The sequence below is a fragment of the Aquila chrysaetos genome, chromosome 6 (genome assembly GCF_900496995.4).
Source record: "Aquila chrysaetos chrysaetos chromosome 6, bAquChr1.4, whole genome shotgun sequence".
Taxonomy (NCBI): Eukaryota; Metazoa; Chordata; class Aves; order Accipitriformes; family Accipitridae; genus Aquila; species Aquila chrysaetos.
In genome coordinates this window covers 30,403,297-30,530,919 of record NC_044009.1, presented here as the reverse complement: position 1 = coordinate 30,530,919, position 127,623 = coordinate 30,403,297, and the positions used below count along the sequence as shown (strand labels likewise).

Genomic DNA, 127,623 nt, shown 5'->3' with positions numbered 1-127,623 from the left:
AGGAGGGAGCTTACGAGAACTACAGAGTGTCCTCAGTGTCCACATAACTGCTCTTCGCATCCAGGCAAAGCAGGGAGAGAACAACCTGATTTTCATTCCGACAGTAACTCAAATCCTGAGTGGACTGGGCCTTTACAGACTTTATTTACCTTTTTTTTACAGCCTTTGCATAATTAACACTTTCATCATTGTTAGTGAGCACATTAGCAAGTGAGACTTAATTTAACAAAAGATTGGATTTGTTCATTATGGATTGATTTAAAGGACTAAGATTAATTAAAACTATAGATTGTCCAGAAAAGAAATATTTTTAAATGGTGATCCAAATGAAGTAAAAAAGATGACTGTGGCGCTCAGTTCTACCTTGTCCAATTTGTACTTCAGAAATCAGGACGTTAATCTAAAGAGAAAAGTGAAGGCATTTGTTAGATTTATTTTTATTTAAAAAAGAAAAGAGAAAAAACTTCTATTAGCAAAGAAAAGGTAAAGAAAGTAGAGGAAGCATCTTTCTGAGGCTACTGGCTTTAGGCCTTAACCAGAGAAGCAACCTCTACTGGCTTTGTTGGCAGTGGTCTGAAAGCCATGTTTAAACATGTCTTGAACACAGGTCCTGTTGAATTAGTGGCAGACATGGTTTGGTTGGCACATGTGAATGAGGTGACTGTAGTACCAAAGTTGTAAAATTGTTATAGATAGTGACTATCAAAAAACTTAAATCTGCTTTTAAAAAAAAAAAGGTCAGATTTCTTTGCATCGTTCTTGTCAATCACTGGAAACCTCTGTGCAAACTGAGTGGGCTTTACCTCCTCCATGGAAGCCAAACAGCCAGCTGGCTGCCCTCACAGCTGGGTCTGATCCGGGACATGATGGGGGGAGCAGGTGTAACAAGTGTAGTAATGACCAAGCAGCTGCTTCCACTAGTTCAGTGCAAGGGGAGCTGAGGGTCTCAGCTATGCTGTACTGTTACACTAAGCTAGGTAGTGACCTAGAGACCAGATTCTTCAAGTGACTAATTCCTGGTCTTGTGCTTTTCAGACTCTGTCCCAGGGGCAGGTCCTGTGTGTCCAGCACCCAGTGCAGCTCTTGGAGGTAAGTGCTGTCAAGGTTGTGTGGAGTTGTGCTTTGGGTGATGGCCAAAGATTCTTTAGTCAGAGTCTGTGTGAGCTAGGAGAACAAAAGTGTTTTGTCCTAAACAATGATTATTTTTGGCTCTTGATAGAGTTAAAGTATGTCCCATGAAGGTTCATCTTGCTTCCTGAGTTCCTAGGGAGAATCTCCAGGGAGATCCTGTGAATATCTTGCTTGTAAGCCTTCTCTTTTCCTCCCTGGGTCTCTGCCAGCACCTACTCAAGAAATACCTTGCTTACTTTTTTAATGTCCTCTGCTAGCCTATGAGCAATGGTTGGCTGTTTTGGCCCAAATTGGCTGGAAGATGCACATACAGACAGACATTGAGGGAGAGTTGGCTAGAATTGCCCAAAAGTTTGCATCTGGTATCAGGTTATGTCTCTCTGCCCTGGTGAACAATGGTATAAGACAAGCAAGGTTTTACATGCAGGGTAGTGTTATAGATCAATGAGCATGCGTGGTATAGATGAGTCTGGGATGCAGTCAGTACTACAAGTTTCACCTGTGGTGATGCAAGAGATTTGGGGATATATATGTCTGACTGAGAGCGCCACAAAATGGGGCTGCAAAGGGGCCTATGATGTGTATAATGATGTTTAAGCTTAGGCTGCCCTTACTGGGGGGCAGTAAACATAATATAGGGTTAGGGTATAATGATGTTTAAGCTTAGGCTGCCCTTACTGGGGGGGAAATCTTATATAGTGGTGTATGTGACTCGTGAATTAGAATACAGGCATACGTTCAAAATGGCTGCAGTTTTATGCCTTAGTTATCAGTAATTTTGAAGGAACATCCTTAATTCCTTCCACAGCAATCTGAACTATGGTGTTTAGTTCCCATTTGTCACCAGCATTTCTCTGATCTCTGCCTAGCTACACTCATAAAGTACCTCCAAGTATGTTTACAAAGATGTTTACTCTCCAAACAGTTCAGGCTGGTCATTCTGAAACTACTTAAGGAATGTACCTGACAGCTTGGGTGGAAAAATATTCTCTCTATGTAAAAGACTTAAAGAACTGCTATATAACACTGGTCACAGTGTTTGCCAAAATTCTGAGTCTGGACTGAAATATTTCTTTCAACTCTTATTTTTATTTGCGTAATACTTTGTATATTATATAGAAACATTAAGTTAAAGCCCTGACACTAAATGTTACAAACTCAGACTGTAGACAAATTGTTTAGAATTTGACATAAAATTCTAAACAATTTGTCTACAGAGGTAAAATATTTTTACTTTGCAAGCCAGTAAAGAATGGCAGAATGATGTCTATAGTTGTTTTAGACATCAAAGGGAAAAAGAAAAGTTATAAGAACATACTGACATCTTCATCTAGCACTGTAGTTAATCTGATTTAAATATAGCAACAAGTAAAAAGCTGCATCTTGGGAATCTTTCTGAAAAGAAACTTAAAACTAGGTTATGTTTCTGAGCTGAAAAAACTTGTAGCTTTAGACCTTGCACAGTGAACAAACCTTTTTGGCCTGTATCTTTTTTCATCTGGAATTACATCAATTATAAAATCAAGCCCCCCCCCCCCCCCCCCCCCCTTTTTTTTTAATGAAATGGGAAGGGGATGTTTACGTATTTTGGCTTTTCAGGACCATTTGATGTGCTGCATTAAAGCTGCACAGCTGAGTATCCACAAGTTGTGGTGTATTTCTTTGCATAGTATGTTTTGTTCATACAAAAGTTCAGAAATGTAAAGCATTGTGTCTTGCCTTCCTTCTAGTGAAAGCCTAAAATGCCTTGCCAAGCTCTAGCTTTTCCATCCCACCTCTTCTATTTTCCAGAAATTATTTTTTTCCTTTGTAATTAACTACACGGTTGTATGGAGGAGGAAAGTATTGCTGGCAGTAAGGCTTGCTCAATATGTAGACACAGCAGGCAAACACCTTGTAGCCCTTTGGCCGAGTATCAATACACCGTTAATAAGCAGACAGCTTGAAAATTTGGCAATAGCAGAGCATTTGTTACAAAAAAGAGAGACACCTTTGATCTGGCCATTGCCTTTCTTAGAATCACTCCAGTATTATGTGTAGCAGAGTGCTCACGTTTAATTGGTCATCATACCTAATCTTTGTCCCCCTTTATACAGGGATGGTACAAAAGAGGAATTCCTGAAGTACGTGTTAGTTATCTATAACCCACAGCATGTTTGTTTTGGAGGAAGAGCAAAGGAAGGAAACTGACATTTTTTTAAAAAACTTTTTTTTGCCTCTCCTCATCTAGAGCAAATGAAAATAGTACGAAATTATGAGAGACCATCCAAGGTAACCCTAAGCTGTTTGTGTGCAGTTCTGCTCCACCCTGTATATGGTCTATTTTTGTTGTTCCTATTGTGGTCACTCGAGACAGGTTTTAATAGAACTATGTCTTGGAATGCTCGTTACTGCATCTGGAGATGAGAAAACTCTGTCTCCCCTCAGCAACCTCTGTGGATAACAACAAACAGGTACAACATGCCCAGGCAGCACTGGTTAGAGGGAGGGAGGGAGAGGGAGAAGTCAGATGAACCTAATGTGTCAGTATCATTCAGATGGCTCGGGATGAAAGTATTTTTGTGACTCCTTACACAAGTCGAGTACAAGCATTACTTAAAAAGTAACTATAGTTACTGTAAGAGTATTGTAAGCATGCAAGTTGAAACCGTCCCGAAGGGAAAACTGCTAAGACTTTGGTACAGACCTCAACGCTATTTTAAAAGACTTGTTTTCAAATCTTTACTAATTACTGTGAAATACGTGGATTGTAGTAAGCCTACTTGTAATTAGTCTGAGACCCTTTCCCCTTATGGGTCCTTTAGTGAAACCATAGGATGGTGTTTATGCCAGTACAGTTTTCTGCGGTGGCAGTGACTGTGAAGTGATTGAACACTGGATTAAGACTTTGAATGAGTTGGGCATGAAGAGCAAGCAGGGAAATCTATTAGCAATAAATATCTGGGAGCCTAATTTAACAAAATGTTTTGTTTCCACATTAGATGCACATTTCTGGTGCGTTTTCTCCCCTCTTTTGATCAAGGGTGTTTTGGACTTGCGCCAAAGACTTGTCTGTACATGGAGTTATCCTAGAATAATTACTCTGGAAAAAGTAGCCTGGATTAACTCCATGGGAGCAGAGTATTGTTCCAGAAGGAGTTATTTGGAGTATTGACATATTTGAGTGCTCTGTCTTGATTGCTCTTTTCTCACTTTCTCTGGAATCTCTTGTGTGAGAAAAGAAGCTTCTCTCTTCATATCCTGGATATTGGTAGAAAAGAAGAACAGAGTATTGTCACGCTGCTTGGCACTCGTGAGGTTTTAAAACCTTGCATCCGCTTCCCTAAGCCAGAGCACTAAACAAAGACTCTGCTAGACCCAAACCTACCTACCTCTCTCTCTCTCTCTCTCTCTCGCGTGGATGAAGTGCATGAAGGCATGCTTGCAAATACCCTTCCGGAGTTACAGGTGAAAGCATGAGATAAAATGATCTGGGATCCAAAACCACGTATTGTTTTCAAACAATTAAAAGGTGGGGGTAAGAAATTCTCAGATCTATTCAGAGATAGGAGATGCTGGAGGAGGCTCATGTAGTCTTGAGTCTCTCTCCTCGTGTGCTGTCTGAAGTCTGGAAAACAGAGATACATATGTACTGATATCCCCCCCCCCCCCCCCCCCATGGGTGTGTTGTTTGGGGAGTGAAGACTGAATACAAGAAGCACCTATATACTGGGGTCACGCTGTCCTTAGCTCTGTACCGACCTTACAGCCTTTCAGCAAGGTGTTACGCACGTGTTCAGTACTCTGACTTGCCGCTGAGCATCACCCAGACCGGTCGGCTCTTACCGCGCCCCCCGGCACGGCTTTATTTTCAGTTGTGAAGAGCAAAGACTCGCGCGGTCGGGGGCGCGGGAGGCGGTGTGTCCCCGCCGGCCTCGGGAGGCGGCCGGGCACCCGCGGGCGGGGCGGCCCCCTCGGGTGCCCGGCCCCGGGGACATTTTGTGCCGAGCCGTGCCCGCCGCCCCGGCGGCGGGGGCGCGGGGCTCCTCGGCGGGGAGCCGCCGCTCGGGGGCCGGGCGGCCCGCGGAGGGCGGGGAGGGCGGGGCGGGGCGGGCTCCGTCGCGGCGCGCGGAGCCGGCGGGGCACAACGGGCGCCCTCAGCTCGGGGAGCGGCGGCGGCGCTGGGCAGCAGGTTCCCGTGGCCGGCGAGAGCAGATGGCGGCCGCGCTCCTCTTCTACCTGCCCCTCCTGCCGGGGCTGGCCGGCGCCTTCAACCTGGACACGGACGACGTGATCAGCCGGCGCGGGGAGCCGGGCAGCCTCTTCGGCTTCTCCCTCGCCATGCACCGGCAGCTGCAGCCCCAGGAGAAACGGCTGTAAGTGTTCCCGCGCTCCGCTTGGCCCCGTCCCGGGCCGCCCGCGGGGACCCTCCTCCCTTCCACTGCCGGGAAACTTCCCCTGGCGCCGGGCCGGGGCCGCAAGCCTCCACCTGGTGGCCGGCCGGCCGCCCGCCCGCTGGCGGCGGGGAGCGGGGCCGGGCGGCGGGGCGCCCCGCGGAGAGGGAGCCGAGGGAGGGAGGGAGGGGAGCCCGGAGGGACGGGGCGGCACCTGCCGCGGCCCGTGGGGTGCTGCGGCGCCGCAGGCCGCCCGGAGGCGGCGTGCGCCCGGGCGGAGCGGCGGGGACGTGCCGGGGAGCGAGGTGCCGCCCCGCCCTCCCCGGTGGCCTGCGGGGAGCCGGGGCGAGAAAGGGGGAAGCGAGCAACAGCCCCCGCTGGGAAACCTTCCCGCCTCAGCCGCGACAGCGGTCTCCTGCGCGGGCCCGGCCGGCGGTGTCCCGCGGCGGCGGCTGTGCCCGCGGGGCCCGGGCGGAGCGGGGCGCCGGGAGGCTGGAGCCCGCGGCGGGCTCCCGGGGCTACGGGTGCCTGTCCGGGCTCCCCGGTTTGTTCTCCCTGTGCGTACCTGGCCTCGGGTAATGCAGGGGCTGCTGTTCAAGACGGAACCTGCCCGGGAGTGCAGGTGGGAGGTGGTACAAGGAAGTCGGGAAAAATAAATCCACGTTGGCGGCATATGGGTGAAAGCTAGGAACTTTTGGGAAATTCAGAAAGCCAAGTAAGGCTCCTCCGCACATCTTCAGGATCCTTGCTTCTTCGTGACCGTATCTGAGCAGTGCCTGACCCCACCCTATCCAGCAGTACTGGATGGAGTGTGTCTTGTATAAGGTATTGTTATTAAATAAATGTTCCTTTCCTGACTATTTAGTTTTAATTCAAGGGAAGACAAGCCCATAATCTATATAGAGTTAATGGGATAAGAAAGCTGGAAAGAAATCATACCCTTCATAAAGTTAGCTGGTAAACTTAAAAGTGCTGTGGGCCTGTTTTTCTCACGCTTGTGTTCTCTATGATTTCATAAAACAGTGTGTAAAGGAGTATAAATCACAAATACCCACTTTCCATCTTCCATCTAGTAGACAAAACGAGCTATGGTATCCTGAAGAATGAAATACAAATCTTTGCGTGCCTTTTCAGAGGCCTTTATCTTAATTCTTGACAGGATTACTCTTGCGTTGGTCTCATTTTAGTTCTACTAAGAAAGCAGTGCCTGAAGCTTGTTAGTTTCCCATTCTGTTGTCAGTGCTGGTAGAATGAGTGTGTCAGAATACGCAGAGAGAGAAAGCCAATTACTGAGAAGTCAGTAGAAACACAGAGCGGTCATAGTATTCGAGCTAGTCTGTAGTATTTGGCTGAAATGCTTCAGAGATTACTAGCATGAAAGTTCTGTATTGTATGTATAGTCAGTGCTTCCTCAGGCAATCCGAATCTGGGGACAGAGCTGAGCCAGATGCTATCTGCCTTGACGTGGTTTTCTGAATCTAGGCTTTCATGAGGATCAAGGGTCTCTAATAGAGGGAAAAACAGACTAGAGAAACTGTGTTTTATGGTGATGTGCACTTCTGAGTATGAGATGTCTTGGCCATTTTTAAAATCTATTCATAGTTCTAGCATAAAGAATTTGAGTGCTACCCTGGGTAGCTGCTGGGTAGTAGTCTTGGAACGAAACCTGTTACACCATACAGGCGTGTTACAGTCACTTTGAGCATCGTTTTTCTGTCTGTAGGAGTAGTAATGTGTGGCTGTAAGAGAATAAGACATTAAACATGCTGAACTGTAGCTGTCTTTCATAGGGACAGAGGTATGTTTAGCTCGCTTTGTGTAAGTTCTGTCTCATGAAATAGGTGGGAGTTTTGGTGGGGAAACTTGAAGTGAAGCCTCTTATGTTAGGGTGCATATTTATAGCAGATAAAAATGAGCAACCTTGAACTAATACTGAATGATTTGTGTGGCCTGTTCCACGGAAACCATGTGCAGTTTCTAAATAGCTTGACTCTTTACAGGTGGAGCAAATGGTGTCTGCTGTCCAGATACTGGGTGATGGTGGAAAGTTATGGGAATGGAGGTCATACTGAGGTCTCCTACTGAGAAACAAGTATGTCTAATGCTTGTATGCTGCCCATTATCTGTAACAGCAGGAATTTTAGTAGCTTGTTCTCAGGGGTGCAATACCTCTGCATTCCCAACTGCATTTTGGCCTGTGTTTTGCCTCAACTGCAAAAGTGGTTTTATGTGCAGCTATTTCTTAGTCAGGTAGAAGTATTTATTTTACCACTTCTTCTCGAATGGATGCTAACTTCAAAGCTCAGTTACAGTTTGAGTGTGAACACTGTTAAGTAGTTGCCAAAAATACACAAACCCCATTTCATCATTGAAACTTAATTGAAAGTGACGCTTGGGTTCTCATCTGGCAGGGACTTCCATTAAAAAAAAATTGCCAACCGGAGCACCCCCTGCCCCTCCAATTTTACAAAATTAGAAACCGGTTGTAACAGACATGTGTAAGATCAGTCAGTCAATCCTTGGAAAAACAAGCAAATGAGAGGAGTTGAAATACATGAATTCTATTCAAGGGCTGTTTTAGTCTGTGGCTTGGAGCAAGGCTTGGTAAAACAAACTACATGGTGTGTAATTTTTCTCTTGCCTCACTTAAGTGGTCCTTAAGTGAAAACGGTTGCCTCTTCCTCACACCGGATAATTCAGTATTAAGCATTATGAGAATCCTCTGTAAAGATGAGGGTGGAGAATGTCTAGGAAGCGTGACAATTAAAAGTACAGCTGAAATAGCCTTTGATTAAAAATGGTACTTGCTTTTTGATCACCTTTTTTCTTGGTCACAGGATACTGTGGGTTGCATATAAGCTTTGAAGTGCAATCTTTTCATTTATTAGTGTTAGCTACTAATGCCATGTTTGCCAATGAGGAATTACTTAACTCCCAACAGTATGGGTAAATGACTGTTCAACTGCTTTGACTCTAACCGAGTATAAGGCTATGGACTAGTAACAGGATTTTGTTTTTCTTTGTGAATATTTTCAGGTGAGAAAAGGTGGAAGGTTTGTCAGTTGGAGAGAAGAAGAACTTTATTAATTCACAGTGACTGAAAGTGGACTACTAATGGCATGTGGTTGTGAAAGACAGCCGAATGCAATCTTAATGTGCATCAGGGGAGCATTAACGTTGGAGGTACCAAGGGCAGCCTGCCTGGATTTCTGTGTACAGTTCTGGTTCACTGTCAAGCACAGTGAATCAGGTAGCAGAAAAGGCTAATGGAGCTCCAAAGAGAGCTGAGCTTGTTGCCCCATATAAGATTGTTCTGTTTTTAATCTGTCAATATGATGAAAATGAGGGAGTTCTAGTTCTGCCAGGGGGTGGTGGCACAACAGCAGTGCATTTTGTCTGCAAACTGGAAGAAGGTTTGTAACTTGGAGGGGCCTGAGACTCAGGGACAGCGAAGCTATAGGAGTAATGTGGTTAAAGTTTAAGTAGTCCTGCGATGGAGAACGCGAGTGTATCTAGCATCTATAAATGGGGACTACACTCGCTATGTATATATAATAGCTACTATATATTATAAATAGTTACTATTATAATAAATATATTATTACTAGTTACTATATATATAGTGAGTGTAATCACATATGTGTAGTTTTAGATATATAGAATATATATATAAATGGTATGTATGTGTATATACTCCACGTAAGATGTCCAGCAGGTCTTTCCACTCCTTTTTGTTTGTAATTCACAATGATTTAAGCAAATATCGTGAATTAGAACACAAGGCCCAAGAATATCTAAATTTGTGTATAACTTTACTTGAAAGTAATTCTGATATTATTTTCAGTAGAAATATGGAGCTGAATTCTTGTAGGCTTCTTACTGTTTAAGGCAAAAAAGGATGAGATTGTAGTAATCAACATTAGAGGTGATCTCATCAGCTGAAAAGCTGTGTGGTTGAAAGCTGTGGATAGGCACTTTGTGTCAAGGCTGCACTGACCATTAGCAGCCATAAAGTCCTAAAAATTGCAGTATCTTACTGAAATTTTTACTTGTGACAGGTTTTGCTGATACTGCATATCTCTACTGTGAGCTGTTATATCAATACATAACAAAGTTGCCTTAGGTCAGCAGGGCTGCTGACATTGCTGTACTGCTGCAGTGCATCCTCAGTGGCATTTAGCCAGTACTTCTGTGTTGACTGAGGGCTTGTGCTCATAGACACTTTGCTCCAGCAACAAAAGAGCTGGATTATGCCAGTCTGCAGTGGAAAATGACAATTTCTGCTTTCAGAGGTGGTGGTGTGTAATTCAAGCTTCAGGTGGACTGAATTAATAACAGTGCATATTTACATCTTCAGGATTTAAATGCTTTAATAGTGCTGTTCTTTAGTGCTTCTGTCAATTTTAAAAAAATTTATTATTAATTTTCCTTTTTTTTTTTTTTTAAAAAAAGATGACTGTGTCCTTACTGTCTCATTGCATTTAGTATTTTTTTTCTCTTGAGTGTCTCTCTGGTTTTGTCTATGCAAGCTATTCTTGGATAACCTGCTTAGCGTGCTTGATTACTTCCTTAATTTGCGATAGTAGAGGAGTTTGTCTATGTTCGAGATAGGTGTCTTGTGGCAAAGGTCAGGATCAAATGAAATTGGGAAGGAGGAGGGAGGAGTAGTTTAAGAGTTTCCCTGTAGCGGTAGGGGAAAGATTTTTAAAAAGAAGATCCATCATACTAATATCATGGGTGAAAGAAGTGAGAAGATAAATTTAGATTGCATAAGGGGGAAGAATGTGGAATTGCTATAGGTGGAGTAGGTGGAGTCAAACTGCAGAAGGCAAGCTTTTTCCTAGTGCCAAGTTTGAGTTGTGCTGTGGGTTATCTGTGGCAGAGACACAGCTGACACGTTTACAGGTCAGGTGTACAAAAGTTTGGAAACTCTATCATATAATTGTCACTATCTGACTCCCATTCTTGCAGGTGGAAAAGAAGAGGTTAACATCTTTATTTTTGTTTTTTTGTTGTTGTTGTTTTCCTCAAAGGAACAGGAAAGAATTGTGCTTTTAATCCTGCAGAACTCTACTAAGGCTAGAAGGATGCAAGGGAGCATTGAACTGATACACGCTAGGAAGTTGCAATAGTGTAACCACATCCGTCAATGTAGAAAAAGAGCAGTCCCTGCAAGGCACTGGTGAAGTCACAGGTCATACAGCAAAAATGTGCTTCTACTAGGGCAGTTTAGTCCAGGTGGCTCTAAAAAGGCTGTGTCAGGAAAGATGTGCTGCGGTACAGTCCTTTGCCGTTAGCGGTGCGAGTTCACGGGTCCAACTTCACTGCAGTGTTAACTGGTGTGACAGATGTTCATAGTGTAAAGCTAGCCTTCCCACATGGTAAGTGGCGAACCTCTTATCCCAGTCCTCCATGCCCTTGAGAAACTTGCTTTTCAAGAGGTCAGATACTTTTCAGATAGTGTTTTTTTCTATGGTCACCTGTAAGTGCGTAAGAATCTTAAGTAACCCTGCGGTAGATGGTTATGGTTACTATTTTTAATGTTTTATTTAAAATTCTTAAATTTAATATTTACTTTTTAAAAGGAATTCATTTTAGGTGTTTAGACTATGTACTACTGTCATAGAAATCACAAAGAACACATTTAGAATAGTCCAAATGCACAATAAATGCATAAATGAATCTGGTACCCTTTTGATATGAACACTAGACCTCCTGACTTTTATTATGACTTCATATTTAGATCGTGGTCACAGAGTTAGTTTTATACAAGCACTGCTATTTCTGTACAAATACTACTGAAATAAATAATATTCAGTGTTTATGATTATTAACAGCTTATTATGCTGGTGTTATTAAGAATTAACAAAATTCATTGCTGTGCTAGTGGGAGCCTTCTGTGAGTAAGGACTGTAGCATATGCCTTTTGTCAGCAGTGCTGATGAATGGCCTTATGTGCAGACTCCAGCTTTGAGAAACAGCCTAGGCTATCAGCTTCAATTATAGCTCATAAAATTGTTATGCTCTTACTGGAAGATGCTTGTACCTGATACAGCTCCTTGGTTTTGTAGCTTTTTTTTCTTTTTAACCTATGCTGAGCCTGATCGATGAGTCAGTTTCTAATGTGAGAGGTACCATGTCTTTGGTGGGGTTGATAGACCATAACATTTACAGGGTAGAGGTGATGACAGGTTTAGAAGCATTTTGGCTTATGCTTTCTTCTTTTTAAATGTCTCAATAGATGTGAATGGAAATTTGTGGTGGCACAAATTCCTCTCTCTTCAGGCTATGTGTTTGGAAGGAGAAGGGTGTTCTGTAAGCTGTTACTGTGCATAAAACACAGACCTGCCAAGCTGTTCCAAGGGCATTAAAAGAGAAGTGATGGCTCAATTAACCAAAATTGCTTTAAGTTCCTCTGGTCCAAGTCTGTTGTACTCATCCCTTTCTAGAAGGATGGAATTTATACCAGGTAGTTCTTATTAAATAGTATTAGGATATAAATCAACCTTGATGAACACAGCATGTGCTAGCCCAGCGAGCTCTGTTGCGGCCAAAGTATTAGACACGTCTCAGAAACAGATCAAAAACTTAATCGTGCGTCCTCTAAAACTAGCAAGGTTAAAATAGTGTAACTGGAACAAAATAACACACAATGCAGGCAAGGACAGACCTTGATCTCAGGAAGGAGGAAAAGGCTTTTCTCTTTACTGATGTGAATGAAAACTAATGAACTGCACAAAATATGAGTTAAGGACAAAGGAAAAGTATTCTCCTTGACAAGTTGTTGTGTTCTTGAGCAGGGGCTGTGGGTCCTGACAACTCTGCTTAATGATGCCCAAAGGCTGGGCAGAAGAGTGTTGGGGGGAGGGCTCACAGTTGGAAAGACCAGCAATTATTCTCTTGCTTTTCAAACTAAGCTGATGTAGACACACGCAGATGGGCAAATAGACGTGTCTGTGTGCATGTCTGACATAAAGCCTTCAATGAAACTGTCCATGAAGTACTCTGTTGTGAAAAGGAGCTGTAGTCCTTAACAGTGTTTGCTCTAAATATTAGAGGGGGGAAAAGTCATCCTATACCCTCTTAGTCTGATGTATAGTTCAGTTTGAGAAACGTAGTTGTAAGTTGGGTGAGCTAAAATGTGTTTGAAGAGCATAAACACTTACTATCTAAAACCTGAGGTGGGAGTGAGCTGGAGGAGCATTTTTTTCTGCAGTTCCCTTCATGCAATGAGAGGTGGGGTGCTGGGGTGCTGACTGGGGTGTGTGTGCTGTGTGCATGCTCTGCAGGCTGGAGCTGAGCAAAGAATCAAGGCTCGCTGTGGTGCTGGCATCCTGAAAGCTTCAGCTGGCAGACAGCTACTTGAAGCTCCTTGCTTCATTACAGACTGACTGGCACACGAAAATTTATGGTGCTGTTCAGACATAAAATGTGACCCCATCAGCTACAGAAGGGTGGAAAGCGAGGGAGACAGAGAGAATATTGACCAAGTTGCCGGGGTGTAGGGTGAACCATTCAAGTATCTGAAGTACGTGGCATGCACAACACAAGGCCTGCTTTCTGTGTGCTGCTCTGTTCCAAAGCAGCAGGATTTGGAACAGATGCGCCAGGAGTTCTTCTGCAACAGGGACATTAAAGGGAGCACCGGATCGTCACATTATCTATGAGCTGGAATCTTAAAATTTAGCATTTGTATTTGAGGACATAGTTTTCCTTTGGTTTCTGTTTTCATTTTCCAAATTCTCTGAGGTCTTGAGAGCAGTAAAGAGCTTTCAAACAGATGTGGGCAGAGACATGAGATGTACTGGTAGTATTGGGCATAGAGGTGCAGCTGTGTCAGAATTATTATCAGAAGATATGCTACAGTTTATGTATCAATTTCGCTCTTGTGCTGGCTACCCTGATGGTGAAATATACTTAAAGAATGGCTGGCATATACTTAAAGAATAAACCATCAGGCAGCCCTACCATCAGGTATGGATCTGTCTACATCCGGATATGGAGTTTCATGTACTGCATTTTCTACTGTTAAAGATACCATTCACCTGTGTAGAGAGTCCTAATTAATCCCTTTTTTTGTTATGATCTTGTAGAAAAATGTGTTGTACTGTGGCAGGAAATAATAAATAGTCTGTGTTGTATCTTCTTCAGAAGTACTGGCTAACCCCATCAGTCTGCACCGGGACCATTTGACAGATCCGATCTGTAACTGTACAAGACAAATGTAGATCTTTGTAGTATAACTGTCAAATTAACTGCTTTTATTCAAACAATTTTTATTTAAGTTTCTGAGAACTGCCTTTTAATAAGTATTCTGCAGGTTTGTAGGCTCTTTCATCCAAAAATCTCAACATAATTTATAGTCATATTATTTCTTTAACTGTAAAATAGGAATGAAGAGGAGCACAAAATCACTTTTACGGTGCTTGCTAAGATAAGTGCAATTTTCTGTGTATTATATGTTATTAATGCTGCTTATGTTAATTTGTAAATAACGAAGAAAGAAGGACAGGTAGGTTGGCTTCTCATAAATGTTTTTTCTTAAAGTATAACAAGCAGAGAAGAATGGTTTACTGATCTAATTTGTTGCTGTCTGGATTCTCCACAAAATAAACCAGAACACTTCCCAAATTAGTATATTGGGTTGCCTAGCATGTTGCAGCAGTAAATTGTTCACCAGTCAGCGTGGGCCATTCTTTTCTCCTCTGTTAAACTCTACCGAAAACCCTTTCTGTGTGTGCCAGGGTAACTGTCAGATTTGTAAGGAATGCAACCTGGTAAGTTTTCATAGGAGATCCCTCATTAATTTCAGAACTGCTGTTTAAAATAAGCTGTTGTTTAAATGTTTCAGAACCAGCTTGGGGCTGGATGAGTCATTCTAGCCATAACTGTAAAAATGCGACATTTTGGGGAATATTCTGTAGAAAGGACAAGACTGAGATTAGGTTATCGGGCAAATGGCTGTTTAAAAACAAGTAAGCAAAAATCCATATTATTGAATGAGCAGATGGTGGTCTGTACTGTGAAACATTGGCTGGAAAATTAACACCTCATAGTGGTATTTGGCAAGGGTAAGTACAGTAAGAGGCACAGAAATATTTGAAGAAAGAAGTATACAGAATGGTCTGGAAAACATTGGATAATTAATTCATTAGCATTGGATATTGTTGATTGAGATATATATAAGCGCGTTGCTGCTTTGTAAGTAATGGCAGAAGAATATAGCCTAGAAAAGCGAATGTGAATATGGAAAAAAAGTCTCACTTCGCTTTTTAAGGGAATTATTAAGTATATTAAAAATAAATTAACCCCACCATACATTAATAAAGGTCCTTTTGCAACTTTAGCATAAAATGTATTGTATTCTTGGTAAAAAGCACTTCCCTTGGGTTTAAGGTATCACAACTATCACATTTTCTAAGACTATTTTGAGATTTCCATAACTGTTGCTTTAGAAAAGAGAATTGCAGTTATGTTGGTTTAGTTTAAAGAGCAGGCCAGATGTATTCTGCTGTGGAGTGCCTGAGATTAGATTTTTGTATCAAAATGATAGCAGAAGGCAAAAAGTACTGGTTCTTGCATTGTGATTTTCAGAGTATTTGCTAGTATGGACTGACTGGTTTTGGCTCTGTTGGAGTGTTGGCTGTTTTTCTTGTTTCCTCTTACAGAATTGCATCTAAAAATATGTCATTTCCTAATATTGATTTCCTTTAAGCAGTTGTACTAATGTGTGTGAGGATGTTTTGACTGTGTTTGGAAGGGAGAAGGTCTGCAGGATAAAGAACAAAAGCAAGGGGTTTCGTGGGATGCTCCCTGTCTAGATGCCACCTGCAGCATAAAAATGTACCTGAGTCCCTCCAAGGTAACACGTATGGATCTTGCACTGGATTTCACTGTCAGCTAGCGAGCTTCTAGGTTACTTTTCAGCTGTATTCTCTGGTTTGTTTTCTACTTTCAAGGAGTTTGGAGATCTTTTAAGAAACCAGGAACAGCAAATAGGCATGATCAGCATTGTTGTTGAGTTTGCTGATAGATAGTGTCCATAGGAATGGCAGACTTTCTTACAGAGGCTGAGTGTTGTTTCCTTTTTAGTGAAGATGGCAGACAGTTTTTCAAATAGAGCTAATAGTGCTTAGCTTCTGCCTGTTTCAGCTGGCATTGTTACCCTCCTCAAAAGCAGGTCTATAAAATACATCTTTTAAGAACAAAGCAAAACAAGATTGCAGATATGTTGGGAACATCTCACCCCTGTAATGCCTGAGGTTGTTTGCTCAGCAGCACATGCGCAGGTCAAAGGTCTGAGGGAAATTCATGTTTATCCTGGAAGTGCTCAGAAGTGGCAACCAGCTGTTGCTGATAGCAAGCACATTATTGTCGTGTGTAGTTGAATTTTCGGCGTCCTTCTCTTCTCATAGCTCTTTTCACATTATTCTTGTGTGGGGTTTATAAAGATTGGTTAGTCTTGCACTTTGTCATTGGTGCTGCTGAAGCTGCATAGTGGTTAAGTCTGCTGGCTCTGAAACCGTAGCAATGTCTAGGAGTGTGTGTGAAAAGAGATCATAGCTCATCTTCAATTATCCATGTTTGTTTAGCGTGAAACAAACCTTAAGTGAAAATCACATTATTTCCTTGGCTGAAGATGCTAAAATAAATGTGGTATATTTTTTTCTTATATAGCCAACTCCTGTAGCTGCTACTACAAAGACGGTGTAATTATGCAAGTCCCTGTAAACTTTTCATCCACTCAACTTATTTTTCTGCTAGAGAAATGTTTGATAATTATGTAGTGTGGCCCCAGAATATTGCTGAAGAGGTAGATTTCTTCTCTCTTCCCAGCCAAACTATATTACTCGATATAGTGGAAGAATACTTCTGTTATTATTAGATCCAGTCCTGGTAATAGCTGCAGTACTGTTTGCACAACTTTCAGCCTAAAGGAACACAGGGTGTTAAAAATACTTGAAAACAATTAATGAATTTCAGGTTCTGCTCAAGTGAGAATGTGGGGAGTGGCAAAAGATGGAAAAAAAGTATGTGTGAGGGGGAGGCATGTAAAAATTAAACATGTATGCATGTGGAGGGGGAGCAGTATATAGCGAAAGAGAATGCAGTGGGTTTCTTGGCATAGTCTCAAATGCAAGTTATTTTGCAAACAGAAAAATCTTGTTCTTAGGTTTTGTAAGCTGGTTGAAATTCTAAGAGTTTGTACATTTGTACTCACAGTAAAATATAATTGCTTCTTCTTCCACAAAGGCGTATATGGAGAAGCTTCTTGTGAATATAAGATCTATTTCTGTTGATCCACTTGATCAGTGTTTCAGTATCTGCATGGAACATACAAAAAGGCTCCTTAACTGTTGCAGCTGCATGGGCATTTGTATGACTTGGTTCTTCTATGAAAATACTTCATTGGAGTGATGTTCTTCCAAGTGATTTGAATGCCTGTGTTTTCAGTTAATTTGAAGGATTGGGGGTCTATGTGTCAGTACACGTACCCAGTGACACATCTGCTTTTGTCATTAAGTTCATGGCTTGAAGAAAAGCCTTACTCAAACTGTGGATCCTGTTACGGGCGTTTAACCCAGACCTACGATGGTTTTAAGACTGGAAGAATAATTTGAACTGTGCTTCAGCGTGCAAGTGACTTTTTGGCTGTCGAAGTGTGTGTTTGCTGTGTGGCTGTGTACTCATTCTCCGAAACATTTATCAGGGATTATGTATCAGGAAGGTACATGCCTTTTCTACACATGCAGAGTTCTTTAGCCTGCTCCTGCAGGGTACCTCTCTGACTTCTCTGTGGTGCCATGGGCTTTTATTGGCAGCTGGGAGGGCACAGCTTAGCGCAGAGTGCCAGGGTTGGTCTGGTGTGGGTGAGCTTCCCACTGGGGCTCTGGTTGGTACGTTATGGCTGAATGTGATGAAATTCCTTCGTTCAGAAATGAATCTGCCAAAGTTGCATATTACCATTTGTGTGGATGTGTATCTAGTACAGGAGGTTTCTACCTGTCTCGTTTTCCCCCCTACAATTCAGAGGGAGAAGGTGGTAAGTCTGGAAAAGAAGGAGCAGGAGTCGTCTCATAAATTGGATGTGTGGGTAGAGGAACAATGGCTTGGGTTAGCTGGGGAGCAGTCGCTCTTCAAGTACTGCAGGGCTTTGGAATTAGTTGCTGTAGCATGTTATATTGCCCATTGATTCTACTGTGAAATGTCCAGCCCTCTTACTGTACTTTTATGCCTTTTAATGGTTTAATTATGGTCATAAATGAAACTGATGTACTTCATTCAGTGAAGGAAGTAGAGGAATGACATTTCAACCCAAATATTTGTTTTGCACTGTATTAAAATTCCTGCAGTTTTTTTTAAAATGGCTTTTGGCATGTTGATGAACAATATATGCCTGTTGTAACCTCTCTAACAAGCTGTGCCTTCAAATACTGACTGGGAGCACTGCACTTTCAGATTGCTTTTTTTTGGGGGGGAGCCTAAGCAGCTGTTTCCATATTTTGATTACTTCCACGTTTGTTTCTAAAACATGTACCTAGTAGATGTTGTGACACTCCTTTCATTTTTCATGAACTTCAAATGGAGCATGTGTAGTGGGGGGATACAAAGACAAGCCCTGCAAATGTGCAGAAGTTTAAATTTGAATTCAGAGGTTTTCTACGGCATGCATGGCCAACGGCCCAGGTGCAGGAGACAGTAATTCCTGATTTCTGTCATGAACTTGCTTACTTGAGCCTGTACATGTCCACAAAACACTGATGCAGCTGCTTCTTTACAGCCTGTTCTGCCGCAGGAACTGGGGCAGCGCTGGGCGAGGCGGTGGGCCAGGGCCCTGGTGTGTGTGGGCTGTTGGCGTGGGAGTGGGACTGCGGTGTGGGGGCGGCAGGGACGGACAGTTCACTCTTGCTGTGCTTGCAGGTAGCTGGGGACTGCTCCGTCACCTCTGCTTTATTGCAGCCGCCCTTGCTCGCTTGTTGTCCAGCTGCTGTCAGGACCTGTGCCTTAGCGCACCGTCGCTGCCTGCAGTGGAGAGTCGCTGGGTTGTGCCCAGCTGACTGCGGTGAGACTCCCGTGGTTTCAGCGAGCCTAATGCAGGCAAGGTGGCTGTGGGCAGGGGCTGGGCTGGAAGTGCTAGGGCCTCGGCTCCCAAGTTTGTTTCTCGAAATGGCACACTTGTCACTTCTTGAGTTAAACGCCATGTTATTATAAGAGGATTTCATGCAGTAACAGGCACTGCTGTGTTAGAAAATCTGAGTGAAAATGCCTTTAACATTATTTCTTCCATAAGTTTATCATAGATTAATTATAAAACTGTCTAATACATGTTTTACAGTATCGCTTCGTGCTCAGGTCTGTTCCTGGCACGGGTGTTGTTCTTTCTTTTAAATCTGAAGGAATGTATAGCCTGTAAGGGAGAAATGAAAACTGTAAGTATTAGACAGGTTTCACTTGCTATTTGACAATAAGAAAAATGTGAGGTATCTCCTGGTTAAAGCCAGAGAGAGTGGTGTCTGAAATGGAAAACTGTATTTTGAAACATGACTTTGGAGCAGACTGTACAATTTCTTGTAAGAAAAATGCTTTCTACCAATGAAAATAAGAACTGCAAAACCTATTTCAAATCCATACAGGCTGGTCTGTGGACTGTGAGGGGAAAGAGTTTATTTTTCCATGTGACTTTCAGAAAGTCAATAATAAGTGGCCTTTCCAGAACAACAGGTATCTTTGTAGTTCCAGTTTTGCTTTGTAGTAGCTTGCCCTAGTCCTTTTGCTGCTTTTGTCTTCTTTTCCCAGCCTCTGTCATAATCCGCTTCCTAAAAAAGGCTGAACGAATAAAATGAAAATTGCAATCCTTCAAGTGCCAAGCCTCCAGGCAACAGAGATTAATGGTGTACTTGGCCACGGCTTTGCACTGGTAGTTGGAAAATGTAACTGTGGAGTAGCAGATTAGGAAAATCACCAGTCACTTAAAATAGCTGTTAATAACAGGCTGGCAATGATGGGTATCTCTGTAAACAGCATCACAAGCAAGTTCACTGCTGACGTAGTTACTGGCTGTATTTTGCCGGGAGAGGGGTTTTTTTGGAGAAGCCCAGTCCCGTGGTTCAGCTCCAGTTGCCGTTAGCAGCCTGAGTGTATTGCTAATTAGTCCATGATGCTCCAGTCCTGTGACTTGTTTCTGTTGTGAGAAGCCAAATCCAGGCACAAAGCAGAGGTGGTGCCACCAGTGTTCAAACACAGCCTCTGTCCCATTGACCAACTTTAGTTATGTTGAAATATTGTGGGGGTTAAGATGTTCCCGTCCTCCCCTTTCATCAAGTTTAAAAACTGTTGAGACCAAACCAGTGCAGGGGATGGAAAATACAGCTCCAACGGAGAGCTCTAGATGTCCACATTGAGATCAGGAGTCTCTGCCTGCAGGTTTTAAACATTTGATAGGCAACTAGGGACTGTGATTGGTGATTTGGTAGTAAAATTTAATCTAAATATGAGTTAGTGATAGTTAACTTTTTCATTTTGTTCAATCCAGTGAAACTCTGCAAGCAAGCCCTGGGAGCGTGAGAGGAAAAGGATGCAGGAGTCTTATCTGTTTAGTCCGGGATGGAAGAAGTTTCATAGCTTTAGCTTCATCACTTTCCAAATTTGCCCCCCCCTGTGTGTTTGGAGTCTTTCTGAAAACACAATGAAGTCAAAGTCTGCAGTGGCAGCATTGTTGTCTGAGAACAGCAACCTCAAATTGGACATTTGTGCTCAATGAAGGTTGCAAAATTGGAAATTACTTACACCACTGACTTTTATTCTGCCTATATGTGAAAATGGCTAATGGTTTGTTACCCAGGAAACACTTTCAGTGATTTCTACTCCAGTCTGTTAAAGCTCGGAGCTGGCGCTATTGATGTGTTGCTGTTACTTTTAAAGAAAGGATGGCAAAGACATGGTGTGTTGTTTGGGGTAGAAAGTACCACGGAAAAGGAAAGAATTTAAGGAATGAAGAAAGCTTTGGGAGATAGCAGAGTATCTGAGCTGTTTAAATCAAAGTGTAATCTACTCAATGGAAGTCTCTACTTTGATGAACAGGATTTGCTTTCAAAAAATGTTGAAGATGCTCCTCTCCCTCTTTTGACTTGATTTCTTTTGAGTAAGTGTTTATTCCAAAGCAGAACTCTAATGAACTGCTGATAATTTTTCTTCTCTGAAGTATGTTGTGAAAATCATATGCTGTCCTTAGTTCCAAGCTATAAGTGAGGAAAAGAATTCCACTGTAGAGTGAGGGAATACTTGCAGGAGCCTGGAGGTTTTCTGGATTTCTTTTGATACGGTTTTCTCATCTTAACTGCAACTTTCCTTTTGAAAGTGACCAGGGTAGTTTCATGAGCAGTATTGGAGGGAGTTCAGATAGCTGTGAGCAGAAACTGCTCCCAATTCTCACTGTTGTTTTCATTAGCTGAGAAGGAGCCACAGCCACCTACTAAACTTCTCAAGAATTACGGACAAAAGCAGGGAGGGTTTTAAAATCTGCACTCTACTGCTTAATATTCTGTAATATCTGTTAAAATGGAAAGCTCTTTCTGGTGTATTTTGCTTTTGCTTTTAATAACTCTTTTGGGCTACTTTTGATTAAATTAAGTTACAGCCTTTCTTCTTAATGTTCATCTGTTCTTGCTGAGCACTGATCAACAGCAGTTGACAAACTGAGGCCTGGTGCCTGCCTGACTGTGGGCAGTGAGTTCCCACCTCCTTTGGCTTCTTGGAAACGTGTGCATTTATAAAGCATGTTTTCTACATACCATTATCCAAAGGTCTGGTCCAAATCTAGATCAAGTCAGTAAGATGTCTTGATGCCTTTTCTGAGGCTTGAGTAGTGCTCAGCATAACTGATGAAATGGAGTTTTTCTTGCCTCAGCTGTTTGGTGCAGGTGTAATGTAATATTGCAGCGAGATAGGGTGGGTGTAGCTGTGCCCTAGGGTTATGCGGAGGGACGTGATGCTGCGCTGGTCCCTCTCTTGAGGGGGGGGGTCCTGCCTGTCCCTGTTGCATGTTGTGGCTGCACCTCGCACGTGCAGGTACAGCTGGGGGCACTGGTGTCTGTGCAATGCAGGCACCATCCTCCTGAGCCAAAATTGCGCCTCAGCAAGGTCAATTAGTTAAACTGGCATTACATGCCAATCCCAGAGCTCTAATCCTATAGGATTACCTCAAGTTTGGCGTTGAATCCAGGGTTGCAAGGGAGCAAATCTATCCCTGGAAGCCAGCAGGTGCTCATAATTGCCAGTGGGACTTTAGTCATTATCACGTGTCTCCAAGGAGTAATTAAGAGAAAGCAACAATTAGTCTAATTCTAACCAATAGAACAACAGGACTGACATATTTGGTTTGAAATCAGAATTTTAGTTTGAAATTGGAACGCACATGTTTTAATTACAGGGTATAACTGGAGCTAAAGAGCATTGTAGTTTCGTGCCAGGGTATGAGAGAATTCTGATTTTTTTCCAACATTGTCACTTGATAGGCACTTCTCTTAATCTATAGAAATGTAACATAATGAACTATGAATAGAAGTTAATTTAACACCTGTGTGGTCTGATTGGCTCAGGGAAAACCTAATCAGTTTATAGTATATACTTAAGCAAGATGAATGGGGAAAGTCAGGATTCAAGTAGTACGAAGCATCTGATTCTGTAATTTACATGAGGAATAGTAGTGGGTTTTTTTGTCAGACTTTTAGCTCATATGGTAAACATGAGATACTAAGTCATCATAAATCATAAAAAGCTAAGGATCCAACAGGAACTGATGTTCATATATGCTCATGTTCAGTATACTGTATGGCTGAGCTTTTGTTCTCTGCATAGTAATAAGGCAAACCTGCCTTGGGATAGAAAATCAGTAAAATGTCCGCATGTTGGAGTCTCTGGGATTTTCATCTCTGACTATGCCGTCTTCACAATGGGGCGTTATTTTGGCATCTAAATATGGATTCTGGAGCCTGACGTTGGGCATTCAGACCTGAATTAAAAGTAGGGACTGATGCCCTTGTACACCTTCAGGGAGAAGTCCCGATGAATAAAATGAATCATACTGTGATCATGGGTGGAGAGAAATGAAGAACTTTTGTCAGTCTTCGTTTGCAGAGGAAGTTCTTTGGTTTTAATCTCCGTGTTTCATCTGCCAATGTAAGGATATAGTGGTAGCTAGGAGAGCACCTCCTCACCCCTCCTTACCTCTTTCCTTTTGCAGAAAGGGATTTTGCTGGCCACTGAGAAAGCTAAAATGGAACATGCATAGCTGCAGAAAAACCTAACCCATTTTTGGCATAATGAGTTCAAACTTGATGAAGATTCTTCTATTAAAACACAGCTGAGTAAGTAGCCATACAGTAATGACTGGAATGTGTTCCTCAGTCTGGAAGGACTCTGTTGAGCACGTAGCACAGCTCAGAGTACAAGCTGATTCATTTGGACTGCTGCAGTCATGCTGAAATTCACACTGGTGCATGGTCCATCTCATGCTTCCTTAGTTTCGTTCACACTTTTAAATGAAGTAATTTGGCTTCTATGATAGAATACTGATTTTTCAAACATACCTCTTGAACAGTAGGCAGGGTGAACAGCACCTCTGTTGATCACAAGTCACAATGTGCTTGACAAAGGATTTTTATGTTTTGCTTGATTTATGCAGCTGAAGGTTAGATGCACACGACTTTCTCACTTAATGTTCCTAATAATGTTGATAATCCTCATAATGTTTATAATCCTCATCATCTTTAGTAACCTGTCTTGCAGAACTTGGAAGCGTAGGTTTAGTCTTCTCTGTTGTGGTCTTTGGGGTAGATAAGTAGTGAAGAAGTACAAAGGAGTTATGCCACTTATTAATAGGTCTTTGGCTGCTACTTGAAAATAAATTTCAGGATTTACCACAGTATCTACCTGAACTGATCTAATCCTTTGCAAGTGCCTGCTCATAGTCTGTGCTACTTTTGAACTGTGTGTGAATAAGGACTTGCAGTGATCTACCTAAGAGGATTCAAGATTTTTGTGTTTGATGAGCCTTGAAGGCTAGTGACAGGATTCCTGACAAAAGTTCTTTGAAGTCTGGAGGGTTTTAAATAAGTCTGTTTTGAAATACTTTGTTTACAGTGGAAAATAATTTATGCAAAATTAGGGGAAAATAACTTATGCAAGACTTGGACGGGGGTATGGGTGCTGAGAAGAATCGAAGGTTGCCTGTTTCCTTTGAGATCATGTTGGATTGACACTTTTTTTTTTTTTTTTTTTTTTTAAAGAAGGCTGAACAATTGCATTTTTCATCTGTTGATCTCAACAGGTGTTTCTTTGAGATGCCATTGAATGTTTGGGGCATCTTATGACGGGTGGCACATCTTTCCTCTTTGTCTTCTGTTGGCTGTACGGGTTATTCCCTGATGCCTCAGTAGGTCTTCCCTCTGGCTGAATTGTCATCAAGATCATGGTCACGTCATGGTATGTTGTAAAAGGTATCATTTAGCTAGGGAGAGGATATAGTCTAGCTATCCCATAGAAAAGAACAGGGTTGTAATTTTCTTGATCTAGCACCACTGCTGTCAGTAATATGCAGGTGGGCGAATTAAACCAAATTAAGTATTTAAATTCCAGAAACTCTTAGTTGTGTTCACAATGTTGAAACAAAAGGTTTCTGATCAAATTTCTGTAAGTGAAATTCATCATTTTTACCCCCCAAGCTTTGACTGAAAAAGTAGAAATAATAAAAATTTCTGTAAGTTAGGAAATCAGCGCCTCTACTGTCCTATATTTATGGTTGTTAACGTTAAAAGAGAAAGTCTCATCTGTCTTTCCTTGGGGAATAACAGAACTGAGGAGAAAATGTATCTACTCCCACCTTAGGAATAGCTCAGAAACAGATGCTTTGCAAAAGAACTACTCTTAAGAGATTGCAGTTAAATGCACTGTTGCCAAAATTAGAAAATGAAGTTATTAATGTCCTTTCTAAAAGCGTGGTTGTTTAGATTACAAACTCTTGTGATGACTGCTACGTTTCTGAAGAAGTCTGAAAAAGGTGCCACACGTAAGTGGGGGGGAAAGAAGGAAACACTTTAAACCAAAACCCACCCACGCTGTGTGTCCTGATTTTATATGCGTATCAGTCAAAAGCAAATATTCTACCTGAAGGTTTCACCATTCAGGGGGTTACCTTCATGAGGGCAAATTATGGGTTGTGGGAGAATTTATTTCTGGAAAAGTGGTGAAAACATGGCTGTTTCACAGATGTAATTTTCTGGTTTAAAAAAGTGTGTTTTCTCATAATACATCAATTTCATTTTGTGTCTCATTACTTTAGTGACACTGAATAAATGTTTTCTCAGTAACAAAAATTATGTATTGACCTTAACTGATCCAGTCTTAACTGTTTGATATGAATAAAAATGAGTCTTGTTTTTAGTAAGAAAAGCATTCTGAGGGACAGCAGTGTGCTTTGTCCCATTGCGGCTATAAAGCATGCAGAAAAGCTTTTCTCTCAAGCGAAACTCTATAGCTGAAGCCTTAACGAGGGTCTGAGTTCCTCTTTGAGACTTGTGGATCCACCAGTAGTCCCAGTTTTGCCCTCCTTGACACTGTAATGTCAGGGATCTCTTCTCAGATGTGTTGTACCAGGGTCAGGAAACACATGGAGTCTGGTTCAGCATCCATCCATCCATTGTACCTGCTGTGTTGCCCCTATGCACATGCTGTTCTCTCATCCTTGTTTTTTCAGCTGAGCTTGACGTTTCTTGTTTCTTCCACAAATATTGCATACTGGTTGTTCCTAGTTTCAGTTAGCCGCTTAAGAGGCAGCTGTGCTTTGCGTGTGTGTGTGACACTTCAAAGAAACAGTGTAAGAATTTTTTTTGGCTGAAACCCCTTATTTTGCAAGTAAATATGTCTACTGGTGATTTTGTGATAATACTCATGGGGGACAGTTGATAAAGGAAAAAAAATTGCTTTATTCAGTTTTTAAAATAAGAACCTTCACATTTGGTTACCAGAACAGTGTCCAAGGAGGGCTTGTTAGAGTGGCCTTTTTATAGGAGAAATAAGTCCTTTGTGGCAATGGCCTGGTCTTGATGAGAGATTCATTGGGGAGGAACATTTTCCGCTTCAAAACGGGAGTATTGGGCCAAAGGAGTGGAGAGGAGGAGTGCATTGCACAGAGCCTGGAATAATTCAGTGAACACTTGCTTGGGCCAGGAGGGATCTTGCTTTGCTTCATGGGTCAGAGATACTAAGGTGCCCGTAAATTCAGCCCGAACAGTGGCGTAGGACTAGAGTAAAACTACACGACAGCCTGAAAGCACCTTTATTCACTGTTTTGGGGATTTGTGGTCATTTTAGTAACAATACTTTACCCACCCTTACCAACAATTAAAAAATTGCCAACAAAAAGAAGGCAAAAAAATGCCCCACTTGACTCCCTGATAGAAGGGTGGTTTTTGCAGAACTGCTAGACACCTACTTTTATTTTTATCAACCACTCTCAGTGAAATTTGCAACAATAATAGCAGTAATAACAATACGCTTACTGGTTTGCAGGTCCAATAATTGCAGGACTATTACTGCTCTACAGCGCACCACCCCCACGCCCCCTTTTTTTTTTAGGAACAGTGCTGTGATGTAGCTTTTCATCCATCTTCAAATGTTTGCATGTCAAACCTCTAGCAGTATGGTGAAAACACTTCCTGATTCAGTTGCCTTCCTCTTTTCTAATATTCCCTCTACAGATCCCTTGAAATTATTTCTCTTTACCTGCAGATTGCTGGTTGGAGCTCCTCGGGAAAAGGCCTTTCCATCCCAACAAGCCAACAGAACAGGAGGATTGTACAGCTGTGACATCGCATCTCCAAATACACACTGCACACGTGTTGTATTTGATGAGGAGAGTAAGTTCTTCAGCGGTTTTATTTTGGATTGAAACAGTTGTCTGATTTCTTATTTGATGTGGTCCTTTACAGAGGCAGTGTATCAGACAGTTGCTCCTATGGATTTATATGTAACTTATTTTGCATCAGAATAAGTTGTAGCTTAATTGCAAAGATAGCATAAGATGCTTAAATCTTGGTAGATTTGGATATTCTTATTTTTTCATAAATTGATGTGACATGAAGTAATATGCTGGAAGTGTTTAATAAAATGGATGTTGTCAGTGATAAAATGTACAGACACTGCCACCTGCAGACTGTCTCATGTACTGTACGGAGTGCCTGCGCTGGCAGGGACTTTAAGAAAAAAAAAAAAAAAAAAAAGAAAGAAAGAAAGAAAAAGTAGTTAACTGTTAATATTTGAAGCTGTATTATGATACTCTGCAGCGGACCCGAAGATGGAGAGTAAAGAAGACCAATGGATGGGTGTAACTGTCCAAAGTCAGGGGCCAGGAGGAAACGTGGTGGTAAGTCTAAAGGACTAACTTACAAAAACATTTTGGGTCTATGGTAAATATTCTGAATTGTCTGTGTTTCTGTGCAGCTTTCTGAAAGGTACCTTTCCTGTGTTTACTCCTGTGATTTCTTGTAAGGATGGACTTAAATGTCTTCCTAGCAAAGTAAGACACTTGAGATTGTAAAAGCTTTGAATTATTTTTCTAACTGTGAGTTAGCCTTTCTTTATAACCTTTGTAACAATCTAGGATGGACTGTTCATTTTCAGGGTGTCCACTTTTTTTTTTTTTTTTGATATACACATTGTTTCTTTTAAATACCATTGGCTACAGACACAGGGAAAAATAGTGTGATAAGGTTGTAAAAGTAGCAGCCTATCATCAGCCTGTTTTCCAAGATGATCAGCCTCGCTTTAACTTTCATCTGGGACTTTGGCTGAGTTGCTCCTATGAATTAATGTGGCCATTGCACTGCAGTAAGACTACTAGCTATCCTTTATTTTATCAATATAGAGTTATTCTTCATTTTATACAATACAGAGATATTCTTTATACAATACAGAGAGAAAAAGCTTTCAGGAGTTACCAGAGAATGTTACTTTTTTAGCTCTTTCTCAGTTAAATAAACCTCTCGTGGTGCTGCAGGATACCAGCTACATTATAAAATGGGTGTGCATTGAAGCTTCCCCATCTAATTATACTCTTGCAGGTTAATGCCACTGCTTCCAAAACTGGAGGCAGGTGACTTCAGGGTGTGAATCTGGAGTTATTGATGGATATAGAGGCAGTAATAACTTGCTTCAGTCTGCCTCAGAACGCAAAGGGGGGAAGAGCAGACGGAAAGAGTCCTGCTCACTGAATACTTATCATCAACTAGTGCTGTCTCATCTTCTCTGAGAAGGAACTTTTCTTTGTAAGTGATAAGTGGGAAATGCACTTACTAGATGAGGTGTTGGCAGCCTGAAGGTCGCTGTGCAGCAGGGCAGTACTGCAGTGCTCTAAGTGTGGAGCAGCTGGGTGTTTGCTTAATATTTAAGCCTTGATAGGTAGCATAGAAAAGGTATGTCAGCTGAGAAACCTGGCTTGCTTGTGCTCTTCACACACCTACTACATCTGGTTCTGCATAAAACACTGCTGGGGAAGGGGTTTGATTGTTCCACCTCTTTTTACAATGGTTTGGTGGTTACACCACTTAACCCAGTGGCTGTTTATCCTTTGTGTTAAATATTTGATCAGAATTCTATTCCCAGGTGAATGGTCTAAAAGGTTAAGGAACAGGTTGTGCTCAATGCTGCTGCTCTGTCCCAGTGACAGTTACCCTGTAAGTCGAACATCCAACATAGGAAGTAGGAAGAATTTCCCTCCCCTCCCCTTCACTGGAAAAGCTTTCAGCCTCTGCTTTGTGGCACTTTTCTGGAAGGGATGAGTTCTGAGTAGTCTCAGGTAGGTGGTAGTTGAACCAGCTTCTCATGTCCTGCACAAGCGTGTACGTCATTTAATTCTGACAGCTGTGGGGAAACACAGCCACTTCTTTATGAGAGAGAGGGTGGTTCTCTCCTCACTTCTTGGAAGAGAGGGATTAGGTATCAGGGAAGGCTTTAGGGCTGAAAACTCTAAATCCCACAGAGAAGAGGGATTTAACCATGTGACCTTCCTTGACCGTGAAGCTAGTTGTTCCAACTTGTATCCATAGATGCCCAACTCTTCCCATATATTGCCCGTAGGGAACAGTGGACTCTCTGCATTGCAGCATGGATGTGTCTACAAGGTGACTGACTTACAGCATTGCTAGCATGAAGTATTGCTAAAGGAGACCAGCCTCCTTTGGTCACTTGCAAACAAACATACAGAAAGCATCACTCATTATCTCTTCTATCTTGCAGACATGTGCACATCGCTATGAGAAAAGGCAGTATGTAAACACAGTGCAGGAAACCCGGGATATCATTGGAAGGTGCTATGTGCTGAGCCAGGATCTCACTATTAAGGATGATATGGATAATGGAGTGTGGAGTTTCTGTGATGGTCGTTTAAGAGGCCATGAGAAGTTTGGTTCCTGTCAGCAAGGTGTTGCTGCTACTTTTACTAGAGACTATCACTATATTGTGTTTGGTGCCCCAGGCACTTACAATTGGAAAGGTATGACCTGGCTTCCTTCCTACCCACCCTTCCCGTTTCCTCTGAGATTGCTCACAGGGGTTGAGTCCTAAGTTTTAATTTTTTTGTTTGTTTGTTTGTTTTCTTGTTTTGGGGTTTTTTTTGGGGGGGGGGCAGGTAATAGGGATCTAATGATTTTACCCTGTTTTCACAAAATGTTATGCTCCTGTATCAAAAATATTTACTGAAGCTTCTTTAAATATCTTTGAGGGAGTACTTATGAATGGATAATGGAACTTTGCATATATGTACAGCAAATTTTTCCCTTATTAGTCTTAACCTTATGGTGGGATTGAGTGCTTGCTTTGAGACTTCCATACTGGAACATATTACTAAATCATTTTAAAGTTATTTGATGAACCTTTTCTCCTGGATTTGAGCAACTGTTAGATAGCTGCACTGAGATATGTTTATCCTGCAGTATTCTCCACTTTGTGAAGTCTGTGGAAGGTAATACTTCCCAAATTAAATACTGGAGCATTGCAGGAAGATAACTGAACAGACCAATACTAGATGTATTCATACCTAAATCCATGGACATCCGTGTAAAATTCCATGGATAATCTGTCTGACTAAGAGCCAAGTACTCTGTATCATCTAGGAGATATTCCAAAACTTAAGGGAAAAAACCCGTAGATTTTCTCTGTTAGTTTAAACTGAGAAGTATCTAAGTGGCCAGCTCTGTCTTTTTTTTTTTTTTTTTTTTTTTTTAAAGTGATTTTTCCCATCACACTTCATTACACGAACAGCTGTAAATACTTCCCTCTTTAGAACATCTGATCCCTCAACCATTACATTTTTTCCCTTGTACACCTGTGCCTGCTATATGAACCATGCAAAATCTTTTGAGTTAAGCTCTGGCATAAGGTGTACTTCAGTGAAAACTTAATCTTCCACGTATCTGTCAACAAAATCTGACCAAGCTGAAACAGCATATTTAGTTCAGACACTGTTATACTTTGATTGCAGAGAAGTGCTATGACAGTGTATCGGTCATAAGAGTACTCTTTGTATCATGGAAAAACATGTTTGTGCTTGCCAAAACGTTAAATATGCCTGTTGATAAAAGGGAAGCACACATTTTATCAAACAATAGCTCTTTTCCCCTTAAATAATGTTTTCTAAATATATCACCGGTGTTTGTCACAGCTGAACAGTAAAATTTTTTTTGTATTCCTGTGTACTTACCTCCCTTTTAAGAGAGGCTTTATGAGGTTAAGAGCGGTGGGATGAGGGCAGTTCCTGACCAAGTAGGTCCCATGTTTTTGTTGAGAATTTTCTTAGTATCCCATGTTTTCCAGGTCATTGCATGGCCTCTCTGTAGAGCAGCGTGAGATTCTGGCACGTGGATAGAACTTAGAAATTCAATGCCTTTTGAAAACACTTTCACCCAGTGTCCTGTTCTGTGTTTGTCCCATTTAAACAGCAGTCACTATCTCATTTTTTGTAATTAATGTTAGTTGAGAACCATTTATGTTATTTTTCTCCCTTACCATTCATTTGCTTTTATTTTATCATTTCATTTCTTCAGGGGTGGTTCGTGCAGAGCAAAAGAATCAGACATTTTATGATCTGGGTATCTTTGATGATGGGCCTTACGAAGTTGGTGATGAGAGCCGCCAAGATAAGAATCTAGTTCCTGTTCCAGCTAACAGTTACTTAGGTAGGATTAAGCACCTATGGTAAATCTCTTTAGGCTTCTTAAACATTGTGATCCCAGCCTGGTGCAATGATACAAAATGGGAGCAGAAAATCCTTCATTTGTGGACCCTGTAACATGTTAACTGTTATGGGTAATTCACATCTCCCTCCATGTCTGTGGGCCAGTTTTAAGTGTGAGATGATACTCTGTGGAGGTACCTAGAAGAGCTGCTGATTTAATGAGAGATTTAAGAGCTGTGATGAGGACCTACAGATTCTCGGGGAGTGATTATAATCGCTCTAATGGTCAAGTACAGTGTATGCATCTGTAGCCCTTAGTCACAAGCTCTCTGCCCTGTGGTATCAGAAGGTTTATCAAAATTTGAGTTTCTGGATGTAACCGTTTCTCTCTCCTGGTAGGTGAATGCAATTTTTTATATACTTCAAGTTTTTAAAACTCCAGTGGCCTTTTTACAGGCCTTTAAAATACCGGAATATGAGTAGTGATTGCATTTTAAGTGTGTGTCTGTGTGTGTGTGTGCATGTTGCAGGAGGTGAGTCTCTTGTGCTTTGTGCATGCGTGAAAGCAGAATACGTCCTTAGGCCACTGGATGTTACTGTACACCGGTGAGGTACGTTGGTGCAGAGAAAAGGCTACGCTGCATTTTTGGAAAGGCCTCGTGTAAAGTGTAAAGAACCTTTCTGTTCTAGTGCAGATTTCTGTTGTGTATTGATCCACTGCTTTTGGCAGATGCAACAAATACAATTTTGGTAACTTGAGACTGGCATTTCTGTGTGAGTGGTGGAAAGTTGAACAGATGGGAAGGGCAATGCTAATATAAAAAGTAAAAGCAAGTCAAAAAAAGAGCCAGCTTGGAGGTGCATATCTGTTAGAAGAAATAGAACATAAACTTCTGTTAAATATCAGCAATAATTACTGGGTGTTAAAAAAAAAAAGAAATCATAAGAGCTTACGTTAGAAAGACAAGCTGATAACCTCTTCTGGTGAAATAAGAATTGGCAAGGTGAGGAGTGCTGTGGACGTGTCTTTTGCTGTGAACAGAGTAATACTGACTTTTTGCAGTTTTGCAACAAATGCATTTATCTCCTAAATGTAAGTGCTGCCTTTGACTTGTCACGATCAAAACCACTTCCAGGCAAGCCTGCTGTTCACTGGCATTGCTGTGTTCCCTCTGTTTAGACAGTAAACAAACATGGTTATAGCTGCTTTGCTTAACTACTGTTTTTTTCTCTTCAATCTTTCGCTCGTGTTTACAGGTCTTCTATTTTTGACAGCTGTATCTGATACTCATCCAGATCAGTTTGTGTACAAAACATTGCCTCCCGGCATACAGGTGGACAAATCGGTGGATGTAATGATGAATAGCTACTTAGGTGTGTGACCACTTGAGGTGGCAGCAGCTGGTCAGACATAATCTCCAGACCTTTGACATGGTCCTCTCCCTTCCATATGCCCTCATCTCAAATACATTGCAAGTAAAAGCATGTAAAAACAGGGATTCAGATGAAGAGGAGCTTGCAAAATAACATGGCTTCAGAGAAACACTGATTTGTCATGCATTTCTCCAAACCCTCTCATCCCTCCCCCAGATGGGACTCCCCAAATTTTTCTGGAACTGTCTCATTGTGAATTGCTGCAACTGAGAATTTTCATAGTAGTGGTGAAGTGTTTCAGAAGGGAGACAGCTGTCTGCTGGCTAGTATCTTCCTTGCCATGTGCGTAATTTCCTACTTTGGCCTTCACTGGATATGTTGGTATATGCAGTATATTCTTTTAACTCAGTTTTTCATATATTTTAAAACATATTGGCTTTTATAAAGAATACCTAAGACTAAATTCATTTGAACATGTCCTTCAGGGCTGCGTTAAATCAGAATTGTCAATTTCACCATTACTGTGTAGCGATTCTCAAATACTGTATACATCATTTGCGTAAATACTGTGCTTATGTGGTACATTTTGCATGTTTGCAGTACAGTGAAACTGACTTGTACTTGGGAAGTTTTATAAGTAGTTTTGCCAGAGGAGAAATACTGGAGCTATATTCAAGTGGTAAGGTTTCATAATTTCTAAGCTGGTGTGTTTAAAAATGATCTTGTATTTGTGTCCGTGAAAAGTAGATCTGAGTGAGCAATGAAATAATACGTTTTGTGGGGGAAATACTTAAATGTAATGTATGGAGGAGTGTAGACTTGTAAAGATGCATCCACCAGTCCAAAGAGAAATGGGGAATTCCCAGTATATCATACTCTGTCTTAGGCAAAACTTCTATTCAATATACCACTTTAATATAGTAGGGGAATTTATTTTTCCAATTAACAATACAAGCTGTGTGTTTATTTGTTTATATTTTTCTTTCTTTCTCTGTTAAAGGTTTCTCTTTGGACTCTGGTAAAGGAATTGTCTCCCAAGATGAGATGACTTTTGTGTCTGGTGCCCCAAGAGCCAACCACAGCGGAGCAGTTGTTTTACTGAAGAAGGAGAAAAATCAGAGAGCACTTTCACTCGAGCACATGTTTGAAGGAGAAGGGCTGGCCTCTTCTTTTGGCTATGATGTTGCTGTTGTGGATCTCAACAATGACGGGTACGGCCTTGGTTAACTCCTGCTGCCTGTGTAATGAAGGATGGCAATCTGGTTTATCTCTGCTTTGGTTTTTCACATGAGAAATACAAGGAATGCCAAATCCCATCTTCCGTATTTTGCTGGAGGAAATGGCGAGCATCTCATGGAATAGTCAGGTCACAGTCGACATTTCTAATTATAGAAAAGAGTTTTATTTCAATTTAAACAATTAGTGTAAACAAAGAAAGAAGAAACAAATCTCATACCCAGAGAAGGCTCTAGAAGATCCTTGTATGTCACAAAGGGAATTATAATCAGTCTGTAGTATCACTGGAGCTGTTGTTGCTAAACCAGTTTAATGTACTTTTTAGTCTTTGTTCAGAGCTCTTTGGCTAGCTGACCTTGAGACCACAGTCAGATCAGTTATTTTTCACAGTTCTTCTGTAAAAGCACTGCTTTTTTTTTCTTTAATTCTAAGATGGCAAGACATTGTTGTTGGAGCCCCACAGTATTTTGACAGAAGTGGAGATATTGGTGGTGCTGTGTACATCTACATTAACCAGCAAGGCAAATGGGAAGGAGTAAAACCTATTCGCTTAAATGGAACCACTGACTCCATGTTTGGCCTGGCAGTTGAAAATGTTGGGGACATTAATCAGGATGGATATCCCGGTGAGTGACAAACAATTACAATAAAAATGTATGTGACTTTTCTGCTAATGCCAGACTTGGAACACCTTATCATGATTGCAAGCTCCAGAAAGAGTAAGAATGATTTTAGATGTTGCAACTTATTTTCAACAGATATTGCAGTAGGGGCTCCGTATGATGGGTTTGGCAAAGTATACATTTATCATGGATCCAAGAATGGAATAAATACAAAACCAGCACAGGTAATGAAATAACCTTTACTATATATAATTAGTCTTGCACAAAATGAAAGGAATGACGGGGCTATCCATCTCCTCCCTTTCTATTAGTATTAATGGGGTGGTGGGTATGCAGAAAAGTCACAGGACCCTTCAAAGATGGCACTGCTGACCAGAAAGATTAGGAATTCTTGATTTTAATACACATTTTTCTTTCTGGGGCAGTCCTTTAGCACCAGTAATATGTAGAGAAGGAAGAAGGCATGTAGATGTGTAAGTTTTGTTTTTTTGAAAGAAATTTGGGGATTTGAAAATAATTGGTTTCTTCATTTTCTCTTTCACTACTACTACTACTACTTCACTTTTTTAATAAAAAATGTTTATGCCTTTTTCTTTTTTTTGTGAGGACGTTCAGTTAGCAAGGTGAGAATGGAACTTGATGGCGCTTCCTAGAATACTGCTAGAATACTTTCTAGAATACTTTTTCAGTTTCAAGTGTCTACACTGCATAAATACTATAAAGACACACAAGCTAGGCAACATTCCTATGCAAAACAGCCATCATTTCTGGTACTCGCTGCTGTTGCAAAGTAGCTTCTTGGAAGAAAAGCAAATCATCTTGGCACTGCAGTGTCATTTACCTGAACACAGAGGTCCTATTTCCTTGTGTGTTTTTTTTTTTTTTTTTTTTTCCCCCCCCTCCTGGCTATAAGACAATGATGTTCACTTGTTACTTACTTCGCTTTTATAGCTTTTAAATGTCTGAATTTCCTCAATCTGTTTGCTCTTCAGATTCTTGATGGTGAAAAAACAGGCACCAGTTTTTTTGGTTACTCTATTGCTGGAAACATGGACCTGGATAAAAATGCCTACCCTGATGTTGCTGTTGGTTCCCTTTCGGATTCTGTATCTGTTTTCAGGTATTATATACAGAACTGCATTACACCAAGGTTTTGGTTTTAGTTTTTTAAAAACAAACTGCTTAGAAGTAACAAAAAGCTGTTTGGCCTGGAGTGTATTTTTCCTTCTAGAAGTTGGAAATTCTGGGGGGAAAAAAAATCCATAAATTGGTTTGTTACTTTATGCCCCTCTTCTGACCGAGAAGCTGCCTTACAATCAATACAGGGCAAGAGGGTGAATGGGGACAGTTACTGTGGAGTGCTGATGTGTGTAGCATGTCTGTAACTACCCTGGCTTTGCCCTGTGGTAACTAACTTGGATGCCCTTGTCCTTCGATAGAATTAAGGGTGACAAGTAATTCTTTTGCCTTAAGAAAAGACAAGTTAACTGATACATTTGCTAGAGCTTTTGTTTGCTGCTGTTACATAAATCTAATCCTGCTTTATTGAAGAAAGACCCAAACCAAACCCTTCTTTTGGAGCTGAGGATCCAAAAGCAGTGAGGCATACAGCCTTGCTGAGGTTGCAGTGGGGTCCATGAAGCAGCTGTGAGGAAGCCCTGCAGATAGGATCCTTTTGGATTTCTGTAGCACATGCCTTAATTAGGGATGAGGTCATGGTCTTTTGCAGACCTCTGCTTTTTTTCCAGTTTAATGTACTGTTAAGTTGAATCACTAGTAATGAGCAGGAAGAGGACTCTTTCCTCATCAGAGCTGTGAAGGCTGCATCAGGTTCAGGTGTTTGGTGGTTGCTGTCAGGTCCCAAAGGAGGAGGACCAGAAATTCTAAAACTGGTTGTGTCAATTTTGGGGATGAAAACAACTCTACCTTTCAGGCAGAACGACCTTTCCTACAATTTTTTGACGATCACATCTCTAAGGTGTATAGGATTGGTGTACATAATTGGAACGTTCTTAAATACACTGAAACGGCACTCAACAAAAGCAACTCATGTTGCTTGTGGAAGAGAATAGAGTAAGTGGAAGGGAAGTCGGTTAGATTATTAAGTGTTCTGCTTACTCAAAAGGAGCTTTAATCATTTGCTGATATGGGCAGTACAAAAACTTGTACAAAGGTGAGAATGAAAACCTTTATGGTGATGAAGAGTGCAATGGGTGGCCCAGTTAAAAGAAATGCACTAGAAAAGGAGGAGGTGGCTTACTGGCCATTTTAAAAAACCCTTAGATGCTTTGATGAGACCAGTATGAGCTCATTCATTTGTTCGTGTGAACTGTCTTTTCTTGTCCCTTCCAAAAAGGAGGAGAAATGAAAACTTGTCAGGCTGAATTATGGTTACAGCCTACATGCAGAGGAGTCAGGAAATGAAAACATAATTTCCCCCAGCCACCCAGGCTCCACATTAAAGCTGTTGCGGACATCAACCTGAATGAACTTCAGTACCTACAGTTGTTCGCAGGGGCTGAATTGCCATTGGGGTTGGAAACATCCCTTTGAATTTTCTGGTTTTTATGTGTATAAAATGACAACCACAACATCACGTTAATGTACCCTGCTTCCCTGTCAGGCATTTAATACAGTTGTTTTTTGTGACTTGCTTTGCTTAGCTTTAAGTAGTCTTCTTTTGTTTCTAACCATTATCAAAGCCAAACTCTGTGTTTCTTGGGGTGTCTTTGCTGCAAATCAGTGCAGGCATGGAGGACACCTGGGATTCACATGAATTATTTCATTAATCTTAATAGAAACTTTTCCTTCTTTTTACTCCCTGTTTTCCCCCCAAATGAAGATCTCGGCCTGTGATAAGCATTAGAAGAAGCATTACAGTACAGCCTGACAGAATTGATCTAAAGAAAAAGAACCCTGAGGACCGTAGCGAAATATGGTAACTAAAAAAAAAAAATACTCTATCAGAAGCCTTGGTGTATTAAGTTTTCTGTTGTCAGAATTCATTCAGTCAGTGATGATGTTAAAGTGAAGGGATATGACAGTCACGCAGGTTAAGCAAATGTATCTATATGTGATCATTTTGACTTCCTGAATTTTTTATGCCTACTGTACTAAAGGTGTGGCATATATTCTGTTCATAATGTCCATTTTTGAAAATGAATGTCACTTTGCCACTTAAGACTTTTAACACTTGCAAGTATCTTAACTTGTACAGCTTTCTCCTGAGTAGAGATGTAAGAGCAAATGCCAGAAAATATTTTTTCTAATTGCTTATTAACCATTTTTTCTTGCTTTGTAATTCAGTTTAGTAAGCAGCAAATTAGTGTTCTAGCACGAATAACACGGTCATAAGACTGATAATATCAGTCAACGGACTATTAAAACTTTTCAGTCTGTTGGACCATGCCTTACTGAAGTTAACAATTTCTTGCCACTTTTTACAGGATGGATGTGAAAGCATGTTTTCAATATACTGCAAACCCCAGTGATTTAAATCCAAGAATAAGTAAGTTTTGAAGAGAAGTATTTTTTATCTGTTTGTTACATGGTTTGGTTTTTTTTTTTTTTTGTTTGTTTAGAGTGTATCATGGAAGAATAGTATGCAAATTATAGTGACTCATCTCAGACTGACCATCAAATTTAAAACGTGACTGAATACTAAGGTCAATCAGCTATCACACTATCTGTATGTAGAGTAACATGTATTTAGAGTCATGCTGGTGTGTTAGGAAGTTTTGTGGATGACAGACTGAACTGAAGCTTTCTGGGTGATATGACTGCCAGTGAGCAAATGGCTGCCATACAGACCAAAAACATTTTGCCTCTCTAGGTTACTGCTGCTTTAGAAAATAGTTTTAAAAGCCCATTTCATATATCACTAGTAAGCATCATTTCTTATTGGAGACTTACTGTATAAAACAGTGTTCTGCATTCATGAAAATGGTTTTGTGGAAATAGGTAACTGAAATAAAAAAATCTTCGTATTAACAGGAACCTAGAAGACTGTGCCGTAAATACAGTTAAAAATGTAAAGCATTAGTTTCTCATGTCTCCTGTTTTCTCTCATTACAATGCTGCTGTTAGTACACCTCAGAAAACTGTAGGCTTTTGAGAGAAAACGAGAAGAATTTTAAGCCCAAACCTCCTTCTCCTCCTGGGTTGTCTTGAGTTTCTCAGTAACTAGTAAAAGCTGTAGGATGTGCCTGAATAAGGTCCTGGTCCTTCAACAGGTCAAGTGCTTCCAGCTCTCAGAGGCAGCTCACGTGTGCCCATCTGCATGCTCCCGAGGCCTGGCACGCTCAGTGCTGTTCCCGTTCTTGCAACACTGGATTAGCTCTGTGAATACAGAGATCATTAGAAGATGCACAGAGTTCAGCTCTTATCAAAACATGCCTCAGCATACAGCTATAAAGCTCTAGTCACACTTTTGGCCTCAGTGTTAAAATCAACAGTGTACCTTGACTGAAAACCCTGCTGGATGCTTAGGTGCTATTTGGGACAAAACAGAAATCAAGGACAGCAAGTCAAGAGTATTTACAAAGTTTTTGTATCTCAGCCCTCTGCTGGCTCAACAGCAGCAATTACATCTCCTCCAGCCAGCTCTGCATGCTGGTGAAGTAATGGGGTACTTTTGGAATAAAAGGACTTGGTTTAGAAGGTTCCTTTAGATAAACGCACAGGGTACCCAGTCCTCAACTGGAGAGGGACAAAACTGACAGATGGAGAAAGTTTTGTAAATAACTGAAAACAGTTTGTGAAGCCCAGCACTGACTGAAACAGTCTTCTAGAATAATGTTGTATGATCGTACCTGGAGAAATTAAAAGTTCTTTTTAATAAGGCAAGGGTTCTTTTTTATAGCGACCTACTTTATTTCTTCATACAGAGATCAACTATACATTTGAAGCAGAAAATGAGAGGAGGCAGCTAGGCCTGCCATCTAGGGTACGGTTTAAGGACCACCTGTCTGATCAGTTTACTGCAAGTACAACCCTAAGGGGGCAGAACTCAAAAGAGTGTGTGACAACCAAGCTTGTACTGCAGGTAAGGCAGAGTATTTTATTTCATTTAGATCCATTTAAAACAAAAGTGTGCTCTTTTTTTCAGCCTCATGGTACCTTTGTGTAGAATTTAAAAGGCACATGCAATATAAAGCTTCAAAACTAGAAAACAACCATAGTGAAGTAGTATCTTACTGTTCCCTGCACACATGCTGCTTCCTCCTGTTGCCTTTCTTACAAAGTATGAATAAAAGTTGTAGCCACTGCAGAATGCTCTGGAGGTCAATAGTGCTGAACTAATTTAGAATAAGAGAGGGAATAAACGCCAAAAATGGAGAGCTGTTTCCAACAGAAGTAATTGTTACAGAATTTAATGGTGTGACTGGCTAGGAAAAGAATTTTAACCCCTAGGTTTCAGAGGGTATGAATGGGCAGGACGAGAAAGCTTGGTGTGTGCTCTCTGACTCGGCTGCTACGCTGGCCCTTAAAGGTGGCACTGCTCCAGGAGCTCAACAAATTCTGTATGTGTGGCTCAGCAGTAATGAGCCAGCCTCCGAGGCTGCTTTTGACCACAGCAGATTAAAGAGCTTGAATGTTATTTTACTGTTGTAGTGTGAATTCCACTTGCCTGAGTTACCATCTGTTGTTCCTAGGAATTCTTAACAGTGAGAGAAATCATCAGATTGGGAAGCCAAAAAAAAAAAAAAAAAAAAAAAAAAAGACAGCAGGGCTAGGTTCCTCGTGTTCTTGCCCATTTTTAGAAAATGCTGGTTTTCTATATAGTGAATAGTTTTAATAGGGCAAAATGTAGCAGAAGAGTTTGCTTCACTGCTTGTTCTAAAATGTGTATCAAAAGCTAGTCATTGTGTTGTTTTTTCTTCTCTGCACTAATTATGCCATTTAAAATATTTTAACAGGAAAAAATTAAAGATAAGCTACGCCCCATTCCAATATCAGTCAGTGTTAAAATTGCTGGCCTGGAGTCTAGTTCACCATCCACAAGAAAAGAGAGAGCACTTCCGGATCTTATACCAATTCTAAATTCAAATGAATCTGAAACAAAGACCACAAAAGTAAGCCTCTGATAACACATTTTCCCATAAATCTGCAGTTTGATAAATCACTGAATTTTAAAGGCTGTAGAAAGCTAAATTACAACCAAAGGAAATAACTGGGGTGGCGCTGGACTTGTAACTACTGGCTTTTGTTTTGTATTTTGTTATGAACTTGTTACAAAACGTTATGAACTAGATCCTGTGTTTCTTTTGCAACAAAAGGGAAGATAGTATAGCTGCTAGGGTTTTTTTTTCTGTCCCCAACAATTTTAGCAGGAAATGTACTTTTGATTAAAAATGGAAATCCATCATCTCCCGCTGTGAACACTTGTCCCACATCACAAAATAATGTACAGCCTAATTATTCCATGGTAAGGATGGTGCAGCAGCGTTAGAGCTCTGCAGCAGTGATGTAAAAGAGAGGGAGTTTCTCAGGTAAAAGATCTCATTTCCTCGGTGCTCACTGAAGAATCAGACTTACAGATGGTTTTCCTCATTAGAAGTGTACCTCTCACTTAGAATTATCTAACTCTGCCTTTTAGTCACATTTAAAGTTCTATATTATCAGCATCAAGGGCTATGTCTCACAAAAAAAAACCTGTCTTGACAGGCGAGAAGTAAGAGTCAGGTTAAAAATCTTACTCTGTCCAGGAAAATGTCTCTGAGTTCCCTGTAGGTGCTTTATGCAGTGCATATCAGAATCTTGTGTTAAGCTAGTATCATGTGGCATGCAGTAAAAGTGCTTTGGTTTTATTTAGGTGGAGTTCTTAAAAGAAGGATGTGGAGAAGACAATAAATGTCACAGCAATCTGAAACTTCAGTACCGGTTTTGCACTAGAGAAGGAAATGAAGACAGGTTTACTTATTTACCAATGTAAGCCTTGATTAATGCATTGCTAAAATTCAAATTATTAACAAGTGCTTCAAAGAACTTTTGGGAGAGGGTTTTGGGAGATAGAGCAGCTTTATTCTGTTAGTCTGGCAAACGCAGCCCTATGATGTAGTACTGATCTGTCAGGGTGGGGAAGGGGGGGGGGAGCGGGGATGAGCTTCAGAAGAAGAGTAGGGGTACGGAGACAAATGGATACAAGGTGGCCACAACCATGCAGGTATGGGCTAAAGGTTAGAAAAAAAAGTTTCTAACACTGGAGAAAGGAGATTGTAAACCAGCCTTGCAGTAGCTTACTGTGTGTGATACTGTTAACTATTATTGAGATGAGGTTTGATTGCGAGTATGATAACATGATATACTATAGTCTAGTAGCCTAAGAGAAGCAGTTACAAAGAAGTGAACAGAGAAATCATTTCACTGTAACACACAGCTAACACCGCGCTGCACCTCTCCTCCCTGGAGGGCCAGTGAAATTAGAAAAGAGGTGTGAAACAAACAAAAGGAAGTATGTTTACTTACTGTCAACAGTTCGTCTCCTTTAGCAGTGAGTGCCACAACCTGACTGGGACGACAAAACCACGTATACTTTACAAGAAAAAAGTAGGTCAGTAGATTTATTCAGAGAAAATTCATCACTATTAAACATGAGCCAGATACAAGTGCTGGTTCAGAAATACTATAAGCTCGTGATTACTTGAGGGGTATATCAGTCTGTTCTATCCTGTTAACTGCTGCCCACTTCGAGAGAGTAAATACTGGTCTGGGGAAAAAAAAACACCTATGACGATTCATGTGTTTATGGTCTTAGAGTAATTCTTCCCTAATAGAGGGAGTTATATTTGGGTAAGCCACAGTAAAAAGCAGACTTTCATATATGTTTGTTTTCCTAATGTACCCAACGCTGTATACTCTGTTTCTGTAGTGAAAATGGCATGCCAGTGCTGGTTCTGAAAGATCAGAAAGATATTGCCCTGGAGATAACGGTGACAAACAATCCATCTGATGCAAAAAATCCCCAAAAAGATGGTGAAGATGCATATGAAGCCAAACTAATAGCAACTTTTCCAGACAGTCTGACGTATTCTGCATTCAGGGAGATGAGGGGTTATCCTGTAAGTATTTTTTTAAGAGAAAAGATACTCAATTTTAAAATATTTTCAGCATATATTTATTTTTAAATGCATTCTGTTTAATCAGGAAAAACAGCTAACGTGTGGTGCTAACCAAAATGGTTCTCAAGCAGAGTGCGAACTTGGAAATCCTTTCAAAAGAAATTCTAATGTAAGTTTCGCCCATTTTACTCAAGTTATAAAATCTGATTCCTGATTGCAGTTGTCCAAAGTTTCTGTGTCATAACTGGAAATTTGATTTGGATCTGTTTTTTTAACTCTAGAATTTGATGGTGTATTTCTGTAATACTGCATATATTAATATATTTTATAAAATGGTTACATATTTCATGGATGTTCTTTCTTGTCTAGGTAACCTTTTATCTGATCTTAAGTACCACTAAAGTTAATGTTGATACAACAGACTTGGACATTAATCTGAAGTTGGAAACGTAAGTTTTCTTTGTGTGTGTGCTCACTATGTTTTTATATACAGTTGTAAATGTTTTGAATTAATTTGTTCGATTCACAAAAGCAATTTAATAGTAAAGTGAAAATGTGAAATTTGTAAAATAAACGGCATTGTTTCCTTTTCATTGTAGAACAAGCACTCAAGTTAATTCAACTCCAATTACAGCTAGTGCTAAAGTGGTTCTTGAATTGCTTTTATCACTCACTGGGTAAGTGTTGATAGCATAACAAATGGAGGGGGCTGGGGATGACACTTTTGCTGCAGACTTCATTAAAATCTGATTATTCTCCTTCCCCACCCCCACCTGAACAGAGTTGCTAAGCCTTCTCAGGTATATTTTGGAGGTAACATCATTGGTGAGAGTGCTATGAAATCTGAAGATAATATTGGAAACCTCATAGAGTATGAATTCAGAGTGAGTAATTTAGATTAATGCCAACAGCTGCTTTTAATCAAACGAACAGCTTCTCTCTTTATGCATATGAATACTTGGAAAAGTTGCTAGATCTAAAATTGGCTTTTCTTGTCCCAAAATCCTGACTTCCAGTTCAGAACATGCAGTCTGGCTGCAGACTAGAGCTTCTGTGTTTTATGATGATATTTTGAGAAAGTGTCCTGAGGCTGGCTGTACACTTTTTTTTTTCGGAGCAGTTCATGCATGTTCAGTTGTACAGCATAAAACCTCATGCAGGTAGGGAAGAAAACTTAAACCCAGACCCCTAACTGTGGCATGCCCAGGTGTTAGCTGGTGCACACAGACAGTGAGTATGTGTACTTCATGCAGGATTGAGCAGGCACAAGAAGACACTGTGGGACCCACTTTGAACGTGTCGGTCTAGTTCACTCTTTTGGTCTTCTGCCTAATTAATAAATCAAGGACAAGGCTGAGAGAGGCAATTTTGGTTCTGTAAAAATTCTGTTCATCAGCAAGAGAGTTGCTTTTTCTACATCATTAATGCAAGCCCCGCTGTCTTGGTACATAGTAGTTTGTCAGGATTAAAGTCCATCTGTCAATCCTTTACTTTCTTCTGTACCTTGCATGCATATATTAAAGTAGAAGCAGTTAGAGTATCTGTTTTAGAACTTGCTATCATGAACAGTAACATGAAGAAAGCAAAAAATAGGTTGGGAAACAACTTTCAGACTTGGGAGAGCAAGAGGTGGTTGTTATCTTTCTGTGTCAGAGTTCCTCATAAACTTGCAATTTGCCTCAGTTATTTAACTGAATGATTTGTTAACTCTAAATTGGAGTTGTCATTTCACATGAAGATAGATTTCTAAAAATCAACAGCTTAAAGTTTATGTTAGAGAATTTTAATCCTTATGTTTAAACTCTGTATTTACTTGCTAACCAAGTGTGCTAGTTTTAGTATGTGCTCTGTTTTTATACTCTGTTTTGACTGTCTTCCATCTCCCTTTAAATTTCGTGTTAGCTGCATGCTTAAAACTTGCCCAACTCAATAACACTTTCGATAGAGAAGAAAATCCCTTTCAAAAGTATTTCACAGTTTAAAGAATATTTGTTTTAACAGGTAACTAACTTGGGCAGACCACTGAAAACATTTGGTACTGCTTCCCTGGACATCCAATGGCCGAAAGAAATTAGTAATGGCAAGTGGCTGCTTTATTTGATGAAAGTAGATTCCAAAGGCTTGGAAAAAGTCTCCTGTCAACCTGAGAATGAAATCAATAGTTTGCATGTTGCGGTATGTTACCCTGCCTTCTGTTAATGAATTAGTACAACATGAAAGCACCACGGCATGTGATAGTAGGGCGTAAGAGCTTGCCTTCAGAAGGACTTTTTTTTTTTTTGTGTCTTAAGCAGCTCACAAGCACAATACATGAACAATGTATCAAGGGTTAGGCTTATTAGGAGACTTCATAACAACTAATGAGGATAACATGCTGAAGGATAGATGCTATGTCATGGTGACTGGTTTTGCAGTGGGGACTGCTGTCATATGCTCTTATAGGGTGAAATTGCTGATTGCTTTAACAAATTTCATCAGCATTCTTGAAATCTGGTCAAGTTCTTACACAGAAAACAATAAACAACAGGAAACATCTCCCCATCCTGGGGGAATTCCATGTACTTTCTTAAAGAGACAGGGCTTGCACTTAAATTTACTTACTTACAACAAATATGATAAAAAGAATTTCTCAAGCAAGTTTCACAGCCCTTCATTGTGCCTATCTAGCAAGATTTTTTCCTAAACCCTGAGCCTTCATTTTCATTATATTTTTTTATATCTTAAGATCATTTGGGAGTTTTAATTTTCACTAGTAAAAGTGCATGCACGTAAACCCATTCTTGTCAGATGACGACATTAGTTAGTAAAACTTTCAGTGAGGGTAATTAGTATACAGTTAAAAAAAAATGCATCTACTGACCTTAGCACAATCTTACTCTTCTAGCATAGTAACATTGATAGCCTTTATATAGAACAAAAATGGAAATAGCATTGAAAGCTTTATAAATCTAAAACTCCCTTGACCTATTAAAGTAGTCAGCTGACATTTCTTTAGGTAATCTCAAATTCTAGTAATTGTCCTGACTCTACTATTAGCAATACATATAGGTAAGTAGGGATGTATAATGATGTCACTCATGTGCTGATCTTGGAATAAGAAAACACTGAACTTGTTTCTTTGCTTGTATGGAGGTCAGAATTAAGAGAATTAAGATATAGTTACGATAAACTACTAAAACTCCTATCTTTTTTTTTTCCCTCCTTTCTTTTAGGAATCCCATAACTCAAGAAGGAAACGTGAGGTTGCAGAGAAGCAGATTACAGACAGCAAAACATTTTCTTTTTTCTCAGAAAGAAAATACAAGACCTTGGTAAGCATTTTGCACCAACTATAGTCTTGTCAGATACCTCCCCCTGCACTCGTAAGAGGGCTTTTCTGAGTTTTGCAGGGTAAAAGAAGGTTATCTCTTTGCTTTGTTTTTATCTTAAATCCAAGTATCGATGCTTTGAAAATTTGACCATTTAGATTATCCTACTGATGAGAGAGAAATAGGAAAGAATTTCTGCATAGTTATCTACATTAAAATAAACAGGTAATAGCATCTTCATTGTATTTTCCTATTGCTGTCAGTAGAGATTTTGGTTCTTGCACATAAATAATATATTAATATAATCCAATTTTTAATCGGGGGTGTGTGTGTGTTAAACAATTTGTGAGGATGTGTTTTTATTTACACGTAGAAATTTTTAATTGTAGGACTGCAATGTGAATGCACGCTGTGTGGACATAAAATGTCCCCTGAAGGGTTTAGACAGCAAGGCATCTATTGTGCTGCGTTCCAGATTGTGGAACAGTACTTTCTTAGAAGTAAGTCCTCTTACCTGCCATTTTTGGAAGGTCAGAGTTCTTTCCTGTTCTGTGTCTAATGTCCGTATTTTATTTTGGAACAGGAATACTCCAAAATGAATTACCTGGACATTCTTGTTAGGGCTTCGATCAGTGTTCCTGCTGCAGCTAAGAATGTTAAACTCACAAATGAAGTTGCTCAGGTAGGTTCAACATTCTAACCATGTGTTACAGTTGCGATGTTTCCAGCTTATCTCAAAGACTGGGGAAAAAACCCAAACCATGTAAAAAAAAAAAAAGAGTAGCTAAAAGTTTAGCTTTTTAACTTAATTTTGAATTACTTATCATTTTAACCTTTTAATCAGGTTGGAAAAATTCAGTAGCATATTGAAATGATACCAGTAGGAACTTTTTCTTCAAAAACATTTTGTAGATGAGAGAGAGAAGACATATTGTTACAGAAGAGCTAAGACTGTATAAATTGCAGCTTTATATTAAACGTGGATGCTTCTCAAATTCTCTTCCCATCTTCACATATTTTCTCTCCTTTAGGTGCGTGTTACTGTCTTTCCTGCAAAACCAGTAGCACTTTATACAGGAGTACCTTGGTGGATCATCTCTGTGGCCATTTTTGCTGGAATACTGATGCTTGCACTGTTGGTATTCTTACTATGGAAGGTGAGGTTTTATTCATCTGGTTATTTTATATTTCCTGGTCTACAACTGATGAGACAGCAAATGATTAAGTATTTTGGTTTGTATTTGGCACTCAAAACAGAGCAAAACTGCCCAAACCATAGATTACCTTTATCAGTTTTTCAGTTTTGCAACATTTGGAATGAAAATGGTTACATGGGAAGACTTGTTATGAAATTTTTCTGTTTGCATGTCCTCAAAAGGGAGTATTTTGAGGTCTGGGCAAAACTTGAGACAAATGTTCAGAGACCCTACTTACTTTGATATGGATGGATACAGCTAATTGGGGCTTCTGCAGTTAGGTGTAAAACTTCATGTGATCCATGTACAAATGTTTTAGCAGGGCTTTGTTATCATAACATTAGAAATACCATTCAGCTGATGGTAGATGAAAATAACCAAAAGGTACAGAAATAATACAGAGCCAAGTGTGCTGGTGAATGTCTGTAGTACTGGCCTTTTATCTTAGAAACCCTGAAGGAAGAAATGAGTGTGCATAACAAAAGGTTAACAATTTGCAAAAGAAAAAATAAATTACCTATTTTTCTAACTACCTTTGGCATTTTTACAACTAACTGTGGTTCCAAGTATAACAGGGCAGTGTTTTCACTCTTAGTTTTTACAGGCATAGGCAGTTAGTATTTGCTGCTATGGGATAGCCAAAGGTCATTAAGAAAGAGGGGAAGAAGAATATCCTGTCACTTACTTTCTTCTGGAGAAACTGCACCAGTTAGCTTTGCTGAGGACCTACTATTTGCTGCAGGTTACTTCTCACAGGATAGTTCTGACTTCCTTATTTTCTAATAAATGCCCAGCTCCTGCTGCTAATCTTCCTGATGAATTAATACTTTGGGTGGGCTGTTAGGTTATAACTACTAGTGGTTTCCTGCACATGAAAACACACACATTTTTCACAGGCACACCCACAGTGTACAGTGCTTCTTTTGATGACAAACACTGTGCCAACTTACGAAGGACAAATATGGTACTTCAAAGACAGTTACGTGATTGGTTTAAGACAAATGCTTGTGTTGTACAGGTCAAAGCAGTACTCATCTTTGTTCTACCCTCTGTTTTTGTGTCTCCTGTGCAGTAGTTCACAAACAGGTTTCTGTATAGACTTGTTTTGGCTCTTCACAGCCAGCTTTAGTTGCTCTGGACATATTTTATAGTAGCTTTTTAAAAAAAAAAAACCAACCAGATGCAATAGACATGTAACAAAATGCCTCTAAAATAATATTCTAAAATACTTCAGGTTATTTTATTATTTTACAGATCGAGTTAGTCCAAGTTCTCGGATCTAGAAACAGTTCTTGTTACTTTTTTTTTTTTTTTCCTGCCTGTGAAGGGATAATACGAAGATAGTTCACAGAGTTAATTTAAGTCAGTTTTAATAGGTTTGACTTCTTCCAGTCCACAAAAATTGACTAAATACCTTGCTTCCTTGTAGTGTGGTTTCTTCAAGAGAAATAAGAAAGATCATTACGATGCCACATATCACAAGGCTGAGATCCATGCTCAGCCATCTGATAAAGAAAGGCTTACTTCTGATGCATAGTATTGATCTACTTCTGTAATTGGTAATTGATGATATTTTTTTAATTTTTAGCTGTGGCACATGCTATGGTTGCGGTGGCTAACTATGAAGCTTTTACTGCATATGTTCTATTAACTTTTGGATTTCAAACTATCGTACTTGCTTGCTCATTCTGTCAATAGATTTTCAGCTTTTGGTGCACGTGAACAAAGAAGTGTTTATCTTGGTCTAAAAAGCTTGTTTATTTCTTTAGAAAATGTTGATCCATGGCAATGGTTTTTAGTCTTCTTTTTTTTTTAATTTATGTTTTAGTACAAGTAAGTTTTTAAGCTTGAGAGATGGTAATCCAACGCTGCAGAGTTAAGATTTAAAGCTAAGACTATGTGGACAATAGATAAACTTGCTTTACTAACCTTCCGTGCATGCTAAAAGCTACATGTTGCTTATAATGAAAGGGGTTTTCATAATGAGAATTTAACTGCTGTGGAAACATCTGTTTTCCTTCAATTCTAAGGTATACTTTTCTAGGAATGCACTTTCCTCTGCTGAAGCTACTAGATGCACGATGCTTCTAGCAACCTTTACTCAACTTAAGATAGTACATGCATGTACGTTATATTAATAAGAGATGCTTGGGACGAGGGGATGGGGAGGAATTCTTAACTAAAATACATCAGAACAGTGCTTAATGAAAAAATAAGAGATGGCTAAAGATTTGTTCTATGCCTCAATGCAATTTTTTTAAAATTGAGTTCCATGTAAGTTTTATTATTTAAAAAACAACCAACCAACAACAAAAAACTCACCACCCCAAATACTATGAGCAAAATCTTGCCCCTTTAATCTCTTTTTTTTTTATAGCAGTATCTAATGAGAGCTGGATGGCACAATGTCTCTTTAAGGTTAATCTTGACATCAGTGACCCATAAGCATGTAAAGTTGAGTGTCTACCAATCATCATCGTTGTAATGCTGTGGCCATAACTACATTTTGTTTTGAGGAATGGACTGAAATTAATTTTCAATATTTAAAATCTGTTTTTACAGTGGCTTTGAATAAAAAATTGCAGGGCACAAATAAGCTGTACTAGATTTCATCTAGGGAGACTTGTCATGGCACATTACAAAACTTGCAAGTTAATGTCTGTTTTTTCATCCCATGGCAAACTAAGCAAGTCTCATGTTCTAATGCTGCATATGTGTGTGTTAGTTCAGGTGATTACAGTTGAGATACGGTGCTTGGGAAAACAAGGCCCTACTGTAACTTTTCTTGAAGGTCCTGGAAATCTTTCTGTAGGTTTTTAAAGGTAAATCATGTCACCATACAGAAAGATACTGAAGTACATACCTACCTTTGATACAGAAGCAAGCTTTCCTGAACTCTATCTGCTTCTTTGTGTAGCATTAAATTCTCTCATTATATGAATGAATAGCTTTATAAGATGACTTAAAAATTGTAAAACAAATTTAGAAAGTTAGTGGAGGGAGGGAATATTTTTAAGGTATTAGATTACCACCAGATTGTCAGACTGTGCCATTTGTCTTCAACTGGTGCTGGAACAACTAATGTAGACCTGCTGGCTCACATTTTTACAGCTACGTACACTGCATTTTTGGCCTACATATGTTTTCAATTTTCTTACCTGTGTATCTGTGCAAAGGAAGAATTTACTGCCTCTGTAATTGTAGTGCTTTGGCAGCAATTCAAACTTAAACTGTTCTTTTTCTTCTCTGCCCCAGTGCGGGTTCTTCCAGCGTTCTAGGTACGAAGACAGTGTCCCCCGATATCATGCTGTAAGAATTCGAAAAGAAGAGCGACAGATCAAGGACGGGAAATGTAAAGACCTTGAGACAAAACAGTGGTTCACAAAATGGAATGAAAATGAAAGTTACTCTTAGGGAAAGATTCTTTTCATCCACAAAGTTCAGATAGAAGTTAAGGTTTTCATTAATGGAATACTGATGGAATTAGACCTATGAACACTATGGACATTCACCATTTGATTGTAGATATTACTACTTATATTGAGGCTTTTGTTTGCACAGTTAAAATTGCTTCAACAGACTTGATTTGCATTATTTAATTTCCAGGCTGCCTGTTTCCCCCTTTAAATCTAACTCACACTTTAGACGATGCTGGGTCTTTTCTGCAAAATATGCAAAGCCACTACCAGCAGACCTTTTCCTGTGATCCTAACCTTATTCCGAGGTATGCAAGGAATTCATGGTTAAGGTCAAGACAGGTTCTTCATCCTTCTCTCAATGCACAGTCCATTATAAACACACAGTGGCCTTAACACACTTTGTTCAAGTATAATCTGAAGACCTGCAAATCTACTTTAGACATAAACTTTGCCTGCTGCAGTAGTTAGGGCTTAACAAAAAGCATCATCTTAAATTACATGTGCAATAGGTCATGTTGCTTGATTTTTTTTTTTTTTTTTTTTTTTTTTTAAGATCAGATTGTGTGATTCTTGTTCACAACAAATATACACAGGTTTTTTTTTTAAAAGAGAGGCTTGAATAGTAGATGTACTTTTTGTATATATATATTTTAGTCATTTTTGTATTTATTTTTGTTAGAAATCATTGTCTTTGACTAACTGTTAGGCCAAAGACTTAACTGAACTTTCAAATCCACTGTGTTTTTGAACTTCAAATTATGAGACTTGAGGCTTTCACTGCATTTTAATAAGTCACTGAAGGTGCCAATGCTTTCTAAAAATGTAAATATTTATTCCAGTGATGTGTATGGGGGCTTTTTTTTCCTGATACTTGTAACTTTATGTAATAGGAATTATCAGGTCTTGTAACATGATTTGTATATTACTTCAGACTATTTAATGATTTGGACACCAAGCAGAAATAGGGTTTTTAGATACAGTTTTATACTTACTGCAAGAAAGTGAGAGGTTCTCTGGAAACAGCTTTCCAGCTTCATAAGGACTTCCTGTTTGGCAAAAGGCATTGACTACTGCAACTGTTACATAGCACTTGAAGGAGGCTAAAAATGCCTAACTTACCTTAAGTATGGGGATCGGAGCTGATCCATGTTTAGACTACTGAATTGTCTTGAATACCTGAATGTTGATAAAAGTAGAACCACAATGTTGTGTTTATCAGTAACCTAGTTATTGTAACATAACTGATATAACTATTTAAAGAGTTTACTTTTTTACCCATGTTCTAAAGCTTTGGTACTATTTAAGAACGAAGATTTAGTTCACAATTGTTTATTCCATGTGAAACAAAATTCTGCTCAAAAAGTATGCATGTTAATTGCTAGTAATTTGAACTATGCAAAAACCTCTTGGTACTTTTTCCCCTCATAGGGTAAAAACCTGCTAGGAGGGCAGTTGTCAAGTGTCTTATTTTTACTACTAACTTTGAACGTGCCTTCTTGGAAGGTTCAGTCACCTAAAAAGTCATCATTATACGAAGTGCATTGATTTAATAGACTCTTCTTTCTCCCACTAAATAATCTCAGTATGCTGTAACCCTGATTTTATGAAAACTTACACATGTATTTAGCTGTTACCCAGTTTTTGAGCTTTTAAAATTCTAGCTTATTTGCTGAAAGGCTCAGCAGCATCAGAAGCCAGGCTAACCAGGGGCTAAGAAGCTTGACAAATAGCCATGGATTTAAAAGCAGATTGTGGCCCTCACCTAAGAACATGAATGGCTTAGCAGTGTTAAACTGAAAGTTCTTGAAAAGTAAGTCATGTCACTGGTATACTTCTATCTCAAAACTTTTTTTTATACCAGATAGCAATGCTACATCATTCCATGATTAGAAATTACCTGTGGATATTTGTATAGAAGTGTGAAATAAAATTTTTTTTAATTAAACATTGTTTTGTTAATAGTGATTTATCATAATTAATGGAGTTGAACTTAGCTAAGTTCACTAGAAGAGTAAGCTGAAAGTGGCAAGCTTTAACAAATTGTCTCATTCTCGATATTGCGGTAACTCTCACTGCCCTCCCCCCTGCAAAGGGGCAGTGTGGTGGGTTGACCATGGCTGGACACCAGGTGCCCACCAAAGCCATTCTGTAACACCCCCCCCCCCCCCCCCCCCCCCCCCCAGCTGGACAGGGGAGAGAAAATATAACAAAGGGTTCATGGGTCAAGATAAGGACAGGAGAGATCACTTGCCAATTACCATCATGGGCAAAACAGACTCATCTTGGGGAAAATTAACTCAGTTTATTACCAATCAACCAGAGTAAGGTAATGAGAAATAAACCCAAATCTCAAAATACCTTCCCTCCACCCCTCCCTTCTTCCTGGGCACAACCTCACTCCTGGATTCTCTACCTACCCCCGCAGCGGCGCAGGGGGATGGGGAATGGGGTTTATGGTCAGTTCATCACATGTTATCTCTGCTGCTTCATCCTCTTCAGGGGCAGGACTTGTCACACTCTTCCCCTGCTCCAGTGTGGGGTCCCTCCCACGGGATACAGTCCTCCATGAACTGTTCCAGTGTGGGTCCCTTCCACAGCATGCAGTCCTTCAGGAGCACACTGTTCCAGCATGGGTCCCCTGTGGGGTCACAAGTCCTGCCAGAAAACCTGCTCTGTGGGCTCCTCTCTCCACAGATCCGCAGGTCCTGCCAGGACCCTGCTCCAGCGCAGGCTTCCCATGGGGTCACAGCCTCCTTCAGGCACCCACCTGCTCCGACGTGGGGTCCTCCGCAGTCTGCAGGTGGATACCTGCTCCACTGTGGACCTCCATGGGCTGCAGGGGGACAGCCTGCCTCACCATGGTCTTCACCAGGGCTGCAGAGGAATCTCTACTCTGGTGCCTGGAGCATCTTCTCCCCCTCCTTCTTCACTGACCTGGGTGGCTTGCAGGGTTGTTTCTCTTACATGTTCTCATTCCTCTTTCCAGCTGCCGTTTCTGTGTGCCCTGCAACTTTTTTTCCTCCTTAAATATGTTATCCCTGAGGCACTACCACTATCACTGATTGGCTCGGCCTTTGCTGGCAGCAGGTCCGTCTTAGAGCCGGCCGGTATTGGCTCTGTTGGACATCGGGGAAGCTTCCAGCAGCTTCTCAGAGAAGACACCCCTGTAACCCGCCCGCTACCAAAACCTTGCCACACAAACCCAATACAGGCAGATAAGGCAACTGCAGGAGATAGATAACACACAATCTCATGCTCACACACTCTCTGCTGCTTGCTGCCGTTTCCAGCATTGCTGGGTCAGGCACAAAACCTGGCAGAGCAGTTTCTGGCAAAGCACCAAGTGTCAGCTCCCATGGGGCAGAGCTACCCTTTCCCTCCACACTTCACTCATGCTGCCCAGGGGTACCTTCAAACCAAGCAGTCTTCTAAAAGCTCCCCTGCCAGACAGGTGTTTCTGTAAATAGGGGAGATGGATGCATCCCCCAAAATTAGTCAAGGACTTCACACGCCTATCTGTGTTTAGCAGTGGAAGTTTGATACTGACAGTCAGTTACATGATTGCAGGGTACAGCTTCAACTCCACAAAAAAACCCCAGAAAAGCCAAAAAGATGCAGGGGAAAAAAAAAACCTAACTCAACAGAGAAAACCTGTTGTTTATCTATCTCCATTTTTGGGATGTTAACCCTTGGTCACCTTTGCTGAAAGGAAAGACCTTTTGTTAAAACAAAGCCTGAAGATAAGGGTTAGCTGGATACATGGTAGACCAGTGTTGTTACAGCCAAGAAACTTCTAGGACTAGAACCAGAAGATGCTGCTAGATCTTTCAGAGCATGTAGACTCAACCTGCTTTTATTAAACAATTATTCTCATTTACATAACTACACCCACAAACGTCCACAAGACAAAATATGGACTGGGAGAACAGTTAAGTAGCTGATCATAGGAAATACAGTAAAAATATAGTGTATTAGGTTTTATATATGCTCATATATACTATACACACATGTAGTACTAGATGTAGTACATACTATATACACAGTAGTACAGTACTATACATAAGTGTATGTGTATAGTATATATGTATATACATGCATATATAAAACCTAATGTACTATATTTGCTGTGTGTGTATATATATATATAGAGAGAGAGAGTGTTTGTGTGTAGTATGTATATATAATATACACACATACTATGGCCTAAGGTACATAAATGGAATGCTAGTAAACAGCAATACCTTAACATATGTTTAACTGTCACAGCACAGGAGACATCTCTTATGACAGAAGCTTTCAATACAAGGGACTATCACAGCAGAGTTTCAATAAGTACCTGGGCAGAAGTTGTACGTGGAAGAAGAGATGGAACAGGGTGCTCGGATGCAAATGTCAGGAATTGGCACATAAGGTGAAGGGAAACTTTTGAAAGCAGCATTGAAACTCCAACCCTCATTTGGGGCAACTATGTTACAATGCTAACCATCACCGCAGCAGCATGTCTTGACTAAAATAAACAGAACCAGAAAGCTGCTTATGTGCAAACAACTGAAATAACTTCTCCCAGCACAGAGTAGGTGACAGTGTCAGCGGTCGGTTTCCAAAACCCAGGACAACAAACTGTGATGAAACAGGCAACTGCAGCCAGTGCTCTGAGCCAGAGGCAGCGCACAGGCATGCTTCGGGTGGCTTGCCAGGCAACACACCCCTGTGTGACAACAAGAATGCGAGCAGTGTATTCCCCTATGGTGGTTCTGTAAGCAGTTGCTTCAGTTTTTATCCCAGTCCTCAGACATCTTTAAATGTCCATTTGTCTTCCCAGGCTGTGGATTCATAATTAATACTATACACCTTTTATAACCTCATAAGCCCTGCTGGAGTCCTAACCATCATCCTCATGAGGAAAACACTGCAACTCCTCACCCTGAAAGACTGCTGCAGAAACCAGCCTTAATCCGCAGCCAGGGTGTGATACTGTCACTGTACAGGGGTGGCGGACCTGCAGTTTGCATTTTCCAAACTTGAAGACAGACCCGCTTTCCTCCTTCATTTTCTAGCTCTGCAAAATGGTTGTTTGCAAGCAGCACCTCTTCAGGGCCGTACCTGCCTCCAAGATCCTAGAAGACAGAGGCAGAGAACTGAGTTTTTAACAATCAGGTGTCCTTGCTGCTGCTTACCTAGCTATCACAGAACAACATAGACCCCCCTCACCATTGATATACAGTGCTAACTATTTAGTTCCTCTTCTCTCTCAATCTCAGTGTCTTCAGGGGATAGGGGAGGAAGGGACAGAAAAGTCAAATACTTTTGCCAGGAATGTATGAAATAATGCAACCGCTAAGTTGATTAAAAGAAAGTTTGTGGGATATTGCTTGGTTTCTTGAAGTGGAGGGGACCAACAGTTAACATTACAGAGCTGAGAAGCGTATCATTGCCAGTCAGCTTACCAGACAGCCTGTGATTGATACCAGCTTAGCACGGAGGAAACATAAAAATAGCTATCCTGGACTAGACCACAGATCCACCTGAATCAGCATCCCTCCTCTGACAATGGCAATGACAATTAAGCCGCACGACAGTGATACTTTGTGGTTCCTGTTCCCACAAAAAGTTAATGTCAACTTCAGTAGCTATGCAGGTTATTTTTCCTATGAAAGAAAAAGCCATCCATGATAATCATAAAACTTCTCCAACTGCCTTCTGATCTTGAGTCACAAAGTTTTATGCGGCAAAAATTCACAAAACCCAAAGTTTAATTATACACTGGATAAAAAGAAACCCATCTGTATGCTGTTCTTGAATCTACTACAATTTCATAACTCATACAATTTGATAACTCATACAGAAGCCACTCCATACTTTTCACCAACTTTATCACCATTTTTCTTTTTATTTCTATTCCCACAAAAAAGAGGCCAAAGCCACGTCAAACCAATGTAACCCTACAAATTTTTTAGCACAGCAAAAGCAGCTGAACTTATTGACAAAAACCTAAGAACAACAACAAGCCTTTGTGCAGAGTAAGTACACAAGCTGAAATGAGGCATGGATAGATGAACCAGTTGACTGTGCAGGCATTATAGCAAAGCATATAAACCATTGAAAGAAGAGAAAGAGATATTCTATGGATATATGTACATGGCAACTTAAGTTTTTTTCTTAATCTATGATGCACCTATTTTGGAGGAAAGGGAGGAAAAGAAAAAAAGCACCAGTACATGCAGCAACCAAGAACAGTGACTTCCAGTAAGGGGTTATTTATAGTATCACCTTAACAAACCAAGAATTCTTTCTGTGGAACACCCTGCAAGAAACCTATGCTTCCAATTACCTTATTAAACCTTAAATTGAAAAAAAAAAATTAAAATGTAATAGCTTAGGCTAAAACTAAATGCTATTTTTTTCAATTATCTTGAAGTCTGATTTGTTCTGTCCCATTTAAATTATGGATCCAGATGTATTATAATTTCAGGAACACCAGTAAGCAGGAATATGAGTAGAAAAATGCCAAATGAAAAAAATAATACACTTCTTTTTGGTTTGCACAAGAATTTGCAGAAATTGGCACATCAGAACTCCAGCTACTGTCACACTGGATGAGATCAGAGTAAGTCCCCAGAAGATCATCAATGAGAGGAAATGGGTTTTCAAAAGGGATGGGGCTGGGAGAAGAGAGAAAGAGAATTCAAAATATTCTCCAATATTTTAACAGAACATGTTTACATGGAGCAGTATCTGATCAGTAGTTTAAACAAGACCAAGAAAATGCCTTTAGGTAAACAGAGAGGGTTTGTCCTGCTCCAAACACAGCACTTAAAGAATTATCCACAATTCTTTATCCACAGTTACTTCTGTGACTGCTCATCCTGCATGATTTTCCCTGAGAAAAGTGCTCACTGTTTATATTATTGAGAATGAGCTCTAGCTTACAAAGTACAATGATTTATTCAGCCTCTGACAGCCTCTGCCACAACTTCTGGCTGCGCACTGCTGTCCAAAGATAACTTCAGGCAGTAGGCCAGTTTTTAAGGCATGCCTGTAAGTTGAAACATCAGGCCTCAAGACAGTAACATACAGGCATAAAGGATGAAGCCAATCGAAAGTCATCATAAGATTGCAACAACTTAGGAATACCCAATTTACTGCTTGTAGGCACTGCTTTAAACTAGTGCTAGCTCACAACTGAGAGGCCATTATAAAATGGTTTTAAGCCCAGCAATTCGTAAGTAGAAGTCCCAAACTACTATAAACTTGAGTAGCATGAGCTGCTATTTGGTGCTTCTGGGGGTGGCCTACAAGCAGCAATAAAGCAAAAACTGTCAGTAACCTGTATTTGTAGAAGACTTGCAGAGATAGACAAGCTGTTAGTTCGCCCCATTAGCCACCACTCCCTGGCCAGAACAGAACAAGCCATTCATTTTTTGGCACAAGATGGAGGTACAGTCTGATTACAAACCAGGTGAAGCAGTCTAATCCTGAATTACCAATTCATTCTTACATACTATTGGTGCAGTTACTGCTCAGAAAATTGCCTCTGGAGGCAGACTGAATCAATGTTTTCTGTACTTCAATGCAACATCAAAAAAAACCCCAACCCAAGCCCTTAATTCATTATGGTATCTTCATCTCTCTAATGGGAGGCTCCAAGCAATCCAACAAAGCACTGAACAGATAAATGTGACAGAAGTAGCAAAATGATTCCTGCTCTAGCAGAGGCCATTGGATATCCATCCCTGCTGTCAGGTCATGGACAAGTCACAGGTACAAGGCATGTTTAAAGGAAACCAAGCAATATTTGAGAGTTGATGTCATAAGATGAATTTCTGGGGCAAATACAAGTATCCACAATAAAAGAAGCAAACGATATAGGGCCAGATCCACTACTGGACTGTATTGTATATGATTTTTAATTACAGGATTCAATATCGACACTGCAGTAAATTTATCAGAAATGGTTATAATCACTCTGCCTTTTTTGTTAATGTTCTGGATATTTCTACCCGAGCAGGACAAAAAACTATTAAATACCACTGTTTGTACCTCACATGTTGCATTAGTAGCCTAACAGCCCGTAAAGTGATATGAGTGTGACGTACGGTCCAAATACTTTTCAACCAATGAAGACATGTACTGTGTTGTTCACTGTTGACCGATCGGGAGTATATCCGTAAAGACAGAAGCCCTACTTTTCCCCTGTATTTTTTTGTTTCTCTTTTTCCTGATAGCTGAAGCCGAAGTTATCCCTCCTCTCGTTCTTCTCATTGGCACGCTGTAACACAGTGCAAGGCTCGAAGGGCTGGAAGAGGCCGTAGTGCCCCTTCCCACACCATCACGTAGCTAAGCGGACACAAGGTGCACTAGTAGGAAGACACACGGTTGTAAAGTCACGGGTTAAAACCCTCAGGTCAGGCTCTGCCCTCACGCCGGCCGGCAGCGGTATGAATAAAGCCGGCGCTTTTGTGGGTTTCTGCTACCTCCCGTTCCACCCCGCGGGTAACCGAGGCCGGCAGCCGAGTCCCCGCCGCCACGACCCAGACCCAGACCCGGACCCGGACCGCGGCGAGGGGAAGCGGCAGCAGGGCTGACCGCCGCGGCGGCGCCGCCCGCCCTCCCCACCTCCCCCAGCGCGCCGTTTACCCAACGGGCCAGCCTCTCGGGTAACCCTTCCACGGCAGAATGCCCAGACACTGATGCGTGGGCACCTTTCGGCCTCGCTACGGGAGCGCACCCGCCGCCCGCCGCAGGGCCCCCGCCGTCCCGGCCACCGCCGCCCGCCCCCTCACACCCGCCGCCCCTCCGCCGGGGGGCCGCTGCCTCCGGCCCCCTCACGGCTTCCCGCCCCGGGGGCTGGTGAGCGCCCCGCAGCCTTTCGCCGGGAAGGCGGCGGCACCCGCCCCCGTGAGTAACACCGCCGCACCTGTCCGAGGCCGGGCTGCTTCCGACAGCGAACGCCGCCTTCTCCCGGAGGACGGCCGAGGCACGGGGGCGCCTGAGGGGCCGCCTCAGCGGCTGCGACCCTGCCGGCGGGGGCCCAGCTGCTGCGGGCGCCCCCCCCCCGCCCCGCTCCGCTCCCTCGGTGCCGCCCTCTCCTCCGCCCCGTCGCCGCTGCGTGGGGCTGGGCCGGGAGGAGACACCCGCCCCTTCGGGCACCTCCTCCCGGCCGCGCGGCGGAGGAGGCCGCGGCCTGGGCAGGGGCCCGGGGAGATGGCGTGGCGGGAAATGGCGGCCGGGCCGAGCTGAGGGGGGACGAAAGCCGCGCCATGAGGCTGCTGCGCGCCCTGCTGCGCAGCGCCTCCCCGGGCAGCATCCCGCAGCAGGTGGACTTCTACTCGCGCTTCTCCCCCTCGCCGCTCTCCATGAAGCAGTTCCTGGACTTCGGTGAGTCCCAGCCGGGCTGCCCGCCGCCTCCGCCTCCCCGCCGCGCTGGCCGCAGGTGCCTGTGAGGGGGCGGGGGGCGAGAGGGGAGGCAGGAGGCGGCTCCGGCGCGGCCAAGAGCTTCCCCCCCCCCGCTGCCGTGTTAGTGCTGCCGCGTTGCCCAGCTGTTGCTTATCCCTTCTTAGTACTGTCCTTTTTGGCAGAAGAAGGCTCTGCTTCCTTCCGGAAGGAGGGAGCCCAGTGGGTTCCTTCCCCGGAGACTGGAACTGTGGCAAGGTTGAAATTCAGCTGAACAGTCCAGTTTTTGGCATCGCAGAAGTAGTTTGTTTTTTTTCTGCAAAATCTGCAGGGTTGGGTAGCGGGTGGGGGCAGTTATGACAATTGGTACTGTTAGAGCAGTGACTCAGAACCAAGTGAGATTTGTCAAGCCTTTTGCAAGCTAGCAGCATGCCACCTTTTAAGGTCCACCGAACACAAGAAAGGTTTAACCTCAGCTGGCGCCGAGCAGCTGAAATCGTGTCACTTCTCAGTCACGTGTGTGTGCCCTACAAAAACACCTTACCCAAATGATGTTGTTTTAGAAGGTGTGTGAGAGAAGGAGTAGGACGTAAACACCAAGAGCCATTCTGGAGGACTGGGAATCTAGCCTTGAAAATGAGTACATTGGTAACAGGATCCTCAGTCTTACACTCTGCGTTAAAAGCACTCATAATGCTCCCAGGTTTGACTGACTGCTTGGAAACAAAAGGGATCACAGGAATTGTTCTGTTCTGCTTCAAAGCAAGGACTATGCAGGGAAAGGTCTTGTAAGTCACACGAGAAACCTTTCCAAAGCCTGGGGATGGAGCCATACTATAATAAATTCTGTTACTGTACCCAGGGCGCTCTCATGTGCATAAATGTTTACATAAATGTTGTATATAAACATTTAACTAGATAATAGTTACATTGCTTTTTACATTTTCGTAAGTAAAACATAACTGAGAACTAATCCTAGAATGCCATACTTTGTATAAGTAGGAAGACTTACAAAGAAAAGTTTCTCTTAACTATCTACTGTCACTTCATCCATCTATTCAGCATTTCATACGTTGCAATAAAAGGTATCCAATATTTAAAACTCCAGATTTGTACAGGAACCCCAGCATGTATTCTATTGCTACCATACTTTTAAGCAGAGAATCTCGCAGTTCAGAGTTTGCTTTGACCTGTGTTATTTTACCACTAAAATACCGATAAAATAATGCTTATCTTAAAATCAGTGTTTATTTTCAAGGAATAGTATTTCCTCATGTCAAAAGTTAGGCTACTTTTTTGCTGTTAGTACCTGAACATAAGGAAGGTAAAGATAAGCTTGAAAACTTTTTATTATTTTTTTCTCTCTCTCTTTTACTTAAGGATTTAATAGTAAAGATAGTAAAAACTAATAACAAAGGCAAAAAAAGAGTGCAATACCGAGTATTTGTCTGTAAGACATTCTGTAAGCCATTATAATCTGATGGTGTTTTCATTCAGGATTTTTTTGGGTCCTTTTGCTAAAGTGAGAGCAGTCAAAGAGGAAATCATAAAATCTGGTAATGTTAACTTTAAAAAAGAAAAAGTCTGCTTCTAGTTGCCCCAGGTTTCGATCTAGCAAATTAAATATTCCATACACAAATTTAGGTCTGGGTCATATACATCTGTCATATCTTGGGTTATAAGCACAGTATTTTCTGTAGGAGTCTTACCCATTCTTTGCCTAGATAGACCATAGCTGCACAGGGAAACAAAGTCATTTGCCTATTCACTGAAGTCTTGTTTACCCTAAGCTGTCTCCCATATTTGACCCAGGATTGCAAAGATACGGCCTCCAGATAAAAAAGTAATTTGTGGAATGTCATTTGCTGACTATATGAGGTATTTGAAGATTATCTTTACATTCTAATACTTCAGTCTGACTTGTTCATGGAATTTTAGCTGAGAAAAGTGAAAGGCCAGTAACAGTCATGCCTGAAGTACAATCTGACTAGGGAGAAGAATGAAAGGTTTCTGGGCAGAGGTCATATGTAGACAACGCATAATACTGGTAAGTGTCACTGGGGAGGAATTCCTTGTAAGCTATTAATTTTTTATTAAGTTAACTGACATGCTCTCATCAGTGTAGTTTATGATGTATCTGAGTCTGGATGCATTAAACTACTCCATTTCAATTTGGTGAAGATTTTTCCTGTTTAAGACACTCCCAGCTCCCTCTTTTTCCATGTCCCTTCCTTTAATCTTCTTCCCCAACTCTCCCTTGCCAAATGGAAGGAATGAACTGAGCAGAAACACGAGAGTTAATTTGTGGGAGTTACCTGTTGTGAAACACCAAGCCTGAGGTATGTACTTCACTGCAGCAGATGAACTGGTTAGTAAGTCCAGATGCTGTTTACATGACACTCTTGACACTCTTGAAATCTAGAAAAAAGTGTGGCTGAGAATAAAGTACAGCATTTCTTAGCCTCTTCCCCACTCCACACCCTCCTTTCTCGCGTAGTAAAACAAGCATTGTGGGAGTAAGTTTAGGTCTTGATCTTAATAACCACATTTAATTGCCACCCATACAGATGACACCTGTCCTTATAAAAGGACAGGTCAGTTATCAACAGGTGCAGTAATTTAGCTTCTAGCTTTTAAAAATGTAAAAAATTTAAAAAGTAAATATATGGGAGAACTACTATCCTCATGACTAAGCACCGTAGCTGTCCTACTTTCATTTCTCTCTCAGTATTCATGTGAATTCATTCATCTGTCTTCTGTTCCTGTAAGACAGGGAATTTAAATTACAACAGATCTAGCTGAAAATGAGATAAATATTACAGCATTTTTTTACTGAAAGTGTTCCAGTATGAGTTATGGTAATTCAGTAAGATCAGTGATCAAGCAGGGTGTATGGGACTATGATACTTTCTCAAGCATCATTCCCATAAATCATTTCCTGTGCTGGTTTCATTTGCCTCTCTGACATGCTCAGAATGACATACTGTTTGATCAGTACTAGTTACAGTCAATGTTTGCTGCAAATAAAACGAACAATTTACATGGATAGAAGCGATATTTAAAGTTGAATAGTATGGGTCTGCAACTATTGCATGAGTTACGCTTTATATATTGAAGATTCTCGTTACTGCAACAGGGCTGGTGGGTTTCAATTTGAGTTTACATTTTGAAATATAAATGGGCCGCTGCCATGAAAGAAACATTGGCTTACCAGACTGGCCTGTCAACTTTAAAACCAAACCACAGTCCTCTTATGCAAGAAAGTAAGAATTTGTGTAGTTCTCTACTGTAAGTACTGACTTTGTTCTGAAGCTGTCATATATTTATTTTGGTCTTAGGATCTGAAAATGCTTGTGAAAAGACTTCATTTATGTTTCTGCGACAAGAGTTGCCTGTGAGATTGGCAAACATAATGAAGGAAATAAGCCTGCTTCCAGACAACCTCCTAAGAACACCTTCAGTTCAGCTGGTGCAGAGCTGGTAAGAACAGCATCATTTCATACCTTTAAAGATGACCTTCTGCATATATACAAGTTGGAGGAATTCTCTTCTATAGAAAGAACATTTCATGTGCTCGTTACATGAACATCGCTTATTTAGACTAAATATCCCAATGTAACATAAATCAGAAACTAAATTTACAAACTTGGAAAAAACCCTTTAGGAGCAATCAGAGAATTAATTCCCCACAGGGAATTAAAAATCTTTAAGTATTGCAGATAGTCATGTATGAGAACTCAGTAAAACCAAAAATCCACCAGAACAATGTTTAATAGGGTACTTACCTAAAATGAGGAATCTGGTTAAAGAAACCAACAGAAGCAGGCTAATGCACAAAATGCTTGCAAAAGCTAGTAGAAACCATTTAAAAGACAGGTTATTGCAGACTGAGAGTAAAGGAAGGTGTAGAAAATACAAAGAAAGAGCAATAGGAAGCTCCCAAAGCCAAAATATGTAAAACAACAGAAAGAATCTGAGGCTATTAAAATAAAAAAGGCATCATTTGCTTTCAAGTAAGGAACTTACACATAAACATAAGCTTTTGTAAGATGAGAGCAAAACAAGGAGATTGCTTGGCAACTGGTAAAGGCACGTGGGTATCTGGAAAGGCTTTTAAAGTTAAGAGAACAGAAGATCTGCCAGTGAATAAATGGGATTGATTAGATGACTGGATATAAAAAGAGCTATCAATGAAACACGAATATTTAAATTCTCATTATACTAAATGACATTGATCAGATGGGAAATGAATCCGACTTGGACAAATGCAAAGCAGAGCACAGAGAGGAACCTCCTCTCCCTGTATGCTTGCTTGCTTACAATGGAAAAAGAAATTTTGATGCTACTGGGGATATTTTTCTGAATATGTCAGTTGATGGGCAAGAAGGCAAATAGTGTTAGGACCTAAGTAACAAATGGGGAGGAATATAATTGTACCACTGCGTTAGCCCATTATTCCTCTGAATTGCATGCAGTTTCAGTCACTCCATCCTGAACAGAAAAGACCAAGAGGGATAATCAGAGGGTTGGAACAACTTCTACGTGAGGAGAAACCAAATAGAATTCTTCAGCTTGGAAAATACACATCTAAGGAAAGAGATGGCAGAAATACTTAAATTATGAACAAGCCGGGAAGATTTTCTAATAACAGAACTCACTGGGGCTGCAAATAAGTGATCACCTACTGGGTTTAAAACACAAGGAAGATCTTTTATGCATTCTGATTAAATTGTGGAATTCATTGCTCTGGAAATTTTGGAAGAAAACATCATGAATAGATTCAAAAGTATCTAACAAAATTCACAGGGGATAGGTCAATGGGATGTATCAAATACAATGATTTGGAAACAAGCAACCTTGGAAGACCATAAATTGCTAACCAAAGGGATCTGGGGAGGCATATTAGAATTGGTCTTTGTAATTTTTCTTTCCTTTAAAGGTATGTCCAAAGTCTTCAGGAGATCCTTGACTTTAAGGACAAAAGCTCAGAAGATTCAGGGGCTATTCATAGGTAAGGATTTGCTGTCACATATGTTAATATTATGTTAATATTATGTTAATATTATGTAGAAGGACTGGCAAGAAAATGATAGCTTAGGAAGAATTTCAGCTATCTCCAATCTTTACATAAGAATTGTAGTAACGTCATCCCCTGTCCCTAAAAGGAGGGTACATTAAAACATGAAAAAAAGCACTTTTATGCCGTATCATTCTGGTCAGGACTTTTTTGTTACACTGAAGAAGCTATGAATACATTAAACTTGAACAAATGTTTACCAGTTCCTTACTTGTAATGTTGGAACTGATGAGTGGAACTTTTCACCTGTAGAGTAGGTTTGGTCATCATTGGCTGACCATAACTGCTATTTGACAGGCATGGGATGATCTGCGTGAAAATGGTTGGCAGAATTTTCTCTTTTTCTTGGCAGTAATCAAGATAATAACTAATGATTTTATAAATAATCAATAAAGGTTGAGTAATGATTGTTTCAATGCTAGTCGCTTGAAATATGCTGTAAAGACTGACCTGTCTTCTTATTGTCATAGGCAGACCTGTGATACTTCTGTACATAATGGTCTTCATTTTTGTAGGTGGATACTGTGTTTGCCAGAATATTAAATTCACTTGAAAGTGAAATACTAACAATGTATTTATTTTAGTTTTACAGATACTGTGATAAAAATCCGGAATCGACACAATGATGTAATTCCTACGATGGCTCAAGGAGTAATAGAGTACAAGGAAAGCTTTGGCATTGATCCAGTGACCTCACAGAATGTGCAGTATTTTTTAGACCGTTTCTACATGAGTCGCATTTCAATTAGAATGCTCCTTAATCAACACTGTAAGTGCTATTGTTGAAAGAAGGGGAAATGATACCTGTACTATCATCAGCATATTTTCTTCTCATTTTTAAGTGCTTAATATGTACTTAAATGCTTCTTAGGAGTACGCTATTTGCCTTGCTATTTATAAACTCATTCTTAATACACTTCTTAAAATATTTATTAGTAGTAGGCTTTCAAGTATGGTGAAGATTGGAGTTATAGATTGCCTATAAATTTCTGTTTAGCAAAACTGAAGACACAAACTAAAATTATAAAATTATATTGGGAATAAAATAGTATTTTCTTTTTTGGCAGCTTTACTGTTCGGTGGGAAAATTAATCCAGCTCATCCAAAACACATTGGAAGCATTGATCCTAGCTGCAATGTTGTTGAAGTTATTAGAGGTAAATTCAGCAGATAAGAACAGGAATCCTGAAAACTTACATGAATGTCTACACTGAGAGCCAATACACATCTTGATATTCATATACTGTTTAGTTCTTTCCTACGTGGAGGAGAAGTTTCATTTAAAGTGTAATACAGTTTTGTCACTTTTCCCTGTAAACCCAGTTTGTGTGAGAAAATACAAAATCTCCTTGACAGCACAGTGTTTTCAATTTTAGTTTTTCTTTTTGGCAAACTGTAAAGGAGGAAAAGAAAAAAATGGAGGGGGAAATGTAACTTCCTGTGTTTTTATTATAGATGGCTATGAAAGTGCCAAGAGACTTTGTGATTTATATTACATGAGCTCTCCAGAACTCATCCTTGAAGAGTTGAATGGTAAGTGAATATGGGACAAGGCACTCTCTTGAACATAGTGACGGCTTCTTCTAAAGTAGCTGGTGGTGAAATGTTCTCCTTCCACTTTTCATATAGTTAATGCATTCTCTCTTCTATACTGTCATAAATAGTTTGGGGCTTTTTTTGTGTTTTTTCTTTTGTTTTTGTTAAATCTGGCAGAAGGCTTTCCCTATTCCTCCCTTTAATTAGAAAACTGAAATCTGTAGAAAAGTTTTTGACACTACAGCTGTTGATATAAATGATTTTAGCAGCCTCTTTCCCTCCCTAAATTTTTTTGCATGTCTTCACCCTACACTGTCTATTGCATCTTGCCCTCTGCATTTCTTGTGACACTTAAGATTTATACTAAACATTCCATTCTAATTTCTCTTGCTTATTCAGCTGTCATGTTCTTGTAGTTGTAATTAGATATAGTACACTCAAGTCGTGGTAAAAATTATTTGAACCCATTGGCTGTAAACTGTTTTTTCAAGTCACAGCTGTGTTGCTGTGAACTCAGAGGTCAGCTATTGCCCTTGTAGTCCTGCTGAATGCTAAAGAGCCTTTCTGACACTACTCACTAGAGTACTTTACAAGATACTAAATGCCAAGTTCAGACAGACCTACAAAAACAAGCAATCAACATTGCTTCTACAAGTAATTGTGAAAGCCAAAGTGCAACCACAGTAACTTGGCCTATGAAGCTAAAGGCAAAGAAAGTGTGGCCTTGACTACGCATTCTAGATCTTTTCTTCCTACTGTACAAAACCTGTCATTCTGTACCTAGATTAAAGAGTTTACCTCTCGTTGGAGCATGATACTAAAAACACTTGTAGGAAACTATCAGTCACACTAGCTAATTCTCTGTACTGAGGGGTCATTTAATGGTGTACGTGCTCCAGAAGCCAGAACAAATAGTTGTTTTTATAAAAGGAGTGACCTTTTGCTCAATGAATTGTGAAGGTGAGTTAAACCTGATCCAGGGCAAATGCACATTCCTTGCCCACAGCTGAGAGTGGAGACCATTATTTAAATGTTAGGCATGGGATCTGGGGGTGGAGGCATGGAGGGAAGCAGTTACCTTGAGGATAGCAACCTAACATATTTCAAAGAGTGATTCTCTCCCTCCCCTTTTATTTTTGCTGGGTACATAATTTGTTCTAGATCTTTTGACATCACTAGTCTTCAACATTTATGTTCATAAAGCACTGGTCACTAACACAGTCTGGTGAGAAATTATTAATTTGTTGAACTGAAAGAAGGTTAAGAGCCAGCAGAATTTTCTGAGCAACCTTTCCTTAATCTTTCATATAACGAATGTGTTGCCATGATGTATTTTCTAGAATTTATTCTTTAAAAAAAACTTTGAAAATGATACCAGTTTTATAGACAGAATTGTCTGTATAATTTTTGTTATGGTTTCTTGCTAGAAGTCAGCTAATATCTAAATGAATCCAAGAATAATAGGCTGTGCTGTAGTTACTATTTGGTGCATTATAGGATCATAAGATAATTCAGGTTGGGAGGGACCTCAGGAGGTTTCTAGCCTGACCTGCAGGGACAGCTACAAGGTCAGACCAGGTTGCTCAGGGCTTTATTCAGTTTGGTCTTACATATCCTCCATGGATGACGACTATGTAGCATCTCTGGGCAACCTGTTTCAATCCTTAACTATCATGGTGAAAAAGTTTTGCTCTATATGCAGCCTGAAGCTCTGTTATTTCGTCTTACACTCACTGTTTCTTGTTCTCCCACCACCTGAAGAGCCTGGCTCTATATTCATAACTTTCTCATAGGTATTAGAAAGCAATTATTATATGCCCTAATCAGTGATGCCACAGTAGGTTTTAAGATTAAATTCTAAAGCAGCAGGCACAGTTGAAAATCTTGAGTATTACTTTTGATTAACATGCAACTTCTTGTAAGATTTCTGTTCAAATTTTCCTTCTCTTGTAAATTCTCTCAACAATACAAATACACATTTTGAATTACTGCGGGAATGAATAAAAGATACCTAGTTTGCTATTTAATTATTTAGACTCTTTTTTCTCCAGCTAAATCACCAGGACAGCCCATGCAAGTGGTGTATGTGCCATCACATCTCTATCACATGGTTTTTGAACTTTTCAAGGTCTGTGCACTTAACCATTACACAATTTTTTTATACCTCTTTGTTTAGTGAGATTTTATTTGTTTGACTTTTTGAACTTAATTCTAGATAGCAGTGTTTTTGCAAGTGCAAACCTCTTGCTGTTTGACTGCAGGAAGATACCTAAATTGTACTACTTAGACAAACAGTAACCGCACAGAAAATTAATGGCTTTGGAAGATGTATCTCCTTTGCCTAGCCACTGAATACATCTGACACCTTCTGAGTAGACAGCTTTGTCAAAAAACCTTAAAATGTATAAAGACATTAATAAAGCAAGTGAGAGTAAGAGATAAAATTTTTGGGATATTTTCAAACCTGGTATAATGTGTAGCAGGTCCTATAGAGCTTTTCTCAAGCAGTTCAATCCTAGACTTTTCTTGATCTTTGTGTCATCTTGCATGTACTATGCATTCTAAAGAATTCTACAAATAAAACTGTACATTAAAATATTAAGATGTTTGTTCTAAAAAAATTAAATATTTGAAGTCTGTGTATTCTAATAAACTATAAATACTGATACTGAATAAACCAGAAATACTAAAAAAACCCTACTCTAAAACCATATACATTTGTCTTGATGTTTTAAGATAACATACAAAGTGGTAAGAACAGGATTTAAGTTGTACTTGAAAATTGCAGAATGCAATGAGAGCCACCATGGAAGATAATGCTGATCGATGCATTTATCCTCCAATTCATGTACACATCACGCTGGGAAATGAGGATTTAACTGTGAAGGTACCCGCTTTTTTGGTTATTTTGATTACGTTTTTTTTCCCATCACAGGCAGCGTATTACTAACTTTAGCTGGTGATCTGGTTTTAACAATAGATTGTATGTGATGTTGTAAGTAACAAGACCATTATGGAATTTCACATACTGCATCAGTAGGAAATTCATGAAGAGGTTGCACAGTCACACTGAAGGCTCTGCAGTAGAATTACTTGCTTTTGTCACGCTCATGTCTGGCCTAGCTTATAAGCAACCATAACTAAAAATGAAGTAGCATCTTTATACAATTGTAGTATCAGTCACTCACATTTTGTATGTGACAATGACAGAGCTATACAGGTGTGAAACAACTGAAAAAAGGGAAATAAACATTGTATATTCAATGCAAATCAAACCTCTCTGAAGTACAGTTTGCAGAGTAATTTCTTCTTTTTCTGTACAACATCCGTGTTGGATTTCAAAGACCAACTGCAAGCATTGTCTTTTTCGTAGATCTAACTAAACTGTAGTAAAACAACTCTTCTGACTTACTCCTTCAGCAAGACGTTTTAATAGATTGTATTTAACTGGGAGCATTCCTGAGGAATAAAGATAAAAATACATAGAACCTGGCATTTGCTAAAAGGTCTAAGTACTGACTTCAGACAAAATTGAGTTATGAATAAGATAAAAGCAATGCATAATTTAAGGAGAATTTTCTTGCTTCCAAGGGATTACGAATGCTTCTTATGGTAGTATTTTATTTAAATGGTTTGGATAAGGGATGAAAGGGAAGGATTCATCTCTCTCTGGTCATTGCCGTAGCTGAGAGATGAGAATTTAAGAAACCCCATAATTTAATAGGGACAACTTAATATTATGTTTTACCTGAACTTTCTCTGGATCATTGTTTGAGAGAAACTGTCTTTTATAAAAATGTATTCAGGGACATAATGCTACATGTTCCTTCTTGTTCCAGATGAGTGATCGTGGTGGAGGTGTTCCTATGAGGAAGATTGACAGACTATTCAACTACATGTATTCAACAGCGCCACGTCCACGTGTTGAGACATCACGAGCTACACCTTTGGTATGCAAATCTTTTATACGTTGTCATCTTGGATGCGTTTGTCACAAAAGAAACCATTTAGCCAAAGCTATGAAGTACTGATTTTATAGATACAATGAGTATCACTATTTGTAAGTTACAGCTTAATTCAAGTATTTTTCTGAAAGTAACTGGAAAATTGCATAAAACCCTAAAATAAAAATTATTTAAACTTGTTCAAGATTCTCTTTTTCTCTACCAAATATAAAGATCGGCTATCTCAAGCAGAACACTTAGCTATGCTGCATGTACTGCAGTAAGGACAGGACTCTGAATTCTTGTTGTGGCCACTGAATGAAAGGAAGAACAATTACAGCAATGATTTTGGATCAAGCCCATAGTTTCATTTGTACTGTGTAGTCAGTTGTACCATCCCCCAGCAAGGATGAAGGTATGCAGATTCGACAGGGCGTATGAAGAATCTACTTTGGTCTCGTGTGAACTTAATAGATGCACAAGAAATAAAGCCTTAGCTTTCAGTAAGAAGCTCTGAACAGCTTTCCTGAATTTATTCTCTCACATTGGATCATTCAAAATGTGTTTTTTAAATGTATATAGTGTTCTGCATCTAGATGACTCTGCAACTCGTTAAACACTAGATCTTTACAGAGAAGTGTTGTGTATATTCATTGAGAGATCACCTCTAAAATTTAGCACATAAAAAAACCAACTTAACACTTCAGGGCTATGTCCTGCTACTACAGACAGGGCTTGATAATAAGCTACAAATTCATAGACATTGTTTCTTGGACCTTTTTTATATGTACTGATGATGAAATGTATCTGACTTAAGTACTCAGTGTTCTTAAGATTAGCAGCTCCATGAGTCATAGGACAGACTCAGTAGTTTTCTCTAATGGTGTCATGTCTTCTTCAAAAAAGCTACCATAATACAAGGAGTGTCACCTAGCAGCCCTGTCTGACAAAGAAAGGAATAAAACAGTTTTCTCATAATCACAATCATCCATGCATTCTTCTGTGTCTGGGGTGTATAATAGTTCTGGGGGGCATAATAGCTAACATTTGAACTTTCCCTTACTGTCAAACATCATGCTTAGTTCATCTATTTACTTATTAAGTTAAAACAGAAAACACCACTGGTTGATACAATTAATGAAAATACACTTTTTCTCCTGGATCAGGCTGGCTTTGGTTATGGCTTACCCATATCACGTCTGTATGCACAGTACTTCCAAGGAGACCTGAAACTGTATTCCTTAGAAGGCTATGGTACAGATGCAGTTATTTACATAAAGGTATGATGTTAACACTTTACCATTTTAAATTTGTCAGCAACCCTAACTGCTAATGGAACTCCTTGTTCTGTTACTATAACTTCGATTAAAAAGAATCGTCAGCTAGAGTCTTCTCTACTTACAGGCCTTATCAACAGATTCAATTGAAAGACTCCCTGTATATAACAAAGCAGCCTGGAAACATTATAAAGCAAACCATGAAGCAGATGATTGGTGCGTGCCAAGCAGTGAGCCAAAGGACATGACCACTTTTCGCAGTATATAGCTTTTTCCTCAACAGTTCATATGAAGTAGGTATGTCTGTAAAGGGAATTTAAAAGACCTGATTTACACCAAGATGCTGAGCTACATTTGGTATGTGAAAGTAATTTTAAGTGGAGTAACAGCAGGTTTAATGTAATTACTCTTTTCTGGAATTAAAAAGAAAAACAACCAAGAAAAACCCCAAACCTCTACATCTAATTTTAAGTGAGGAGGTCACAATTAATTTGTTCCACTTTCTATTTATGACTACTTTCAGTAGCTAAGTCAAAGGAGCAGTAATTTCAGGTTTTACAGGGACCAATGCAATCTATATCATATCTGGTGAGAAATGTATTAATTCATATAATTACAAAATTATTTTACTGTTGAAAAAGCTCACCAGAGCATTTTCCATTATACAATATTACAGATTAATGGAAAACTCATGTAAGAAATATTGAGGAGGTCACTGCTATACCTTTGCACCTGTATGGCACTTTCTATTCTTTTGTCTTAAGCATGCTGAAGCTTAATTTCGCAAAGTTAGATATGTTGCCTACACACCTTGCCTACATCAAGGTTCTTTGCAGCTGTAGAAATCACACTTAGGTCTGTAGGGATGAAAAAAAAAAAAAAGAGTTCTAGCTGCTACCACTGGTATAATGTATCTCAGGTATGTGGTATCAGTCATATTTCTTTGGTTGTAATGTGAATATTTAATACATGTGAAAAACTTCTCTTGCCATGATCATTGTGACTTAGCAAATAGTGTTGGCCTGTGTACAGTAAAGATAATGCTGTCTTGCATTTGCTTATATTTTTGTAGGTAATACCAAAATGCAGTATCAATGTTCTAACCCTAGTAAGATCTCAGATTTGGGTGTGTCAGGTTACAGCTATAAATGGAAACTATTTTAATAAACAGATTTTTTAAATTTGCCCTTAATAGGGCATCTCTATTACTTTGACAATAGAAACTACCTTCTCAGGAGTATTTAAGAAAAAGAAGAATTAACAGTTTTTGAAAATACCTTTGTATTTGTGATGTGCTTCTGGCGTTGTTTATGTAGTAACTGGAAGTCACACTATAACATAAATAAGGTAAGCAGAATGTCTTTATCAAAGGCAAACTGTCAAAACATACTGGGGAAGATAAGAGAGGGGAATGAGTATTACATTTCAGGTACAAAGTCCTTCTTTTAATAAAGGATTCAACTGCTTTTAATGCCTATTATGCCAGCTTTGTTCAAATCATACACATCTATGTTGCACCTCGATCCCCGTCATTCCTGAACATTTTAGGAGTGATGCAGTTAAAGACACTGAGAACTAATCCTTTTCCCAGTTAATTCATTGCATGTAATTCTGTGATTTTTGTTCTGCAGCAGACATGCATAATCCCTCTCAGAAAGAATAAGCCTAAATTTTGCTAGTTTACTAGCTCTGCATAGAGCAGAAGGTGAGATATCACAAGTGAAGGGAATAGCTGGTATGTTAGAAATTGAAGTCATGCTATTCTAGTTGTAGCTGAGCCAGATTAAAGATTATCACCTGCTACCTCCCTAGCCTAGTTGTGCAAAACAATAAAATGGTTTATACCCTGGTCAAGCTAACGTAGGTCACTTTAACAGGAGTGATTTACAGAATGGGCTATATATGAAGTTAAACTGACGCTCTGAGGGAGGATTATTCTAGCTTAATTGCCACCAGAACAGTACAGTTACCTGCTCCACTCAAGCTTGTGAGCACTTTGAGAGGTCCCTATTTGTCTTCTTTACAAGGATGTGAGGTGGTGACTGGCATACCCTTCAATCTGCATGGCTACAAGCGAGGAGAATCTATAGCTGTTCTCTTCTTCAGCCCTGCAAGAGGATGTATATGAGAAATTCCACATATTGTGAAATGGGGCCTGTACAAAAGTTAGAGGGAATGCTTGCAGCTATTGCTTTTGCTAAACTAAAGCTGAAAGTTACAGCAAGGGATTTTAAAAACTCACCTCTGAAGCTGAACATTGTAGCTTTTACGCTGAGTTTTAAATCTTCTTTTAACTAACTTAATTGAACTGATTTTAGTAATATCTGAGAACTACAAGAAAAGCTAACACAGTTTGTTTTCTACAGTCTATTATAGTATTTCATATAGTATTACTGAAATAAAACCTCTTTCATGCCCTCAGCTAGCTATCAATTGAATTCTGATTATTAGAACAACTTGGCGTGTAATTATATTGGTATCCATCTCCTCACCTGCCACCCTGAATGATGGTGGTGAAAACACAAATGTAGTAGTATTTTGGTTTACAATGTTTAACCATGCTTACAAGTTTAATCTTACTTTGGATTTAAATAGAAGTTCAGAAGATAATTTTTGTGTTTAATATTTTCATTACTGTACTGAAGTCATTGCTAGCACACTGGTTAAGTTGAAGTGAATCACTGTAAAAAATTAGTATACTATCTCAGCTATCAAAATACTGAGATTAATAGTTTTGTATGCAAATGAGCTCAGTCTTGCACTGTAAAATTAAACTTGGTTTGTGTTAACTTGATTTTTTTGAAAGAATCACTACATTTCTTCATTAAAACTATTTTAAAAATTAAACTTTGAGTTGGGTGATTTTGTGGCTTGGTAATAAGCTAGTTCCATGGAGCCAGCCTTCTTGTTTAGCATCTGACAGATGTTAAATGCTGTGGTCTGTGATAATCAATGTTCTTATGCTCAGGTGCCAAGTGAGTTTATCATCCCTGCTGGGGCCTCTGTTTAACTACAACAGCTCTGCGCACAGGCAAACCTTTGAAATCATTATTTCCACTAGTCTCCTTCCTGAGAAACAAATTCTTCACAGGGTGCAACATTCAGTTCAGTAGGCTTAAAGGAAAAAGGTAATACATGGTTGTATCAATATTCTCTGTTCTAGCTGAAAGCACAACAGAGAAAAAAACTTCCTTGACTGAATTAATCAAAGGGTGGTTTTATGTGTGTGATCCTAAGCATTTGATCATTCCGTACTTCTAAATCCCTTCTCTTTTATCAGTAGGGCAGCATTCCTCTCTGGCTCAAGGTCTGTAAGTTTGGAGTACAAACTGGAAGCTACTGGAAACAAAGTAAATAAGTTATATCTTGACCAAAGAATTGTTTCTTAATGCACAAACCTGAAAATTGAACTTCTTTTTAAAAGTAATTATTACCAAGATTTTCAAATTTTACTTTGGAAATGCATAGTGTGCAGAAGCATTTCCACACAGTCCTTTTGTTGAAATTCATGAGACATTTACACAAAAAAATAACAACTGTGAAACACCAACAGTGAAGTTCATTCATTTAATTAAAATGAAAAATAGTCCATAGATTTAAAGGAGAACTTGGTCCACATAAACAAATTATGTAAGTTTTGTTCTAGTCCATTCTATGGTGGAATTGATATTTAAACTAGTCTATGTTTCTGGACTAATCAAAGGAAGTGCTGTTGTAGTATCTCTAGAAAATAGTATGTAAACATACAAAACACCAATCCATGTTCGAAACTATTCTGAGAATCAAATCCTCCTTTAAAGAGAAATAATCTGTAGTCTACAATTGAACATTTAAATACAATGCAGAAACCCAGTGCTTCAGTGATAATTTTTCCTACAATTCTTCCCTCAGTATTTTAAGTTTGAAAAACAGTATAGTTTAAAATTAGCAAATATATAAATTTGGTCCGCAAAAATCTTGTAGCAGGTAGAAAAGAGAAATACATGTATTGCAAATTGATCTTATTCATAGCATAAATCTATAAAACTATGTATTATTTAGGAAAAATAGGTTAAAAAAGATCTTATTTATAGGTTTAAACCTTGTCCCAACACCATACGGGTAGTGTACAGAAAACTTAGTATTATGCTTAGTATATGTAGTTTGTGAAAACTACTTAATACTTGTTATTTTCTCAGTAAGTTGCAACACATAGAACTCAAAAACAATGTGCTACTACAGCGAACTTTGAAAGAAAATCCCAGAAATACAAGAATTTAAACAAAATAATCCATAAATTTGAAATACATGCTTTCTTTTTAAATTAATTTGACATTACCGTTTTCTTAAACTTAATTTTTACTATACATCTTTAGTGGCAACAGATAAACAGACGGTCACAGACTGAATTTGTTGGCAGGATTTTTCTATTGTCCCTCTATCAGATTCAACTCTATCAAATGCTAGTTGACTAATATTGGAATGATTTTTAATACAGTATTCTACTTTTCACAAACATCAGTTTCAATGAAAAGGGCATATGAGATCTCAGAAGCACAAATATTACTTAAGGCAGAAAGTTAAATTATTGTCTATTAGTACAGGCAGAGTCAACTAGGAATAAAATACTGAAAACATCATCTCATTTTACTGGGTTGTAATGGGGAGGGACCATAATTAAAAAGTAAAAAACCACCTACCATGTTAAACTGTTGCACTTTCCCTCCTCCCTCAATTGTACAACTATATACAAATTTGCTGAACTTCCTCAAGATGACGCAAGTCTGTGCTAAAATAAAACAGGGTCATTTTAGCAGCTTGATTCAAGAGTGGCTACCACTCTGCCAGTCTTGCGAACTTCTCTCTCCTTCTTTTGAACCTTTTCCTTCTGCTTCTCCAGTTTTTCTTGTGTTTTTCTAATATCCTTAATTTTTTTCTTTATTGTTGATCGGTCATTTTGACTGGAAACTCCCAAAGCCTTTGCGAGGGGGGAAAGAAAAATACCTCATCATTAATTTTTCCAACAGCACTGTCAACAGTGCTCGTGCATGAACAGTTTAAGAAAGTGTTATTCACTTTGCTGGAAGCTAGTCTGTTTATTTAAAAAATAGGGACCTAAGTCCTTAAGAGCATCGTAAATGATCATCTGGGTAACAAGGTAAGTAAGGAAACAAGGGCGTGCTCTTGTTCAGTTGTGAAATAACAGCTTCTCATTGCATTTTACAAACAGGTAGACACCTCTAGAATTTCCAGCAAATAAACTAAGTAGTATTCTCAAAATATTTTTCTAGCTCTTTTTATAGAAGAGGAATTTATATTCAATAACTAACATTTAATTTTTAATATTAAGGATTTTAAAGTGTATTATTAAAAAGTGTATTCAGTAAGTACATGGTATGCTTTTATTTTTAATCAGCAGGTGGCAGTACCCGATTCCAAGTTACAGACAGCACTCACTCACACTCTATGAAACTCTGAATGGCATTAGGTGTAAATTAAGCTTTAAGCATCAACATCCAAAGTTCCCCAAATAGAGACAGTCATTTGACAGACGAGTAACAGGTATTTCCTCTGTGTCCAAGGAAATACTTATTTAACAAAAATACAGGACATTTAATGTTGCATGTCTATTCTAAAATGCAGGTGTATTTTGGAGGCTGAAGTTAGACACTTTTTTTTTTCCTCCTTAAAACACTCAAGTCCTACTATTGATCATTAACAATAATTTGCCTTATGCCAGAACAGACAAATGAACCTCATTTTAGTCACACATCTTGCCTGTCCAAAATGCAGTCTGATAATCTAATGAGAAAGAAAAACTGAAAGAGTTTACTAGCAGTATAAGGGATACATACCATGCAGCTTCCAGGGGTGAAGTGGCAAGAAAAAGCTCAAAAGATTGATTTAGAATAGATTTTTTTCAGCAGGAGTAAAAACCAAAAACATTTAAAAGGTCACCAAATAGGATTTTAGCCTTCCCATTTGAAGAGGAGATGTGAAAAACCCAGATTTCTAAAACTGGATCCTGCAATTCTATGCATTTGAATTGGTTGGATCTTGTTTTGATGTGACCTTGTGCTGAGATTGATAGATATATCAAGCCCCTTTGGGGAATTATGCTTACTTTGATTTCCTCAAGATGCAAACAAGGGAGAAATACTTGGTATTTTTCTGATTAAAAACGGCTTCTCTTTAATTGTACAATTACTAATTCTCATCTAGCTGTATAATCTCCAAGTATTTCAAAAGCAAAAGTCTTTCCCTTAAAAAGCCATGAAAACAGGAAAACAGCCTTTGTGGGTTAAAAATATGTCTGAATAAGCAGTGAAATTTATACCGTTCCAAATCTGTCCTGGGATATTCACATACCTTTAACTTCTCACTGTCGAGCTGCATTAACTGCTGTCCATCTATGTTCATAGCTGTGAACTCCGTAATATACTGCTCCATGTTCATTCCCATTAACCAGTGGCATACTTGCTGGGTGGTCCATTCAGAAATAGGTCTGTTGTGCCATTGATTTTGCTTTCCTGTTGTTGTAAATTCATCATCTAATGCCTAACCAATTGAGAAAAGTCACCGTAAGCAATGTTTTACTTGACTATATGTTGAATTCCAGTTGCCAATTGAGTTTGAGGAACAAAATGCATTTTTAAACATACTCTAGCTCAAAGACTTAAGTTCTTGAGATCACAGTTTATAGTCAGTTTGCCTAGGAGTTTGCTATAAACAAAAAGACACTACAACATTCAACACAAACTAAGTCAGAAATAGAGAACATAAATGGTTTTCTCTAAGACATTATATAACAAAGCATTAATTTAAATTTGATGTATCCTCACAAAAAACAAGCTTCCTCAGTCAGTTAAGGTAGCTCAATCCTAATGTTAGATACTGCCTTACACAGCATCAAGAAGAATCAATTAGCACTTCAACTATATTATTGATTATTGTTAAGTGAAGGAAATCCCCAATAAAAGCAATTCTAGTAGTCAGTAAATCTACTGACTGTTTCAGGTACAGTTTTACTAAATTTGGGGCATTTCTAAAAAGGACTAAACATCCTGTCAACATTTTAAAGGGTCTGCCTAGAAGACCATTTCAGAAACGTAAGAGCTTGTAGCCTTCCACTGAAAATACACTTTGCCAGCTCACAGAGCTTTTGAAGCTCTCTGCTTCAATTTCAGTTGGCTTCTGGGGGGAAAAAGGTACTGCTGTTCATCCTGAAGCACTCTATTACTTCATCACAAAGAAAAGCTACATAAAACGGAGCTCAATGTCTGTACAGAAGAAATTCTAGTGCAATACTTGAATCAGTAACATCAGAGTTACCTGAAGTTTTATTAACTATCCAAAATGATCTCTCACTAGCTCATGATTGAGTACAAGCTGCATTAGATTTGCAGACTGCTCCACTAGGCAGCTTTCACCACTTATCAAAGATATTTGCAAACCAGCAGAAAGTATGCCTACTTTTTCCAGCAAGCCTTACAACTGTCATCTATAAACAGAAAACATGGAAATAAGCATCTTTCTAGTGATGGATTTGAAATGCAAGCCTGTAAGTTTCAGGTGAACAACTACAACTGCAAGCCTTACAACTGTCATCTATAAACAGAAAACATGGAAATAAGCATCTTTCTAGTGATGGATTTGAAATGCAAGCCTGTAAGTTTCAGGTGAACAACTACAACTCCCAACCAGAGGGATCTCACAAAATCCAACTCCCTTCACAGAAAATTTGGGAGAATTGATTGAATGTAACAAAATAATTCTGGCAATTGCAAGTGAAAGATACTGAGACATAGGCCTGTCACACAATCCGATCATACAGTAAACTGGATCTGAGAGTGCAACATGGAACACACATCTGAGGTGAAACAAATACAATTTTAAGTTTCTGATACATCAGAGGACTACAGCTAATTAGAAACGATTTTGCTTTCCCTGGTCTGTGAAACAAAGGACAGTGGTTACATTAGGAGGTAGCGCAGATAAATAGGAACAAGTTTGTAGAGCAAAACAGTTTGTGCTGAGGTCTTAAATCCATACTACAAGCATTTCAAAAGATTTTCACTTCGGAATAGCTCTAGTCTGGTCACACAGACTCAATGGCTACTAGCACCTGGAAAGCACCAGGAACACTGTTGGAGCACATCTGATTTGATTTCCAAGATAAATCAAAGTAAGGCAAGTGGGGACAGTCAGGCGATTTACTTCAAAAATGAACCCCTAATCCTAATTAAAATGCTTATGTAGATATAACAAGTGTGAACACATCCGCCTTCCTGATGTGCAAAAGAAGAATAGCAATTTTCATAAAATAACAGCAGAAGGCTCTAGAAGAGGTTTTGCTTGAAGTGCTCTATACAGCATCTGTATCAAGACAACCGGGGCACAGTGAGTTTTTTATCCAAGCTATCAAGCTTGAGATGCTTCGTACAGAGAAAGAAGATTCACTGTATAAATTACTAAAGGAATTTTAAAATGCCTGTTTATTTTAAATCATTTTAGGTAACAGTACTCCTCAACCTGATATTGTAATACAAAATATATATATTGGTAACTTTATTTTGTCTCATACTAGCAAGTGTTCATGAATAATACACAAAAAAGGGGAAACTCTTCACATTTCAAGTTTGACCTGCATCCTGCATCTGAGTCATGTGTGGTCTATCAGCAGCAAAAAAATACTAAAATATATATTGCCACATATATCTATATATCTATATAGATATCTATCTATCTCTAACTACTTTTATCCTTTGGGGGTGTGTGTGTGCATCTATCTATCTCTTTTACACTGAGAAACGCGTAAAATGTTTTATTCCAGTTGGAACTCACTCACTAGTTTTATTTAATCTGTGCTAGCCATGCAACAACTTCACTTCTGTAATTTCAAACTGTAAGTACTTGAAGAACGTGTACTCCTGTCAAACAAAGAGGCCCAGATTAATTCATTTTGCCAGGGGAATGCAGTCCCTTGACAGAATCTTGGGGGCATTCTGCACCAGTTCCTCCAAGCAGCATGGATTAGAGCAGCTAACAGACTGTACCATGGAGGAGTCCTCCAGACTGAGCTACTAATTCCAGTCTAGGCTTTCAGCATCATCAGTTGCTAATGAAGTCCTCCTACTTCTTATTGGTAAAGACACAACCCTAAAACCAGAAGAAGTTGTACCAAAAACTGAATCTGTGTTAAAACACTTAGACATCCTCTCCTCACAGAAGTGAAGGTGAACAGAAAAATATTTAATGCTGTATAATTTGAATTTTTCACTACTGCACAAAGGAAAAGCACATCTGTAACTATTTTGTTAATAAAAGTGTAGAAGAATAAGATGAAGAACACTGATTTTTGAGTAATGCTTATTGGTCATTAAATAACACCTCTACATCATTTTCTCCCCATTTGTTTACTGTCCTTCCAGAGGCAGAAGGACTGTCCCAAGCTGTTTGTACATCAGAGTTACAGTCCCCAAAACAGCCACCACACACACACAAAAGATCAGCTGCAAATTCAGAAAGCAGAACTAAAACTACTTATAAGGTATGGAAACATGAGAAAATCATGTGCTCCTGCATAAAAATGCAGGTGATGCAGAAAGCAAGTACAGAAATACTGAAGGCTCTAACGATAAAATATACAAAACCCAAGAAAACACCAATCCCGTCACACCATTTAACAGATAAAAAACTTTAGAAAGGTAGGAGGGATTACCAGCTAGCTTGCTAACCAACTGTGAGTGGAGGTGCCTTTGTTGTAACCAGCTGGCTGCTAACAACCTAATTCTCACCATGCAGTCACTTCCCCAAACTGCTCGTCAGTACCTGCCCAGCAGAAGCAGACTCTTCAGTGCTGCTCCCATCTAGATTTCCAAGAGGTGTTCCCATCTCCTGTCTACTAACAGTTCCAGGATTTCTGGGCAGCATGCAGTAGCCCATTCCTCTGAAAGCAGGGGTTGTTACACTGGCTAGCATGATCCCTGCTGGATATTTGTGAACCCATCCAAACAACAAGCACCAGGTAGAAATTCTAGTTGTGAAGGACTTAAGTTAAGGATTTGAAATATCTAAAATTGCTATATAAGATTGGTTTATTATTTTTTCCTAGACCTCAATGTATTGTACTACTAATTAAAAAAGCCCAAGAACAGAACTACCTATTTTTCTTTACACATATGGCTTTCCAAAAGAGAAACCAACTCAGTCTTTATTTATCATTATCCTCAGAACAGACCCTGATAACCAATGTAATTACTGAAAAGGTACAAATGACTTTCATTGGTCATACACTTAAGCAACGTATAAACTAGACAGAACACTAGAATCAGACTCATCTATAACAAAAAAAAAAAATCATCACTTTACACATGCAGAAACGGACAACTTTCATTTGAGTTTTAGGACCAGAAGTTTACTGAAAGTTGTAACACTGATCAAAGAACAATATTCAAGAAGATATTTAGCTTTGTTAAAATCTTATGATTTATACTGCTTGAAAGTTTTAAAAACACATATTCTATTCATGAACGATTCCATTCAAAAATCTGCACGGAGCACTTGTCATGACAGGTATTAGCTGGAGTTCCTCTGATTTTCGTTAGATCTATGACTGTTATCTCTGATAAAAATCTGCAAGAAATTAATCCACTACTGAAACCTGTAAACTAGTTATATGATTTTTGACACCCCAGATTTTTATGTTAGTGATTTCATATTTATAACATTGTTTGTAAGACTGTTCTGGCTTTCTACATATTACTGGACTATTTTAAGATTTTCACCAAAGCCTGGTTTAAGATAGCTAATAACAAACCCGCACATTCACAAACCACCATTTAATTTTTTTCTTCAAACATTATCACTACCAGTTTGCAAGCCCTCTAACTCATTTCTGGAAGATGACTGTGTTCAGCTTTCAATGACTCCTCCTAGTCTATAAAGGATTTAATTTATAAAGATGCCCATCGTCAAACATCAAATGAGACAGTATCTCAGAATGTTACCAAAATGTAGACTTCAGGTTTCAGCTGTAGCCAGAGGAGTTAGTTCTCCAGTGAACGAACACTGACTTTCAGGCATCTAGTTTCTACCTATATATCAGAACCACTATATTCTGCCTTTTTTTTTTTGTTGTTCTTTTTTCTTTTGTTTGTTTTTATATAGATGAAAATTATGGTAAAACAAACCTGCACAGATGTGAAGGCAAGGTCAAAAACGCTGCAGTTTTCATTCACCCAGGAAGTTGCTTTAAATTAGTGGAACAGAAAGGTGTTACATTTAAAATTAAAAACTGCAATTTAATCACAGTTCATTTGTTCCAATTTTTATGATATAACTAGGATCAGAACACAAAGGCTATTATGGCATCTACTAGTCTGTGTCCTTAGTTCAGTAACACCTTAACAATTCTTTACAGTGCTTTTCAACATTCAAATATGGAAACAGCCATCTAGTTTCATATTACACAAATCTGTTTCTATTAAACATGCTTTAGTGTGAACAACAACATCAACAAGACACATATACACACTTTGAAACTCACCTCATTTGAAGAGAAGGTTAAAGTGTGTGAACGACCTGACAGATTTGGTTCTGTCACTAACCCTGAAAGTTCACAACTTGGCTTGCTATGGTATGTATCATCTATGACAATTCTACTCTGCAAACAAGTGGAAATAACGTTTTATTAACTCACTCCTTGGAAAAGCAGGTCATAAGGTGACATCCTAGTAATTTTGATTTTTGGTAAAAAAAAAAAAAATACTTTGACTCAGTTATCTTTAGATCACATATGAAATGCACTCACTACATCAAGCATCTGATTTGTTTTTGTTAAGCTTCTGAATTCAAAAATGCAATAACAAATTTAAAGCAATATCCCCAATAAAAGCACCTTGTGTGGAGAATCGGTGATAAACTGAAATGGTGTTAAAGTACACAAGGAAACACACATGGTTACTTTTTCAGCAGGCATACCACACTCCGGGAGAAGCAATTTAAGATTCATTTGGTGGAATTATTCATGCCAACTTTGTATTCAACTGAAATCTACACAAGCACTATGAATGTGCTTCAGAAGGTGCTGTTCTGTTGGTGAGATAAAAATCAGTCCTAATTGTTTATGGTCATTAAGATTCTTATGGCACAGAAGTGCCCCCATAACTTACAAAGTTTCTGAAAACAAGAGCTAGGTTTAGACTTCATAGTTACCTGCTATTGAACCAATGTAGTTAACAGTGAAACAAATAGGCTGTCTTTGCCTGACATACATTAAGACTTGAAGAGCAAGGACCTTTCGGCAGCTTGCAGATCAGGGTTTAAATTAGTTCATTAATAGATAATACAGAGCTTGCCTAAGGACAACCTTTCCCAAAACTTTAAATTCTTATTTAAGATACTGTATTGTATTGCTGTTCATTCGAACAGCTTCAATGAGGGTGGTTGAACACTGGAACAGGTTGCCCAGAGAGGTGGTAGATGCCACATCCCTGCAAGCATTCAAGGTCAAGTCGGATAGGGCTCTGAGCAATGCGATCAAGTTGAAGATGAGGGGTTTGGATGAGATGACCTTTAAAGCTCCCTTCCAACCCAAACTACTCTATGATTCTATGATTCAGTTTTGAGGTGGCTGCATTTGAGGCACAGAATCACATCATCTGAAAATTACCTTGATATGAAAGATACCACATAGATGTAAAATATCTTTAGAAGAATTTTTATAATAAATGGACCATATCAAGCTATGGAAAGTCTTCTTTATAGTTAAAGCACCAAATAGTGTAAAAAACCTATAACAAAGCTGAACATTTAAGAAGTTAAACAATTACTCGGATGTCATTACAAAAAATGGTTTAACTCTGTAAAACTACGGTAATTATGCAGTTTGACAGCCTGAATAAATTATTTGCAAAATAGAAAAGTCTTCTGAAATGAAAGATTTTGACAGATTTATTCTTTTAATAAATCAATAAAATACTTTTTTTTTTTTAATGTAACAAAGTAAAATTCAGGTTAAAGATATGACTAATGTAAGAACTATCATATTGAAAGACTGTAAAATCTTCATAGCATTTACTGTTTACATTCAGTCTTACACTTAGTCTGTGTTTAAAGGAAGTTTTTGGATCTGTATGACTGCCTTAGCATCTAAAAGTAGCAGGATCTAGGTTCAAACTCATCCAGCAGCCAGTACTGATACAACCTTCAGGCAGGTTACCTGAGCAGCCTGTGACTCAAGCTGAAGACCATGTAAAAACCAGATGCTACACCTGAAAACTTCACAGCAGGTTTGGTAAGAAAATCCTTCTAAAGACTACTCATGTATGTGTTCCCCAGAATATTTTCTGATTTGATTACTTCCATTCCAACTCAGATCCTGACCTCTACGTCATTTTTCTTTAGTGAGTGAAAAATAATTCTGCCAAAAGCATGCCTCCTACTTTTGCCTTTCTAAAATTTACTTCTCAGCACTACTCTCTGTGTCCTTCAAACAGTAAGCAATTATTTATCATTATGTTCTCTAATTTTCTCTAAGTCTCTGATCAACTAACTATACTTTGTAAGGATGCCATACCATATCCCTATATGCATAAATAATCTGAGATCCTAATTAAGCTGAATGTAAAGACATTTTTCTTCAGTAACTTATGCTCCCATAAGAGCATGTTTTTGCAGTTGTCTTCGTTGAGCTCTTCTGTATTTGTGTTCTGATTTCAGTTTAACTTGAACTCTAAATTTTCTAGATTATTCTATTTTTGTTTTGGGGGTGGACACTTGATCTTCACACTCCCTTTTACCCTAAGTTACTGATAGGCATTTCCAGTCTTAAAAAAAAAAAAAAAAAAAAAAAAAAAAAGAGAGAGAGAGAAAAAGTAAAAAAAACCCCAAAAACCAAGAAAAAACCACCACCGCCACCACAACCAAAAAACCCAAACCACAACTTCAGTTTTCCTGCTACCTTTTCATGGAGTGTGATACTGTACATGACTGAAAAATGGTGTTCTATTTATCATGTAGATAATTTTATTAATTACATTATATTTTAGGGACTTCTTCAGTCTTTTAGATGTAAAAAGCATTACTAGAAACAACAGAATTACTTTGTCTACCAACCTATTCTCAAATTAATGTCAACCCAAACTGAAAATCTACTTAGGAGCTTTTCTTTTGGCCACCCTTAGCTCACTCCTTCTACCTTTGCAGAGCAATTGAGAATAATTCAGAAACAAAACTGTACACAGACACAAAAAAAAAAGACAGGATGATATTTGAGCAAAATATTTAATGAGACCTTAGAAAAAACATGAAGAAAACATAGCCAAAAGTAAAGCATCTCATCACCAGTTGTAATGTTTTCTCCTCCCCCTGCTCCTATTTGGTTTAAAGTACTAATTTCCTTTTAAGGATTTAGAGCCAGTTGCAAAGATTTTTGATTCTTGAAGAGCACAGAATTTGGATAGAAAAGGTTTTATAGGTATGCTTCCTAAGATTTAAGGTACTAGGATATAAATAGTTTACACCACATTGTTCTTCCTCGCAATGAAAACGAAACACTGCATACAAGCTTACAGAAGCTAAATAATGCTCTAGAAAAATAATTAATATGAACAGTATGTATGTGTTTGTATTGTATCAGAGAATGGGACTACATCAAGGGGCAGATTATGTAAAGGGACTAATTTAAGAACTGTGTAATTCAGGAATCTCCTTAGTCTAAACAGTCTGCAAACACTCAGATCACAGGATTTTAGTTCTTGTGTTTCTAGTTTTCACAAGCAACAAGAAGGTGATTCATTACTTTGCTCAATTATTATTTTAAGATTAACTTCAGTATAATTTTAAGAAAACAAAATCCTTCTAGGTGCAGTAATTTTTAGGAGGCAAATTTTGCAGAAACAGAAAACAGTTAAAATATAGTTACATTGCTTACACCATCAATATTAAAACACGTCTACAGAAATTATACATAATGCGAAAGACTCAATACAACAGTTAGAGATTTTTACATGACAAAGTTCTTATTTTAGGGTTTCAACTTTTACCTGCTCTTTAATAAATGCTTTCACCTGATCATATGGGATACTACAGACATAAAAGCAATAAATATTATGGAGTTAACATCAAGAAAAAGGAGTATTCTTTTGTTAAATTCTGGGAAGATGATTTTGTCCCTGCTGTTATTTTGGTTTAGTAGCAAGACTCACTGCTGAGTGGTCAAGCACATTTCTTTCTCAGTTTTAATGTTTTTTCATAGTGATGTTTACCAGCCAAAGCCTTGTTATTGTAGTGCAAACGTAGTGGTCAGCTGCAGGTTAAGATCTACAAAGATCAGTCATTCCAAGCAGTAGCTGCTGTCACATTACCATCTTCATAAAAGAGCCCAAATGTTGCAAAGTTAAAACAAACAGCCTGACTTCAGAGAGGCCAAGTATGATTTTAGGATCAATTTATGTATGAGAATCTGTTCTTTAATAGGGTCAGCTTTCTACTGTTTCACAAAGCAGGAATACAGCTGAAAACTTGTATATTCTTCCAGCTGCTGGTTTGCAACTGGCACTAAGGAAAAGAGCAGCAAGCAGCAATTACATACTGGAGCATGAGAAGGAAACATAAAACAGTAGGCAAGAAACCAGGCAGAAGGTTAAAGTGATAATCAACTTGGATAAAGGATACAACGATGAGAAGAAAACGCTATTATTTCAGGGCAATGTGAAGAGAGCACCCAATCTGTACGATCTATACCTTTCTGATTGCCAAAAAAAAAAGTGTCTGGTGCTTAAGCACATTATGGGTGCTTATACTAGAAATGCAGCAGTGGGACTTTTACTGTGCTCAAAACAATTTGAATTGGACAGAAAGGAGGAATGAAGAGGGCATGAATGGGTTATTCTGAACCAATGACTTTGAAAGCTAAACCACTGTATGTTTCTCTATACAGAAAACATCTCTTGATAGCTTTGCTACAGCCTATTAAGAGATCAACCATGCACTCCTATTTAATAAAAAATTGTACCAAAGTGTATGCATATCCCCTTCAACATGGATCTTGCAGTCCCACGATCCTCAGGTTATTTACAGAAACATCTTTTGGCCACTGCATGCTTCAACAGAAGCAGACAATGCAGGAGGTGTAAATACACAAGACTGACACACACTGGACAGTATTCTGTAAAATGTTGTTCTACTTCAGAAATTAAAAATTTCCTACTCTTCTTAAGTTCCTGTGTTACAGTAAGGTATGGTATGGTTCTAAAACCACTTTCTGTCTTTTTTTACAAACTATGTATGCAGACAGCTTACTCCTGTCACAGGGACTGTAAATTCACACTAAGAAAACAAGGCAATTTTAAAAAATGTATTATAAGAGCATTTTAGTGCAATCAGCATCTGGAAAGATGGAAAGCCAACTTGTTGCTATCTGCCATCTATGCAAAATATCAGTGACTTCGTGGACTACAACCAGGCAAGTTTCTTTTCTAGATTTGTAACTCATTTCTCTCTAATAACACAGAGGAAAAGGAAAAAGTGAAAGGGTATTTTAAACAACCAAAGTGAAGAAAAAGTGTGAAACTCAAGAATAAACCTAGCTTATGAGGTTACTCAAATAGCTACAACTTTGAATCTGACAAAATCCAAAGGAAACAAGAATGAAGGTAAGTTAATGAGATTGTTAGTAATAGTCTCATATTGCAATAGGTTTTAACAAAATATTTAGACAGCGCACACGTTAAACTTCTTAATTTTTAGAGCCATTTCTTACAAATACTTTAAACTGTAAAGATGGTAACTTTATGGTTATAGACTGAACTGTGTAGCCTCACTCTTAAGATCTGGTTAAAAGCCTTTAAATTAGAACATTATCAGTTACTCAGAAGCAGTTTCCTAGAAGTGTCTCTTAGCTTTCAATACTAAATTCATTAATGAAAACCAGGATGCTATCTTCATCCACCTGTCTGGTACTCCAGCCCTACATACCAGTATGGTAACAACTGGTTGGCCAGCTGCCTGGGAACCTGACCTCTAGGTATACTTCCTCCAAGTATAAGACTGTATTAGACAGGCATCCTGGTTTCAGCTGGGATAGAGTTAATTTTCTGGTACAACGGTACAGTGCTGTGGTTTGGATTTAGTGTGTGAATAATGTTGATAACACATTGATGTTTTAGTTGTTGCTAAGTAGCACTTATGTTTAATTTAAGATTCTTCAGTTTCCCATGCTCTGCCAGCACGCAGGTGTACAAGAAGCTGGGAGGGAGCATGGCCAGGACAGCTGACCCAAACTAGCCAAAGGGACATTCCACACCATAGAACATCATGCTCAGTATATACACTGGGGGGAGTTGGCCAGGAGGCATGAATCACTGCTCGGGCATTGGTCAGCAGGTGGTGAGCAACTGCATTGTGCATCACTTGTTTTTTCTTAGCTTTTATTTCTCTCTCTTTGTTATACTACTTTTCGTTACAATTATTTTTAATTATTATTGTTATTATTATATTTTCTTTTAGTTATTAAACTGTTCTTATCTCAACCCACAAGTTTTACTTTTTTTTTCCGATTCTCCTTCCCATCCCACTGGGAGTGAGTAAGCGTCTGCGTGGTACTTAGTTGCTGGCTGGGCTTAAACCACAACAACAGGGAAACAGATTTGGCTTTTAAAACTATACTGCCCTACAGCTAGTGTTACTTTTAGCATTATAAACCAGTGAAAAAACCATACCCTGTGATTGTTCCTTGGATGCTACTTCAGCCTGAATATCCTCCACTGATGCTTCAACTGAACAGGAGGGAATGGGAACACACCATTTCTGCTTGTGAGGGCTGTGAAGTCTCAAAACTTCTGCAGCAATGTTTGTAAGAGGTGGTGTGGTCAAGGACTAAGTCGTCAAGCTTCCACATACTAAGCACTGATGTTTCTACTTCATCAAGATGCAACACTTAAATATTCAAAGCACAAATTAGTCATCTTTACCTTGCTCCTGTTCTTCTCTTGACCATGTTCACAACTGTCCTGCCCGCTCTGAGTAACGTGCAGGCTGCTGCTACTAGAAATGTGAGGCTCTTTGTGGCTGTCTCCAAACCAAGAGAAAGGCATGCAAGTAGGGACAGGGGAATCTGAATCTGATGCAGATAGATTGTTGCCAGAGTCATCCAGCAGTTCTCGGGAACCCCTGAAATAAGTAGATTAAATTGTGTTTAAACAACAGCAGCAAAAAACCCCACCCTTCCCACCAAACACACAACCCCCACCCCCAAAGCAACAAACTCAAAACACACACCACTAATTGTTACCTGTTTCACAACACAATTGATATTTAAAATGAAAACTAATACTTGCCTTTAAATATACGTGCAAAATAATTTGAGTTACTGAACAACACAAATTTAAGAGCTTTTGCAGTATTTCACACAACCATTTAATAATTTCAAATAATTTGCAAATTTAATTTACTCAACATTCATCTTCCTAAGCAAAATACAGTTTTTATATTTAAGATAGGGTATAACATGTTAATCTTATGAGCCACTTTAAAATGTAACTCTGCTTTACTGTTTCCTCTATACTATTCTATGTATTTTTCTTATTTCAGGAGATTAGAAGCTCATCTTCACATCATTGTATTAATCTTCACAGAATTTTGCCACTATTATACTTGAATGTACTTTAAGGTCAAACAGTCATGATAGTTTTAAAGAAATTCTTGGGTTAAAAATTTTAGGAATGCAGCATGTATGTATTAAACAAAACAAAACAACTACCTGCTATCCAGAGAACCTCTTAGATTTTCTTTTTCTTGTTTCTTGCCCTTGCCCCCAGATTTCCGTAATCCACTGAAGTGAAAAAACACAATTTTCATAAAGCATTTACATGGTACAACATTTTTTTTATCAGCAAGGTGGTTTTTACATCGATTTCAACAGTTAGAAAAAGCCACACCTATGTTGTTACACAGAGCACGATTTTGCAGATTATGCATGGGATTAAAAAAGTACTGTTATACTTTATTTAAGAACCATGACAGAATTATGAAAGTACCTTTCAAAGACACATATAATCAAAGTAAACACAGGAAATGACCAAAGAAACTTAGCATATAGTAGATACAACCAAGAGGAAGAACACAGTTTTACTGCTATATAAATGTTCATATGCAATGCAGAGTGAGTTGAACCTCTTTGTGTGAAGTAAGTTATCATTTTTACGTTATTTGTTATATTTGTTGCAGTACGAGTCTGAGTCTTCGATGTTAGCTGGCTTCAACAAGCTTTATACCTGGCTCCACAGGAGCAAGGCTTATTGCAAAATGTAGCAACTCTCTCTCAAATCCCCAGAGTTCAGTTACCACACTGCATTTCCAGATAATATGCAGCTTGCTCTTTTGTTTTACCCCTGTTCGCATTCTCATCTTCTAAAGGAATTCAGAAATCCACTCATCACTGCTGCCTGCCTCCAAGGAACAGTTCAGTAAGCAGCTACTATAGCCAAACCCTGTGCAATGACACCTCTACTGTAGAAGGAATTAAGGCAAGACAGGTATCTATTTTAGACTGTAATGCCAGCATGACATAACATTAGAGTCTAAGCTCCAACAGTATTTTTGGCATAAAACTATGCATGGATTTCCAATTTAACTCATCGAGAAGTTGTGTATTCAGATAAAAACTGAAGAACCCGAAGAAATTCTTTGAGGGAAAAAAGTACAGATAAATAAAATCAAAATGTGGTAGAAACATGAATGCAACGTTACAAATTCTAGATGAAAAAGACTCTGTCCAGTGGTGTTGCTATGAAGTAGCATTACTAGATTTCCTGAACATTTTTTAATTTAGCGAACATTATATTCTCCAAAAATAACACTGAAAACCATTTATTTCCAAATGAACACAAGTGAAATCTTACCCAAAATCTGGAAATCTCCTTTTGGACCTCCCTGATGATGTTCCTTCATTTGTTTCTATTATCCTGTCTTCATTTTTCTTTTCTTCTGCTTTTCATAGAGGGATGAAAAATAAAAACATTATTGTAAAAATACTTGCAAGTTTCAAGTACTTACGATGATGCTTGTAAGTAAAGAAGATACTAAAACCTAAGTAACAGTGTTAAAATTGTCATTTGCACATACAGATGCTAGCTGAAAATACTACAGCCATATCAACGTAAGTTATTCTCTGTGGCATCTTCCCACCATTCTGGCTGTGCCATACCATTGAAAAATGGCAACACAACAGTTGCTTATGACTGATCAAAAATATTGCTTTTGATAAACAGTAATTCTATACTGTCTACAGAAAGATAAAACTTACTACAGTATTTTGATTCAATGAATTACAAACAAAGATAGTTTAAGATAGGTTTAGAAAAAAGTACCTCTTTCTTCTGCAAAATATCAACTTGAAAATACAACAACTAGATAACCAGTATAAATGCATGAAAGAAACTCAGTTTTAAAGCAACGGTTGAGCAAGTACAGCATTTAATCATCCTTTATTACACCTGAAGTATTAAAAGATGTTCCTTCTGCATTTTTTCTGGTTCAGTAGCTAGTCCAGGCTAGCTACTTGGAACATAGGCTACATATGCAAGCTGCTAGCTCCAGAATGAGTGCCTAACCAACATGATAGCCAGTACCTGGAGAGCAGACAGATCCCAACAAGCTGAGTTTCTTGGAAACAGTATACAAACTATAACTATTCTAAAGAAATAATTGGGACTTTGAAGCTCCTCCAAGACTGTGGTATTTTCAAAACTGGAATACAACCTGCTAGGATCTAATTTTTCACCAGAGGGAGCATGTTCAATTCCAACTGCTCAATTATCAAGTGAAATTAAGTGACAAATTTAAGCATCACACTACCTCAGCCCAATGTGACACATTACTGCAAATCCTGACCGTACTTCCTTTTAAATTCTCAGGCTACTAAATTATTATTTTTTTAAATAATTGAAATGCGTTTCATATTGCAAATCAGGCGTTTCATAACTAAGCTGCCTATGAAAGACATGCACCCTGCTTTTTGTGAGACAAAGCAGGTTTTAAGCTCCGCCTTCAAGACAACTCCTGACATGAAGTAATGTACACAGATGCCTTCAGGGATCATAAAAAACAAAAAATCATGTTTACTACACAAAACTGAGGACAACTCCCCACCATCCCATCAGCTAATAATCCTTCCTGAAACATATAATGGTTATCTCAAAGTTTACATGCTGAATAGTCAAGATAGTCAGGGTTTTTGTGGTTTTGTTTTGGTTTTTTTTCATATCTGATCAGTAGTTTCTGATCAACATCAGAACTTTATCTAATTAGTTAACCACTCTTCCTAAACATGTAACATCCAATAAATTGTAACTACCAGTTAAACTGGTTATTTTTTCTGTCAACTTAAATACAAAACCAGAAGAATTAATTTTAATATTGACATGTGTTTCCAGCTGTCCTGGTTTCAGCTGGGATAGAGTTAATTGTCTTCCTAGTAGCTGGTACAGTGCTATGTTTTGAGTTCAGTATGCGAAGAATGTTGATAACACACTGATGTTTTCAGTTGTTGCTAGGTAGTATTTAGACTAAGTCAAGGATTTTTCAGCTTCTGATGCCCAGCCAGCGAGAAAGCTGGAGGGGCACAAGAAGCTGGCACAGGACACAGCCAGGGCAGCTGACCCAAACTGGCCAAAGGGGTATTCCATACCATGGGACGTCACATCTAGTGTATAAACTGGGGGAGTGGGGCGGGGGGATTGCCGCTTGGGGACTAACTGGGTGCCAGTCGGCGGGTGGTGAGCAATTGCACTGCGCATCATTTGTACATTCCAATCCTTTCATTATTGCTGTTGTCATTTTATTAGTGTTATCATTATCCTTATTAGTTTCTTCTTTTCTGTTCTATTAAACCGTTCTTATCTCAACCCATGAGTTTTACTTCTTCTCCCGATTTTCTCCCCCATCCCACTGGGTAGGGAGGAGTGAGTGAGCAGCTGCGTGGTGCTTAGTTGCTGGCTAGGGTTAAACCACGACACCAGCTCTCTCTCCAGAGGTAATATTTTAAGAAAAGAGGTAATTTCTAAACCACATTACAATAGGTTAAAAAACAGACTGATACATGAATGGATGGGAAAGTAATTGAAAGGATTATTTCAATGAAATAATAGGTAGATATTTAAATAGTTAGAAAGCAACAATCTAACAGAAAGTAGCATTTAGTGTCATTGTGCCTGCAAAGAGCTAGCTTTCAATACTAATCCTCGTCTTTGATGTACTGCATTAATTAGCTCTTCCAGTGAGTCTGCCAATTTTAAGAAAATGTTTGCAATGCTTCAGCCATCACAAAAAAGTTGTAGAAAAGAAAGCAAAATCACTTATATATTAGGTACTTGTTTTCATATGATTTTTTTAAAAAACAAACAAAACAAACAGAAGCTGGGGTAGAGACAGTTTTTGTTTAAGACTTTCTAGAAACACATAGTATGAGGAGAGTATAAAACAAATCCTGTTTTCAGAATATTCAAAGAAAGGTTTTGTCTGAGCTGTATAGAAAAGACAGCAAGTATAATCTGCCTTTATATATTCTGCTAGCTGACTAAAGGAAATATCAAGCATTTAAAATATTCTATCTGATCCCTTTTTCAATTATTCACAAGAAAAAAAGCCAAATATTTCTATCAAATAATGATTAGTAGTGACTAGGCTGATTATAATACCTTTAACCTTTTCCTAGTGAGAAATATCCTAAGAGGGCAAGATGAATAATACAGTAATTCCCGTAACGTTCAGAATCCGTATCTTGTTTAAACACCTGGATAACGTTGGGAAACACAAAGTCAACACTGAATTTTTCTGGGAATTGGGAAATCAGTCAAACTTGCTCTCCAATACATTGCCACTTATGAGGCTAGTGTTTTGCAGAAATGTGTTACGAGCTTCACTGATTATCCACAGTCAATGACTTAGCTCCCCTCTAGGCTTATGTCAAGGCAACCATTTAGACCCTCTAGATTTAGAGGTTTGAGCTTTTACCAAACTGACTCAGACATATTCCTTTCTGTAACTGTTTAATTGAAACAACATTTATTCTGCAGGCACCTTTTAGATTCTTGGCACTATAAATTATTTTGGAAATGTTGAGGTTTTGTAGAAATCTGGTAACTAATTTGTTGCAGATGAAGAAATTAAAAGATAGATAAGCGTATTTCAGAACATACTACTGTTTTATCAAAATCTTTCAGTAAGTAAAAATAGAATACAACGAACTTGCATACTTTTTTGCTAACCTCAAACTTTCCTGAAGAGTTAACAAGTGGTTTTAGAATAGGTAATTAGTTTTGTAGTCAGTTCATTTTCCCTCAAAGTAGTTTATTGTTCAATATTCATTTATACCTAAAATGTGTAATACTTTAACCCTGAAGGATTAAAATAATAATAAACCCTTAAGTCTTACCCTTGGCCTCTTTCCCTTTCCCTTTTGCTTCTCTTTGCTTAACATTCTTGGGATACCCTTGAGGAGAACTGGGAGCCATCTCTTCAGGAGGAGGTGAATGAGTGGTAGTTGTGCTGTTTTCGTTGTTTGGTTTGTGTACTGGAGAAGAGTGTGTGGAAGCAGAAGGACTTGACTCTAGAGGACTTTCTGTGCTTTCTGTTTGTTCAGGCTTTTCACTCTTTCGATCTATGTCATCCAGGCACGGGAGAGTTAATTTTTCACTTGTTTCTAAGGTCTTGGTTAGGTACACAGTGGAAAGTTCTCTGTTGAGAACAGTATCTTCTGAATCCTCATCCTTCAACAAATTCAAAAGTTATTTTATAAGCATGACATAATCCTTTACTATCTGATCCTTTACCAGGATATAAGGATATGCTATGCTAAAGACAAACTTCCCAGTTCAGAAAATTTTAACTTAATCACTTGCAGATACCATCTGAATCACATGAAGCTGATTTTAGAGACTTTTCTTTATCTACCCCTATACAGATCTTGTGCACATCCCAAATACTCTTTCTCTAGCCAAGTCAGTAATGTTCTGGTATATCTTGGCCATTCCAATTCAATGCAACCACTTTTCAGTCTAACTGAAGTAGTTCAATCTTCTCCATCTATGACAGGCTCTCTCTCATACGAACTATATACACCTCAGTATTTCAACTGTTTTCCAGAAACGTGCAAGAACATTTTATTGGTATATTTTTTGTGGCCTTAAATGATTATTTATGGAATAATGAAGCATTTCAGAAGTGTTCAGTTTTTGAAGAAATTTGGTAACTAACTTGTTTCAGACGAAGGAATTATAAGATAGATAAGCATATTTCACAACATACCACTGTCACTGTATCAAAATATTTCAGGAAGTAGAATACAACAAGCCTGCATACTTCTTTGCTAACTTCAAATTAACTGTGCCACAAAGAACATGTCAGAGATCACATATGTGGTATGAACCCAAAGAGGGTTTTTCACTCGATACAGCATAAAAATATGATGCTTCGGCACAGTGTGAATGAGGCACAGAGAACACTTAAAATTGCAAATACAGATAAAACTGAACACACATTCACGCTCCTGAATGCATAATTATCTACCAATATCGGTACCTGTAGATTTGCAGTCTGTTGTCCAGCCCCAAGAGTTTCTTTCAGCTTTGATCGAGAAGGTGGCTGGCGTTTGACTTTCAAAGCAAGCTGAGCTTTTGCTTTGTGGGCACTGGTATCTAATCTGGGAGTATCCCCAACAAAAGCATCAAAATCTGCAACAAATATGTAGTTCTTTTAAAAAACAAAACAAACTGGTAGGAAAGTTCTCCAACCCACTGTCCAGAAAAATCAGAATTATTCTACCTGGTAATGATTACTATCTGGAAATACTGTTTTATATAATACTACAATATTTTAACACGTTGTGATAGCAATTTCTAATTAATTTGAAATATATTTCTACACAATTTCTTCAATTAAAAAAAATAAAATCAATCAGGATATAATTTCTGAATTTTATTCTCAAATAGATGAGAATTTGTGCCCAAAATGTACTTTCCTATGCTTGTTCTTTAAGACAGAAACTCTTTACAGAGTACATAAGCATCTACCAAATCTTTTAAAAATATGCTTCTCATTTGAACCACCATCTGATATTTTATAACATTCTAGGCATAAAATTACAAGACAAATTAAAAAAAATCATAGCAAGTTTTGGTGTAAATCATAGCTTAAAATCAATGGGATTTTAACTGACATATCTCAGTGTTTTAGTCCCACTAACGTTATTGGTTTCACTAATAGAGAATCTGAGGAACAGCGAAGACGGATCTCTCTCCATCTGTCTCCTCTTTCCCACAGCATTTAAGAAATACATTATTACAATACTGAAAATGTTCGGGGACCTAAACAAAAATATCCACACTGGCTCAGGTCAAACATTTACCCAGTCAGTAGGAAACAGCAAACACTTAACTTTTTAAGAACAAAACCCAGTACACAAATAACTCCCGATTTTTGTTAAATGCAAATCAAAGATCCTACAACCTACTTACCAGAAATTAACATTTCTGAAGAATTTAGTCTTTCTTCTATTAATTCTGTTTCTTTTTCATTTTCTTCTCTTATCTTTGACTGCTCATTATATTGGCCTGGACTTTGACAGCCATCTGCCAATAAACTACCACCTCCAAACATATATGGCATTCTCTCATATACTTTCAATTTACTTTCAAGCTCTGAAATCTGCAAGAATTAAAATTCAGGAGTGAGATACAACTCTCCAAGAATGCAGAAGTTTATTTCAAAATATAATACTGCTTTACTTTTTCCTGATATATTTTCAGCTGTTCTGCATATTTCTGGTCTCTCTCTTCAAGTAGCCTTGAATGGTCGTCTTCTTTTTTCATAAATTCTATTTCTCTGGTGAAAGAAATATATACATATATATGAAACAGTAATATATAGAAATGTAGAAAAATACATAAAATAGAAATACGCACAGTTGCATTTACTAAAAACCATTCTGTTAGTAAACGTTGGAAAAAAAAAAATCAGTCCGTAAGGTATAACTGATTCATTAATCTTGTAACGTCACAAAATGACCTATGTTTCTACTGTCTTCAAAAGAAAGTACATATGACACTATAATTTACTCTGGGCTGAAAAAGGATGCTTTGCAACACTTCTTCTAAAAGTTACAACCATTTCTCTACCTTTAAAACTGTCAAGTTGCATATACATTTAAAGCGACTCCAACCATTACAGCTTACTCTCTTCCACAAAGATACATGCACACATGGTATTTTCCTTCCAAAAGCTACGGTAAAATTCTTTGTAGGAAAATAAATTGCATTTCAAGTTTCTACTTGGTTCATCCTACAGAAATTGCAATATCTGGGTTTTACAAAAAAGAAACACTGATTACAAGAAGGAAACAAAAATAAAAGCTGCTTTTTCCCGCAAGTCAGATGGAATAACACACAAAAATAGAAAATTAGTGTAGAACATCTACACAAAATGCAAAAGCTTCAGGGACAGTCAGAAGAGTAATGGGAATTTGCTAAACAGCAAGGAAACAGAAAGTAGCATGTTAGCAGTCATCTTAACATCTTTTGAACTTCCTTGCATATAAGCTTGGGAGGAGAGGGGAAAGGAGACCTTTAAAAAGCTCACCAAACAGCACAAAAATACACTATGAAAAGTAACATTTCTGCATGTGGACTACAGAGCAAAAGAGCATGCACACTGCCTTTAAAAATAAGTAACAAGTGGAGAAATTGGGGACAAGAGAATTATATGCTTACAGTAACTACCAAAAGCAACAGTTGTGTTCTGTATTATCGAGACACTTCTACAAGTATTTTGCAATTAGCTCTTGTTTAGCTGAGAGAAAAGAAGGCAGAACAAATAGACACAACTGCATGACAATAGTGTACAAGTCTTACACAGATGTATCTAATAAGCAATATTACCTCTACTAAAAAAACCAAACCTGTTAACAGATTGAAGATACTGTTTTCATGCTGCCATTTTGATGAGCTAGATACATATGCCAAACTCTTAATTTTTCTCAGAATTGCTTTTATTCCCCCTACAAGATATAATTCCTAAGTCAGGCTGAATCACACATATCTGGCTTTTATATCCTTTGATGCCTACCCTATCTGGAACATTCAGGTTGGTCAAAGCTAGAGGGTTTTTCATGAACAGCGAAAGGTATTGCCAAATACCTCATGCCAAATTTCAAGGAGTCCTTCCAAAAGTATAGATGCATTACAGTTTCTCAACTAAGTTGTTTTAAAAATTTGTTATTGAAATATTTCAATAATTTTTCCTAAGCTTAGAATCAAAAGTAGCAACAAAGTTTTTGGAGAACCTTTCCAGAAGCTGGCGACTTAAGGTATAGAAGAATTCAGCATGTATAGCCCACTGCTTCCCTGAACTCTGACAAATGAAAAGAAAATGTGTTAAGCAAATCCTAATCCTACATATCATTGTCAGTTTTCCCCATAATGTACAAAATGTACCAGCAAGAGAGAGACATGTGGTATTTTGGAGTACTTACTTTTGTTGGTAATCTTTAAGCAATTTCTTGGCTGCCTTGTATTTTTTTTCAAGGGCATCACATTGTTCTTGAGTTTCTTTAAGATGCTCATTTACTGTTTTGCATAAACTCTGTGCCTCTAACCAGTAGGTCTCTAACTTTTTAATTTTCTCTTTGCTTTCATCTAAGTTTTGCTGAAGTTGGGCTCGACTCAGTTTCCATTCATTTTTTTCTGCTTCAACAATTTTTAACTGAAAAGATTAATACTTAAGGAATTAATATAAACTAAAAGATGAAATAAAAAACCAGTTGTTTATACATATGTAAGTAGAGAATAGCTAATAACAAATACTTAGCATTAATATTAAAGACACTGAACTTTTAAAGAAAAGGTATCAACTCTTCTAACCCTTGTTAATACAAGTAAGTTCAGAACTCAAACCCAAGAGTCTTTTACTACTTCCTCATTAGTATTGCTTCTTTTTAAAGAGATAAAATGAATAAGACCTTTATTATTAGCTTATGTTGACTTGTTCAAGATCTCACCATTTCTTAATACCTCTGGAGAGGCCTATTTTGATTACCTTCAAAGGCAACTGGAGATACAGAATGTTAACCTGTATAAGACAAGCTCCCTGTCCTACTACTTTGTTACCAACAGCTTTTTGAATAAAGCTAATGAGACCGGTTGATCTTCCCTGGTACTTTATACAACATTGGTCTTCCTAATAAATTATGATATACTCATGGTTTGCTTTCCTGGGGCTAATTTATAAAAACACCAAACATTCCCTCAACAAAGGAGAGGGATGGGGCCCCTTCGGCTTGACAGCAGCCACATTATAAAAGGGAATGTTAACATGTGAAGTTCTCCAGGCCTTGGAGGAATGAGCAGGCAGGATACCACTTAATTTGTCCATGCCTCCTTCTTTGGGGACACCATTTACACCGAGGAAATCACTGCTTTTGAAGCCAGTTAAGATCACCTGCTGATGGAACAGAGATGTTGTAAGGACCAAGAATTTCTTGAATTTAAAATGGGGCAGTAAGTTGTACTAATGCCAACGTTTTTAACAGCTTTTTTAGCAATCCAGTTGGGCCAAAATTCAAGAATACAGCAAGGAGGAGGAGCACTGTCAGAAATCAAAATCAGAACTATCATAAGAACACAAAGAAGTTTTGGCTGCCTTGCCTCTCTACGCTTGGAGCTTTGAACATTTGCAGAGTGCAAGAAAACCCCCAATAGATACTGTTATTCAAAATTATTGCAGTCTGAAGCACTATCCCCTCTGCACTTGGTACGCGCCCCCAGCAATGTGCTGCAACTTGTCCTAGGGTACACACTTCTCAGCAAGGCAATACGGAAGGGCAATGGAATAAAAGAAGCTGCTCACCTACAACAAATATTTCCAGAAAAAAGCCATGCACAGATCTCCATCAGTGGAAAAAGCAGCAAAAAGAACAAGAAACCCTTTCTCAGAGAAAGCAGAAGTGTTGAACCAATTCTCACAAAAAAAAAAAAAAAAAAAAAAAAAAAAAAAAAAAAAAAAAAAAAAAAAAAGCTGGGAAAAAACTCCCTCCCCACAGCAGGTCAGAAATTTGCGGAGGGAAAGAGGGGAAACAAGGTAACAGAAATAACTTTCTGGTAACAGAAAGTCAGTCGCAAACCATTGTCTCTAAGTGCCAAATCTATACTCAGATAAGACAAGTTCTATCTGCTGAAAATGTTCTAATACTTGTTTGGGAGCTTGTTTCATACAGTACTCCACCATATTCAGTTCTGCTCTAAGCAGTAATACTGAAGCGTTCATTTTATAATGGCACAGGGGGGATTTTGGGGTTGGGGGGTTGTTTGTTTGTTTTGTGGGGTTGGGGGTGGGTTTGTTTTGGTTTTGTTTGTTTTTTTAATTTGAGCACAGGTCTTCAGCTTAGAAATATCTGTCTAGCATAACACAGAGTATATTGAGCCTGAGACCTAAAACAGATTGCTGCCTTTTGCATTCATCCTACTCTTGGTAAAATTTGTAGGTAGAAATAAAAAAAAAAAACCACCCCAAAAAACAACACACAAAAAAAACCACCACCAAATAAGATTCTTTGAAAACTTACTTTCTCCTTCAGTTGATTCACTTCAGCTATTGTTACTGCATGTTTTAATTGTAGCTGAAACAACAAACAAACAATTGTATGAGCATACACAAAATGCATTTGTCCATGATTCCCTTCTTCCTCAAACCATTTTTATAGTAGCATGAAGTCAACTTACTCATTTGTCAATTACAGGAGAAGTGATCATGAGCTTTTATTAAAAGAAAGTTGAACTCAAATTTAAAAAGTTCCACAGTATTCCACTTGCTACAAAAATCAATACATGATCACCTATAATTAAAAATCCCACATAATTTTCTATACATTAAGTGAGGAGGTTAAAATAATGTTTCAATGTGCCAGAAGAATGAAAAGGCAGCATGCACTTATGATGACAACTGGTACACAGAATCTAGTAAAAATTTAACAGTACTAAATATTTTTACTTATCAGCACTTACAAATAAACATGCTGGCTTTGTTTTAAAATTAAGCCTTGTACTTTACACCACAAATCTGCATAGGATTATTAGAAATGGATAAAGGCTACACCTAAGCCAAATGTAAAGATTATTGTTTACATGTCTTAAGGAAACAGCACATATATGAGTGCAAAAGCACATTTTTTTGACAACTGTTAGTTATTTCTTATATCTCTTTCCATCTGTAACCCTCGGGGGATTTTTTTTTTTGGCAAGGCATAATGCACCAAACACACATTAAAACAAATGAATCCATGACTATCCTTTGTTTAGATTATGTTAATAACAGCATAGTAATGATTCCAGCAGAGAATTTAATTGTATCCCAAGTAAATATAGCGCTTACAAAAAGATGCTGTAGCCTGCTGCTACACTTCCTAACCTAGAAAAACTGTAAATGTTCTCTAGTGATCAATAGCCTGAAATTTCAACTTCCCCAACATCATCAATATCATCAAGAGAGCAAATTTAAGGAGATCTGCAAAATAGTGATCCTTTACAAAAATAAGCTGGTGCATGTACAAATGGCACCTGACAAAACAGTTTCTTTGCACTATATTTTTCTCCTCCAGAGTGAAAATGACAGGGACTTAAATCTACCAAAGCAGCCCAGACCCCTCAATGCCAAAGACCACACCACTTAAATCCCCAACTAAATTCCACAGACCTGAATAAAGCAAATATGCTCCTTTATAAAAACCCTGGGAAAAGGGAACTGAATTTTCCAATTATGTTAAGTTGGGATTCACAGTCTGGAATGCCCTATTGACTTTACAAATTCATTACTTCAAAAAAATACACCATAAAAAAAAAAAACCAGAAGGGATTACCTGAAAAAACCCTCCAAGCCAAAAATGTGCCTATCTACAGAATCAAGTGCTTTTATGTATGCAGATATTACCCAGAAAACCTCAGGGACCAGAGCAAGAGATTAGATGTGTTTTTCTTGTCTTCCTGAAAAACATCTAACCACAACATTCAAGACCATTCAGAATGGGCATACTTGTCCCCCCATGCTCCCCCCACAGCTACAGCCATTCTACTACGCAGCAAACAAAAGCAAAGTCCAATGGGCCACAGAAGAACTAAGAGAAGCATCATATCTATTTAATGCAATGTTCAGACATCACAACAAGGAGGGAGGTGATGTTGGGTTCTAACACCTGTTTCCAAGGGCTTTTTTAAGTTTAGTTTAAATGAAAGGACCATTTAATATAAATAGGTATAGGGAAGCTGGGATCAGAAAATTACAGAAGACCTACATTTCAAGGGACATTTACCAGAGAGATTATTGGCGATGTTGAAACAAACCCCAAACCACATGAAGGGGGACATGAAGGAGATTATACCCAAATCTTACAAGGTTCAGGTGCTCCCCCAGTGCATCACAAAGAATATTTAAGAAACTGCTACCACACCTCTTTAAATTTAAGAAGAGACTGTGCTGAATCCATATCCAGTGGTAAACCAATATCTTCATTTTCAGGAAGATCAAAAACTTCTACAGATTTTCCATGTAAATGTGACTCATATGTATCATCATCATCATCATAGTCATCATCCTGACAAAATGGGAAGATCATGACATTCTCTAACACACACACACTTTGCATTATAGTAGCAGCAATAACAAAAGCATACAATCAAGGAAACCAAACAGTTGCAAAACTTTTCTCAACTAGTTACTATGCCATTTTAGTTTCTTATACCTATAATAAGTTTTAAAGATGACTTGCAAACACCTTCATCAAAGTTCCACAAGAGAGAGCTAAGCCAGCCATGCACAAAACAATCACACACAGCTGATACCTTTTGGACTACTGATAAACTGGAAGTATAGCAAGTAGTGCTAATCATGTGCCTTGATAATACTAATGTATGAAGTTTGTACTTTGTTTTTAACAAGTTGCCTCTTTTACCCTTTTTTTGCTTCAATTTGATTCAAAAAACATTTATTCCACTTGCAGAAATTATTGCATGTAGTAGTAATCATGTACTTTTAAAAATATTTAAGTATGTATGATGTTTTACCTGTTCTGTATCATCATGAACATAGTGCTGCTCATACAGACATCTCTCTTGCTCTAAGGTCTCACTAATGAGGCGGGCTACTTCACTCTGAGTCCCTGGCTTCTCTCTCCCAATGAGAAAACTACAAAAGAGAAACAAATTACCTTGAAGCAAAAAGTTTAAGATATGCTTAAGAAATTAGTTTGCCATACTGCTGCCTTCAGCAATGTCTTTCTAAAACTTTCAGATTATGGTTTTGTATTCTCCATTAATGAAGAATGAAAAAAAGAAAGTAGTATTTCATAGAAAACATACATACCTCACTGTGCCTTTGGTGTTTTTTAATACAGTGGCTGCAAAGAACTGAGTAACTCCGACCAGACTTATGCCATCAACCTCAACAATTTGATCATTTACTTGAATTCTGCAAAATAAATAAATGCTTAGCTAACACTTCAACAAAAATATTTTGGCTTGACAGATTTTTGACATAACAAGTATCACTTAAAAGTCACTAGTATTTATAATAAGAATTTCTCAGTTACTATGCAGATCACCAATTAAAATTTACATGCTATTTGCCTTGATATTTTTTATACTGTTTACACAGTGATTGCTGTCCTGGGGTATCAACATGCTTTTGTAGCACTTTTACACTTGGGTGCATCCTAAGCTTTTCTCATATATGCTGTAAGCAGATCTACACTTATTTTGCAAAAATGTCCTCTATTAAATAAAAATTGTTTTTTTAAAAAATTAACATAATGCAGGAAGGTAATATTTATTCAGCTACATTCAGCTTTTGTACTTTCATTCACAGTATTTAGCATACCCAATGAAAACGACTGGGCTCAGTTAGAAATTTGTAAAAAGCATAATCAATTCAATGAAAAACTCACCGTCCATCTCTCTGAGCAGCTCCACCATCTGTTATTGTTTTTACAAAAATACCTAGTTTTTCCAGTCCCTGATCAGCACCAACTCCCATTCCAATAATACTGATGCCCAGACCACTGTCACCTAAGGGATTAAAAAAATCTAACGTTAGCCGCATAACACAAGATGTAACACTTAGCAGTTGTGAGCTGTTTCAAAGCACTCCAAGTCCTTCCATGCAAAAGATATGAAAATTCACTTAAAAAAAAAAGACAACATATTTTTCTATCTAGATACTACTTAAAGCGTTTTTGTTCTGTAGTTATGACTGTCTGTTAGATTCAAAGCTTCATGGTATCGGGAAGAGATAGCAACGTTTATGAATTGCATATATTTTGGTACAGATCTGTCACTCAGTAATGTAGCCTTCCTAACTTCAATTAAGTATGACAATTTGCACTTAGTAGAGGCCTGTCCAGTTAACGTTCACTAAATTCAATAGAACTAGCCATAAATGTAAGCCTGAACACACATTCAAAAATTCAAGACCTAAATTCAGGGAAGATAGAGTTTACAGTTGTTTTATCTTTTGTGTGCATAGTATCTCTTGCAAATGTTCAAGGTTTGATTTGCACCTTTTTCAATTTCCACAGGAAACACTTCCATTTTTTCCACCCTTTTCTCAAGTTCATACTCAGCTGAGGCTGCCACAGGGTCAACTTCTTCATTACGTCTATCATAGTCTTCATTTGAGTAAGTACTGAAAACCTAAGAAAGGTAACAGAAAACTTTTTAGTGCTTTCCCACCCCCTTTCAAACGTGACATAATTGAAAGAAAATTAGTAAGGAAATTAAAGTGGTATTTTTAGAGATCCCATTTTCTAAACAACCATCAATTTAATAAATACTGCTGCTGCAAGACAGTTTCTAACTTGCAGAGAAGTAACATTTTAGAAGTTTCAAACAATTCCTTAAACACTTTTTGTGTTGTAAATGCACCAAACAGTTAAAAGAAATCAGTCATCTCCTCTTTGATATAATATGACTTTTTTTTTTTTAGGACTACATTTCCCCAAATCCTTCTTCCTCTCTTCTTCCCTCCCCCCACACCATCTGCCAATTGCAGTGCTTCAAACAGATGTAGTTTTCTGATTTTGCAAGGGAATCACGCAGTTTCCCAGGAAAAGGAAATGCCTTGTTACATACATTACTATTTTTGGTAATCACTCCAGCTGAATTTCTGAATTGTTAAAAATAAAAGATAAACAAACAACATGAATTAAGACAGAAATCTAGAATAATGAGCTACATATAACAGGGTTAATTTTACTTATCAGCATGTTCATTGATTGTATTTAAATTCATAAGTTAGAAAAAAAAAAAGAAAAAATAATACACCACCACCCCTTTATCTGAAAAACAAGGTTTATCTGCTTAAGTTTTTGCAGGCACTGAGTGTTTTACTCAAGGTCACTGGAAGAAAAAAGTTATGGATTGCAGCTGCAGCAGCCATCTCCCTAATCAAGAACATGCAGTGCTGACACACAGTTAATTTACACGAGCCTACTAAGTTTTTGCAACTTTTGCATTTTCCCACTAAGACTACCCAGACAGGTAACTGCAATCATGTAAATAAGACAGAATTAATTGTAATTAGCTGTAATTAACATTTTCCCAGTGAATTTACATCCACTAGTATATGGTGTTAGCTCTGCATGGCAGTAGCCTCAGACACAGGAAAATGGTTATTGAAACAGATTACCAAAAAGCAACTAATGTAACTCAGTATTTCCCATGGGGAGCTTACTGCTTCACCTCCAGATTACAGCTGGAGGACAGTTTCACAAACACTTTGCCAAATCCTGCAGAACAGCTACTCCAGAAACATGGCATGGCCATATACCAGTCCAGTAAGTAAGCAAGATTAGATGCACTTGGCTGAAAGGGAAGGAAGAAACCCACTCTCAGAAGTCTTATGTTTCCCCCAATAAAAGAACCTTCCTGAAAAGTTGTTCTTCCCAAGTCTTGCATTAAGGTAAACAAACTAATAAACTCCTTTGGACTACCATACAGACACCAGTGGGCAACAACTGGACACTGAAACAAGGGTTGCAATTACAGTATCTATCTTCCATAAATTTTACAGAAAAATCTGCAAAATAAATAAAGAAAACCATCCAAATGGTCTCAAGTATTCTTACTCTATCACTGTAAGAAAAAAGGTGGCCAAGTTCTTTAATTTAATGTCCCTCCCCACCCCCTCAAATCAGTAAATAGGATATGAAGCAGAAGCATTTCATGAAGCACTATTCTCCCTTTGGAACAAGACCCGTCTAGTTTGATTTCTTTCCATCCCAATAGAAAAAACAATCTCTCTAAAAATATAATCAAGTTATAAGAAGATGTATTACAAAATAATTATAAAAAGGAAGTCAATGAGTGGACAAATAGTAACTTGTTAATGAGAATATGTGAATTCTTGAGAACAAATCAAATACTGGGGCATGAAAAAAATCAAGTTTGCTTATTTCTAAGTGTACATATGTTCTAGTATTAATAATATGAGTAAAATGTTAAAGATCACTACCAAATGGATGAATGAGCAAAAGGTGGATAAAGGTAGTAGTTCATTTTGGAGACACTGACAACTGTATTTTCTTGATTCTTTATAATTCAGTGGTCTAACTCACAAAGCAGAAGATGATGCAAGTACTCACTATCTATTGAAGAATTACATTAGCAAAGGGATGACCAGTTTCTTACACAATCATTTATAAAGTGCTGGAAATGTGGGGTAAGCAAAGTTGGACCATCATAACAGCATTACATATGCTGCAAATCTTAGGCTGCCAGCACTAAAATATCTCTGGAACTTCTAAAAATTATTAAATATTTTTCCAGTTTGAAAGTAACACCATTGTACTTGAGAGTCTCATGGAATCTGCCTATTTTGACACAAAATTGATCATAGGAATTGATCATCTGTGGGGAGTGGATCATAGAATTTAAAATTAGTGGTAGCTTAGATGCCAGTGATATTTATAATTGTTACTCATAAAATAATAGCACAAATATATCTATGCAGATGAAGACTACTAATATTTATGCACACTAGCTTTTTAAGAAAAACCTATCTGAAATCAATTCTGACTAATCAACTGAGAGAAAGAATTCACACTTTGCTCTTAAAGTGACAGATGGCAAACGTGTGAGAACATTTAGGTAATATTCTAAAAAACATAACTTCACAATTAAGACAAGATAGACCCATTTCAAAATGGTAAGAATCCCCCGCCCCCCCCAACTTCAGAAAAATAATTTTGAGGAAAAACATGAATTTACAAAGAATAGAGGAAAAGCAAAACTGATATATAACCAGAAGCGAAACACTGCAATAACAAAATGAAAAGCAAGAGCACACTAAGAAAACTATGGCCAAAGAGTCAAGGGCAAAAGACAGAAATTTTTGTTGTGTACATATGGAATCATAACACGGTATTCATCTTTTGTGAGATGGAAACAGTAAAATTGTTGATACTAATATAGAAAACACAGAACTGCTCAGCAAGTTGTTCTTGCCAAGCAGCAAAAGTAACATTAAACACAGTTAAAATGCAGATAATAAGTTACAAAGTTTAGAAGATTGATGAGAATGCTAAACACAGTTCATCCCTGCCCCGTGTCTGGCAGGGTTTAGTCACTGAATCAAACGCGTTAAGGACAAAAGAAATTCTGATCTTACTATTTAAAAGCAACTGCTAGCCAGAGATCATAAAAGTGTAGTGTGCAAGTGATATTTTTTAAAGATATGCTTTAGCAAACACAAGTTATTGTCTCAACGTAGGAGAAACCAGATGAATTTTACTGTGGAAACCATGTGAACTTTACAAGCCTTTTACCATAGCTTGTTACATATCCAGAAGGTTAACCTACCATTAATAACTTCTGGATCCTGTCAAGCTAATAAATGATGAAGAACCCTGCTATCTGAAAAAAAGAATTTCTTTTTACACTCAAGACTTCTTTTCTTCATTCTGAAGAAAAATAATTTGAATCTAAAAAAGTTCTGGCAGACTGCTGAATTTTTAAGGATTATTTTAATTAAATTGTTAATATACATAACTTGAAATTTTCAACTTAGTCTTTTATACTTAGGCCTTGGACAGCAAATATATTTATTTGGAGACAGAACAAACTGCATTCTTCACACCAGGAAAATGAGTCACTTTTTGAATGCAAAACTCAGTTTGCCTCCTCCTATGAACATGCTAATATCAACATCATCAAGATCAGCACTCAAAAACAACCAATGCAGCCTACTGCCTAAAAGATCTTACTGTTCAGTTCCTGTTACTATACAGAACTAATAATCTCCATTTTATCATTTTAGTACTATCACAGAAAACAGCATTGTCACAGAAAAACAACGACCTCGCTTAATTCAAAATCTTAGCAGCACATAAAAAGCTCTACTTAAGAAGTATGTTAGTTTTAGCAGAACATTCATTTTGTTAGAGGGTAAACAGTAATTTACCACGTGTTTGCATGAAACTGCTATGGAGTCATAAAACACAGTCCAAAGACCTTCACTCCTATATTCATTTCTAGTAGATAGTTTGTGCCTGATCAAAACCAGAACATTACAAAAGTAATTAAACTAAGATTAAGAAATCAGTAACTGCCCAGAAGGGCTCCCAACTAATTGGAACAGAAGCACTATCAATATCACTTTAAGATTTAAAATACCGTAATATTTGCTGGAAAGCCTCAGGACACCTGCACAGGCAATTAAAGGAACACTTAACAGCTGAGAGAGGCACTAAAGTGTTACTGACACCACACCTCTGAAACACAATTCTTACTGTGAACGTGCAAGTTTACTGACACCTAATAAAGCCAAACGTTCAAAACACAAGTTACAGCTCAGGGAAAATTGTCTAGTAGTGAACAGTTTCAGCTTTTCAAATTGATTGCCTTTGCAATGCCTGGCAAAATGTGAAGTGCCCAGGCAAATGTGAATAATCATTTGAAACAGTAGCACTGAAGTAGGGCTGAAGTATAACGTACACTTCACAGTTTACTCTTAAAATATCTTTGGTTAAAGTAGACATCTCATTACGGCGACCCACTCTTCCCTCTGTTTCCGAAAGCTACACAGTTAGTATTTTATTACCACTACGTGTTATATTTTAAGTGAATAAGTGACTATACCTGATTTAAGTCAATTCATGCTATCAAATCCTTTAATCAGCAAACAGAAATACCTTGCTTACCTTTTTTTTTTTTTTAAACACACTTTCACTCTTCTCCAAAAAGTATTCAGAATGGTTGGTAACTGTTAAGCACGTTAATACTACAAGCGATTACACTCAATGTAGCATTTTCTGCTACCAAACAGGTGGACAGGCAGGCTGTGCACACTTCTGCACTCAATCCTGTAGCTCTGCATGACTTAATCGAAAACCCCAAACAAGTCAGTTTACATAAAGGCATAGGTGCAACCTTGCTTCAGATCTACAGTACAATCCCATATAGATAATTTCATCATAAATAAATCAGTTTTTTACCAGTCTCCCTATTCTCTACTTAATTCTCAATAAAACCAGTAAAATTTATTCTCTAGTTCTGTATTGTACTGCAGTGGCAAAGGCACTAGAGCTAGCTAGAAAGCAAGAAAGACAACATGGTATCTGTTTCAGTCAGGTCATGCTACCTACTCCAGAAGGAGAAACACTCCTTCACTTTCAGGTATTTCATTTTTAAATCCCAGTGAAAGAAACATTGGAAGACAGAGAAAAGCATCCATTCACATTCGGTGCACCGATTCTACTTCAGTTCAAACATTCAGAGGAGAAGTTGAGAGACAATCCATGTCCTCCCTCTGTGGAAGTGGAGCTCCACTGCGACCTGGTTGTACTCCAGCACCATCTCAGTTGAGATGGCATTGCTCTCTGACTGACAAAGAGACTGAAAGACTCCAAATAAATAGCATATGATCAGAAGAGGCAAAAACTACTCACAATACCACATTAAGGGGGGGGGGGGGCACCCCCAAAAACTCTTAGCTCCTGAAAGACTTTATGTAAAGAAAGTGATTAAATTATCAACATCCACAAGCTTCACAGGTGCCTTGGTACCACCAATTTAAGCCTGGCAATCCAGAAGAATTAGATATGTGTTTTCATTTAGTATTCACCAAAACAAAAATCTTGACCTGACCAAATCTAAATAGCAAGCAAATTGTTAAGAGGAACTTAAAAAGAAAAACAATGAACACAAAAATGGTCGACCTGTCTGTTTTCTAAAGGCCATAAGAAGAAACAACAACAAAGTAACCCTGCCATACCAGATCAACTTAATTACCTAATCTGCAGTAATACTGTCACTAGCAATGATCAATACCCCAGGTCTGAAAAGGAGGATCATCAGAGGGCAATGGAGGAAAATGATTGAGAAATAAATCTAAAGAGTTTGCATGTTGCCTTTTGGAATAATACTTTACTACGCAATAAAAATATAAGAACCCTGAAAAAAACCCTCTGCTACACTGCACCTTCATGATCTCAAGATTACAAAATATGTACTCAGATAATAGAGGCACACTTCTTTTTATTGATGTCCTCTGAGTGTTCAGCTTCTCTTTTATGTTAGAATGATATGAAAAGGGATAATTTATTTTTTCCATCTCTCAAAAGGTAAACTACAAACAAGTTTAAGCTACTGCCTGTTCATGTTTATCAGTCTAGGTTAAGTATTCGCAGGTGCTAATAACAGCAATCATCATCAAAAAGATGCTGAATCTTTCAGCAGCTTAACTGTTGAGCTAATGAACTTGCCTCCTATAAATTTGCTTGTCTTTGCTCAGTGTTTCTTCTGACTACATCTCCCATGAAACCCTCACGAGCCTCCTATTTGCTTCCTTTCCTCCCTCCTGTTCCCCACAGCTATTCTCAAAGCAAAACAGCACAGGCTGGACACGCATCGTGATCAGCTAACATTAAGTCAAAAAAGAACAACTAAAACTAAAGCTGTAGCCCTGCCATCAGTGAGGGCACGAATCTGCAACTCTGACAGACGTGCTAATTTTCCCCAAACCAAGCAGTATTTTAAAAATACCTTTAAAAATCTCTCTCTCTTCCCTGTCAAATCCAGGTGAAACTGCTAGGAAGTTAGAAGTTGGAGGGACTGAAAAAGGAGTGAGGACAGACAGGTCATAACCTGTCATCCTCACTGTCACCTCACCTGACATCCATAACCTGAGTGTTCTCTTACTTGTCTGTAGTTTTATAGCATCATCGAGTACATGAAACAGGGCAGCTAGTATGTCATATAACTGCATACAGGGAATAATGCAGTTAGAAATACATTGAGATATTAATGTAAAGAGTCAAGCTGCTGCAGCAGTGATCCAGGATATAAAAAGAAATTCTTTTCTTTTTCTGTTCTGGTTTAGATTGCTGCTCTACAGCCCCAAACTCTCCCACTGGACTCTCATCCAAAGGCTCTTGAAATGCCAAATCAATCTACCATTGTAAAACTTACATATCAAATATTTCCTAAAAATCAAAACAGAAGACGTGTGATTAAAAAAACAAAAGCCAAAGAAAGCTTGAGTTGAAAGTCCTTCTTTCTGGAGAGCTGAACAAAGGTCGTGGAATCAAAACGTAACAAGGACCAGAAAGGCATCAGAAATACTGGATATGGAACTTTCTAAACCCAGGTAAATCTATACGCACAATTAAATGCATTTAGGCTTAATAAACATTTAACTTTTATGAAAATTGAATTTTCAAATTCAGTAAAATTTTAAAGACTATCTTTCCTCAAAAAAAAAAAACCAAACCCAAAACCAACCCCCAAAATAACAAAATTTTCACGTGTGTGAAAATATGTACCCTCTTCCTCCAGTTAGTATCCCTGTTTTTAATATCTCATACTGTTAAGTTAACCAGCTGGAAATGCTGTACTCTCAGATGCAGCAGAACACAACAGGGTTACTTTTTGTGAAAAGTCACTGAAAACTACCATGGAAAGTTTAAGTTTGAGATAAAAATATGAAGAAGAGTTGTTATGATGTTAAGTTACAAACGTTGTAATGTTGATGCAAGTGATAAACAGAGCTTCAAAACAATTAAAATCTATGAGTTACAACAAACAAAACTGTCATTGCAAAAGATCCCAAACAAAGCATGATGGAAATACACTTAGATTATTTGTGTCAAGAAAAAAAGCAGATGACTTCCCACATACAAGTCCATTCTGTTTAAATCTACTGTCAAATTAAATCTCTATTTTCCTAGATCAACCTACATCCATGTCACATACTTGTTTCTTAATGCCACTGAAGTGCTTGACCAGTGGCTGACAAACAATTGACCATTTATGCAGTCATCAATTCTCTAATTACTGAAGAAACTCCAGGGTCTGGGTATCTTCCACCAGTTGGTGTACTTTGTATCCCTTTCTGTGTATGACATGGTAGGTATAGAAGTTACAGTTCAAAAATTAGAGGATGTATGAAGCTGAAGCACTACTCTGCAAGATTTTGTTAAAAGTGTTCAGAAGAATATATGTTGACCTAGAAAAATGGTGCATCTCCTAGAAGAGGTAAGCATTTACAGATATGCTGTTATACAGGCAATCTAATTCAAGTGTATCTTCATTTACTGCTTCATTAACTTCCCACAGTAAGCAGTTCTGTACTAAAAAGATTGAAGAGTATGCCAGCCTGAACAAGATTACTGTTTGTGTCCCAGCTATACATAAAACAGCTCTATTCTGATATGCAAGACAAATGGCAATATTATGAAGGACTTCCAGATTCTCTCAGGAGCAGCTGATACTCAGCTGGTTAGGACCAAGACACAAGCTATGGAACTGCTTTCACTTTCCTTTTTAAAGCAACAAGTTTAAACTTTTGCTCAGCTGGACAAATATAAAAGTAAAGCCTTTGTGAAGGTTTGGGTTTTGTTTCTCTCTTTTTTTTTTTTTTTTTTAACTGATTTTAAATGAAAGTATTATTCACAAAAAGCTGGGAACAGACACTCCCATGCAACATAAACTGGATAACGCTGCTAATTAAACAGACTTACGGAAGCAAACAGCAGCTGTACTATATTTTCAGTTTACCTGAGCTACAGAATTTCTAAGGATCATAAATCATTGCACAAGTTAGTCATAGTGCTATTAAAGGTTTCGACGACAAAGTTTGACACAGTCAGAGGTAAAAACATCTCAAGAAGTCAATTTGGAAACACGCATTTGTTTTCCCAACAGAAAGTTTCAAAATTACTAATGTCAAACAGCACTCAGTCTTTACATTTAAGTTAATTAAAGCCTCTCAAGGTAATCACGTTTGAAAGCAAGTTTAAGCTCTACATTACAAAAGCAAAGTGAAATATAAAGGGATGACAGCACAGTTACCTGACATTATTTGCACTGTCTGTAATGTTGATTGTTTACACAGTTTATTCAGAAAGCTTCAAGACAAAGACAAATTCAGTTCCCTTGCAAATACCTTGGACAGCTGAGTGTGCTTTACATTCCTTACTCGCTTCATATGTGGCATGAGACTAAAAATAGCTCATGTACCATAAAACAAACCCCGTCTGTGAAGTTCTGCTAATAACTGTACAGTATCACTCTCTTCACTACTGTAGGAAGGAAAAGCAATTGAGACATAATGTTCCTTCATGTCTGCAGACATCAAACAGCAGCAGGACTTAAAGAGTCAGGTCAACCATGGCAAGCAGGAAATCTTCCCACACGTCATTTACGACCAGCTTCTATGGAATCGGAACACTTACTTTAAAATGTCTCACCTATGCTTATTTTTACAGGCACAGGGCAACACAAAATAACAGAGTATTTGCATAATTATGTTCCATCTTTCCTGAAATTGTCAGATCAACTTATGTTCTTAAGCCCTGCTACAGGATGTCAGCAATTATGGATCTCTGGCATGGGTCAGTTGCAGTGCTAACAGTATTAGCTACCTTATACATCCCCTGGGAGCTCCATGGTCTCCTTCTTTTACTCAAAAGCCTTGCCAATTTTGCAACTGACTAGAAACTTTGAAACAGAGATATTAATCAAGTTCTCTTTGCTGCTGCAGCATAAATACTGGTTTTAGGGTGCCTGTGTGTAAGTTATATCCATTACCTACACACGTATCCAACTTCCCTTTTGGGTATATCAAGTACAATGGTCAGAGCTCCATCACTGCAGAACCTTGACGACCTGAGAACGTGCTCTTTCTTGTCCAAACACCTTCTGAATGTTTTGAATTCTCCAACTCTATCAGACACCTGCTAAACAGCAACTGCAAAAGACAGAGACGGTTTCTTCATAATCACTAGATAGGTGCAGAAGGAAAACAGCAAGAACGCCAAGGCCAGCCTGGCCTTTCTCAGGAGCATCTAAGAGGAGGAGAAACGCAGGCCTTCTCCTCTAGTGGCTATGGATGTCTGGAATGGCAGTCATATTTTGGTCAAACTTACTCGTCTAAATACAGCTGGAAAAAAGAAGCTACTAGGATACACTTCTCACTGTGGCACTGCTCTAAGATGTAGTGGGGACAGGGAATAATCTTCTGCTACCACTCAGGATTTTTTTTTTCCCCTCTTCCAATTTAAGATGCACTAAAAATCTATGCATAAAGTCAAACAAGAGAGATTTCCTTCTGTGAGGTAGAAGTGGGATTTTTCTAAAAAGTTACTGAGATATTAAAGGTACATTACTAAAAAAGATTTTGAGGAAGTGCAAAAAAAGCTGGAATTCTTTATTTTATAGAGTACAAAAGCTGAAAACCATACACCAGGACTCATTCCCTACATTATTTTTAATGGCAAACTGCTAACAGTTACTACTAATCATTCATTCCTTGGTTGCGTAATTGATAATCTGGTACAGGTTGGTTCCTCTAGCTTTCAGAGAAGCAGCTGTAAGTGAACAGTGCTATTTACCAAAAACTGAGTTTTGCCTACATGAGAGCTTCCATCGCAGCTGGCACAGAGATTTCTACTAACGCTTTCAACTAAGTCTTGCATAGACATAACAGAGAAGGCAGGAAAAGCCTTCACTCCATGCTTCAGTAGTTTTGGCAATGATCAGTAAAACCCTGCCTACAGCAGGATACCAGCAGTCAATCAACGAACACGCATTTACAGTAGACTCTACATAGCGCTTTCCTCAGATAGTGCACAAATGCGAGGGGAAATGGACTGATGCCCCTCCGGCTCTCTCACAGCCCTCACCAGACTCGTTATGCAGTTTCCAATAGTGGCACTCTCCCCTTCAGTGCTCCAGGTCACCACTAAAGCAGCATCAACTACAAGAAAGCCATATAAAGTCAGCCTGTCTATGGAGAGACTATAAAAAAAACCCACATGCAACAAAACTTGTTTTTTGCCACACCCAAAACATTTTTTGGGGTACAGCACTGGCGTGTGTTCAGCAAACTGGGAAATTACAGCTCTCCGCTGTAGGAAGTACAGGAGTCAACAGATTTTTTTACATCCCTCTGATCAGTAAAAGCAAGTCCTGACTCTGTGCTAACGAACTGTAAAAATTGTAGAAGAGAGGTATGCTTGAGAAAGCCTGAACAGTTTCTCATTCCATCCTGGTCCGCACCTCCCAATTCTCCTCCCAAACTTTAAGAGGGACTAGAATAACTGAAGTCTGCAACAAGACTATGGGTACCACTGTCTGAGTTGTGGAATGACATATTTTGTGGGTGTTTTTGGTGAGGGAAGATCAGACACCTAAACCTTTTAAATTTGTTAGTGTTTTAACTTACACTACTCCTCATTATCCAGTCTGCCCTATGACTTCTACTTCTGCAAGTTAGTAACTCAAAAATACTCATGTTAATGCTCCTACAGCTTGTTCACCAAGCCAGTATAAAAAAAACCCCAAACAACATATATATGGTTATTATTAGAGAGAATTCTAAATTCTTAAATAACGGGAACCAGTCATTTGATATTTTGTCACAGTTAATTCTGAAAACAAGTCGGAAGTTGAATCTGAAGGTTTGCTATGGGGGTTTTTGTTGTTTGGTTTGGTTTTTTTTTTTTTGAACTTTTGTACAAAAAGTAAAACTGAAAAAATCCTTCCTAATGCAACACCTCAATTTTAAACAAATGAAGATAAGTATTACAGGTCACATGTTTGTAACTATTGCTAAAAGTTTAGTGCTCCTGAAAATGCCCAGTACGTAAAATCTCATGTTTCACTATGCTATCTTATGAAGCTGCTGTGATTCAGAAATCACTTGTGACTAATTCATAAATTTTCTGAACAAGACAGAAGTTGTAACTTCTCTCTTATTCAGTTTTGAATAAAAGCCATAAACTTACACTTTTTAAAGCTTTGAAAAATGTATTACCTGGGTATTTTTGACTATAGAACAATAAAAAAAAAAAAAAAAGAAAATTCAAATGTACTTACCTTGATAGGAGCTGTTGAGAACTTGACTTTTCGGTCTGGCTCAGGATCTTCCTCTTCAGAAAGTCCAGGAAACTCCTCATATTCACTGTCATACATATACTCCTCCTCCTCTCCCTCGAAAATTTCTTTGCCTTCAGGCCCTTGGTTTTCTGGCTCTGTATCCCTGTCATCATCAAAAGCTGCATTCTCTATTCCAAAAGCACTGCAGTTCTCGCTCTTCCTTTCCACCACTTGCTCCTCTTCTTCAGTATCCCCTTCCTGCTCTAGAACATCCTGGACTCGTGCAACTGGACCATCTCTCACAGACACTCCATCTCTTTTTTCTTCCCCATTGGTCTTGCTGCCTTCTGTAAACTCTTCTACCACTTCCACGGAGTAGTCGCTCCTCTTCCCTTCCTGTACGTGACATCTGAGCAGCTGATCCTCTTGAATAATGTGATCTTTCTCCAAACCTTCTTTTTCATGCCCTGAGGTTTCAGCTGGTGCAACCAGCTCTGCACAAGTCCCCTCCGTGGGGTAAACCCGGGACAGAACACTATCTGATCTCTGCTGAGCCTCCTGACCAGGCGTACTGCCCATATCCCACAGGCTTCTCTCAAGTACCAGTTGCTCTCTTTTGCCTTTTTGAAGCGCCTCGCTCATCTCATCTCTGAGGATCACAGGCACTTTGGTGGACACAGCCTTCTCGGGACATCCTTCAGCAACAACAGATGAATCCAAACTGCGGTGGCCTCTCAAAGGGTCCCGATCTGGAGGACTATCAATTTTGGAAATTTCTTTGGATTCTTCAGTATCACTGTCACCCAGAAAGCTTTCCAGCCTCCTAGAAATGGGCCCTGCATTCAGGAAGGAGGATTTGGAACCACTGTTGGGATATTGCTGTTTCAACTCCTCATTACCTTGATTTTCAGATTTCTCCGGGGCAACTGGAAGACTCGTTTCTGTATTAAAACTGAAGTGGTCCACCACATTGCTGCAATCAGAAGCTGAACTGCGTCTCCTCTTATCCTCACTTCTTTCACATTTGCTGGGGGAGTATCTGTCCACTGAGCTCCGCTGTTTTATGTTTCTCTCAAACAGCTTCCTGGTCTCTGAAAATTTTTCTGCCAGGGCAACTTTGTCCAAGTCCGCCTCATCGTTGCTACGGATGACCTTGTCGGCAGCAGAAGGCACAGACAATGAATCCACAGGACTGCCGGAGGGGCTGGTACTTGTATTAAGATGATTATTTTTTTGGACAATGAGGGAAGATGGGCTACCTGGAGAAGGTCCGTAGTCTGCTGCCATGGCCCGGCTGATTAATTTGGTCTCAGCAGGTGGACTGCTTTCACAAGAGGGTGTGGAAGAAGAGCCTCCCATTTGCAGAAACATATTTTTGATCTTGTGTACTCTATTGCCATAAGTGGCAGCTCTGCCTCGACTGTGTGGGTCATTTCCGCCTCCATTGGAAGAGGTGCTCAGCTTCTGATGCAAGCCTGCTTTGTTGGAAGCGTTTTCAGGATTGTTTACACCATCAAAAGAACATTTGATAGCATGGAAATCGGATTTATAGGCATTTCGGTGTGGAGAAGCACTTCTCAAAGTCCTTTCCCCTTTGCCTTCGGTTTTCATCATTGTCAGAGAGAAAGCTCCTTCGACTCCTGTAGAAGAATGGGAAGGACAACTCCCAGGCACAAAGCTTCCACCCTCCAACACCAGGCAGAACAGATCCCACAGAAGATCCGAAAAGCAGCCTTTCACTTGGCCAGCCTCCCCGCTCGCATTGAAATGGAGCGCAGGGGAGCAGCCGTAGAGAGAAAGAAATCACAGCGCGTAAATGGCCACATTGGGTATTATCCCCAGTGCGGATCGCGGTATCCGGAAAGCCATCTGCGGAGAGACAGAGAGTTTTCATTAACTCGGGGCCTCCCTCGCCGGCGTGTGACACGAATCCGAAACTCGGGGTGGGAAACGCCGCCCGAGACCTCCCCGCGGGATAAAGCCCATTGTGTCCGCCGGGACGCGCGGACCCAGCTGCTCCCAGCCGCCCGCCCGGGCACCGACCCGGCGGCTCCGGCGGGGGATGCGGCGGCGGCGGCGGCAGGCGGCCCCCGCCCCCCCCCCCCCGCGCCGCTCCCGGCTGCCCGCCCCTCCCGCCAACGGCCGTCCCGGGCCGGACCGAGCCGGGCGGCGGGGGAGGGGGCAGCGCCCGGCCCTTCCTGCCGCCCGGGGGAGGCCGGGCCCGGGCCGGACCCCGCCGCACGCACCGCGGCTCGGCGGGCCGGAGGGGCCCGGGCGCCCTCGCGCTGCCCGGGGCGGGGCGGGGCGGGCAGCCGCAAGTTTCGGCCCCAAGTTGGGGCTTCCCCGTGGCGGCGCCTCTGCGCCGCGGGGCCTGCGGGGCGCGCCGCGGAGCCGCCCCGGCACCTCGCCCCAAACTTTCCGAGGCAGCCTACCTGGGGGCGGGGGTCCCGCCGGCTCCTTCCCCTCAGCGCTCCCGGCCGCCCAGCGGCCGCGCACACCACGCCATCATTATCCGCTGCCGCCAGCCAGCCGCGCGCCCCCCCTCCCTCCTTCCGTCCTTCCCTCCCTCCCTCTCACCCCCCCGCCGCCGCCGCCGCCGCCCCGCGCTCCTCACTCCACCTTCCTCCCGCCCCTGCGGCGGCGCTCCAAACCGCCGCCCGCCCCGCTCGCTGAGCTCTCACGCCGCTCGGCGCCCTCCTCCGCGCTGTGTCTCGGGCCCGCCCGCCCGCGCTGCCTCGCTCGCACACAAAGGGAGGGAGCGGCGGGCGCGCCCTTGTTCCTCTCCGCGTGAGGGAAGAGAGGGGCCGGCGGGCGCGCCTGGCTCGAGGGACGCGCCTCCCGCGCCGGGATATACCACGCCATAGCGGGATACGGGTTTCGGGTGATACCATGTCGGGGAGGCGAGCGGGCACGGGGCCGCCCGCCCCGGCGGCCGTGAGGGCGTGGCGGCGCGACGCAGCGCCGGTGGGTGCGGGTCGCTTGCCGGCCCCGCCGCCGGGGGAACGGCTGCGACTGGGGACGCCGGGGCGAGGGGCGGCGGCGGGCGCGGAGGGAGGAAGGGAGGGAGGGCGAGCCACGCGTCTCTGAAGAAACGTGGGCGCCGGGCTGCCGGCGATGTGGAGCTGGGCGCTATTTTCAGAGCCCGGGCGGCCGCCGCGGCGGGGGTAGCGGTAGCCCCGGCTTCACCGCGGGGCAGCGGAGTTCCCGGGTGGAGGGAAAGTCGCGGCAGCTGCCGCGACCGAGGCTCTGACAGCCGGAAGTAACAACAGCGCCAAACGTTCCTTTCCCCCCCCCCCCCTTTTGAAAATCATGCTGTTTTTAACTCCTCCCGAACAGGTAAGTATCGAACCCAAGCAAAGGTACATAGCCGGGGCAGCTCCCGGCCTCCCCGCGGCGCCGGAGCGGGTCCGGGGCTGCCCGGAGGGGTCCGGGGCTGCCCGGGGCTGCCCGCGCCCACCTGCTGCCCGTTCCGTCAGCGTGGGAGACGCGCAGCGCGGTTTCCTGCGCTCTGCGGGCAATGTTCGTGGATACTCTGACATGTCCGCGCAGGACGATCGATGGGACGAGCCTGCCGCGTTCCCACGCACGCTGCCCGGGCTGGAAGTCGCTGCAGCTCCCCGAGACGGAGGAAATGATGCCCGTCATCGGCAGCCGTAGGCAGCAATAGCTGCGGTTTTGCAGGGAGTATTGCGTATATCCAGTTCTCTCGTTTGTTAGTCCGAATAAAAGCACTGGCTTCAACCTGTTTGTCAGTTAAAGACAGAATTTGGATGACTGACTGGCTTCTAGTATAGCCACTTCCACGGAGCACATACAAAAATCACACAAAATAACTAGGTGAGCACTAAAGAGCACTAGTAGTTACCAATTATTTGGCAACTGTTGTTACCAAATTGTGTAGCAATTATTTAGACTCTTTGAAAAGAATTGTTCCACTAGTTTATTACTCAAATCAATGGTGAAATTTATACGTTCTCTCAGACATCCCAATTGACTCTGGCTTATCTGGGAATCACAATGCCCGGAATATTTCACAGCTTGATTCAAAATCTATGATACAGTTTCAAATTAGCCTTAATCGTGATTTTGCAATAAAAAGAAAATCTTGTTATTGATAAATTTTTCTAATGCTTTGTTTTTCCAATACAAAGCAGGGACAAAATTGTTGATACTTTCTTCTGTGTTTTCGAACATCACAGGGACAATGGCGTTTCACCAAGACCTGCCACTAGCAGTCTTAGGTACACTTGGAAACACCATTTTGAATAAAATTTTAATACAGATAGTTTCACTGTAAGTGCAATACGTAGGTCTTATCTAGAACGAGTAGCGGTGATCTTTCTGCCACATGCTCCCGAGATTGTCCTTCTTATCATGTTTGTAGGCTGGGTTGAAATTGCAGGACTTAACCACCATCTTTCAATAACATGGACTGCAAGAGAATACTAAGCAAATGTCTCTTTCACAAACCAAAGGTAAATAGAAGGTTGCTCAGCAGTTTGAACACTGTAGACAGAGAACATTCTGCATGCTGCTTGGGGAGCCTGGCAGTACATAGGAGACTGTTGAAAGAAAACAAAGGTAGAGCTCAGGAACAACATAATAAAGCCCAAAGCAGCTCTAAAGCGTGCCCAGGGAAGTCAGAGGCCTTTGTACTGGGTGCTGGCTAAAAGGCTGGAACAGGAAGATACTCTTGTGTTTTGAATTCTCCCATGCCTGAGAAAGCAGGAATTGTAATTACAGATCCTGAAAACAGATTTAGTTGCATCAAAGGACCCTTATTTCCTTACAATTTCCTATCCTAAGTAGGAAAACATACAGGTTAATTTTAGCTAGCTGTGCTGCTTAGGAAGGACAACATTTATCAGGGTCGACTGATTTCTAGTGAGGAAAGACTCTGAATTGCATTCTAGGTGAACTGATGTGAAAGAAATAATAGAATTGTTTACGGAAACAATGATTAAAAAGATCAGAAGAATTCAAGATAAAGACCTCTAGAATTTGAGCAAGAAGTCTGGAAAGGTGACGTGGTTTATGATTTCATCATAGCAAATAACTGCAATAAAACCTGGGAAGAGTATCTTACACATTCAGTGTGTGGTCGTTTCCTTGAAAGATGGTGAAACAACGGTGAGTAAGCAAATGGTTTGCACTGAGCAAGAAGCATCTACGTTTTGTAATCTAAGCTTATTAAAAAAATAGGAGTTTCAAGGGGGACCTTGGCAGCTCAAAATCTTCTTGGGGAAAAAGGGAATCAGTGTTGCAGTATATGAACTCATGAATCTAATGAAGACGGACAAAGAGGAAAGTGTTTCCAAGAAAAAAATAAAATTGAGGGCACTTCTACAAACCCAGTTGTTTAAACTGCCATTGAGGTACAGTGTTTATTTCAGTATTCACTCTGATTACAGAGGCATGTATGTGCAAAAGGAATCCATTTCAGTGGTCATCAGAGTGTGATTAAGCATCTTCTGAATGGAACAATATCCCTGTGACTACTCGTGTCTTGGCTTAACTGTTTCAAAATCCCTCCCCTATTGCACACACATGCCTGTGCGTATGGTTTGGGGGCAATGTTAACAGTGGAACAACAGGCATTCCCTATGAGTACATCAAAAGAGTGTCTAAAACAGAACTGAGCAAGGAAAAAGACTCTCAGGAGGTCTGGATGAGAGTGATATTCTGTTATTGGTGTGAAATTATCCCGTAAGAAAGAACCAATAAATATATAAATAGATGAGCTTAGATAAACTGTCATTCCTTAGATGGTTTGTATACTTTCACCTTGTAAGGACAGCCATCCTTTTAGACTTCACTTGAATGATTAATGTAGCTAAAATGGGGCAGGTATTTAGTGGTCTGGGTTAATATTTGTTGATGCTGGTGGATTCAGTTGCTGCTGTTTGTTCAAGATAAGCATGAGAAACCATTAAGTGCATGTTCTACACCAAACAAGTTTGAAACTGGTATCATCACTCCATTAACATACTTTAATCAACTCACGAAAAGTTTGGTCTTAACTCTTTTTAGAAACTAAAAAACTTGAGCAAGCAAATGCCTTGGCTGGGGGCTGGATGGTAAAGCTCCCTCTCTCTCCATTGCTGCCCTACTGATCCCTACAGCTGTCTGGGCAGGGCACAGCCGAGTAGGAGTAAGTGCTTCCCAGGGCAAGGAGAGCGCAACAGCTGGTGTTAGCAGTTCAACATTGTTAAAGCTGGTGATCAGCTGAGCTGAAGAAGCCTGCGTGAGAAAAAACCATGTCTCCAGCATTCATTGCAAAACTTAATTCTCTGAACTTTTAAAAAGTTATCTGCTTTATCCACATTTTAGTTTTATCATGTGATTTGAAATGCAGCCTCACCATATTTGTATTTAATCAGTTTAATGTGAGTTACATCAGCAGTTTTAAGTAGAACAAATCAGTGGGGTTTTTTTATATTTTTGCAAAAAGCTAGGAATAGAAGGAATAATTAAGCATTCAGAGTTCCACAACTATTTCTGAAGATTTTTAAAGTTGTATTTTAAGAAAATATTTTTCTATCATTTAGGAGTAATTAAAATGTTCTGGAAGTATTTCAGTCATACTCAGTATAATTCGAACAGCAATTTTGAATTTGAAATAGGGCACCTTCTGTAAGTTTGGTGGGCAATTTTGTGATGTCTATCATTAGAATTAAGAAAGGAATCTGTAATTTTAGAAGACTGTACTTACGTTAAATACAAATCTAAAATAATAAAGTAGCATTTTAAACTTATTACTTTGTAGCACTTCTTCACAAAAATAAAACAGAACTAACATCCAAAGTGGTATTTAATGGTCAATAGCATTTGATCAATGAAGGAAAAGCAAAAAGTTTCAGAGTAGATGAGGAGACAAGTCATTGGGTAAAGGCAGTGCAGCAATGGCTGCGGACAGATATGGAACAAAAATCTGCAAGATAAAAGCTCAGGTTCTAAATATGGTCAAATGCATGAAGGACATTTCCAAGGCTTAAGGGCTGGACCAGCCAGGCTGCCATACAGTACCATGTGAAATAAGGATGTAAAGATATCCTAGAGGAAAGTGACAAACAAAAACCAGACCACCACTAGTGCGGGAGTTACAGTAAGTAATGGTAAACTAGGGCAGATTTCGGAATGGGATTCCCCTAACTGCTTGCATTTTGTGTAGCACATTACAGTTGCACAGCAGGACCCTAGACACTACAAGTGCTGTGGGAGAAGAAATGCTCTAAAGACAGGAGCTAATTAAATTTGACTCAGTTCCATTCAAATTGTGCTGGATAATGTGGCAATTACTCTACTGCATGCCAGCAGCACCACAGAGAAAGCCTGAGACATCACTGTGTCTGTCTTTGCCATTGCATATGATGATATATATGTTCAACATTTATTTTCATTTCTAAAGTTGGAGCCACAGTGTTCTGGGTAAGTTAGTGCCTGCTCCAGGTTTTGTTTCTCTTTCCTCAAACTGCTCCCCAACACGTTCAAGAAGCAGTTGGTAAAAATACAGTAGTACAAGTTGAAATGGCTAACAGCAATGCCGTAATTCCGCAGCTTTATTTTTGGTTTCTCCTGCTATTGCCACCTCTGAACCTCCCCTATTGTCCCATTCCATGGTCAGCTGAGTCAAGTTATAAAGAAAAAGCCCTTTGAATAGAGCTGTGCTTACTGGAGGATGATGTATTTTATAGGTCTAATATGAAATACATATCCTATAACTAGCATTTTGATCAAGAAAAAAAAATTACTATTAGTACAAACCTTAACAAGATTTATACTGCTGCAAGCAAACTTTAGTTAGAAAACTACCATATTGAGCGGTGCTATTAATAAGGCATCAATAGTCAAGGCTCAAGTCCTCAGCTTGCCTGGTTCTCTCTCACTGCAGTAATATTTATGCCGCAGCAAACCTTAAACATGGGATATGAAGCAGAATTTCAGAAACAGAAGCAGCTCCAGCAAAGGAGGGCTGCCCTTTCTCATTCCCAAACAAGTCTGTCATGCAAAGTTCCAGGCAGGGGCCATTCTGGTGAGTAACACCTCAGTGTCTAACTTGCTGGATTAACTTTCATAAATCAGTATTTTCTTTGCTGCTTGTTCACTAAGATATAGGTCCTTCAAGGATAGGGCTGCCTGCAGAAGGGTGAATTTGACTAATGACTAGTTCCATTACTTCTTTCTACAGCCCACCCAGGATGCTGTTCCCCTGAAATGCTGTGAATTAATACCCTGACCACGTATTCTGGCCACAGAACCACAAATGTTAAATGAAGGTTGGTGGAACATCACTGAAACTTGCATTGAGCACAGCTGGCCTGCCAGCACGCGTTCCTAGGTCTTTGCAAACTAAGGAGGGTTCCTTACATTACAGCTCCAAGACACGCTGGAGATAAAATTAGAAGAATCTCTTAAGTCTTGAGTCTCCAGAATCTCCTAAGCCTCAAGGTAAAATATTGGCCGTTGAATTTCAAAGCTGCATTCAAACAAAGAAGTCTTTATTGCCAGGAAGGCTGAACAGAAGACACTTGAGACTTTCCTCACCTTACAAGCCCCATTCCTGAAGTGTCCAAACCATCAAAGCCACTTGCCACATTGGCAAATTCATGAAAGAAAAAGAACAGGGGAGGAAAGAAATGACCACATTGTGCAATTGTGTGAAAAGGTAGTTCAAGACCATGCCGCGTTTCTCAAGCACAGTAAGCAGATGTTGGCGTGACAAGGAGGCGGGGGTCTTAATAAGACCATCCACACAGATAGCTGTTGGAACAGAAAAGTCCATCACTGCGTATTTCAGCCTGATAACTGGAATACTGTTGAGACAGCTTTATAGAATTTACAGGATTTTAGGAAATAAAGTTTGTGGCTATTGTTGATTTTACTGATTTCCAATGCCAGAAAGCTTATGCTGTTGTACTGTCTCTGTGTGCCTCTGAGTGTCTTCTACTCTGCAAGGACTTTTGAAAACTGGCCAACTGGTTCGACCAGATTTGACACAGGCTGGGAGTTTTCAACAATAATTATGTTCCTACCAGTTTGTAAAAATAGGCAGCCAGAGAGAGAGAGAGAAGAAAGAAAGACCTTGCAAGATCAATCAAGGGAGAGGTGACAGCAAGACATCACCCCTTATAAGCCACTAGAGAATCCCATATAAGCCACACAAGACTGAAACCTGGTGAATGTATTAGTCACAAGAAAACCCTTGTTTTGAAGTTGCATCTTTTTTAAAGCCAAAGTCAGTCAACCAAGAGACACACATTGGGAGGGTAACTGGCTTCTTTAATTCTGGAGTTCACAGCACAATTTCTTACTCTGATATGCTAGTTTCTGTTCAACTACGCAGTTTTATCCAAAACCCAAGTCTTTCTACACAATAAAAGTGCAATCCTTGATCTGAATTATAATCAGGAATGCTATGAAAATCATGTGAAATAAATCCTGTCCACACACAACTATGATCACTTTAAAAAAAAATTAAATAGCACTATACTGTGTTATTTCATAGCAATATTTTAAACGCCCTCTGTTAAAATATCTACATTACAGTTATACCTATTTTTGTATACAGAACACACTTATGAATGTATTTTTGAGTTATGAGATAACCTTATATCCTTTGAAATTAAGTCCTTATAAGGTATCTTAACTTTAATATTCAGGTTCCCTAGTCTTTTTAAAAAACTATGGCTATTTATAAGCAAAGTGACAAGTATACAGAGACTAGAATTTAGATTACAATATAAAGCTAAACCAATGTAGTTAAAAAGCAAACCAGAAGCATTCTAACTGCTTATCTTTTATATTGAAGTAGTAGTTACGTTAGAAAAAGCAAAAAGGAGAAGCATGATCTTACACATAGGTGAGCTGTTTCCTTCAATTATCAATAATTTCAAATAAATAAGGCAGTATTTGAAATTCTGTCAGTCCAAGTATTGCTTGACATCATCTAGGTTTAGAATATATATATTAAAAAAAATAATCAATGTTACAAAACCAGAAGAAAAACATGAAACAAACTGAGCTTCAAAAATTCAGTTATTTTTTAAATAGGTAAGTCTGAATGATAATTGTGTCAAAATAAAACAGGACATAGAATTCAGGTATATGGTATAACTTACATAACAAAGAGAAAATAATTTTAATCTGATACCTATCAGGACAATTTCTATGATGGTTCCTTGCAACGTGTTAGGAGATGTGCATTTTGCAAGCCTTACGTAGACAGAAAATAAGAATCAGTCCCCCACTACTAGATGTATCTGCAGTTATGTTGGAAATGTGAGGGAAAGGCATTAAAAAGGCATTTTATGCAAATACTAAATTCACATCAACATTTTCAGAGACGTAATAATTATTTTCCAAATCTGTGAATCTGTAAAATAGCTTTAAGGGTAAAAATAAGTCAGATTTAGAGCTTATTTTGACATTTTCAAATCAAAACATTCAGGTTTTTTTGAAAAGAAATTTATCATTTAAAAATATTTTAGAGGACAAAATAACTATAAAAAGTGAAACATTTAGGCTAAAGAAGATATTTTGCATAAAGAGAAACTGATTTTACTTTTTTTTAGAAAAATAGAAAAAATGCATTTCACTTGAACTGAACCTTTTTTTCCTTCATTTTTAATTTAGCTTTTGAATCCAATACATTGCCCAGATGTACCTGTATTGGCTTTGCGTGGCAAGGTTTTGGTAGCGGAGGGGGGTGTTACAGGGGTGGCTTCTGTAAGAAGCTGCTGGAAGCTTCCCCTGTGTTCGAGAGAGAGCCAATACCAGCCGGCTCTAAGACGGACCCGCCGCCGGCCAAGGCCGAGGCAATCAGCGATAGTGGTAGTGCCTCTGTGATAACATTTTTAAGAAGGAAAAAAAGTTGGGACAGACAGAAGCGGCAGCCGGAGAGAGGAGTGAGAACATGTAAGAGAAACAACCCTGCGGACACCAAGGTCAGTGAAGAAGGAGGGGGAGAAGATGCTCCAGGCGCCGGAGCAGAGATTCCCCTGCAGCCCTGGTGAAGACCATGGTGAGGCAGGCTGTCCCCCTGCAGCCCATGGAGGTC

The 127,623-nt window shown here is 39.2% G+C and overlaps 4 protein-coding genes and 1 long non-coding RNA gene across 17 annotated transcripts; 2 read left to right on the top strand and 3 right to left on the bottom strand.

Annotated features, from left to right (window-relative positions):
* Nucleotides 1-5,232: 5,232 nt before the first annotated feature.
* ITGA6 (integrin subunit alpha 6) lies at nucleotides 5,233-51,893 on the top strand. 3 transcript variants are annotated; one of them, XM_030017225.2, is made up of 26 exons: nucleotides 5,233-5,486; nucleotides 26,292-26,419; nucleotides 26,846-26,925; nucleotides 28,797-29,052; nucleotides 30,602-30,733; nucleotides 33,107-33,317; nucleotides 33,775-33,968; nucleotides 34,101-34,189; nucleotides 34,958-35,085; nucleotides 36,808-36,903; nucleotides 37,412-37,473; nucleotides 38,852-39,009; nucleotides 39,884-40,039; nucleotides 40,780-40,895; nucleotides 41,836-42,025; nucleotides 42,111-42,194; nucleotides 42,395-42,474; nucleotides 42,625-42,702; nucleotides 42,807-42,909; nucleotides 44,027-44,200; nucleotides 45,238-45,336; nucleotides 45,723-45,833; nucleotides 45,917-46,015; nucleotides 46,365-46,490; nucleotides 47,959-48,088; nucleotides 49,785-51,893. In XM_030017225.2, the coding sequence occupies exons 1-25, from the start codon at nucleotides 5,326-5,328 to the stop codon at nucleotides 48,064-48,066; spliced, it is 3,219 nt and encodes a 1,072-aa protein (XP_029873085.1). In that variant the 5' UTR covers nucleotides 5,233-5,325; the 3' UTR covers nucleotides 48,067-48,088; nucleotides 49,785-51,893. The 3 variants fall into 3 exon arrangements, with proteins under 3 accessions (XP_029873085.1, XP_029873084.1, XP_040980258.1); XM_030017224.2 differs by lacking the exon at nucleotides 47,959-48,088; XM_041124324.1 differs by lacking the exons at nucleotides 5,233-5,486; nucleotides 47,959-48,088 and adding an exon at nucleotides 6,066-6,329.
* Nucleotides 33,000-52,432, bottom strand: LOC115342644. Of its 3 annotated transcripts, none has more exons than XR_005932676.1 (4): nucleotides 50,941-51,030; nucleotides 49,688-49,836; nucleotides 38,110-43,354; nucleotides 33,000-33,488 (listed from the first exon to the last, which is right to left on the bottom strand). It is a non-coding gene; the product is annotated as an uncharacterized LOC115342644 (long non-coding RNA). The 3 variants fall into 3 exon arrangements; XR_005932677.1 differs by lacking the exons at nucleotides 33,000-33,488; nucleotides 50,941-51,030 and adding exons at nucleotides 51,068-51,124; nucleotides 52,366-52,432 and having other exon boundaries at nucleotides 37,949-43,354; XR_005932675.1 differs by lacking the exons at nucleotides 33,000-33,488; nucleotides 50,941-51,030 and adding an exon at nucleotides 51,068-51,306 and having other exon boundaries at nucleotides 34,191-43,354.
* Nucleotides 52,433-53,785: 1,353 nt separating this feature from the next.
* On the bottom strand, nucleotides 53,786-59,255 carry LOC121232397 (translation initiation factor IF-2-like). 2 transcript variants are annotated; one of them, XM_041124327.1, is made up of 3 exons: nucleotides 58,866-59,255; nucleotides 57,989-58,113; nucleotides 53,786-55,065 (listed from the first exon to the last, which is right to left on the bottom strand). In XM_041124327.1, the coding sequence occupies exons 1-3, from the start codon at nucleotides 59,253-59,255 to the stop codon at nucleotides 55,002-55,004; spliced, it is 579 nt and encodes a 192-aa protein (XP_040980261.1). In that variant the 3' UTR covers nucleotides 53,786-55,001. The 2 variants fall into 2 exon arrangements, with proteins under 2 accessions (XP_040980261.1, XP_040980260.1); XM_041124326.1 differs by lacking the exon at nucleotides 57,989-58,113.
* On the top strand, nucleotides 59,201-74,022 carry PDK1 (pyruvate dehydrogenase kinase 1). 3 transcript variants are annotated; one of them, XM_030017228.1, is made up of 12 exons: nucleotides 59,221-59,326; nucleotides 61,280-61,388; nucleotides 62,680-62,821; nucleotides 64,281-64,352; nucleotides 65,003-65,187; nucleotides 65,486-65,575; nucleotides 65,874-65,951; nucleotides 68,006-68,082; nucleotides 68,743-68,841; nucleotides 69,794-69,904; nucleotides 71,065-71,178; nucleotides 71,303-74,022. In XM_030017228.1, exons 3-12 carry the CDS (start codon nucleotides 62,712-62,714, stop codon nucleotides 71,441-71,443), a joined length of 1,077 nt encoding a protein of 358 aa, XP_029873088.1. In that variant the 5' UTR covers nucleotides 59,221-59,326; nucleotides 61,280-61,388; nucleotides 62,680-62,711; the 3' UTR covers nucleotides 71,444-74,022. The 3 variants fall into 3 exon arrangements, with proteins under 3 accessions (XP_029873087.1, XP_029873088.1, XP_040980259.1); XM_030017227.2 differs by lacking the exon at nucleotides 61,280-61,388 and having other exon boundaries at nucleotides 59,201-59,326; XM_041124325.1 differs by lacking the exon at nucleotides 59,221-59,326 and having other exon boundaries at nucleotides 59,445-61,388.
* A 706-nt stretch (nucleotides 74,023-74,728) lies between these two features.
* On the bottom strand, nucleotides 74,729-119,463 carry LOC115342641 (neurabin-1-like). Of its 6 annotated transcripts, none has more exons than XM_041124323.1 (19): nucleotides 119,187-119,463; nucleotides 116,568-118,436; nucleotides 104,753-104,885; nucleotides 104,141-104,261; nucleotides 103,561-103,665; nucleotides 103,263-103,383; nucleotides 102,650-102,793; nucleotides 100,772-100,825; nucleotides 98,684-98,913; nucleotides 96,942-97,038; nucleotides 96,672-96,861; nucleotides 95,737-95,888; nucleotides 94,592-94,925; nucleotides 91,059-91,146; nucleotides 89,918-89,989; nucleotides 89,130-89,328; nucleotides 82,703-82,819; nucleotides 77,524-77,712; nucleotides 74,729-76,132 (listed from the first exon to the last, which is right to left on the bottom strand). In XM_041124323.1, the coding sequence occupies exons 2-19, from the start codon at nucleotides 118,179-118,181 to the stop codon at nucleotides 75,965-75,967; spliced, it is 4,128 nt and encodes a 1,375-aa protein (XP_040980257.1). In that variant the 5' UTR covers nucleotides 118,182-118,436; nucleotides 119,187-119,463; the 3' UTR covers nucleotides 74,729-75,964. The 6 variants fall into 6 exon arrangements, with proteins under 6 accessions (XP_040980257.1, XP_029873078.1, XP_029873079.1 ...); XM_030017218.2 differs by lacking the exon at nucleotides 119,187-119,463 and adding an exon at nucleotides 119,000-119,134; XM_030017219.2 differs by lacking the exon at nucleotides 119,187-119,463 and adding an exon at nucleotides 119,000-119,134 and having other exon boundaries at nucleotides 91,059-91,143.
* Nucleotides 119,464-127,623: the final 8,160 nt, after the last annotated feature.

Coding starts and splice junctions, on each gene's coding strand:
- ITGA6 (XM_030017224.2), top strand. CDS start 5,326: ATGGCGGCCGCGCTCCTCTTCTACCTGCCCCTCCTGCCGGGGCTGGCC. Junction 5,487..26,291: donor CAGCCCCAGGAGAAACGGCT/GTAAGTGTTCCC, acceptor CTTTACCTGCAG/ATTGCTGGTTGGAGCTCCTC. Junction 45,337..45,722: donor AAAGAAAATACAAGACCTTG/GTAAGCATTTTG, acceptor TTTTAATTGTAG/GACTGCAATGTGAATGCACG.
- PDK1 (XM_030017227.2), top strand. CDS start 59,209: ATGAGGCTGCTGCGCGCCCTGCTGCGCAGCGCCTCCCCGGGCAGCATC. Junction 68,083..68,742: donor TGGTTTTTGAACTTTTCAAG/GTCTGTGCACTT, acceptor TGAAAATTGCAG/AATGCAATGAGAGCCACCAT. Junction 69,905..71,064: donor CATCACGAGCTACACCTTTG/GTATGCAAATCT, acceptor CTCCTGGATCAG/GCTGGCTTTGGTTATGGCTT.
- LOC121232397 (XM_041124326.1), bottom strand. CDS start 59,255: ATGCTGCCCGGGGAGGCGCTGCGCAGCAGGGCGCGCAGCAGCCTCATG. Junction 55,066..58,865: donor AGCAGCCCGGCCTCGGACAG/GTGCGGCGGTGT, acceptor TCTGTCTTCTAG/GATCTTGGAGGCAGGTACGG.
- LOC115342641 (XM_041124323.1), bottom strand. CDS start 118,181: ATGATGAAAACCGAAGGCAAAGGGGAAAGGACTTTGAGAAGTGCTTCT. Junction 100,826..102,649: donor CTCTTCTTAAATTTAAAGAG/GTGTGGTAGCAG, acceptor TTGTTGTTTCAG/CTACAATTAAAACATGCAGT. Junction 91,147..94,591: donor GAAAGGGAAAGAGGCCAAGG/GTAAGACTTAAG, acceptor CTCTATGAAAAG/CAGAAGAAAAGAAAAATGAA.